Source organism: Neovison vison, chromosome 8 (assembly GCF_020171115.1).
Source record: "Neovison vison isolate M4711 chromosome 8, ASM_NN_V1, whole genome shotgun sequence".
Lineage (NCBI taxonomy): Eukaryota > Metazoa > Chordata > Mammalia > Carnivora > Mustelidae > Neogale > Neogale vison.
In genome coordinates, this window is record NC_058098.1 from 62253944 (window position 1) to 62398122 (window position 144179).

The 144179-nt window shown below is 43.2% G+C and overlaps 1 protein-coding gene and 1 non-coding gene across 2 annotated transcripts; both read left to right on the plus strand.

Annotated features, from left to right (window-relative positions):
* The first annotated feature begins 3926 nt into the window (after nucleotides 1-3926).
* MRPS9 (mitochondrial ribosomal protein S9) lies at nucleotides 3927-71788 on the plus strand. Its single transcript, XM_044263764.1, has 11 exons — nucleotides 3927-4107; nucleotides 15355-15534; nucleotides 35236-35298; nucleotides 35384-35414; nucleotides 52288-52367; nucleotides 60974-61059; nucleotides 62122-62197; nucleotides 64670-64835; nucleotides 65773-65881; nucleotides 69662-69831; nucleotides 71515-71788. Exons 1-11 carry the CDS (start codon nucleotides 3973-3975, stop codon nucleotides 71604-71606), a joined length of 1188 nt encoding a protein of 395 aa, XP_044119699.1. The 5' UTR covers nucleotides 3927-3972; the 3' UTR covers nucleotides 71607-71788.
* Nucleotides 35447-35587, plus strand: LOC122916607. The gene has a single exon (XR_006386238.1). It is a non-coding gene; the product is annotated as a U4 spliceosomal RNA (small nuclear RNA).
* Nucleotides 71789-144179: the final 72391 nt, after the last annotated feature.

A 144179-nucleotide genomic window follows, 5' to 3' on the forward strand; every position in this document is an offset into this window, starting at 1 on the left:
AGGAGGCATACTGGGGCACCTCGGTGGCTCAGTCAGTTAAGCGTCTGCCTTTGGTTTGGGTCATGATCCCGGGGTCCTGGGATTGAGTCCTGCATCAGGCTCCCTGCTCAGTGGGGACTCTGTTTCTCCCTCTGCCCCTCCTCTCACTCATACTCCCTCTTGTGCATGACTTCTCTCTCAAATAAATAAAATCTTCTCTTAAAAAAAAAAAAAAAAAAAAGGAGGAGTACCAAAAGTTGTAGACGTTTTTAAAAAAAAAAACAATACACTGGGTATATTCCTGGGGCTGCTGTAAGAAAGTGCTATAAAATTGGTGCCTTAAGCAACAGAAATTTATTATCTCACAATTCTGGAGGCTGGAAGTCTGAGACTTCCTAAAATATTACCATATTGGATTAAGGCCCACGGCAATGACCTCTTTTTTACCTGGTTACTTCTGGAACAACTCTTATTTCCAAAAAAGTTCATGTTATGAGGTACTGGGTGTTAGGACTTCATCATCTTCTGAATTGGACGCAATTTAACACACAATATAATTAGGAATGCCGAGGTTCCTGCTCTGGGACCATACTTTGAGAACCACTGATCTCATCCACCCCTCGGTTACACTAATGAGGAACGTAGGTTTTCCATAAGCTAAACGAACCACCAAGTGTCAAAGAGTTTGTGGCAGAGTTCAGACAATAACACATATTTCTTGATCCAAATTCAGTGCACTTTCCATGAACCATGGAGTGTTTGTTCATCTTTGACCTGAAGTTCTCTGAAGAGCTCAGTTATCTGTGGACCCATGAAGACCCATTTGTGTTTTTTTTAGGCTAAGTCTTTTCACACTGATTCACAAAACTCTAGCTCCAGGAATCTTTTAAAGGTGTGTGTGTGTGTGTGTGCGCGTGCCTGTGCGTGAGTGTGTGTGTACTATTTTTCTGGAAATGACATCATTCATCATGAAGCAGTCTACACAGGGAGGGGGAAGAAAGAGATGAAGAAGGGATACTGAAGGAGAGAAGAGTAAGGAAATGGGATAGGAGAAACACAGGAAAAAGAAATAACAATTGGTACCAATTTACACTCCCGCCATAGCCTGCCACATCTCCTGGTGTGAGTCACGGCAGGAGGTGAGATGAAATCAGCTCTACCTGTTATGTGTATCTATATTTTTAGAAATTCAAGGATAAAATGAACACCTGTATGTCCACCAGTCATCTAAAGACAAAGAACATTAGCAGGAACACTGACACTTCTGTGTGCCCTGCTCACGGCACCCTCTCCCTCCTTCCTGGGTTATTTACTATTCCCAAGTGGGTGTTGATCATGCTCTTGCTTTTCTTTATGGTTTTACGACAGATAGGGATAGACCCTTAAACAATATCTTGCTTCATTTTACGTGGTTTTGAACTTTATGTAAACGGAATCAGACTAGGTAAGCATATGTGACTTCTTTTTTTTCCCTCTACCTGATGAAACCCATCCGTATTGTGTGGTTGTGGTTCATTCATTGTCATTGACATCCATCCATCCTCTGATCAATAAATGGTTACTTTTGCTGTTACCAAAAAAAAAAAAAAAAAACCACAAAAGAATGTTATGAATATTCTTGTTTATGCACTGATGTGTGTCTGCTCCTTGGTGACTTAGCCACAGAGACTACACCAGATGGAGTTGCCTGAGATCACGTGAATCTTTCCAAAGCTATGTCTCCCAGAGCAGGGATAAGGAAGTTCATTTTATTAGGGTTTGGGATGGATATTTAGAGGGGAAGGTTTCATCATCACATGCAATGATCAGGCATAGAGTTACACATTCCCACTCAGAAAACATGTTGTATGTTATGCTAATAAGGCTATGTTCCTCTCAGGGTGGGGATTTTAACATTATAATGAAACTCAGATACTTCATGATTCATCTGCCCAGGTGTCTGTTCTGGGGGGAGGGTCGTATTCAAAGGGTTTTTTTTGTTTTTTGTTTTTTTTTTTCTTGTTCCAGCCATTTGTTATTTTCTAAAAGATAAAAATTTGCAGTTAATCAGAGCTTCTAGAAGTTTCCTGAGTTCAGTGGTCTCGCTGATGACATAGATACATGTCTTCTGGTATACTGCCCAAGAATTTATGATAATACAGGCTATATACCTAAGACTGTAATTGATGGATTGTAGGGTATACTCCTTTTAACATCATTGATTGATTGGTTGATTTCAGGAGGTCTGTATTCCCACCAGAAGCATCTACAAGTTATTGCTACCTCACATCTCAGCAGCACTTGTTAGTTCATTTTGACTATAAGCTGACTTTAGAACCAAACCCTCACATTAGATGTGATTCCACCATATTGGACCTTGGGGACTTATGAGCCTTGTGCCTAGGATGCCTGATGCCACTGAAATAAGAGGTGTTCAGAAAATGAGAGGAAACTTAAATGAATCTAAGTTTTAGCTGTGTGGTAAAACTACAGTTTTTCTTTTACATATTTTAAAAGTTTACCAGCACATTCCTGATTCCAGTCTTTTCTTCTGACTCCAAATTATGTACCAAATGTCAACCTATAATGGTATATTTGTTTCAAACTCAAAGGCTACAGGGGAAATTTCATGCAGCAGTCCAAGTGTTGCCCCTAGAGGCAGGAAATGTATTACATTCACTTTACTGTAATCTAATGAAATATTGTAACATGGATTTTAGAAGGGAAAAAAAAGAAGAAAAGAAAAAAATCCCTACAATCCCTCACCTTAATTTCTGAACTTACTTAGTTCTTATATGTTCCAGAATGTCATTATTAAAAAGAAATAGTAAAAATTCTGCTTCCACATATTTATTTGTTCTCTATTTAACTAAATACCCACAACTAAGTTAAAAACCTTTTTGTGACAATGTGTGGGAACTGCTGTCTAAAGGCACCTATTTGAATGAGCTATGAAGTTTTGGTTCCCAAATTTGTGAACCTCTGCCAATTTCTGATGAAAGTTTTACTAGTGTAAAAGGTACTAACAGAATAAGACTGAGTTTTCAATACAACAAAATACATTCCATTTAAAAGAACACTTTTTTTTTTCTGGGATTATGTCATTTCTACCTTTTTAATGACTAAGTGTGTTTTAAGAAATGATGGTGTATGTATTTGCTTGACAACTTTGTGTGTTTGTGTTTTAATTTTACTGATCCTTCCATTCTAAATGTTTGGAAATCCTTTCAGAGCGGCTTACTGCATCATTTAAAAATGTATTTTGTAGAAAACACTTTGGGAGTTACTCTCAAGGGCCCACAAGTCTCCGGAAGCAAGTTATACTCATTTTTATTCCATGACGGTGCATTTAATTCTGACTGGGTTTCAAGTGAGGCTTAGCGCTGACACTGTGGGGAGAGGCGCGTAAACATGGCTAAGGCTGTTTCGTCCTCATCTGTGAATGGTTTAGCCTGCGCGTTAAACAGTTCAACAACATACGTGTGAGCGCCATGGAAAGTAGAGTGGTTTGGCAGTTGCTGGAGGCAGGTGGAGACCCTGGACCCAGAAAATGTGGAAAGGTAGAGAGAAGGGGAAACCCATGGTAGAAAGACATATAAAGCAGCCAAGGCTTGGAGTTCATTCTTGCGTGAGCAAGAACAACAGCCTCTGCTTTGGCACGAGTTCTGCCGTTCAAGGAGAGCCGGCTCGAGGTGCAGCCTCAGCCAAGGGAAGGGAGGGCTGGTTGAAGAGCCACGTGAAAGTCGTACCAAGACTCACACCACCAGAGAATTCAGCAGCTGCAGGAGAGGAAAGAGGCCAAGCGCTTCAGTTTAGGACTACGACGAGCAAGGGGGTGGAGTCGGACACGCCCCGAGGGCTCACACACCCAACCAGCGACGAGCCGCTCCGCCCTGCAGAACACGCCCCCTGTTTCTTCCCGACAGCCCCCGGAACCTAGCTCCCACCCGCGCCTGCGCAAGCTTTATCAAGTCCTGCCCCTTTGCCCGGCCGCCGGGCTCTCCGGTAGCCAATATGGCGACTCCCTGTGTGTCCTGCGGCGCAGCAGCTTTCTACCGGCTCTTTCTCGGAGGTAGGGTTAGCCTCACCCGGAGACAAGGCGTTTGGAAAGCCGCGGCTGCTGAATTGCAGACAGGTACTGGATTCCAGGTAAGGGAGAAGCACTGGACCGTGTAGCGCAAAGATGTGGATACGCGGTCGCAACCTTCCCCTGGCGTCTCACGTGCGCTCAGACGGGGACTTAGGGGTCTGGGGTATTTAGTAGAGGTCTGAGGTTGAGAGAGGAGAAATGGGTATTGGTTTGCAGCGGCCAGTCGAGGTTGTTTCTGGTTTTCGTAGGGTGCAGTGAGGAAGTTGTCTGCAGACTGAACTAGAGTCCGTGCCTTAGGTGTGGTGGGTCCGGTCCTTCCGGCTTGCCCGCGGTCCAGTGTGGAAGAGGGCCGCGCCGGGGGAGGTAAATGAGAACTGGACTTCTGCAGTAGGCTGGAAGACTTACTGGAGAAAGTCACAGTGGATAAGATTGACAGTGACTTTAAAAGTGCGTTGCATCTGTGCAGTTTCTGTTTTCTTAATTTTCCCCCAAAATCTTGTCTCTGGAGAGATGGAGACCAGAACTTTCACATTTCCTTTACTCCTGAGAGCAGTGAGAAGCCAAGATTTTAGCTTCACGGAAATCAGTTGGGTGATGGTGCCATTTGCTGACATGGGATCTCAAAAGAAGGGAAAAGTTTTGAGAGGGAAGAAAATGAGTTAAGTTTTGGATGTAATTATGTTTATTATACAGTTTTAATTGGGATGTCCAAGAGGAGATTTCCAGTAGGCCCAAAGATTGACAGGTTTGTAGTTCAAGAAGGGATCTGATTTACAAAGCCTCCGTTAACTTGTAGATAGTAATCAGGGCCTTGGAAATGAATTCAAACACCTAGTGAACGTGTCCTGAATTGTTATAAGTGGAGGGACAGGTCCTGAAGGACAGCAGTCAAGAAAGAAGAACATCCTAAAGATTGAGAATGAACTGCTAAAGAAGTAGGGTGGAGACCAGACAGTGTGGTGTCCTGGAAAACAGGCGAATGTTTTAAGTAGGGAAAGTGATAAACAAGTACCAAATATTGTAAAGAAGTCAAATATTATATAAAAACTATTGAAAAAAGGAATGCTTTTTAAAATTATCTTTCTTTTATATTTTAATCTAAATTTTTTAATCTTTCTTTTATATTTTAATCTAAATCAACCAGTCCATCTACTCATTTATCCATCACTTTTTTAATACTTTTAAAAAAGATTTTATTTATTTGAAAGAGAGAGAGCATGAGCATGGGAAGACACAGAGGTAGAGGGAGAAGCAGAAGCAGACTCCCTGCTCAGCCGTGGAGCCCTACTTGGGTCTCTAGCCCAGGATCTGAGATCATGACCTGGGCCAAAAAAGAGTTGGATGCTTAACCAACTGAGCCCCCCGGGCACCTCTTAATACTTTATTGTTGGAAAATATGTTGAAACTTCCATTTTTTCATGCATCTCTTTTGAATATATTTTCCCTGCATATGCCTAGTTAGCTCTAAAAGGGGCTGTAGCATATAGAATGTTTTCATTGCTGACACTTTATGTTTGTATGTGTGGGGTGGGAGGGGTGCTAACTTTCTTTCCCTCCCTCAGACTCCAGAATCTGTGTATCCTTTGTCTTTCTCTATGATCCTTTTTATCATATACATACATATGTGTCAGTGGTAATGGTTGATGGCCATTTATTTTGTTAACGTTTTCTTACCATTAATATGTTAACATTCTGTAATAATTCTTAAGTACTATTCCTTTTATTTGTGTAGAAGAGCATTCCAGTTGGGAGTTTATTGTTGCAAAGTATGTGTACATCTTACATTTGAATGGATATTTCCACAGCTTTCCAGGAAGGCAGTAGCAATCCACACTCCATCATTGATATATGAGCATGCCCCCTTTTCTACTGGCATTAGCTATTTTTTTCAGTAAGATGGGTGAACAGCGATTTCTCCTTGCTACTTTAATTTTCATCTCCTTGACTGAAATAAAGCTTTTTTCCCCTTCCATATGGTAAATGTTTACTGAGCACTTTACTTGAGCCAGCCACTGTGAAGTAAACAAATCATTATCAAATAATATATTACCGGACAGTATTGACCCTTAGCACTCTCCAGGGATGATCCTGAGACTGCCGAATCCCTAAATTCCTTTGTAGTGTCACAGCTTATATTTTACCACAAGAAGGGCATCTCACGTATAACTAAAGGATTTAACTGACCCCACTCAGACCCTTACTATTACCATATATGTGATTAAAGATATTCATAAAAGTTTTTTGGTTTTTTTTTTTGGGCACAGACTTGTCTATCTTAAATATTAATACTCCTTCATTTCTATATCTAACATTAATAGTTATATTTTTCTTGGGCTACCTGGGTGGCTCTGTCGGTTGGACATCCAACTCGATTTGGGCTTAGGTCAAGATCTCAGGGTCAGGGTCATGGATCAAGCCGGGGGGCGGGGGATAGAGCCTGTTTAGGGTTCTCTCTCCCTCTCTCGCTCTGCCCCCCACACCTGCGCACACACAAACATGCTCTCTTTCTCACTCAGGAAAAGAAAAACATAGTTACATTTTTCTTAGGGGTCATATTTCTAAAAGGATGGAATAATAATAACAAATACATCTCATAGGGTATTTTTGCATTTTTTAATATATAAAAAATATAAAAATTTTTTATATATATTTGCATTTTTTATATATATAAGTGTGTCCTAGGTGGTGATCTAAATAGTAGTTATTACTATGGGTCACAGTCAAAAAAGTGAGAAACACTGATGCCATCTAGAAAAAGAAACAAGTTCTATTAAACTATGACTCCTGTGTGCTTAGTTGGGACCCTAACCAGCAGACTTCCTCTTGTGTACCCATCTTATATACATGCTTTGTATTAATGCCACTACAAATACAAATATTTAAGTGAACCAAATTTGGGATGGAGGAGGGAATCTTATTTGTGAATGGTGAAACTTCAGGTTATAAACCCCTGAATATCGGGGACCTACACCCAGTTTACCATAAAGATTTGCAGAGGTAAGTACAGAAGAGCACAGAAGTGCAGTACCTAGTGCAAATGAGTTGAAATGGGTAGAGTGATGGGCAGCTTCTCAAAGGAGATGATACAGTCTTCAGGAGCAGTTAGGAGTTCCATGAAAAAAGAGGTGTTCTGTTCTATGATGATGTTAATAGGTACGGAAGGGACAGAGACCTACAGAGGTCAGTGGATCTAGCAGCAACAACTAATTGGTTATAGCAGTTATAATTGGTATAGTAATTGGTGCAAGAATGGTGAGAGATAAGAAACTTTGGCGGGCCCAGATTATGATCTGTTTTGCTATACTAAGGTACTTGGGCTTTTTGTTTTGTTTTGTTTTGTTTTTTGTCTTAAACTAGTGAGATCCGCACTGGCATTATAAGCAGTTGACAGCCATGATGTCCTACAAAGGCTACCCATGGATTCCCAAACCCTCTATCAATATAATGTAAAAATGTTAATTTAGCTTTCTTAAATATTTATGACTTTTTAAAAAAGATTTGTTTATTTTACATACAGAGAGAGTGTGTGAGCACAGGGGAGGTAGATCAGAGGAAGAGGAAGAGAGAGAATCCTCAAGTAGATTCCCAGCTTCCCGCTGAGCACAGAGCCCAACTTGGGGCTCCATCTCAGGACCCTGAGTTCATAACCTGAGCGAAACCAAGAGTGGTATGCTTAACTGACCAAGCCACCCAGGTGCCCTTGATTTTTTTTTTTTTTTAAGATTTTATTTTTAAGTAATGTCTGCACCCAGCATGGGACTTGAACTTACATCCCAGAGGTCAAGAGTTGCATGCTGTTGACTGAGCCAGCTAGGCACCCCTTTGACTTTTATAATAAGGAAAACTAGTAGACGAGTTTCCTGTTTTGAAAGCCAGTTATCAATGATACATCCTTTTAATTTTATTTTCTACTAGACACTTAGTGCTTAAACTTTCCGTGTTCACTGGGTCAGTACCCGCCCCCCTTGTTGAATCGGACTGTCTGCCAAGGAATGATCGATAACATTTGGTGTCTTAGCCCTTGTGTATTTTGATTTTATGTAAAAACATTGTTCTTGTCTTAAGTATCTGTTCTTTCCTTCTTTCATCTTATGGGTGCCTAGAGATTATAATGTCCTGTATTTATCATAGCATACAGCTGGTTTATGATAGGGTCTTAATAAAGTTTTCTGATAAATTGCTTAAAAACTCTTTGAAATTAAAAATTGACTTCCATTTGTATCAAATGCTGTCTGCAGCTCGGTAAATTGGTTATGTTTTCCCCTAGGTAACTTTTGAATTTTTTAAAATCTCATTTTATTAGCAATGGAATTTAAAACCCCTTTGATGGGATAAGAGTTTGTTTGTTTGTTTGTTTGTTTTGAGATCTCATCCTGTCCTTTTAAGGATAGAGTTAATGTACTAAATCTACTTGTATTATGCTTCATTGTTGTAAGTAGGGTAATGAATTAGTTACTTATTGCTGCCTATCAAGTTACCCCCAAATTCTGCACCTTATAAACAGCAGACATTTCTTATTTCATGGTTTCTGTGGGTCAGGATTGCAGGCACAGCTTTGCCGGGTCTTCCTTCTGGGTCACCCATAACGTAGCATTCCATGTGTTGGCTGTGGCTCTAATTGTCTCGGGGCTGGAGGGTGGAAATCTGCCTCCCAGTTTGTTCATTGTGGGTGTTAGTGGGATTCATATCCTGCAGGCTGTTGGATGGGCTGTTGGCTAGAGGCCACCCTCAGTTCTTGTCACGTGGGTCTCTGTAGTACAGCATACCACATCTGGCTTCCATCAGGTTGATCAGGACAGGAAAGAAAAAGAGGGAGCGCAGTCTTTATTACATAATCTTAAAGGTGACATTCTGTCACTTTAGTAATATTCTGGTCATTAGAAAGAGGTTACTCAAGCAAGTTACAGAAAACTACGCTCAAGGGGAGGAGATTGAACAACAGGAAGAATACCAATGGTTGGGGGGACACCTGGGTGGGTCAGTGGGTTAAGCCTCTGCCATCGGCTCGGGTCATGGTCTTGGTGGTCCTGGGATGGAGCCCCATGGTGGGCATTCCGCTCGGCAGGGGGCCTGCTTCCCCCTCTTTCTCTTCCTGCCTCTCTGCCTGCTTGTGATCTCTGTCAAATAAAAAAATAAAATCTTTTTTGAAAAAAAAGAATACCAATGGTAGAATTACTGGGAGCCATTGGAAGCTGTCTGCAACTATGAAAGACCCACATTTACTTCTTTTTTATGAACTAAGTGTCTTGTGTATTTAGGTCTTTCCCCTAGCTGTAAACCTCTTGAGATAAATAGCATAACCTTTGTATCCCTATTCTGATGCATAGTACAGTGCCCATAGATACTTCCTAGATGCTCACTCATTTCCTGAATTTGAACTTGTGAAGGGTTCTTACATATAGGGATATGTGCATGTGTACATGTGCATATACACGTGTGTATACATGTGAACACCAGCCACACTTCTTTTTGCCAGGTAGATTGGTAACTTAAGTAAGAAAACTGCAGTTGGACCATACTTTGTATTTCCTTCTCTCGGTATGGCAGTGTTCTCATTTTAACACCAACTCGGTTCTGCTTGACAGTTATTTCTGTTAAGATTCTGTAGATAGCCTGGCCCATTGTAGTTGCCCAAATTTGTCAAATGAACTTGTAAAATAGTTTACTTTTTAGAATTTTATTATGAAAAATAAAGCATGTTCTGTCAGGCATTTATAAAAATAGAATACTATAATGAACCCTGTGTATAAGTCAGCCAGCTTATACAATAATTGTAACTGTTTTCCAATCCTGTTTCATCTGTCTCCCTTTTTTTCCTGTGAGCTCTTATATAAATCTCACAATTCCCCTCCACACACACACACACACACACACACTTGAATGTGCGTCTCTAACAGGCAGTTTTTAAAAGGGGAAAAAAAAACCATCATGGGGGAACCTGGGTGGCTCAGTTGGTTAAGCATCTGCCTTCACTTGGGTCCTGATCTCAGGGTGCTGAAATTGAGTCCCTGCATCCAGCTCCCTGCTCAGTGGGGAGTCTGCTTCTCTTTTTCTGCTCTTACCTTCCACTCATGCTGTCTCTCAAATAAATAAATAAATCTTAAACAACAACAACAACACATAGCTTCCATGCCACTATGCAAATATCTGACAAAATAAACAAAATTTTAATATCATCTATTACCTGTTTCATGTTCAAATTTCTCTGATTGTCCCAGCAATAATTTTTTATAGTTCGCTTGTTTAAAGCACAATTCAAGCAAAGCCCCTATATTTCATTTGATTAGGAAATATGTTAAGGCTCTAAGTTTTATAAGTTTGTGGAAAGAATATAAATGGTGAAATTTTGCTCAAGTAGTGTAGTAGATTTCCTTGTTCGTTTAACCTGGTGTCCATTTCCCTTTCACCAGGCACTCCTGTTTTCTCAGGAGGAATGAGTTCCTCCCCATTAGATACAATGGGGAAGAACTGTAATCTGGGGCAGCTGACCCAAGGTAGCCTCATTAGATAGCCCCTCGGGTGAGATCCTGAGCAAAGAGCTAAGGAAAGTTGCAATAGCATTTTATCTTAATGGCCACAGACTTCTTGAATGTGTTGTGTATCATTAGAGTTCCTGATTTTAGCTGCCTGCTTCAAGTATAGTCCTGGGCGCCTCTTAGTCTTCTAAGAAATGTCTCCTTTCCTTAAGCAAAGTCATTTTCTTTTGCTTGCATCTAGAGAATGCTAGTTGATAAAAATATAAACTCATTCAAAAAGGTTACTATCCTTTCTCTCTTGATGTCCTTATATTGTTTCTATCCATGTTTTCTCTAATCTGACTTTAGTCTTTACTTTTCTTTTTTATTCCTCAAAGTATTTTTTCTTCTGCCATTTCTTTTCAAATTAGCAGCAGTTCTTCTTTGTTCCATTTTTATCCAAGTGAACAAAAAGGAAACTCCTTAATACTCGTAATATCATTAAAGTAGTGTGTGGCACTGGCATTTGGCCAAATTTGGGACATCACTGCTCTGTCAGGATGTGTCTGCTTCTTTGGCAACCTGCTTCATTGAAATTATAGTTGTCTGACCCACTGATTATCTTAAAAAAGAAACAAATCTGTCAAGTTGTATCTATACCAGTCCCTAAAAACAAAGTGTGAGAAAAATTCACTGTTACAGCCTTTCAGTTGGAAGTAGAACCTGTAGAAAATTTTGTTGGGGATTTGTACTCAATCAGCAAAGCATGTTCTCTCCAGGAATTCTGGCTGTTCCTAGCCAAAGACCTAGTTGATTCACATTTAGCCTCATCTTACTTAATGGATTTTACTAATGAATAATGGACTCTTTTGAATGTAAATATTTTTGTGTGAATCATTGCTGGAATAATTTAGAACATTTATAAATCTATTCAGTAATCTGGCATTGATGCTGTGATGGCTTTATAATAAATAGGAATTTCCAGAGTGTCATATTCTCCGGCAGTCAAAGACATTTTCAAATGTCTTTGAAAAGATCCTAAAGATCCTAAAGAGATTTTATGAAAAATAGCAAAGTGGGGGCTTTAAAAAAAAAAAAAAAATCCTCTTTCTGAAGTGAACAACAATAAAAAAAATTTAGTTTTTTAAGCCTCATTTATATTAAAACTAAGAAAACCACCACATGTCACAAAGTCTGAAGAATATAGATACAAGATAATTTTAAATCAAGTGAAGAAATGAATCCTCAAGGCAATAATCAACTCTCTTGCTTGAGGTGATATTAAAGTGTTATTGGAACAAAAGGAAAGGAACAGTGTGGGAAAGAGAGATGAAGAAAACGCAAAAGAAATTTACTCAACAAAATGGAAGAATTATTTTACTATAACTGACTGTCAGGGACATTCTTAAAAGGTTGGGTGAGGGAGAGCCGTATGAAATAGGCTATAAGACAAGATACAATTAAAGAAACGGTTAAGGAAAGATTTTTGGAGATAGACCAGTGACATTCAGAATGACTGCAGAAAACAGAAAACCCAAGGAGTAAAGGTTTAACAATCATACAGGATGCAGAACAAAGGGATAAGAAATAAGACTGAGAGAAGCTGATATGGTTGGAGGACAGAAAAACACAATTTCTATGATCGAAGAAGTAAACAATAAGTGAGAATTCAATGAGTATTACTTTCTGAAGTTGATAGGAGAAATAATTTAAACACTTTATTAGGAGACTTATTGGTGATCATTATTAAAATCAAAGTAGGCTGTTTGGTATTTAAATTGCTGGATCAAAAGACAAATATAAAAAACTATAGACCATCTAGCAAAAGAAAGAAAACAGGAATGAAAACATAAAAACGATAAAGACAAAATAAGATGAAAAAATGAGACAGTATCTCTTAAGTCCATTTAAACAGGATAGTCTCATGTATTAAAAAAGTCAGATTGATTCAAAACCTGAAGTGATTTAAAATTTAAATGAAAAATATGGGCAGTGATATTCCAGGAAAAGGCAAAGAGAAGTTTGAAAGGGTTGCAATATTGTGATTCAGCAATTAAATTCAAGGTAAAAGTATTGCCTGAGAATGGAATACTTTATAATTTGAAGGTACAATTTGCCTTATGATAGAACTCTTCTGAACTAATTAGTACATTGAATGTACCACTGAAACATACAAAGGAAATATATAGGAAACAGGAAGATAATTAATAAAATATTATAGCTATTGTATGAATATAGATTCATAACTGGTTTTTTGGTATTATTCTCCTGGCCCACATCCAGTATAAAGGGGTGCTTAATTTTTTTTTCTTATTTTCTTCCTTTAATTGTTCTGTCTTCTTTACAACCATTGTATCATCGCTCTTTGAATATGAAGTATTCAGTCCATCAAACCTGTCCCCCCACTTAACTCTGCAGACCCATCTCTTGTCCTGTTTCATAAAAATAATGGCCATAATACATAAGTAATCTTATGCTTTCCCTCACAAACTGTGTTGTTTCTTTGCCTAGTAAAATAGATGTTTCTTACTCTTAACGCTAATGCCTGCCATTTCCCCTACTTAGATGGTGTCACATCATGTCCCGTGCTGATTTTTAACAAGATGGCATCTCCCGCTCAAGTCTCTCCTGTGTACACACCCACAGAGCCATCTGCCTTGAGGACACCTATATCTCCTGAGATGCCCATCAAGCATCTCAAACTTTTCATGCCACAAATTGAACTCATCACTTCCCTCCTAATCTTATTCTTCCTTTAGAACTCATTACTTCAGTGAGGGGAAGTCTCCCGTATTCACTGGGAGACTCATTTCTCCTGAGGGCTGTGGTTGGTGATTGGTAAAAAGTGTAGTAGGCTCACCTGTATTATGAATGGATTCTTTTAGTTGTGGACAAAAACATTTTTGTCATATGACTTAACAAAACCAGCCTCGTAATCATCCTTTTGGCAGGGGAACATTGGGGAAAATCACCTCTACCGAGTAACAGCAGCTTTCTCCTCCAAATCCACAGCTTTGCCATGATTCTTGGGGCAGACAGGCATTTTCTCTTCACTTTGAACACAGGTAGCAACATCTTCCCATGTTCAAAGAAAACATGAAATCATTTAAAAAAAAAAAACAAACCAGAAGCAAACCCTGGAAAAAGTAAAAATATAGTAAGATGGCAAAACTCATAATGAGGATTTGGTGCTGTTGGCACTGGCAGTGGGGAAAGATAGCAGGGGTGTACAAAGACGCTGTAATAGGGCAGGCTCACTGTATGTAAGCAAGTTTGGGTCGTGTTTTACTAATTGATAGTGACACTGTATATTTATAAAGCATCTTAAGATTCTCAATTAATGGAATGCCTAGATGGCTCAGTCAGTTATGCATCTGCCTTTAGTTCAGGTTATCATTCCAGGGTCCTGGGATCAAGTCCTACATCAGGCTCCTTACTCGGAGGGGAGCCTGCTTCTCCCTCTGACCCTCCCCCTGCTCGTGCTCCCTCTCTCTCTCTCTCAGATAAATAAATAAAATCTTAAAAAAAGAAGATTCTTGATTAATAATATAAAGAGAGAAAGTTCTTTGTGCTCCCCTGAGGAAAAATAAACTATATGGTTTCATGGAATTTTAAATGGCCCTATCTTATTTAAGAGTAACAAGAAATCATTTTATCACTGTTTTGATTTGTGAGCATTTAAGAACATAATTTTTACTATTAATAGGGTATTATAATATTTGTCCTGAATTTTTTTCTTCTGCTTTCTATTGTTACTGTGGTGACAAATTATTATAGTTACTTTAATCTCTGGTTCTCAAAGGGTCAGGGAATGGATGAGGCAGGGATGGTGTTGGTGATGGTATGTGCCAGAGAAAATTTATGTTAATAAAAAGGAAAGTGAAGGAGTTACTAAGAATTATAGTTCTTAAGGTCAGAATTGCTTAAGAGTGTTTAAAATTGTTGAGGCTGGGATGAAAGTAGAGAACCACAGATTCAGATTTTGAGAAAAACCAGGACCAGAAGTATCTGTTCTAGTTATATCCAGCCACTGAATGTGGCTGAACAGTCATTTGAAAACATTTCTCTGGTTCTTTACCACCCTTTATTTTAGGTGAACTATTAATGCCTTGAGGGGAAATTCCTAGTACTACAGCATAAAAGGATCAACAGCAGCAATTGTGATATCATTACTGATAGTTTAAAAGGATGGGAAAGCCCTTATTTCTGTAAGTTAGTGTATTGAACCAAGTTAATGATAAATCTTGTCAGTGCTTAGTGAAGCAGTTTCTTCGCTGTATCAACTTAAAGGACCACAGAATAGTCTCAAGCTAAGCTAAACTATTATTTTAAGGCCCTGAAAGATGGGCCATGTTTGTACTTTACAACAAGGTGACTACCAGTAGCCAAAGTGTGCTCTCCCCCAGTACATGCTTCTTCCTTCTCTTGTCTTCTGCCTGCTCGGTTCTGTCTGCATGTGCATTTGCCTCTTTTTGAGGGAGTGTCATTTTACTTTTCATTGCCTGTGTGTCAAATATCACAACTAGTTGACATTGGCCAAGTGCTATCAAATGTGGATGTTTGTAGTAGATAAGGAGGTAGCATATCACTTACATATTTGGGCTTTTTGGGGTATTAATGTGTTGAAATGCCAGTAAACTGTAAGCAGAGGCTTTTAAAAGCAAGCTTTTGAGTGGAGTACAATTTCCAATGGCTTTCTTAACAATCCTTTTTACCTGTTTCCAGACTCTTGCCAACTGAGTACTATAATAAAGAGAACTGTTTGAACATCCTGTTTCATTCAGAGGTGGTAGCCTAAAGATAATTCTTTAATTTAAAATCTTTTCTCTTTTTGTTTATGTTTTTTGCTAGATATTAAGGCTAAGGCACACCACAGGTGTAACAACAAAGAAAAATGTTGCAGCCTTAAGACGTGAAACTTACACAGTGGATTTTATTAAAAAGCAAATTGAAGAGTTCAACATAGGAAAGAGACATTTAGCCAACATGATGGGAGAAGATCCAGAAACTTTCACGCAAGAGGACATTGACGTAAGTGCAGTTACTCTGTTGGGAAGGTAATTGCTGTAAAGTTTCTTTATGATTTATTTATTTTAGAGGGAACCAGAGAGCATGCTAGCAGGGAGGGGCAGAGGGTGAGGGAAAGTTTAAGCGGACTCTGTGCTGGGCTGGGAGCCTGAGGCAGGGCTCGATCTCATAACCCTGAGATCACGACCTGAGACAAAACCAAGAGTTTTGTCTTAACCGACTGTGCTACCCCAGGTGCCCCTAGCTCTGTGTTAGTTTTCATCAAACTGTCAGAATAAGGACAACTACCACTATGCATTGCAAGTTCTAACCAAGGTTTCAAAGAAAGATGCTACTTTGTATTTTAAGCATTATGAATAATAGCAAGTTTTAGATTTTAATCAGAAATGGATAATTTTCTTGATTCAAGGTCTTAGGAGCCACTGTGAATGCTCATACACAATTTGGAAACATTTATCCTATTGTGGAGTCTTAAACTCCGCTTTCTTACAAAATGGTAAAACAGATGGTGATGAAAATATAGTGAAGTTTATAGAAATCCCATAAGTAAACCTGAGTTGAGTGTTTTTTATTATCTTAACTATATATTTGAATTTTCAAAGTCAGGGCATGTTCTAAATGATTTGAGAATTAAAGTTAGAACTCTGTTATTATTCCACTCTTGAGTTGGTCTAACCGTGATGAAAGTAGTAATAATAAATAATACTTTTATCTTTAAAAAAAAAAAAAACTTTTTGTCAAACATCCCAACATACCTAGCAAAGATATTCAAAATTTAACCACTTTGAAGTTTGTTGTAACTTTTTACAATTTTATTTTGAATTCCAGTGTAGTTAATGTGCAATGTTGTATTAGTTTCAGGTATACCATATAGTGGTTCCACACTTCCACACATCACCCAGTGCTCATCACAAGTGCCCTCCTTAATCTCCATCACCTAGTTCACCCAGCCCCTTCACCCCGCCTCTGTTAACCATCAGTTTGTTCTGTATAGTTTAGAGTCTACTTCTTGGTTTGTCTCTCTCTCTCTCTCTTTTTTCCTTTGCTCATGTTTTGTGGGATTTTGTTTTGTTTTGTTTTTTGTTTTTTTGTTTTCCTAAATTCCACATGAGTGAAATCAGATCATATTTGTTTTTCTCTGACTTCTTTCACTCAGCATTACACTCTACCTCCAACCATGTCATCGCAAATGGCAAGATTTCATTCTTTTTTATGACTGAATAATATTCCATTGTGGAGAGAGAGAGGGGTGTGTGTGTGCGCGCGTGCACGCACAACATTTGGACTGCTTCTGTGATTTGGCTATTTTAAGTAATACTGTTATAAACATAGGGATGTATGTATCCCTTTGAATTAGTGTTTTTGGTTTTTGATTTTCTGTTTTTTGTTTGGTAAATACTCAGTAGTGTGATTGCTGGATCATGGGGTTGTTCTATTTTTAACTTTTTAAGGGACCTCCATACTGTTTTCACAGTGGCTACCCAGTTTGCATTCCCACCAGCAAGGCACTCGTAACCCAATCTTGTGTTGTTGATTTTAGCCATTCAGACAGGTGTGAGGTGACATCTCATTGTAGTTTTGATTTGCATTTCCCTGATAAGGAGTAATGTTGGAGCATCTCTTCATGTGTCTATTGGCCATCTGGATGTCTTATTTCGAGGAATGTCTGTTCATGTCTTCTGCCTATTGTTAATTGGATTATTTGCTTTTTGGGTGTTGAGTTGTGTATGATCTTTATATGTAATACATATATGAGATATAAAGAACGTACATTTGTGTTTATATATATAACCCCCCCACACACACACACTCTAATCCTTTATCAGATATGTCATTTACAAATATCTTCTCCCATTCTGTAGGTTGCTTTTTGGTTTTGCTGATTGTTTCCTTCTATGTGCTGAAGTTTTTTATTTTGATGTAGAGTCATTAATTTAATTTTGCTTTGTTTCCTTTGCCTCAGGAAACATATCTAGAAAAATGGTGCTGTGGCTGATGTCAGAGAAATTACTGCCTGTGCTCTCCTAGGATTTTTATGGTTTCAGTTCTCACATTTAGGTCTTTAATCCATTTTGAATATATTTTTGTGTATGGTGAAAGAAGGCAATCCAGTTTTATTCTTTTGCATGTGGCTGTCCAGTTTTCCTAACACCATTTGTTTAAGATGCTGTCTTTTTCCCATGGAATACTCTTTCCTGTTTTGTTGAAGGTTAATTGATCATGTAGCCCTGGGTTTATTTCTGGGTTTTCTGTTCTATTCCATTGATTTCTATTCCATTCCATCTATGTGTCTGTTTTTGTACCAGTATCATACTGTTTTGATTACTACAGTTTTGTAATATAATTTGAAGTCTGGACTTGTGATACCCCCAGCTTTGTTTTTCTTTTTCAAAATTTCTTTGGCTATGCAGGGTCTTTTGTGGCTCCATATAAATTTTAGGATTTTTTTGTTCTAGTTCTGTGAAAAATACTCTTGGTACTTTGATAGGGACTGTGTTAAATGCGTAGATTGCTTTGGGTATTATAGACATTTTAGCAGTGTTTGTTATTCTAGTCCATGAGCATGGGGTGTCTTTCCATTTTTTGGTGTCATCTTCAATTTATCAGTGTTCATCAGTGTTTTGTAATTTTCAGGGTATAGGTCTTTCACCTCTTTGGTTAGGTTTATTCCTTGGTATCATATTATTTTTGGTGCAGTTGTACATGGGGTTGTTTCCATAATTTTTCTTTTTCCTGCTTTATTATCAGCATATGGAAACACAACAGATTTCTACACATTAACTTTGTATCCTGTAACTTGACTGAATTCATTTATCAGTCCTTGTAGTTTTTTGGTGGAGTCTTTAGGGTTTTCCATATGTAGTATTATGTCATCTACAAATAGTGAAAGTTTTACTATTTCCTTACAGATGCCTTTTTTCTTTCTGTTGTCTAATTGCTGTAGCTACAACTTCCAGTACGATATTGAATGAAAGTGGTGAGAGTGGACATCCTTGTCTTGCTCCTGACCTTAGGGGAAAAGCTCTCAGTTCTTCCCTGATGAGTATAATGATATCTGTAGGTTTTCATTTTATGGCCTTTATTATGTTGAGGTATATTCTTTCTAAACCTGCCTTATTAAGGACTTTTATTATGACTGGATGTTGTGCTTTGTTACTTTTTCTTCATCTATTGAGATGGTCATATGGCTTTTATCCTTTCTTTTATTGATGTGATGTATCATGTTGTTTGATTGTGAATATTGAACACCCTTGCATCTGGGAATAAATCCATCACTTAATTGTAGTGAATGATTTTTTTTTAATGCATTGTTGGATTTGGTTTGATTGTATTTTTTTTTAAGATTTTATTTATTTATTTGACAGACAGAGATCACAAGTAAGCAGAGAGGCAGGCAGTGAGAGAGGAGGAAGCAGGCTCACCGCTGAGCAGAGAGCCCAATGGGGGACTAGATCCCAGGACCCTGGGATCATGACCTGAGCTGAAGGCAGAGGCTTTAACCCACTGAACCGCCCAGGTGCCCTGGTTTGATAGTATTTGTTGTGATTTTTGCATCTGATCCTGATCTATAGTTTTCTTATATGTGTCTCTGTCTCATTTGATATCCGGGTAATACTTGGCCTCGTTCAATAGAGTTGGTAGGTGTTTTCCTCTATTTTAGAAGAGTTTGTGAAGAGTTGGTATTAATTCTCTAAATGTTTGGTTGAAATCATTTGGCCCTGGGATTTTTTGGGGTAGTTTTTTTTATATTACTGTTTGCATTTAAAACTGGTCCGTTGTCCTCTCCCTGTGACCTGTGTGTCCCTGAGTAACTGTTTTGAGCAAGAGGCTCCTACTACCCAACTGAGTTTACTACATTTTTGGGTGTACATGGAGCATATTTAGCTCACTGAAAGAAATAGAATTGTTCAATGGTTTTGTAATTTTGTCTGAGAAGTAACCATTTTCATAACATTTTAAAAACTATTTGTTTGGTTAGTTCAGTTGTTAGATCTTTAATCAGAATTATTTGTTTGGGCTGTTAAAAATATTTTCAAGATGATTTAACTTCCAGGTAGTCGACATGGCCTATAATTTAATTCATTTACCTGGTTGAAAGCCTAGGCTCACTGTATAATTTTCACATTGGTAATTTAGGTGCCATTGTATTACTATTACCTTTACTATTACTATTACTATTAAATGCTGTAAGTAACATCTACCATAATTTGAATCCTTCACTCCTTCTCTGATTGCCTTCGTCACACAAATCTTCCATCCCACCTAAGACTGTGTGTTGAGAACAATAGGAAGTACTGTTGAACATATTGGTTTATCACAGAGTGATTGACACTGGAAGTGGTGTCATACACACAGGTTGAGATCTTGTCTCACCCAGCCTAAATGCCTACGAGGAAGTGTTAGCCCCTTTCCTTGACACCAGTGACGTAATTCTGCTGTGTTAGTAATTGATCTGCCTCACTTAAGTCTCACATTTTATATCAATGAACTCTTTGGGCATTTTATTAAATTTAGTGGACTCTCTTTGGCGTCTAAGTAGATGTAAAAGCAAAAGAGGACAGTGACAACCAACTGTTACCAAAGTGTTAAAATTACATAGCCATTGTGGTTCCTGGTTTTGTGTCTTTTCAAAACTCTTATCTTTGTTTGAGATTTGGCTGTTTGGATAACCTAAAAAAGAGTATATAGCTAATGAGTCTTAGGTAGTGTTCTCATACTGACAGAATGCTTAGTTATTTCCAAAGACAAAACCAAATAATTTGATATCCAAAACCAGGAAAATATTTTAAGCTTCCAAATAATTTTTGGAAGAACATCATGATTGCTTTTCTATATTTAGAGCTTGTAATTCTTTCTGTAATGTGTTTGGCTTTTAATACAGAATTTAAAACCAGGTACAGCAATTTTTCTCTTACTTTAGGTGTGATCAGAAAATTAGATATTCCACACAAGTGAAGTTTCCAGAAAAGGGAAACCTATTTTTAATTGTTACTTGTAATGAAAAATATCACCACTTATTGAAAACCTCCTATATACATTCAAGATGCTCTCTGGGAACCTGGTTTACATTACCAGATTCAGTCTTTAGAAAAACATGATGGGGTTGGTATTTATTGTTATAAATAGGAATCCAGAGCTATACAAGGTCTTCCTATATGCAAAGTCTGTTTTTCCACACTTTCAAAGATTAATTTTTTGGGGAATGTTTTCTAAAATAGGGTTCTCCCCCAACCTTGTTAGTAGAGTACAGTGAGTATAATTTAACCTTACAGTGCCTCAGGATTTTTCTTTTAGTGTGGTTGTTAAGCTGATACCCTGGCTGGGGCTCGTAGTTTCTGTTTGTCCCTGTACTGACTGATTCCTGACATATCCTTTTCTGTCAGGATGTCTGTGCGTGTGTCTGCCTCTGGCAGCTCTCGCCTTCCAGGCTTCTAGCATAACTAAACTTGTTAGGCCCTGTGAATTAAAATGTAAGAGCCCTTGGACGTGGCGTCAGGACCTGTGTGCCCTTCCTACTAAGTAAAATCATGAATTTAGGTCATCTATTTTAGCTCTTCATGGGCTTTTTTTTTTTTTTTTTTTTTTTTTTTTGGTGGATTTCTAGGTTTAGAACTTTATTCCAGAACGTTGAAATTGGATAGAAATCTGGCCCCTGGCTTTACTGAGTCCAGCATATAGAACATGTGAAAATTACACCGGGCTAATCTTACATGTTAGTGTTCTTTCAGTTACAAAGGCCTTTAAAAAGAGGACAAATGTGAGTTGGTAAAATAGAAAGGATATGACATAAAATTTTGTGAATAAAAATAATTGTCATTTTTAATATTTACTTAAAAGTTAACATTATTTAGAAGTTTATTATTAAAGCTCCAGCATTGTGTATATGCTAGAATTGTTTCTACAAAATTACTTTTTTATATTTAATGCTCAGTCTTGGTATTGCATTTATATGAAAAGTTCTTTTTGGTTTGTGAAACAACGAATTAACTGGAAAGAAATTAGTCATGGGCAAGTACAGATTTTCCCCCTTTCAAGATAGTTTCATCTTTGCCTAATATTTTAAGTTCTTTTGAAAAGAAACCACCTATTGTAATTTCCCACTGAACCACTATGATGCCCCTGACCACCTGTGGGAGATATGGCCGAAGGAAAGCGGGTGCCCCCTTGTTGCCAGTGAGTAGTATATATGGTGACACACATATACAGGTGTCCATGTACATAATATACTTCCATTGCTGCAAGTGCTGACATGCACGCTGTTTTGAAAATGTATCTTAATGCCGTGGTTCTCAACTCCCATTCCTCAGCCTTACAGGTTGCTGCCAAGTGTTGATCAGTGTGTAAAAAATACTTTTGACTCTCACCCGATAGTTACCATGAAGAGAACTGAACCATCAGATTGAACATTGCACTGGAGTGGATTCTGTAACTCACCTCAAAGGGGTTACAGTCTGGCCAAGGGAAGACTCTGCATGTTTGAAGACTGTAAAGAAATCAACCCCAGAGCCTGTAACAGAGGCGGGGCTGCAGCGATTTCCCACAGTGACCCAAAGGGAAAGCCTTGTCCGGTGACCCTGTAACATGTTATTAAGCTGGAGCGGACACTGGGTGACAGCAATTTCGAAATCTGCTGTCAGCATAGAAGAAAGTTGAGAACCACTGCTGTTTGCATTTTCCTTTTTGAATGAAGTGATAGCAGTTACCAATTTTAAGTTGGAAACATCTCACTTGCATTAAGTATTATGGATACAAAATTGCACTTGCATTTACTAATGTCTTTATTTGGGAATTAAAGTTGAGTTCTCCATAACTATAGAATTTCAGGAAAAAAGCCAGCAAATTGATATATAACACTGCTGAAGTCTACCAATTACTTTTTAATTGGTATTATAGACCTCATTCTGAAACCAGAATGTTTTATTCTCCTAAGTGTGAATATGCTGTATGAAGTTTCTCTAATTGATTTGCTGTGCCCATTCCATTTGATGTATCATTTTTCACAATATTTCATAATTTGTGCTCACTTCTAATGAACAGAGTCGTTAGGACAGGCATGTCTAAGTGCAACTGACAGCTAACATTAGGTGCCAGATGCAGTTTATAAAGCTATGTAGAACTGTAGAGAACAGTTTAAATAAATTAGCACCTGTACATTAGTCTCACTTGCTGGTAATTTATAAGCGAATCAGTAGAGATGACATTTAGGTAAGTCATTGATCAAGTTAACAGCTGCAGACCCACTGCCCAGCTGGGATACCTAATTAATAGAGATTGCATTCCTGACCCAGTGCTCCTCCTGGGTTGAGCCTGCAGTCCTTTTATACTTTGATTTAAGCCTAAGAATGTAGTTAAATACTTTGCCTTCATTTTAGGGAACCCATGAATTCCCTGTATTCTAGTTAAAAATCTGAAAATATAAGAATCATATACACAAAGGAGAATTGCCATAGTCCATGGTTTATTTGGATTAATTTTTTAAAAATTTTATATTCTTTATTTTTGTCAGCATTTTTTGTTTGTTTGTTTTAGATCCAGGCAAGCAGTACTATGGTCTAATAAATTTTTTAAGTTTCCTATACTTACCGTTAAATGTATACTCCACTTTTTTATTTCCAAAAGAAGTATGGCTTTTTTTGTTTGTTTGTTATTATGACAACAAATAACAACCGTTGAACCCTACTTCAAATATGAAACAACTTTTTCAAGTGTGACATAAGTTTAAAATACCTAAGAACTTAGCCACGTTGAATTCCATACAAATTTCAGAACTTAATATAGGAAATACTAAGCTAGAACTTATTATAGGAAAATGCTCTTTTTTTTCTCTCTCTCTCTCCCTCTGGCTCAGCCTTTCTTCTGAGTGAACTTCAGACTGAAAGAGTAAGTCATCAACAGCTTCAAAATCAGAGTAAGGCAATGATTTGGTGTTTGCATACCAGTGTTAAACTACAGTCTACATCTGGAATCTGGTTCCTAGACTGAGAAAATGTTCTTTTGAAACACAAATGCTAACCTAAAACAAGTAACAACATTAGGTTAGTAATACTGTTTCCAAGCTTCTTGAGGAGTTGAGTCCCAACTGATAGACAGTTGGCCCTTGAACAGCACAGGGGTTAGGGGTGCTGACCCCCTTTAAAGTGAAAATCCCAACACTTAACTACTTACTACTTACTAAAAGGCTACTGTTACCTGGAAGCCTTACCGATAACATAAGCAGTTGATAATCACGTATTTTGCATGTGAGGTCTATTACATACTGTGTAATCACAATAAAGCAAGCTAGAGAAAAAAATGTTACTAAGAAAATCATAAGGAAAATACATTTACAGTACTGTACTGTTTATAAAAAGAAATCAACACAGAAACATCTATGAATAAATTTGATGTTTAAAATTTCTAAAAAAAAAAAAAAATCAGCACATACATGAACCCTCAGAAATTCAAACTGTTGTTCATGGGTCAAATGCATCGATTTTTGTCTTTTGTCTTTGTGGAAGAACTGGGTGCTTCTCAGTTTACATAACCAGATAATTAGGAAATTTGTTAGTTCTGTTGTTGAAAAACATAGTCTAAGTGGGCAGAACCACAATTCACATGTGAAATGCCCAGTTTCCTCTAATTTTAAGATACTTGAAGACCTAGGCCATGTCCTGCTGGTGCGTCTTTAGCGCCTGCTAAGTGCCCAATGCACCAGGGTATTCGAGAACATTATAGTTGATAGATGGGTTAACATTAGCAGAGAGTCAAGTATTTCTCTCGTCACCTTCCTCCTCTGATTTTCTGGTTGACTTAATTTCACCTTATCAAAATATTTAAATTCTGCACTTTTACCATCTTAATACAGATATTTTTGAATTATATCAGGAAAATTGCTTTAAAATGACAAGTATTTTAACACTTTCTTTGCCTGCCTTTCTTTCTTTCCTTTTTTTTTTTTTTTTTCTGGTACTTCTGAACCTTTCCCAACTAAATTTTTACCTTAATTAAAAATTTTATGGGAAAAGCCCTTATGCTGCTAACCACTTTTGTTACTTACTTTTTATTATAATTCTCTTCTTTGAAATACCATCTACAGCTTTATGTTGAACTGGGAATAGTATTTTCCTGTTGGGTATTTTGGAAAGCCCCAAAGACTCAAGACATCAGCCTTGGAAGACTTTGTCTTTCATGAAATGTTTTTCCAGTTTGGGCCAGAGGCTGTCAGTTGTAAGGAGTGAGGATGTTGTCTACCACCTATAAGGAAAGCTTGAGGAAGTCTCTTGAGCCTGTGGCTTTTAATAGAAAGCAACTGAGGAAGCCAAAGAGGCAAATTTAGTGGGGGTATGGAGGGAGGTGGAGGGTTAAATGCCATATTTGGAAGGGCTTGCACAAATGTCTTTCTACTAAAATAAGGTGTGAAGGCACTAGAGCCTAACAGACTGCTTTATGGGTGTGGGATGTGCCAGCCACTGAGCTAACCTCTCCTCGCCTGACCTTGAATTAAAACCGAGTAATCCTGGTCAGGAAAGGCATAATCTTATCATTGGGGCTCCTAGGGTAAGAAGATGGTATGAAAGGCAGGAAGCAATAAGGCTGTTGTGCTACCTGGTGGGTCTTGCTCCCACTGCAGAGACCAGTGCCCTCATAGCTAATGCAGAGCTTCTAGTAGTTAACAGGAGATGCCGGGGACTTTAGTGAGGCCATGCCGGTGAGGTTGGTTCTGGAATAGCAGACTGTAGCACACATGTTCTCATACTTGGCAAATGTGTAGAATGTCCAGGAGCCGTGTCCCTACTAGCACCAGGCTTTGGAGAGAAAGTTGACACGTACTTTCCTCCCCTCACCATTCCTGCTTCTGACATGGTGGTGGGGACAGTTACTGTGGGGACAGTTACTGAAGGCCCTGCAGAGTCTGGCTGGAGTGTCCCCTGGAGGGCATGTTGCAGACAAGGCTCTGTCCTCATGGGCTCTGGAGGATACCTTGTTCCTTCAGGTAGGCGTTCCGAGGCTTTAAGAAAGAGGTGGATGCTTGTCATTTTTGTTGTTAGTTTGGTTGGTTTTTTTGGTTTGTTTTTTGGCAGTTTTGTTTTGTTTTGTTTTTGCTTTTTCTAGGAGAAAGGAGATGTGCAACAAGCGGGAATTTTCAGTGTTGGTCACAACTGGATATTTATGTCTTTTTCTTTCCCCTAGCAAGTTAAGATTAATATGGAAGGTGGGAGGAGGACAGTGGGAGCTGTCCTGAATCAATAAACATTGCAAGAAGACTCATTGGGTATCTGGAGTCTTTTGTGATGTTACTTTCATTTTACCCCATATGAGTACTTGTATGTATATTATACCTATATTTTCCTGCAACTTCCTATATGTAAATGTTTCTACTTCCTACCCCCAGCTCTGAAATCCAGGCTGAAATGAGGTATAAAATCCAAGTGCTCTTGCCTTAGACACAGGAAGTTTAAGTCATTCTGGCTAGTAGAATAGAGCCTCAGTAGTTCCAAGAGAGAAGTCAGGAAATTCAGCTCTCCACGTGGTTTCCATAATACTGAGTTCTCCATTCAAACCCTCAGGGAATCAAATCACAAATCTGAAGTATTAAAATGCTCTCACTTCATAAAGAGAAAAAGAGGGATGGCTATCATGACCAGATTCATTCTAGAAATCTTCTATTCAAAGACAGTTTGGTTGTTAATATTCTCTGTTATGAATGTGGGTATTTGTTGGGTAGACCAGTAAAATTAAATCACAGATCGTATAACTTTGTACCAATTTAATGGAGTTTGAAAACCTTGCTGAGATACACAGTAGTAACATCAGTGCAAGACTGTCATGCTGCATGAGGGCTTTGGTTAAAATAGTCTAGAGCTGTGTGGTTGCCACTAACTGTGTGGGATTCTTTGAAGTTAGTTAATACTAACTAACATTAACATTTAGTTCCTTAGTCCAATTCCTTAGTTGCACTCGCCATATGTCAAATGCACAGTAACCACATGGGCTACATATCAATCAGCCCACACAGATTATCGGACATTTCTTTTGTTGGAGAAAGTTCTTCTGGACTGTTTAACCAGAGGATTGCTCCGTGATCTCCCCATAAGTAAGAATTTGTATTTTTTTGCCTTGTGTTATTTGAAAGAAAGGAAATACTTTGGAAGTAAAAGTAATATTCTGCAATTTCATTTTTATATTGTTTTTCAATGACATGATTCCAAATACCCGAAGAATTGGTTTTGAAAACAGTTCAAAAATACACTGTAAGAATAAATAGAAATTTAGAAATGTAGGAAATGGTTGCTTTTATCTGACTGAAACAACAGGTTTACTAAAACAATTTCAGTTGTTTGGTTATTCAATTATAAACTAGCAAAAGCTTCATGACTTATATGTGTGTGTATATATGTATATATGTCCATGTATACATACATACGTATATGTATTTATGTATGTATATTACATGGGAGTAGGAACCAAAATTGAAAAACTGAAATAGTCTAAGCCAATAGCGATAACCATAAACACTAATTTGTATGCTTTTTCTTATAAAAATTTCAGTCATACAGAAAAGAAGAAAAAATTGTATAATGCATACCATGTGACCATCACCTAGTTTAAATAACATTTTGCCATATTTGCTCCCCCTGTATATTTTGTGGCTAAACTGGTTTTTTTTTTCCTTCCTTCCTTTCTTCTTCTTCTTCTTTTTTTTTGTTTTGTGTATTAGTTTCTTTTCTTCTTTCCTTCCTTCCTTCCTTCCTTCTTTCTTTCTTTCTTAGAACATGGGGAGGGTATATACGGTGGTGGGACCAGAGGGAGAGGGAGAAGCAGACTCCCCACTGAGCAGGAAGCCTGACCTGGGGCTTGGTACTAGGACCCAGAGATCATGACCTGAGTCTAACCAAATGAGCCTCCCAGGTGCTGCTGAACTATTTTCTTTTAAAGTCAGTTACAAACATTATGATACTTTACCCCTACATACTTGAGTATACATCTCCAGAAAGTTAGGATATTTTCCTATATAATCACAATACCATTATCACATTTAACAAAATTAATTTTAATATAGTCTGAGCATGGGACCCAGTATGGCTGAGTATATGACCGAGTATGGGATCATTTGTATATTAATCTGTATTTAAATTTCCCCAATTGTCTATAAAGTGTTACATAGTCTAGTTGATTCACTCAAGGACTGTGCAGTCAGTTTGCTTCTTTATTTACCCTTTGCGTACTGTTTTCCCCTGCTACCTGTTGTCTTGCTTTCTGTGGTTTCTATTACCCATCCAGAAGCAGATGATCTGCCTTCTGTCATATCAGAAGATCACTAGTAGTCTAACGTTACATCACAGTGCCTCCATCATTCACTTCACATTATCTCATCACATAGGCATTTTAGCATCTCATACTATCACAAGAAGATGTTAGTACAGTACAATAAAGTATTTTGAAAAAGAGACCACATTCACATAACTTTATTACAGTATATTGTTATTTGTTAACCTCTTACTGTATTGAATTTATAAATTAACCTTTATCATAGACATGTATGTATAGGGAAAAGCATAGTATATATAGGGATCAGTACTGTCTGCGGCTTTAGGCAGCTGCTGAGGGTCTTGGAACGTATCATCCGCAAATAAGGGGGACTATCATACCTGCCGATGTTCTCCCTCGGGGGTGGGCAACGGTGACTAAGAAACCAAGGTCCTTTGCCTTCGAGAGCACCTTCTACATATGACCAAGGTAAAATCCAAAGAGCTGGTAACAGGGCCTGGGAGAAAGAACTTTGAGGAGGCAAAAGTAAGTTATTTGAGGAGCAGCTATGAATGTGCTTTTAGGATACTTCAGTGGAGCAATCCTAAAGACAGCTGACAGTTGGGAGTGGTTTGGAAACTAAAGAAATAGATTTAGTCTCTCTGCATGAATTTGCTTGACAGAAGGAGAATCAGAGATGGAGCTCTGAGGGAACTAGCTTTTAAGCGAGGAGCAGAGCTGTGTTTACAAGAGACCATGGAAGAACTTGGAGAGAGGTAGGAGGAGAACATGGCTGTGAGCAGGAAAACAGCAACCTTCTGTGGTAGATACCAGGCTGTAGGTCGTGAGGTTCCAGAGGAAGGCTTGGTGAGCCCAAGCAATCGCAGGATCAGAATTTGGGCTGAAGAGTAAGGTCGTTGAGAAAGTGGTTGTGTGCTTCTAAGGATAGAAATGGGAATTGAGGGGGGTTTATTGGCCTGGGTGACACTGGGAGTCTTGTGTAGGTGGCTCACACCCAGGGCAGGAATTGGTATGTAAAAAAGGGGGGGTGAGCATCAGCCTTTGTGATTGCTGCAAGAAGTGTGGAAGTTCAAGCCAGGAGGAAGGATGAGGAGAAAATAACAGACTGGCCAGTGATCTTCTCAAGTCTTGAGAGTCTTGAGAGCTCTGTCCATTGTGACTGACGTCATAGGGAAGGAGACAAATGTGGAGAGCACTCCCACAGGTATAAACAAAGAAGGGAAATGACAGAGCCCTTGGGGAGTCAGGGGAGGTCGCTCTGGAGGGCTGGCATTTGAGCTAGGTCTCAAAAGAGAAGCAGGAAAATGTTAGAGAGACGGAACAATGGTATTCCAGGCAGAGAAAACAGTATGTAAAAGACCTGACTTGGCAAGGGACAAGTGACTGCTAAGAAGTCAGATGAAAAGTATTGCTGGGAAAAGCTCGTGACCACTTCCCTTGGTTCCATCTGTGTAACCTAGAAATAGTTGCAGCACAGGTCCTGTAAAATATCCTTTTACTAAGCCATGTTATTCCATGTGTACTGTGACAGTGACCCCCGTAATTGAGATTATGTATGCATCTGTCTCTGCTGCTAGAATGTGGTCAGGAACTATACCTTCCTAAACTCACAGAGTCCCTGTAACTTAGGTACAATGAGTATTTGTTGAATAAAATTGGTCGAGGTAAAACTGATTCACAGTAAATGGTCAATTTATTTTCCTTTGAGCACAGTTGGGCTTTTCTCCTAATTTTACCTCTAACTAGGTGAATGTCCTTGATGCCAGTGGAGAAGTAAATCCGTTTTCTGAGAGACCTAGGTTGGCTCCCTGACCTCGGCAGGGAAGAGCACATTCAGATACTAAATTTCAGGAGGTCCAGGTTCTTATCTTTGCCACTTTAAGTCTTAATACAAAATAATGTGGAAAGTGTTTCACATAGAACATTTTCGTATAGCTAACATTTGTCTAGTGCCTGTGGGGTGCTGTGCTTTTGCAAATACCTTATTTCATCGCCACAACAACTAGATAAAGCCAATGTTCTCACAAGTTAAAATCACTGGGAATGGTGTTCCTGGAGAATATTTTTATGGTTATAGGACGTAGTAAGGGTCTTATGTTACTTAGATATTTAGCACTCTCTGTTGTGAATTCTGAAGTGCAGCGAGAGTAAGGGTTTTACTCTGTTACAGCACATGGTGCTCTGCTCCAAACATTGCAGCTTCATGCACACACTCAAAATTCTCTTCTTCCTATAAACTCTTTTTTTTTTAAAACGGTATTCACCTACTTGAGTTTTAACAACTGCAGTTCCAGAAAACCAACAAAATTATTTTTTCATAAAATCCAGGTAGTCCTTTGTTAGCCTCAGAATTTGTAAGAAATCTCTTCAGAGTGCCCGTAGGAGGTAAATGGAAATGGAAACGCTGCCTTAGGTGGTGGTCGCACTGTCCCTTGCATGCTGGACGGATGACGAAATGTACATTCCTACTGTGCCTTTCCTGTTTTGTATCTTCTGTTTGGTTAAAAAGTAACCAGTTTATGACTAATATATCATAACTCCCCTGGAATTAGAAAGCCTATTCCTCATAATTTTGGTGTAAAAGATGTAATATGGATTTGGAGGGATAACTCTTTTATGTTCTGTATCTTCATTCATTCTTTTTTCTGCCATCCTTGGTTTTTTCTTATTTTTACTGAGCCTGTGATTTCGCTGTTTATCTAACATGGTGTCTTACTCTATGGACCTTTTCCACAGTACTTAGTACAAAACCTAATGTAATTTGGTACAAATATAATATAGTTGGTACAGTATAGAAGAGTACCTTGTACATCCCCTGTCAGTAATTAGTAATAGAGTATATAATATAGTATAATATAGTTAATACAATACAGTGTAGTTGGTTGTGTTATTATTATCACCTGCAGTACCTGGATGACTTAGTTGGTTAAGCATCTGACTCTTGGTTTTGGCTCAGGTCATGATCTCAGGGTCATGAGATTGAGCGCTGTGTCATGCTCACGGTCAGCGCCAAGTCTGCTTCCTCTCCCTCTGCTCCTGCCCACCCCCTCTGCATTGCACATTCTTTCTAAAATAAATAAAATCAACATTATCATCTAATATAATGAGGAATTATGAATTAGTAAATACATGTTTTTTCTTAGCTGAGATTTTTGGGTTTTTGTTGTTGTTGTTGTTATTGTTTTTAAGGCAGTGCTACTTTTTCTGATCCTTCTAGGAAATTTCAGAATATTTCTACCAAAATCTTTACTAACTTTTTTTTAAGTCAATACAGAGATTGCCTGTAAGACCTAGACACCCTTTGCAGTCAGTGCCTTATTTTCAAGTTCTCTTGATTAACTTCCTCGTGACTTGTGTATGTCTTAGTTTTCATGAGAAATCTGCTGCGGGTTGAAATTCTTTACATTTTCATTGCTTTCTTGAACTCTTTCATTGTTCACATAGACTACTAGTAAATTTTTATATTTGAAAATGATACCAGTGACAGCTTGAACCTGATTCAAAAGTTGGTTGGACTTTCAGCCATGTAATCCTGGCATGCTTACCCCAGGCTGCAGAGTTGTACATCAGTCTTCCATGCTGTTATTCTCACCCAGGCCTTGAGTCAGTAGCCCCTTGGCTAAGATGTCTGACCAGCCTTGGGAGTGCCATGGCTGATTGTGGGAACCAGGCCTGAAGGCCAGCTGGGCTATTACAGGTGCTGTAGGCTCATGGTGGCCCTGCAGAGACAGGTTAGATTTGGAAAGATCCGATGGACTTACTTTTTAATTTTTAACATTTCTCATCTTTTTATTTTCAAATTTTTCAAATTTCCAGAAAACTTGAATATTCGGTGAATACAAAGACACTTGCACATACATACCTTTCACATAGATTTGACAGTTAACATTTTGCCACATTCCCTTTCTGTATATATAAAACTTATTTGAGTGAGTTACTCACTCAAAAGTATCCGCATTTACTTTAGCCCTACCTACATGCATCCTTCATACCATTTTTCCATGGTAACCACGTTTATATCTAATACAATTAACAATAAATCTGTAACACTCTATAATCTATAGTCTATACTTAAATTTCGTCAGTTTTCCTTAAAATGTCTTTATAGCTAGCTAGTTTTGTAGAATCCAGACCACTTGTCTTACACTGTTGTCTACATTCTGGCTTTCTGCTTGCTCCTGGTGATTAGATTTAGAATGTATAAAGGGGAATACTTGTGTGATATTGTATACTTCTTGTTCCCTCACACCAGGAGGTATATAATGAGCTTGTCCCACTATTGATTGTACATCTGACCCCTTGGTTAATGTGGTGACCACCGACCTCTTTATTGTAAAAGTGATTTTTTTCCCTTCGTAACTAAGTCATCTGTAGGGTGATTATTTGAAGTCCATTTGAATATTCTAGGCCCCAGTAACCTTTCAGCCAATGACTTTTATCATCCACTGGTGATCCTTAGCTGAAATTGAAGATTACTTTGGAGGTTATAAAACGGTGATTTTCTACATCTTTCATTCCTTCTACTTTTATTAACTGGTATTGTTTCATAAAGAGGCCTTCCTTTTCTCCTTGCTTCCTACTTCAGAACCCTGGAGAGAGTGAGAGTGTGTGTGTGTGTGTGTGTGTGTAGAGGCACACTCTAAAACATGTATGTATTGAGTATGTTACCAGGCATTGTCATTGTTCTTTTGATGTTCACATTGTCGCAAGTGTGGTCAGTGGAAGCTTCTTGAAGCTGGTTTCTCTGTCCTTTCGAGCACTTCCTTGTTTTCTGGCACAGGAAGGTGCCTCGGGCTTATTCTCTGCTTTCCCTGCCTGAGGCCTAGGATTAATCCTTTTCCTGAGATGCTCTATTCTTTATACTAGGAAACTGTATTTAGAAACCAAGATTTGGTTGCTAGAGGCCACTCCTTGATTCTAGAGTTTCAATACGTCTGTGCTCTTTGAGGGGACAGAACTAAAAAGTAATCTCTTTTAAATATTATAAGAATAATCCAGGAAATAATATTTTTTAAAGATCCCAAGTATGTTTTGGTTTGTCTAATTCAAACTTAACATTACATTTCTTTTATGTTTGTATCTTCTCTCCTGAGTAACATCTTGGTCACCATAAAATTGATACCTTTATTTACTTTATGTTAGAACAGATACAAAATGTTTCAGAATTTTAATATTAATATTACTAACAATAAGCCTTCTGAGTAAAGTTGAAGCATTCTTCTGCTGTTGTGGTGTTTTGTTGTTGTTGTTTTTGTCATTAGAAATTAGGTTTGTATAGGGCACCTGGGTGGCTCAGTTGTTAAGCCTCTGCCTTCAGCTCAGCTCATGATCCCAGGGTTCTGGGATCCAGCCTCACATCGGGCTCCCTACTCAGTGGGGAGCCTGCTTCTCCCTCTCTCCATCCCCCTGCTTATGTTCCCTCTTTCGCTGTCTCTCTCTTTCTCTCTGTCAAATAAATAAAATCTTTAAAAAAGAAAGAAATGAGGTTTGTTTATTTTGTTTATATTAAGTTTTAGAGTTTCTTTTGAAAATGTTGGTCTTTAATACATAGAGCATATTTGTGCTTCCAAGTTCAGCTGAATAAAGACATCCCCAGGAAAGCCTTACTCATCCCCGTAGCCCTCACCCTACTGCCACCTACTCCTTAATAAATGATCATTTTTATTTGTTTACACTGTACCGTTCCTTGTGGAAAGAAACCTATGTATATTTTCCCCATTCCTATATGTATTTTCTTATTTCTTTTTCTTACACCAAAGGTCACACTCTAAGCACATTTCCCTTGTGTCTTGCTTTTATCAATCCTTTTTTATGGCTAGAGTGCGTGGTGGCATGGACATGCCATCATTTATGCAGCCAACCTTGGGGGTGGGGGTTCTAATATTTTGCGGTTGTAAATCAGCGAATAACCTGTGATGGTGTTGGTTTCGCCTGTGGAGGTGTAGCTTATATAGAGGAATTTGCCATGTTTTCTCCTCATACTTGTTTGATTTTCTGTGTTCAATCGTCTGACCCATCTGCGGCTTATCCTTGTATATGGTGTCGGGTTTGCGTCCACTTTTACCTTTTTCCAAATGGCAATCAGTTGTCTCAACATCACTTATTAAAAAGTCCACCTTTTCTCCCTCAGAGAAGGAAAGGCAGAGTCGTCCCTGGCTTTAAAAAAGAAAAAGAAAAATGTTCACAGAATTAGCACTCTGCTTTGTGATCGAAGGGTTTCTTAAGTGTCCGTTTTATTGCCAGAAGGCCAAATGGGAGAATGAAGCGTGACTCAGAGACACAGAGGGACTCCCTAAGATAACTGAAATGATAAGCCCCAGGTTACAGACCCCTGACTTTCAGGGGTGGAATCCGGTCTTAGCACTTTGACTGCGTGGAAGGGCACAGAGGCCCATCCTGAGAACAGCTTCTCCAACAGAGCAGCGCTGTGCCTACGTGAGCTGCCAGTTCATTTAGAGTTCAGATGCAGTGCTAATAAGATCCAAGGCCACAGACTTCTCATCTGATACCATTCGAGAGAAAGGAAAACGTGTGTGGTTTCCTTTTGATTGTGAGGAGGGGTGTTGGCGAAGACACTGGCATGGCTTACACAGTTGTTCTCAAGTTGGTGGCAGTCCTGGGCGGTGGAGGGCTTTTGGAAATGTGTGCGGGCAGGATTTGTCACAGGTGCTAGGGTTATTACCGGCAGAGATGGTGGAGAAGGGCCAGGGCTGTTAAGTGACCTATAGGACAGGGAAGGGCAAGGCTGCCTACTACGGAGTTGTCACACTCAGAATGCCAATAGTGTCCCCATTGAGAGACAGACCTTTCAGAGAACCCAGTTGGGGAAATGTAGTATAAAAACCTCTCAAAACTTCCTAGGAAGAGTTCAGAGAGCATCCAAAAACACTGGGGCTGTCGCGGTGGGTGAGGCTTGGAGCCTGCTCTTCTCAGTGTTCAGTATCTGATATTCGCGCTGCTAACGGGGAGTCCGAAGTGGGGCTCCTGAGCACATTACCACAGAGGTTGTAGAGGGGCATCTCTCGTTGCTTTTGAAAGAGGGATTTGGGGACGCCTTCGGCTTGGCTCGGGTCCTGGGATTGAGCCCCGCATCGGACTCCTTGCTTGGCGGGGAGCCTGCTTCTCTCTCTGCCTCTGCCTGCTTATGCTTGCTCCCTCGCGCGCTCTCTCTCTCTCTGACAAATAAATAAATAAAAATCTTGAGAAATAATAATAAAAAATAAAAGAGGGATTCGTGGGAGCACATGCATGTTTGAAACTGACACTTGAAAATTGTTAATAACCAGTTTAATAGTGAAAATTATTTTTCTCTGGGGGATGTGTATGTGGTCATTTTTTTCTCCTGTTTAAAAGATTATGAGATCTCTGGCATGTACTAAGCACTCAGAAAGTATTAGTCATAACATTAACTTGTGTTTTTAATAGTTGTTAATTAACCTTTGTGTATATTTTCAGAGAGCTATTGCTTACCTTTTTCCAAGTGGTTTATTTGAGAAGCAAGCCAGGCCAGTAATGAAGGTAATTCTCTTCACTGATATTTTTAAAATTTCACTTAGGTTTGTAATATGTTACAGTAATTAATGCACTGTAATTTATTTTACAGCATCCTGAACAGATTTTTCCAAAACAAAGAGGTAAGTAAGTTTGCTCCTAATGAATAAGCAGTAGCTTTGCACAGTGGCAGTATCGTAGCCAATGAGGTTTATCTGAGGCGCGATTATTGCTGATTATTGCTAATTGAAGAATGAATGAGCAGTGCTTCCTTCCCTGCAATGTCAGGTTACGTATCAGCTGCCACCCACATATGGTGGGGACATGCCCCTGTGTCATGGCAGTTGTGAGGCTGGTCAGCGATATTTTATAACTAATAATAAATGACTAGAATTTACAAATTAATTCTTTTTAATTAAATGATATTACAGTTAGATCAGGTTAGAGTTTATGGCTATACTAGTGTTACACTCATTTATCTGCATTCTAAAATGCCTTTTTGAGGAAGAGTTTGGTATAGATCTGCTGGAGACTACATCACCTTTATTCAAAAATGGAAAATTTTTGTTCATTTTGGAAGCATATTTTCACTGGGTATAGACCCTCCCACCCCCCCATCCCCCCACCCCCACTCTTTCCTTTGTTGATATAATTCCATTGTCTTTTGTCTTTCATTGTTTCTGATAAGCAGTTAGCCATCATCCGGTCTGGACTTCTCTTTTCTCTGATTTCTTCTAAGATTTTCTCTTTATCTCTTAACTGTGTAAAATTAAATTTTGAAGAAAACATACATCAGGCTTTAAGGTTGCCAGGAAATAATAATTACTGTTTTCCAATTTACATTAAAAGAAACCTGTTAGCCAGTGTTGACTGGTGGTAATTATCAGTTAATTTAAAAAGCTAAAGCTAGGCTGGCTCAGTGGGTTAAGCCTTGGACTCTTGATCTTAGCTCAGGTCTTGATCTCAGGGTCATGAGTTCAAGCCCTATACTGGGCTCCATGCTGGGCATTGAGCCTGCTTTAAAAAACAACAACAAAAAATTTTAAGTACTAAAGCTAGAAATTACTTCTTTAAAACGCTCAGTATAAATTTATACTTATTCATCAATCTTTTGCTATAATAACTCTAGATGGTTTTTTTTCTTTCAGTAGGTATCTGTTTCTCCCCATTCCTTTTGCATAACCCTGCTGTCACTGACACATTATCAAAGTTTTTTAGTTTTGGTTTCCTCACAGTGGAACAAAGAACTTAAATTTCTAAGAAATCTAAATGCAGAATATTTCTGTATTTCTACAGATTTTTCCTCTAACCACAATGAAGTGGAACAGACTTTTTTTTTTTTTTTTAGTAGCTTGTCTTTCAGTTTTTCTGAAGCATTCAATTTAGTTTTCACAGCACCAAAAACTGTCTTTTCTATTTCTACTCATACATCATCTGCTTATATAGTACTTAATTCACGTAATTACAGAAATAAATACAATTGTAATAAATAGGTTTGGGAATGGACACAGCTGACTCTTCATAAGCATTTAACTCTGCAGCAAAGATGTGTAGATTTCATAGAGAAGAGCCTAGTAGCCACAGATTCTTATTGTATAGGCTGCATTACTCAGTCTCTTTTAGAGCTGATTCAGTAGAGATTGGTAAGAGAGCAGATATTTCAATAAAAAAATGTATGTGTTTTGCACTGATATATCTGCTAAGTCTTAACCTGTGTTCAGAGCTAGGCACTCTTTTTTTTTTCCCTTAAGATTTTATTTATTTATTTGAGGGAGAGTGAGCAAGAGAGAGAGAGCATGAGCAGGGGCAGAGGGCAAAGCAGACCCCCTGCCAAGAAGGGAGCCCGATGTGGGGCTTGATGCCAGGACCCTGGGACCATGACCCCAGCTGAAGGCAGAAACTTAACTGACTGAAAGCCACCCAGGGACACCCAGAGCTAGGTGTTCTTTCATTCTACTTCTCTACTTCGCTCTTTGAAATGATAACTTTTATTTTGAATCTTGTTAAAAAAATTAGGGGCCCTTTTATAAATGCATTGTCTTTCATATTTCTTCATTTCTCTGACATAGTTGATTATAGACTATAACATTATTTCATTTGAGAGCTCTTGGGGAGATACTAAACGAAGGCTGTGTTACAAGTGCACATCCGTCTTAAAGATGCAGCTCAAGCTTATCGAAGTAGAACTGTATATACAGGACATAGAAACTTAATGGCTTTTTCTGTAAATGTGGTAACCGATTTTTTTTTTTTCCTTATTTTTAGTAGCTTCTCTATATTTCAGCCTCACAGGCTCCTCACTTACATGTCCTGTCTCTTTGTCTCTTTGCATCTCTTGTCTATCTGTGCCTTTAAAACTGTTTCTTTCAAATCATACCAGCTTCTCAGTATTAGAAATTTGTCATTACTATCAGCTAGAATGTAACAACTGAAACTTCCAGACATCCCTGCAAAATGCTTCTGTCATTTTGTCAGTATTGGTGGGGTTTTATTACATATTGCAGTTAACTATATTTAGACAGAATTCCTTTAGAATTAGCAAAATATTTTTTGCCACCTACCTACCAATTTTGCTATACTTTGTAAACATAAGACAGACTAATTTTTATGTTAAAAAATCAGCAAAATTTAGATTTGAATAGATTATGATGCTTGTAAAGTGCCATCACTTCCTTTATTAAAAGATGGAAGCTTCCAGATTGAGTTAACATAAAAATCTTGCTCTACTGTTTAAGGCAAGTGATAAAAATGTCGGAAAAACAAAGATATATGCCAGATTGATGACAGACGCAAGGAATAGCACCTAACACGAAATGAAATGGAATTCAGGGGGGTCGAGGAGTGGTTCGATGAGACAAGAATGTTAATTGATATTGATAGAATCTAATATCCTTTAAGTGGATTTGACGACCATGAACCTTTTTGTACCATGCATTTAGCATTGAAATGTTCATAGCAAAAGCTGTTAAATAAGGCTCTAAAGAATTCGAATAACAGCATGATTTTATAGCTTACACATACAGGTACAAAAATATATTTTTCTGTATAGATGCTAATGGAATATTAATAGAATTATGATGTAAGAGGTCATAGAGAAAATCTAACAAGTTCCAAAAAAGTAGAGATTATATAGGTTAGATCCTCTGACTTCAGATCACTAGAACCATAAAACTGTTGGATTAAAGAGGAAATCAGAATTGGAAATTACAGATTATTTAGAAATGTAGAAAGATGAGAACAGTTCATATCAAACCCTATGGGATATAGGCAGGTATTATGCAGAGGCAAACATAGTTAATAGACATTAACAGAGACTGGAAATAAATGAACTCAGTATTCATTTCAAGAAAGTAGGAAAGGAACGAAATTGATGAATGAAGAAATTTTAAAGATGAGGTAGGATAAATGAAGCCAACTAGTTCTTTGAAAAAGCCAGTGAAATTGATCAGCATCTGGCAAGTCTGGTCAAGGAAAAAAGAAAACATAAATGGACAATATTAATCATTTTCAATAATATTCAGAAGATATTTCATTTATTTATTTTTACTAATTTTTAAAGGTTTTATTTATATATTTGACAGAGAAAGACTCAACGAGAGAGGGAACACAAGCAGGGGAAGTGGGAGAGGGAGAAACGGGCTTCCTGCTGAGCAGGGAGCCTGATGTGGGGCTCAATCCCAGGACCCCGGGATCATGACCTGAGCCGAAGGCAGATGCCCAATGACTGAGCCATCCAGGTATCCCTTCAGAGGATATTTTTGAAGTAAAGATTGCTGTGTGTAGCTTTATTCTAACTAATTTGAAAGATATCCTAATTAATAACTAGTATTTATTGAAACTTCGAGTGGGCCAGGCGCAGTTCTGAGTGCTTTGTATTTGCTCATAATCTTCACGACAGTTTTATTAAGTAGATACTGTTATGTGCCCCATTTTACAGATAAAGGAATTAAAACCTGGAGAGTAATCTACCAAAAACACAGCTGGGAAGTGGCTGAGGCAGAGGGGGTAGAGTTAAGATGGTGAAGGAGTAGTGGGACCCTAAGCTTGCATCGTCCCTCAAACAGCTAGATAAATAGCAGATTGTTGTGAACACCCAAGAAATCAGTCTGAGAGAACAGAACTGCAGGTCTACAAGGAAGTGGCTGAAGCAAGATATAGGTAGGCCCTGACAATCTCAACTGCAAAGCAGTGCCACACTTCCTGATTCTCAAACAGGTAGTAATAATCTTAGGGAGAATACTGGTTAGACTAAAAGCTGGGAAAGTCAGAGGTGATCAGAGATCTAATCAGAGAGGCACCAGGCCCAGAGGTTCTGTAAGTGAGTTCTGTCATACTTGAGAAAGCTTGAACTTTTACGTTATGTGAACTGTTGCAGAGCAGAAAGATAACAAAACCTTCAAGTTCACTTTAAAGGCTCAGACAATTACTAGATCTGGACACGAATTGCATAAAAACTTGTAGTCTGTTCTCACTTAATAAAATGATAGCAAACGAAATAAAGAAATATAAATATATATTATTAATAAATAAATAATATATAATATAAATATATTTAATATAAATATACTTAATATTAATATTTATGTTTACTTATATAATATATAAATAAATACATAATATGTAAATATATAAGTATTATACAAATAAATAATTATATTATTTGTATTTATTTAAATTACATTAATATAATTATAATATAAAATATAATTATTTATAAATAAATAAATATAAATATAAATAAAATATTAAGAGAAAATACCAGAAGACCTTTTTACTCCCAGGACTATAAGGATGGTTTAACATTAGGAATTTATTAATGCGTTGCTTGAGTCAGGGAATATTTTCATAGATGAAGAAAAGGTCATTAAAAAAATTCAGCATTTTTAAATTTTTTTTATTTTTTTATTTTTCAAATTATTATTTATTTATTTATTTTCAGAAAAACAGTATTCATTATTTTTTCACCACACCCAGTGCTCCATGCAAGCCGTGCCCTCTATAATACCCACCACCTGGTACCCCAACCTCCCACCCCCCCACCACTTCAAACCCCTCAGATTGTTTTTCAGAGTCCATAGTCTCTCATGGTTCACCTCCTCTTCCAATTTACCCAAATTCCCTACTCCTCTCTAACACCCCTTGTCCTCCATGCTATTTGTTATGCTTCACAAATAAGTGAAACCATATGATAATTGACTCTCTCTGCTTGACTTATTTCACTCAGCATAATCTCTTCCAGTCCCGTCCATATTGCTACAAAAGTTGGGTATTCATCCTTTGTGATGGAGGCATAATACTCCATAGTGTATATGGACCACATCTTCCTTATCCATTCATCCGTTGAAGGGCATCTTGGTTCTTTCCATAGTTTGGCGACTGTGGCCATTGCTGCTATAAACATTGGGGTACAGATGGCCCTTCTTTTCACGACATCTGTGTCTTTGGGGTAAATACCCAGGAGTGCAATTGCAGGGTCATAGGGAAGCTCTATTTTTAATTTCTTGAGGAATCTCCACACTGTTCTCCAAAGAGGCTGCACCAACTTGCATTCCCACCAATAGTATAAGAGGGTTCCCCTTTCTCCACATCCTCTCCAACACATGTTGTTTCCCGTTTTGTTAATTTTGGCCATTCTAACTGGTGTAAGGTGATATCTCAATGTGGTTTTAATTTGAATCTCCCTGAGGGCTAATGATGATGAGCATTTTTTCATGTGTCTGATAGCCATTTGTATGTCTTGATTGGAGAAGTGTCTGTTCATATCTTCTGCCCATTTTTTGATGTGTTTGTCTGTTTCATGTGGGTTGAGTTTGAGGAGTTCATTATAGATCCTGGATATCAACCTTTTGTCTGTACTGTCATTTGCAAATATCTTCTCCCATTCCGTGGGTTGCCTCTTTGTTTTTTTGACTGTTTCCTTTGCTGTGCAGAAGCTTTTGATTTTGATGAAGTCCCAGAAGTTTATTTTCGCTTTTGTTTCCTTTGCCTTTGGAGACGTATCTTGAAAGAAGTTGCTGTGGCTGATATCAAAGAGATTTCTGCCTATGTTCTCCTCTAAGATTCTGATGGATTCCTGTCACACGTTGAGGTCTTTTATCCATTTTGAGTTGATCTTTGTGTACGGTGTAAGAGAATAGTCGAGTTTCATTCTTCTACATATAGCTGTCCAGTTTTCCCAGCACCATTTATTGAAGAGACTGTCTTTTTTCCACTGTATATTTTTTCCTGTTTTGTCAAAGATTAATTGACCATAGAGTTGAGGGTCCATATCTGGGCTCTCTACTCTGTTCCACTGGTCTATGTGTCTGTTTTTATGCCAGTACCATGCTGTTTTGGTGATCACAGCTTTGTAATAAAGCTTGAAATCAGGTAAGGTGATGCCGCCAGCTTTATTTTTGTTTTTCAATATTTCCTTAGCGATTCGGGGTCTCTTCTGATTCCATACAAATTTTAGGATTATTTGCTCCAGCTCTTTGAAGAATGCCGGTGGAATTTTGATCGGAATGGCATTAAAAGTATAGATTGCTCTAGGCAGTATAGACATTTTAACAATGTTTATTCTTCCGATCCAAGAGCATGGAATGGTCTTCCATCTATTTGTGTCTTCTTCAATTTCTTTCATGAGTGTTCTGTAGTTCCTCAAGTACAGATCCTTTACTTCTTTAGTTAGGTTTATTCCCAGGTATCGTATGGTTCTTGGTGCTATAGTAAATGGAATCGATTCTCTAATTTCCCTTTCTGTATTTTCATTGTTAGTGTATAAGAAAGCCACTGATTTCTGCACATTGACTTTGTATCCTGCCACGTTACTGAATTGCTGTATGAGTTCTAGTAGTTTGGGGGTGGAGTCTTTTGGGTTTTCCATATAAAGAATCATGTCATCTGCTAAGAGAGAGAGTTTGACTTCTTCATTACCAGTTTGGATACCTTTTATTTCTCTCTGTTGTCTGATTGCTGTTGCTAGGACTTCTAATACTATGTTGAACAAGAGTGGTGAAAGTGGCCATCCTTGTCTTGTTCCTGATCTCAATGGGAAGGCTGCAAGCTTTTTCCCATTGAGGATGATATTTGCTGTGGGTCTTTCATAGATAGATTTGATGAGGTTCAGGAATGTTCCCTCTATCCCTATACTTTGAAGCGTTTTAATCAGGAACGGATGCTGGATTTTGTCAAATGCTTTTTCTGCATCAATTGAGAGGACCATGTGGTTCTTCTCTCTTCTCATATTAATTTGTTGTATCACATTGATTGATTTGCGAATGTAGCCCAGGGATGAATCCCACCTGATCATGGTGAATAATCTTTTTAATGTGCTGTTGGATCCTGTTGGCTAGGATCTTGTTGAGAATCTTAGCATCCATATTCATCAGTGATATTGGTCTGAAATTCTCCTTTTTGGTAGGGTCCTTGCCCGGTTTGGGGATCAGGGTAATGCTGGCTTCATAGAAAGAGTCTGGAAGTTTTCCTTCTGCTTCAATTTTTTGAAACCGCTTCAGGAGAATAGGTGTTATTTCTTCTTTGAAGGTTTGGTAGAATTCCCCAGGGAATCCGTCAGGTCCCGGGCTCTTGTTTTTTGGGAGGTTTTTGATCACTGATTCAATCTCGTTATTAGATATCGGTCTATTCAGGTTGTCGATTTCTTCCTGGTTCAATTTTGGTAGTTTATATTTTTCCAGGAATGCATCCATTTCATCTAGGTTGCTAAGCTTATTGGCATATAACTGTTCGTAATAACTTCTTTTTTTTTTTCTTTCTTTCTTTCTTTCTTTCTTTCTTTCTTTCTTTCTTTTTTTTTTTGTAAGCAATGTCTGCTTTTATTTTTTAAGTTTTCATTTAAATTCCAGGATAACATACAGTAATATTAGTTTCAGGTGTCAGTACAGTGATTCAACACTTACAAACATCACCCTGTGCTTATCACCACACACTCACTCCTCATTCCCCATCACCTATTTAACCTATAATTCTACCAACCTCCCTTACGATAACCATCAGTTTGTTCTTTCTAGTTAAGAGTTTCTTAGTTTGCTTCTCTCTCTTTATCCCCCTTTGTTTATTTGTTTTCTTTCTTTTTTTGTTGTTTTTTGTTTTGTTTTTTTTATTTTTTTTATTTTTTTCCAATTTATTTATTTTCAGAAAAACAGTATTCATTATTTTTTCACCACACCCAGTGCTCCATGCAAGCTGTGCCCTCTCTAATACCCACCACCTGGTACCCCAACCTCCCACCCCCCCACCACTTCAAACCCCTCAGATTGTTTTTCAGAGTCCATAGTCTCACATGGTTCATCTCCCCTTCCAATTTACCCAAAAGCACATACCCTCCCCAATGTCCATAACCCTACCCCCCTTCTCCCAACCCCCCTCCCCCCTGTTCGTAATAACTTCTGATGATTGTTTCTACTTCCTTGGTGTTAGTTGTGATCTCTCCCTTGTCACTCATAATTTTATGAATTTGGGCTTTCCCTCTTTTCTTTTGGATTAGTGTAGCCAGTGGCTTATCAATCTTATTGATTCTTTCAAAAAACCAGCTTCTAGTTTCATTGATATGTTCTACTGTATCTCTGGTTTCTCCCTCATTGATCTCAGCTCTAATCTTGATGATTTCCCTTCTTATGTGTGGAGAAAATTCAGCATTTTTTGATGAAACTCTTAAACTAGAACTAAAAAGAAACTTTATTAGTTTGAGAAAAACTATCATGAGAAACAAACACATTAAATTAGAAAGCATGGCACTGGAATTACTTTATCTTAAGTTCAAGAGTAAGATAAGTATGCCTGCACTTGCCTGTGGTATTCGGTATTATTTTAAAAGGCTTAACCAGTGTGATTAAAAAAGGCACAGAGGTTAGGAATAAGTCAGTTATTATTCATAGATGTTAAGATTGCCCACCTAGAATAAACAGACCACAAACTAAAAACCATATTAGAATTACAGTAGAATATCCTTATTTGGATATCTGAATATTGAAAATATTTAAACTATGTGAGTTGTAATTTTTTTTAAGGATACTCTTTTTTTTTTTTAAGATTTTTATTAGATAGGGCACACATGAAAGAGAGCGAGCACTTGCAGGGAGTGGGGGAGAGTAACAAAGGGGATGGGAGAGGGAAGAGGGGGAAGACTCAAGTAGACTCTATGCGAGTCTAACTTGGGGCTCTGTGTCAGAACCCTGAGATCATGACTTGAGCCGAAATCAAGAGTTGGACGCTTAACCTACTGAGCCACCCAGGTGCCCCTTAAGTGGTATTCTTATAAAAACATGCCACAGTATATATAGGTGAAGGGCAAAGTGCTATTTGTAAAGAGATGATATGAGCATCCTGCCAGTTGACAACATGGTGGTCAAACCCACACAAGTCAGCATGGAATGGAGTGTAATGGTGATTTAAGTAACACGATGGTCACATTGGTAACAAATAAATTGTGATTTTTCTCACCTATATTTTGGTGGACAGGAACTGTTTCAGAAACATTGAATTCCAGCTTTACATTACATATCTACATATGCACATAGAAAAATAGGTATCTGGGTATATTCTATTTTTTCAACATTTCTTTGTATACACTTCTTCTTCATCTGTGTTCTAATTTTACATCTATAATTAAATTATTAAACTCCTTCTGTTAAAGTTTCCCTTGTCATCTCTTGGTTGAATGGAGTTCATTTTCTCGTAGATTCTTCAAAGAGAGGTCATAGATTACAAAATTTCTTGAGCATTGACGTGTTTAAAATTATTTTCCTATAGCTTTGATACTTGAAGAACAGTTAGGCTAGAGGGAAAGATCTTTGGTTCACACTTTCTTGAGTTTCTTAGAAGTGCTGCACTATTGTTGTCCTGCTTTGTCTGTTGTTTTTGAGAAGTCTCAGATCAGTCCAGCTATTCTTTCCTTATAAGTCATTTAATCTTTTTTCCTGGTGGTCCTAAGGATTCTTTACCTTTGTTTAGTAGCTTTGTGGAAGTATGGCACTGAGTTGATTATGAAAAGTTAGCTTATTGTGCTGGCAGTGAGCTCTTTCGGTATTGTAGATTCAAGTCCTTTATATCCAGGAAGGTTTTTTTTAATAGTTTTAAATATTAGTTCTGTTTCACTTTGTTTTGCCCCTTGGGACTCCAGTTATGTAAATGTTACTCCTTCTTTGGTTGTTTTCTAGTCTGTCTTTCTGACTCATCTTCATTTTTTCTTTGTCTCATTTTCATTTTCTTGATGGTCTTTGTAGTTTTTCCTCCAGTGTCCTTTATTATGTTTTCAATCTATTTCTTCTTCTAATCTGTTTCTTCTTTTAATCTATTTCTTCTATATAAGTCAGTCTACATTTCTGATGATTTTAGCTTTTTTTCTAATTCTTCTCTGAGTTTAATCAAGTTTCATTACTTTCAGTTTTTTTGTCCATTATGAGCTCATATTTTGAAGATTTGATTCAGAGTATCCTCCAGTAAACCCAAATGCTTGTTTGAAAATATTTAATTCAGTTTGGAGTGTTGCATTTCACTTTCCTTCTGTTTTGTCATTGGTTTTACTAAGGATGATTTTCTTCAGCTGAGCATTTGGATTATTCTCATTTTCTGTTTTATTTTTGTAGCAGTCTTTAAAAAATAAATGGAATGAGGCATCCACATTTCTGTGGACAGAAGTGTCCCCCACTCCTTTTTTTTTTTTTTTTAAAGAAATACCTATTTATTTTAGAGAGAGAATGAGCACAGGTGGGAGGGGTAAGGAGAGAGAGAGAGCATCTCATGCAGACTCTGCACTGAGACTGGAGCCCAACACAGGGCTTAATCCCATGACCCCAAGGCAATGACCTGAGCTGAAACCCAAGAACTAGGCACCCAACCAGCTGTGCCACACAGGTGCCCCAGAAGTGTCCTATTTCTTAATCCACTCAATGGAATGTAAAAAAAAAAAAAAATAGAGTGTATCCAGAACATGACAGAATTGGGTCAAGACTTAAAAGTTCATTATGATTTTGGAATTAAGAAGTTTATACTCTAGAATAGAATTAAAGTGGTTAGTTGAAGGATAAACATACAACTATCAAATAATGGATAATATTATGTCCTTAAGTCACAAAAAAATGAAAAGGACAAAGATCGGTAAATTACCTATTTTAAAATTCAAAACTTCTCTTTGGAAAAAAGGCAGTATTAATTTAAAAAGCAAGCATCAGGGGTACCTGGATGGCTCAGTCAATTAAGCATCCGACAAGGTAAGCAAAGGGGAAAATAGTCAATTCATAAGTGAAAATACAAGTAACCAGTAAAGATAGGAATTATCAGATCAGAAACAGTGTTTTATAAAACAATGACAGATCATTATCACTTACCAGATTAGAAATTGTAAATAGTATGTGTTAGCAAAGAATTAGAAACAGTCTAAATGTTCACTAAATAGGGTAGCTAACTAAATGTCAGAGAATCTGCTGTGGAGTAATGTGCTGATAATCAAGAGAGACCTAGTTCCAGGGGTTTTGAGTGGCTCGGTCTCGGATAAGCAGCCAGCTCTTGATTTTGGCTTGGTCATGATCTCAGGGTTGTGTGGTCGAGCCTTGTGTCAGGCTCCTCACAGACACTGGAGCCTACTTAAAAATTCTCTCTCCCTCTCCCTCTGCCCCTACTCCTCGCTCCTGACTCACGCGTTTCTGCTCGCTCTCTCCCACTCCCTCTCTTTCGCTCCCCAAATTGAAAGAGAAAAAGGCAGCTCCAGTTGCATTAGTACAAATGAAACACACTGTTGGGTGAGAAAAGGAAGTGAAAATGGAGTAGTGTTGTCTTAGTCCATTCAGGTTACTATACACTGGGTGGCTTACAAACCAAAGAAATGTATTTCTCCTAGTTCTGGAGGCTGGAAGCCCAAAATCAAGAAATATATTCACTTCAAGAGCCTGCTTCCTGGTTCATGGACAGCTGTCTTTCCCTGTGTTCTTACATGGCAAAGGGGCCTAGGATCTCTGGGGTTCCTTCTGTGACTACACTCATCCTATTTATGATGGCTTTGCCCGTATGACCTGATTGCCTTCCAGAGGCCCCATACCAAAATACCAGCACATGGAGGTTTAGACTTCAACATGAATTTTGGGGGCAGGGGAAGACAAATAGTCTGTAAGAAATATATAATGTAAATACAGCTTAATAGCATTTGTGTTTTTAAAAAACATGCAGACAGTCCTCTGTATATCAGTAGGTAGGTAGACATAGGTAAATAAACTGAAAGAATCTAGAGCAATCAATTTCAGCCTTGTCTGTGGCAAGGGATATCTGGTATTTAATCTTTATAAAAACAATGGACAAAAGAAGTGTTCAGAGGGAAATTGATAGCATTGTGAAAGTGTATAGTAGAAAAGAAGATCTAAAAATCACTTGTCTAAGCTTCCATCTTAGGAAACTAGACAAAGAAGAGCAAATTAAATCTGAAGTAAGCAGAAGAAAAAATGATAAAAATTATAGCAGAAGTCAGTGAAGTTGAAAACAAGAAATCAGTGAAGAAAATCAACAAAAACCGGTTCTTTGATAATAGATTTTATACGTCAGTTTTATTTTATCAATAAAATCGATGAGCCTCTAGTCAGGCTAGCTGAAAGAAAGGAGCATGGACACAGATGATTAGTACTGGAAATGAAAGAAAGGATACTGCTACAGATCAGGGACATTAAAAAGACAATCAAGGAATACCATGAACAACTCTGTGCCTCCAGATGTGATGACCTACAAGAAATGGACCAATTCCTTGTAGGTTAGATACAATCTGCCAGAACTTACACCAGAAGTAGACAATTTGAATAAGCCTATATCAGTTAAAGAAATTGAATCAGTAATTAATAACCCAGAAGACCTGGGGTTTGGCCATGGCTTTTTATGTACAACACCAAAGGAGAAGCTGGATTTCATTAAAATTCACATTTTCTGCTGTGAGAAAGACACTGTCAAGAGAATGAAAAGACAAGCCACAGATTGTAGAAATATTTGGAAAAGACGTATTTGATAAAGAACTGTTATCCAAAATATACAAGGAATTTAATCTTAAACTCAACAGTAAGAAAACCAATGACCCAATTTAAAAATTGGTCAAAGTTCTTAATAGATAATACAGAAGGTATATACATGGTAAACATGAAAAGATGCTTCACCTCAGGGAAATGCCAATTAAAGCAACAGTGAAATACCACTACACACCTTTTAGAATGGCCAAAATCCAGAACACTGACACCACCAAATTGTGCCAAGGATGATGAGCAGCAGGAGCTCTCATTCATCACTGATGGAGATGCAAAAATGGTACAGCCACTTTGAAAGAAAGTTCGGTGGTTTCTTACAAAACTAAACATACTCTTCCCATACGATCCAGCCTTTGTGTTCCTTGGTGTTTGTCCAAAGCGGTTAAACACTTAGGTCCACACAGAAACCTGTAGACAGGTGTATAGCAGCTTGATTCATAATTGCCAAAACTTGAAAGTAACCAAGATGTCCTTCTGCATTTGAATGGGTAATGAAACTGTGGTACGTAGAGATGATGGGATATTATTCAGCACTAAAAAGAAGGGTGCTGTCAAGCCATGAGACGACATGGAGGAGACTTAAATGCAAATGTCCGAGGGAAAGAAGCCAATCTGAAAAGGCTACCTACTATATTCTACGTATATGACATTCTAGCAAAGGCTAAATTACAGAAACGGTGGAAAGGTCAGTGGTTGCCAGTGGTTAAGGGGAGTAGGTGGAGCACAGAGGATCCTTAGGGCACTGAAACCACTCTGTATGATATTATAGTACTGGATCCAAACTCACCAAGTGTACAGGAGTGGACCCTGTTAACTGTGGACTTAGGGTGATAATAATTCTCCAGAAAGAGTAGGTTCATCACTTGTAACAAAGGTACCACACTGTCAGGGGATGTTTTATGATGGAAGTGGTTATGCATATTTGGGGGCAAAGATGGTATATGGGAAATCTCTACCTTACTCTCAACTTTGCTGTGAACTGCTCTTAAAAAAAAGAAAAAAAGCGTTGAAAAAATAGTGAAAGAAGGGCATATCGCATAAAATTAATTTTATAGAAAACATAGTTAAATGAAGGGACAGTATCAAGAACACTACAAACTAAAATACAGGTAAAACTTAGAAAAATATGCATGAGTTTTTATGTAGAAAATTAGGAAAATCATTATGTAGTAAATATGAAAATTAATAAAATTATAAACCTCATAGGTGAAAGTCTGAATAGCTAGAAAAAAGATTTCATGTTCTGTAAGGAAAGATATTGGAAAGTTACTTCCTTAAAAATTAACAAATGTAGTATAGTTTTGTTTTGTTTTTAAGATTTTATTATTTATTTGATACAGAGAGAGAATCACACAGCCAGAGAAGGAACACAAGCAGGGGGAGTGGGAGAGGGAGAACAGGCTTCCCAGAGCAGGGATCCCGATGTGGAGCTCGATCGCAGGAGCCTGGGATCATGACCTGAACCGAAGGCAAATGAATAACAACTGAGCCACACAGGAGCCCCCGAACGTAATATAATTTTAATCAAAGTCCCAGTAGGACTTTTGGGTGGTATTTATAAGCTTAATTTGAAAGGGTAAATGTGTAAGAAGCAGAGAGAACTTTTTAGAAAGAAGTCAGGGTAATGTAGGAATCTTACCCTATCAGCTATCAAATGCAGCAAAAGCTTATTTTAGTCAAAGGGTGGTGGTGTGGCAGTGTCCTGACAGACCAGTGGACCAGATTATTCGGCATCAGCATGTTCGTTAATGTCATTTTTTGTGAATTCTAAGACAGTTTTTCAGTTTTAACATTTTTGACCACAGGATTAATTTTACAATTAACGTAAACCATGATGTTGAGCATTTTCTCCTTCCTTCTTTATATAAGATACATGATGGGGCATCTTAAAATCTGTGACATCTTGGATTGAATGAAATATTATGAAATCAAGTATATACACACGGACCTGTATATACTCACACACAAAATGAGGCCCACTCAAAAACCCCTCCCAAGTTTTACAGTAGAGTCTTATGTGCAGCGATGATATTTGTCTTTCTTAGGCACTTTCCGACTGCTTTAACACTACATACAATGCAAATGGATTGCATAGTGAAGTTACAACTATTGCAAAATATGCAGGATTTCATGAAGTCTGAGAATGATGTTGGAGAAGTATTTAATTTATCCACTGCCTTTGGCATATAAGAATCTAGTTTTCTTTTTCAAGCTAAAATCCCTGCCAAGACTTTTCTTCAGAATTTATTATGAAATTTTGGTCTTTGTTTTAAATATATTCACTTGAAATGGCCTGTGTGTAATGTCAGTTACCCTCAGAAGTAGAAATATCCTACTTATTGTACAGGTGGTATTTCAACACAAGAGCGTAGTGGGGCATCTGGATGGGAACAGTCAGTTAAGCGTTGGACTCTTGGTCTTGGCTCAGTTCATGATCTCAAGGTCATGAGATCGAGCCCCACTTTGGGCTCCATTCTCGGCATGGAGTGTACTTAAGATTCACTCTCCTCCCTTTGCCTCTCCCCCTGCTCGTGCTTGCTTGAGTGCACTCTCTTTCTCTCTAAAATTAATCTTAAAAACAAAAACAAAAAGAAAAAAAACTTTGACTCAACAGAAGAGTGTAGTATCAAACTGGTGGGACAAAGACTCTCTTTGCTGCACAAGGTAATAACTTGGATTCTGCCTGATGAACATAGATTTCAAATAGCTGAAATTTCTGAGCACGAAAAAAAATTAAAATTCCAGAAGAAAATATAGGAAAATAGTTTTTAGAAATCCCAAAGTCTTAAAGCATGCTCTCTCCATGGAAGTGATATTGTCCCTGAGGGAACATAAATGGATTCATAGGAGGTGAGAAAAGTCTGAACTGCTAGAATGTTTATGACCCTCCAAAGGACCTCTATATACATCAACAGATCTACGGTATATTTGTGATATTGAAGTTATGGGGAAGGAGGCAATTAAAGAAAAAGATGTCTAGCAAGGCTCCTAGTAGGGGTGATAGTGAGAAACAGCCAATAAACCGTGCTATAGAGAAAAGTGACAGATTCTACAGTATGCATATATTTGAAACTTCTTGACTATGAAAGACACTGTAAACCAAAGTAAAAGGTGGGTGACAAAGGATTTCAACACATTAAGGCTGTCTGTGTTTGTCTCACATACCCTCCCCATGGGAAAAAAAAAAAAAGATAAAGGACCTCATTCCTTTTTAAAAAAAAAATGCTTTCTCTAAAAAAAAAAATTTTTTTTTTAAGAAGTGAGTGTTAGATTGGGAGAAAAGAGTTCTCAACTTCTGTAATTGACAGAGGAGTGTACCTTTAACATATTGAAGTTCCCACAAATGGTTAACCAAGAAACAACAGTAGAAATAAGGGCAAAGGATGTGGAGTCAGGTTTGGTTTATTTACTACAGTGAGTCCATTCCTCAGTTTGTTTGGTGTTTATTAGATGTGAATGACCATCTGTATTTCAAAAGGAATTACACATAACACCTTGTGGGGGCCCTTCTGTTTTAGACATTTGAGCTCTAAGAGGTGTGTTACCACAGAGTTGGATCAAATAATGTGACATGGAAAAATCCATTTAGTTTTTTCTTTGTTATTTTATGCCTTTTCCTAAAATTTCCTGAATGTATGACATCATTGACTTTATCAGCGTCCCTTTTTAAGAATATGGGAGTGTGTTGTATTTTTAGCCAAACCTAAATTCTTTGTTCTAACAAGATGAGTTTTTGCTATTTTATGTGTGTTTATTTAAAACAAGTTCTAGAAATTCTCATGATGAACTGCACAGGAATATTTTATCAGATATGAACAGTTTTATGTTAATGAGTGTGCAATATTAAATATCCTAAATAGTTTCCAGCACGTTAAACATGCTGAACCAAATACTAAAATTCCAAATATTAATGCTGTTTTGTCATTAAAAGTTAATCAGAATTGTAGACATGTCTCCTAACTTAAGTTAAATATACCTATAAATTTTTATTTTTGTTTATTTTCATTTCGCTTTTTATTAGCGACCCAGTGGGGAGAAGATGGCCGTCCATTTCATTTTCTCTTTTATACCGGCAAACAGTCGTATTATTCATTAATGCATGTAAGTATATTACATCAATGATTAATAATATGAACTGTAAGCTTAAGTGACTGTAGCAGAGATCTTGCTCGGCTTCAGGATTTACCTAGTATGTTTCAGACTGAGCAAAACTAAGATCTCTAGAGGTAAGGCAGTATGTCGAAAGACTTTATATCTTACTAACTCATTTTTGCTAAAGGTAAATAAACACCATAGAATTTATATCTGAATGTCTGGCCTTAAAATGCTGGTACTTACAAATTGAGATCATTTTTGGAGGTCGGTGCTCCGCTCAGTCATAATGCACGCACGTGCGTGGAGGGTAAGGCTGCTGTCAGGGACTGTAAGGCGTTTGCCATGGGCAAATTGTTGTCTGTACTTTTTGTTTATCCTATACAGTTTTTGCCCTTCAGAGGCGAATGCAGCGTTATGAGTCTAGAATTTGTGCCCTCCAAAGACCTAAGAAATGGTTTTATTACACGTTGACTTGTAACTACGTTTGAGTGTACCGGGAGCAGCTTTTTCTCGTTGTTGTTTCAGTGCTCTAAGTGTCTGATAGCGTGCAAATTTGGGGGTTCCCTAGGGTATTACGAATAAAATGGCTAGCTGCTAATACCCAGTTTTGGACAACAGAACCTATCTTGCTTTAAGAACACGGTGTCAAGCTTTTTTTTCTTCATTATACGGTTTTTAAAAAATTGCAAAAACATGCACCGGGCTTCCCCGGCCTCGGTCAGCTTTCAGGTTGCTTGAATCCCAGGCACACATTCACTCGGCTTTTTTAGAACTCTCTGGTGTTTATTTGTGCTCCACAAACCCAAAGGACAAAATCCCCACTTGTCAGGTACATTTATTTCTTGAGGAAAAAAAAGAAAACCTTCTTTTCGCTTTTTGTTGACCTTGGGCAAATGAGCTTCTTGCCCTGGCAGAAATGAAATGAATGATAAATGTAGAGTGTGTCTTTGCTGACTAATGGAGCTGCGGCTGGCTCTCCGCGGAGCCTCCCCCGCAGCCCGAGGCTGCCCGAGGACCCCTGCTGTTCATTTAAATAGGTATGTCAAATCTGCCTCCAAACGCCGCTGGTTTGATCTGTGGTAATATTTGTGAAGGTTCCATATGGACTTGAGCCCCCTGCAGTGCTAAGAAATAATGTACAACGCTTCATGGTGCAGACGCAAATTTTCTCTGAAAAGGGATGCAATGCTGCGTTTTAGCTGTCGGAGGGGATGATGGAGCTGACGCGCTAGGCCTGTCAACTTGTTACACGGATGGGTTGCACGCAGCGAAGCTGTGGAAAATCTGTGCCTTTTAACTTTTCTACTTAATCACGGTTGTAGCATTGCCTTTAGACTGTATGCTACATTAATTCTCTTCCTGCCTTCTGCCTTTCATCCCGAGTTTCACGGAAAAAAGTAAAGTATGCAGGTCTTGTAGGGGAGCCTTATCAAACAGCTGTCAGCTGACAAGCCATTTGCATTTGTTTGGGCTGAAACTGAGCAACCCAAGGGCAAGATATTTTGTTGCATTCCATCATAATGAAGAAATTACACATTGTAGAAGGGCCCTAACATCGGTTTGGGTTGGTTTCTGTGTTTTAGGAAGGTACTGCTCAAGAAGACGGTCGGTTTCACTACCGTAGTCTGACTGAAGATGTCAAATTACAACTGATTAATAAAGGGTTTTCTTTTGTTGTTGTTGTTTTGTTCTGAGTAATACAGTTTCTGTTACATAGATCTGAGTTCTTCAGGCTTTTCTGTTCTAGTTCAACTCTGTAATTTAGGTCTGTTCATTGTGTCGGGTGTTTTGACTCCCCGGGCAGTGTGGGGCTCAGCATTTGCTGTAGTGCTCATCGGAACAGTTTGCATGTATAGAATGACAGATCGTTTGGTTTGACCTGAGTGTTTTAATTCAAATCATTAATAAAACCTTGTGTTTCTAAACCAACTTTTTATGGAATCTTAAAGTAAATGTATGCGTGGAAAAAAAGGACAAGTGCTTTCCTAAATCTGCGCCCATCAGCTTCCTGTATGGCGGATGCTCTTGACAGCTGTGGTCGTGCCAGCCTCGTTTCCTAGATGGTGCAGGTGATCGCCCTCCTAGAGACCCTCTGCTATTCTGAAGCACTGACTAAATATCCACTGGTCACTTTACAGAAGTGGTTTTGTAGGGAAGTCAGGCATCGGGTATACAGAAAAAAAGGATAAAACTTGAAACTGCTTCATGTGTTTGCTCACTCCTTTGTTCTGCCTCCTCTTGGGGTGGGGAGGGCGGTTCAGATGCCGTTCGATTCTGTGGGAGGGTGATCCCACTGCAACAAGGAGTTGACCCCCAAAGACTGTGGCAGGCCTTAAACACTTGGAAGTGTATCTTTGCTGTTGCCATTTCTTTTGATACAGGTTCTTACCATGTGACACCGTAAAAAGACCCTAAGCCAAACTAGGTTTTCTGGTTAGCTAACTGTAATTTTGTGAGGCATGGCAGTCGTGGCCCAAGCTTTTGGACAAACAAACAAACAAAAAAACCTCACGGGTCTCAAATATACGTGTGCAGTTCTGCCCAGGAGACCTTTCTGACATCAGGTAACCTTTTTGTCTTCTGTAATAATGCCAATTCCTCTTTTTGGTATTTGGTCACTATTGGTATAGTAGGCTTATGTATTACCTCATAGCAACTAACACAAGAGAGTCCCTGTGTGGCTTACAGTTAAGGATAACCTCCAGTGCTTTAGTGAACACTGTTTCCAATTGGCCTGTCATCAGTCCATCCGGTCTTTGTGGAGAAGCAGGGAGGTTTTTGAGGGAAGATGAGGACGAGAAGAAAGAAGCAATTTATTGTTGCTGCCCAGATGTGAAGCGTGATAGGAAAGCGTGAAGTGGAGTGGAGGAAACGTGCTGATCCGTAGCGGCCTCAGCTTTTGTAAATGTGTTACTTTCCAAAGGTTGTTGCCCCCTTCCTTGGGATTGCCTTTCTCCTATGGATATAATATATGTCTTCAGGTTCCTGGGAAAGTCAGTATAAACCCACTTATTTTACACTGTAGTGAATGTGGGATACATATGTAATGTAAAAAGTATAGGACAGAACAAACAAGTAGTGTCTTAAGGAGAAAAAAATAGTTTAAGTAAAAAGAAGTAAGAGACTTAAGGAGTTTCTCAGAAGGTTCTTGAGTACTAAAAAGGGAGCTCCATGCTTGATGGCATTGGCTCATCTGTCTTTTCTCACCCAAAATGGATGGCTTTCCATTTCCTTAATGGCCATGTGACGAGTAGAACTTGTATACTTCTCAGACATGATTTAGAGTTTGAGTTTAGGGTTTCAGGAGCAGAAGGAATGAACAGAGGGAGAAGAAGAGAAGTTTCCTGCAACAACTGAGCTGAAGTGTAAAGGAAAGGGAAGACTTTTTAAAGAGGATAAAGGTATGTGTGCGCTAAAGAAAATGCTATGCCATGGCGCAGCTGAGCTGTGAATAGCCTTGGTGTAGATGAGGGAGAAAGCCATGTGTGCACAGTCAAGGGACAGAGTGGAAGGGTGGTCTGTCTGCCCTTGGGGCCTGCCAGTCTGGTGGGGGCGGGGGGGGTGGCTCCCCTTGCCCACAGGAGCTGGAGCCTTTCCAGGCCAGCCACACTGGTGGTAAAGAAGGTTTTACCCAGGGCGCCTGGGTGGCTCAGTGGGTTAAGCCGCTGCTTTTGGCTCAGGTCATGATCTCAGGGTCCTGGGATCGAGTCCCGCATCGGGCTCTCTGCTCGGCAGGGAGCCTGCTTCCTCCTCTCTCTCTCTGCCTGCCTCTCTGCCTACTTGTGATCTCTCTCTGTCAAATAAATAAATAAAATCTTTTAAAAAAAAAAAGAAGGTTTTACCCATGAGCAAGACATTTACAACCTGGACAGCCATGGTTGAGTTTGGGTAAGGCCTTTACTTGTAGGAAAAATGTTAATTCAGGTTTACTCATTCGTATATACACATTCTTGAAAAATTTAAATTCACTTACTATAAGCAAATTGAAAATTATTTAAAATTCATTACGGGAAGGGATTATTTGACTCTAAAGTGGAAACCTTTTATAAAACATGATTCATTTAGTCTGGGCTTGTCTACTGCAGCCTTTCCCAGAGTTTGCTAAGAAACACAGGTAATAAAATATTATTCATGAAAAAGGTTCTGCCATGAAGTGAGTTTGGCAGTGCTGCCCCTTGAGTCCTGGGAAACTCCACCAGGAGCTTCGGGATAGCATGATAAAGTCTGGCAGTAAAGAAGCCTGTTGCAGTAACCCACTGCTGCTCAAACATTGGGTCACGGAACCTTTGCCGCCCGGAGCCCCTTTTAATGTTCCATGAGACCAGTGCTTGGAAAAGGCTGTACAGACATTGAAGAAATCAGTTATCAAATACCTTGGGCATTTGCTGACATTTCACACAAACTCCCTCACCCCAATTTCTGTGATACAGTTGTGCATCTCTTTTTGATGCAGTTTTTACTGCACCAGGAGTTGAGCTTCTTAAATCTATAAGCCTCATTTATATTTTAGGATTCGCTTTATAGTAAACAATGGAATATTTTCAAAGGATTTCTGTAAACTGAAGGAATTACATGGCCACAGATGAAATCTGTTCCCAAAAAAGTTGGAAGTTAAGCAATAAATAGATCATTATATATTATTTAAACTACTCTGCTGACGTGAAAAGAAAAAGGTTAAAATTTGAAAGGTTAAAACCAAGTAATTCTAATCCTGATAACTTATGCATAAATGGGATTCATTTGCCTTTTGAAAGAAGCCTGGCTTATTTAGAAATTCTCTGGTTTATTTTAAATGACTTAAGTAACCGTCTGTGTTCATAAAGCACGAGAACAGCAGCCCTGGAAGTGACTTCACTATGCGAAGATCCCAGACTTCAAGAAACAAAAGTCCTGGGACTTAGTGCCACGAACTCTTACGTAGTTTGCATCGTCTTTGTAGTGGTGAATATTTAAAACTTCTGATTTCGTGCCCTTATCTTTTAAAAATGGAGTTAAAACAGTGATCCTTCTCTAAATGAGGTATTACGAAATAACTCCTTAAAACTGTGCAGAGTGCTGGTTTTTAAAAAGCTGCAGGGTGGTGCTGACATTTTTCTGCCCGCTCTTTAAGGCGATATCTGCAGTGTATTGTATTCACAAAGTGATAGCAAGGGCGTGTGGTATGTCACTTGAAGCATTAGATAAATAGCAGTAACTGTGATAAATGAATTCCGTATTATGTTTATTTCATTTTATTTCATTTATATGCCAGTAGCCAAAAATTGGGATGATTGCTACTTAGGAAATCTGATTTTCTGTGATTTTTTTTTTTTTTTTAACAAACGCATATTTTAAGTCCATTACTTTCCTCTTATTTATCTAGTATCTAAGAGGATAGTTACTGTCAGTTCACTGTTGTACGTTTTGGGTATCATTTGGGTATCATAGACTTCTATACCACCCCCACAAAAATTTTATTTGTTTACCCTTCCTAAAATTGGAATTTCTACATGATTAACATAGCCAAAACAGATTTGAGAAGGATACTAAAAAATCATATTGCTCATGCTCTTGGAAGGATTTCGTTTAAGCATCCCTTTTCTGCAACCTGAGCATCTGGTATTTTCAAATTAGGCACCTTCTAAATTTGACTCATACATTATGGAAATCTGATGACATGAGGGGTGGATAGGCTTGCTTTGATTTTATGAAATATTAATCATAGCTGTGATTAATGATTCAGCATTTCACATCTGGGTTATTCCTGTCATATTTGAAAATTATACTATTAAATACAGTATATAAACTTAGTATGGGTGGGGTCACGCTAATTCTCTAGTGTCCTTTAAAAATTAAGTGGAAACTTAACAATATACCAGAAGCTACCAGTGATAATCTGTGATGCTGACAGTTCCTGACATATTTTATACCCTCTGGGATTTTTTGATGCAGGTTAGTACACATCTCTTCAGGGAGCGAAGCTATAGACTCTACTTTCCAGAGAGCTGTTGTCTCTAACTAACCAAGATAGAATCTCTAGAGTGGTCTTATTATATAGAAGAGAAAGAATAAATAGAAATGGTCCACCAGTAAAAGTGTTTCCATTGTTAGACTCTTGAATGCCATCCCTCCCCCCTGCTGTCATTTCTTGACCATTACCATGGGTCAGGCACTGCACTAAATATTGATGCATGTTTTCCTATTTAAAGAAATGTATGGGGTGCCTTATTGAGAATTATGTAGTTCGATGGATTACAACCATCAAAGTGTAAGCATCTGCTGTAAATGAATTTACCATGTTTGAAATTTGACATGTACTGGTTTTGGCTGGTTTTCTCATAGTACACATTTTTTCTGATTATCTCACTTGCACTATCTACAAATGATTATGGAGCTAAATATAACCATGGAAGGTAATGGCACAGTGAAAAAAAAAATGTGAAGAAGAGCATGGACTTAAAGTTGGTCCAGAGTCATTGGAAAATGATGATTACTTTAGCAGTCCACAAGTGACTCAAAATTTGATTATGAGGCGTTCCATACTATGGAATGCCGTAGTTATTCCAGAAATTAACAGCCTTACAAACCAGAGAAGGCATCTTATTACTGTTGTTGGTGTTCTCTAGGATTTGGTTTGTTTGTTTGTTTGTTTGTTTGTTTGGCTGGCTGGATTTGAAAGACTACATCTCTGGCTTCCGTAGGTACGTCCAGACTCGGGCGGACCAGAGAGACCTAGTCTGTTCCTTCCCCAGATCCCCAAGGTGTAGCAGTGTGGCTGGGCCCGGCCTGCCAACAGCCTGGGGCCAGGTGTACAGAGAGATGCGGTGTGCGTGGAGTCTGTCTACTTCTTGTGGGTTCTTATTTCTTCCTTTATTTTACCTGGTCAGAGCATTTGAGAATTCCTTTCTAGAAACAGGTGTACAGAAATTTTTCCGATACGATATCCAGTTGGGGTCACAACCCAGTACCTTAGCTTTCTAAAATGAGTTAAAAGTCAAATGAGACTTCCCAATTCTTGGGAGATAAATTACACAACCAGTCAAATGAGGCTTACCAATTCTTTGGAGATAAATTGTAGAGTTTTAAGTTGAGTAGCAGGTATACATATTACATGTGGATGGTTCACATTCACTTTTGCTTTTGGGGGGTAGACTGTTGTAGTTCTGTTGCCACAGGCAATGGATTTGTACTATGGATATAGCTGTAGAGACTGTTAGACTTAATAATGAACAAGAGAATTGAATTAACTGAATTTTTCCCTTTGTTATGTTATGTTGTATTAGGCTCCTGGTACGTCTAGTGTTTAGATCCAAAAGTCAGTGTATGTAACTTGGAGTCATTAAAACAAATCAGTGGGCCCACCCCAGAGGTTCCTCATCTGAAAGTCTGGGTTGGGGCCCGAGAAATTACGGTTCTAACCGGTTCTACTCTTGTGCTGCTGCTGCTTCCCTGGGAACTGACCTTTGCAGTTACCGAACTGGTGATGGTTTCACTTTGTTTGAGATCCCCATGTACGCAGTTAATGTGCACATGCTCGTACAGACAAGAGACCTGTGCAAAGAGACACTTTCCATTTTTTTAGAGCAAACTTCTTGAGCAACCTTGTGAATTTTACGGCAGCTTAATCAGAGCCCACAAGAAGTTGCCCTTCCAAAATCTGCAATTATTAAGACTGGGATATGGATCGACATGTCTACAGTAACATGTTGTATCGTCATTATTGGACAGTAGCTGGTGATACTGGAAGGTGACATATCAGCCAGGGTAAAAATGTCATTTATATCATCTCTGGCTCATCCTTTGAAAACGTTTACTCATTAGGTATCAGTGTCGTAGATTATGTTAAATCGTAAGTGAATACACGCATACTGCATGTGAGTCCTCAGTGAACACTTGTTCAGTCAAAAAACTGGGAGACAACTTGCATGATTCTACTTTTGTAAACTGATTTCCTGGAAAATGTATTTTATTGATACTGTTCATTGCCAGATTATTGCATTTTACAAGTTCTAACAAAATGGCAGTTTTCCCCTGTTTATATTACAATTTAACAAGTGACATACATTTACAGACTTTGTTGGGAAGTAAATTAATGGAAAGAAATCAAATAATAAATATAATAGAAAACTTTTTAAGATATAGACTAACATGAGGACTTAAATATTATATAAATACTGAATATTAGACAAGTAGTTCAGCTGTAAATACCATAACTTTGCTGGTTAATTCCCTGAATTTAAAGTGTATATTGCTATATAAGTTTAACGGGATAATTTTTGGTCCTGTTTGTGGAACTTAAAGAAAAATAGTTTGTAGCTTTCTTTGTGCTTACCAACCTCACTGGAGTTTTTTTTAAATAGAGTTCTTTATAGAGTAAATATCTTACAGAATTATTTAAAAATCAGTTAATATATGCTATTGTGTATTATACTAAATTCTCATTGAAATTACACCACTGTCCTTTAGTTTGAGAAACAGTATAATTAAAAAGTATTTTCAGTATTATTTGCTGTGCAGCCAGATTCTGTGAGGAGGTCCCTTCTGAACTGAGGAATGCTCACAGGGAAAATACGAAGTAGAAGTCATAATGTACCATAGCTCTTATTTTAGCACATGTATTTTATTTGCCACAGGAAGCATATGGAAAGCTACTAGAAGCAGAAAAACGTCAGAATCAGTTGCAAGCCAAAGGTCTATTTTCAGAAAAAACTGAAACCAAGTAAGTTCTTCTCTTGCATTAGAATACATGAAAATTTTGAATGAAAAACATGCCACTTGTCATTGGTGGTATTTAGTATTTAGGCATACTTAAAGCTTACAAGTGTGTTCCCTGTTTCAGCATTAATCATTAAAGTTAGGGGTCAAAATAACAGGTGAGTTTTTTGTGAGTTTTTAGGAGGAAGTAGATGTTATTGCTGTTATTTTTATCTTCATTCCAGATTTATGTATTAAATGGCACTTATATTTGAAGATGAGGTCCTCGGAATTTTTGTTTATATAGCTGTGTATTTACTAAAATGCCAAAAACAAGGCCTATAAATGTTAAGATTTGGACCTCCATTGGACAGACAGGGATAGGATAGATCTGTCAGCCCGGTGATTTTGGGCTGCTGCTTCACTTACTACTTCTTTTTTTTTTTTAGATTTTATTTATTTGGCAGAGAGAGATCACAAGTAGGCAGAGGGGCGAGCAGAGAGAGAGAGGGAGGAGGAAGCAGGCTCCCTGCCTAGCAGAGAGCCTGATGCGGGACTTGGTCCCAGGACCCTGAGATCATGACCTGAGCCGAAGGCAGAGGCTTAACCCACTGAGCCACTCAGGCAGCCCCCACTTACTACTTCTTATGCAGAAGACACAAGTCTTCGAGAATCCCTTCTCAAAATTGTACACACCACCGCTAGCTCTTTACTTGGACTTGATGATTACTTTATTCCACAGGCAGGCCAACTCTGTGTCCATTGCTTCTCCTTTGAGGTAAATAGTGAAAAATAAGTGCAGTGTTAATTTTTAAGAAACCTGGTATCTTGGTGTATCAGATGAGTTCCACAAGAGCATGTTTAAGTCCTCCAGCAAAACATTTGCTAGACTGGGTGTCTTTTTTAAAGTAGAGTGAGGGAATGAAATAACACTTCTCAAAAATAGTTCAATTGGGTGAAATTTTAATGCTCTGGAATACAAAAATTTGTTTCCCAATCAAGAATTGCTACTACATGTGGGATCTTTTGTGATAGAATTCTAATTGCATGGTTAATTTAAAAGAGAATATATGTGATATTTTAACAGAGACCTGATTGGCAGCAGATGGCTGATTAAGGAGGAACTAGAAGAAATGTTAGTGGAAAAACTGTCAGATCAAGATGTGAGTAATTAATCTTTTAAATTTAAGGGGACCCTGTACAGTAAGAATGCAGACAATTGCTGTATTTAGGATCTCACAGCAATGTTTCTCAGGGGCAGGTGTTCGTTAAGACAGTTCCCTTTCTGAAACATATTTATAGTCATTTTCTGCCATGGGGCCTTATTGCGGTCAGGAAGGTGACATGCCTGCTGTCCAGATCCTCCTATCCACAAGTGCCCTTGCAGTCCTCTGCCAGCGGTTCTTGGGAAGCATGGCAGGTGTCATTTTTCATCTCCTTCAGTAAAGCAGAGAGCTAATTTTACAAGCTAATAATGACAAGTGTAAGGAGTTATCACAGGTTAAGTAGAAAAAGAAGGGAGCACATGGTTGCCTTTGTGCAGTTTGCCGCTCCCTGGCCTACTTGTGTGTAGTTTCTAGAAGGGCGGTATTTTTCATCTTGGAATCTGCGAAACCACCTATGTCAAAATCACTTAAATGCAGCCAGAAAACTGATTAGAAAATGCAGTTTCCTAAGATTCAGCCCTCGCTCAGAATTTCCAGGGGTGTCACCCAGGAATTCATATTTTTAACCAGCTCCCCAGGTGAGTCTTCTACCTTATAAAGTTTGGGCTTTAGGTTTTAATTGGAGTGCTCTTTTGCTAAGTGCTCTAATATGTGCCAGTATTATCTGAGGAAATTTGATGGTTTTAAATATGCTGATGTTCTAAATTTAGATTATTTGTAGAATATTTGAGTGTAAGTTTCACAAATTGTTCCAAGAAGGGTTTTTCCTTCCATGGCACTGGCTAACATTGTTAGTACCTTGCCACCCATGTTGATTCTAAGTCGTGTACTTAAATTGCTCTTTTTCTCGTTTAACATATTGGAGAAATTAATGATTTGGAAACGTTGCAATTTGCTTAACAAGGTGTCAGGCATTTGTTGAGTGGTAGATCTGGAGTTAATTTCTAATATCCTAACTGCCAAGTCACTATTGCTGCATTTGGATCTAACTGAAAAATCTCTCTTTGCTTCTTCATTAAGTGTATCATTTCATTGTTTCTTGTGTTTTTTGGTTGCTTTGATTTTTTTTTTTTTTTTTAAATAATGCAAGTTTGGCTTTTGTTTCTTGGTTCTGTTTTTCCATTTTGAAAACATCCCAAGGACTTTTTTCAGAGGTGTGCAACTGGGAAGACAAAACAAATATATGCATTTTCTGTATATACACGTAATGATATGTATATGTCTCTTATGCATAGACAGTAGATGCGTAGATGATAGTCTGCTATACTTTGGGGGTACTGGATAGTAGAAGAAATCCTGAAGCTGCTGGCTGGTATCAAGATGAGGAAGGTAGGGACTTCTTCCCCCAGCGCATCAGAAAGGCCGTGCCAGACTTGTAGCTACCCCTCTGTATGCTCATGGTCAGTGTGCAGTAGAACTGAGAGAACCGCTGAGAGCAGAGGGCACAGGCCTGGAAATGGAGGGAAAGAACAGAGCTGTGTCAGTCCAGGAACCGCAGGTGGCGAAGTCTGTCACCCTTACCTAGAAAATTCCCCTGTTTTTTATTGTGACAGCACAGGAAGCAGTAATTGAAGCAATCTTTTTAAACTTACTGTTGAGATTTCTCCACATTTCAGATTATTAATGGCAGATGTTCATGATAAAGTCAGAGGCGACAGAGGCATATGATTTTTAGGGTTGACAGAAACACAAATAAGGTTATCAAAAATTGGGTCTCACACTCCACATTAACTAAGGATCTCGAGTATTAGTTGTCTCCTTCTGCATAAACACTTTAGAATGATTACTCTGGCGTCTAATTTTAAGGGGTTAATACCAAGTTGTTTACTTTCTAATCACATGTTCGAGAACTATTAAAAAAAACGCACAGAGTAGCAGCGATAATTTATTTCAAGAGGTTGCCCTTTAAGTCAAGTATCTCTTGAATTTTTAAATAGCTTGATTGTTCGGTTTTAAAGGAAATCATAAACATTAAAGTAACACAGCTTGAACAGCTAAAGATATATTTGCCAAATGTATTATGAAATATAATTTAAGAGGTGCATTTTCTCGAAATCAAACTCTCCCCATTTTACTATACATAACTTAACTGGAAATTATTTTTAAACCTCCTCTTGATCCGGCTAATAAAAGAGTAGAAATTACACTTGAAGATCATCTAAATATTTTTTTTAAATGAATTTAAACCTCAATTTCATGTAATTATAATACAGAGAAACTGATTTTTCTTTGCTTGGTAAGTCTCTTTTGTTTCTCAAAAGAAAAGATTGGGCACTGAGGGCTACACAGGGGAGGCACGGCATCTGCATGCTGTGTTTTAAAAGCAGCATGAAGGTGCGGGAGTGTCATCCTGTCAAAATTCATCAGGAAAAGCAACATTGGAAAGATCAGGTATACAAAAATAGAAAAAATTTAGCAAATGCAATTACACTTGCATCTTCTAATGAATTTTGATTTTATTGTCTGCAGTATGCACAGTTCATTCGGCTGCTAGAAAGGTTATTGACACTGCACTGTGGTGCCGAAGAAGAATTTGTACAGAGATTCCGTAGGAGTGTAACTATTCAATCAAAAAAACACCTGATTGAACCTGTGCAGTATGACGAGCAAGGAATGGCCTTCAGCACCAGCGAAGGTAATGACATTCTGTGGGGAGAAAATAAATTTCGTGAAAACTGAGAAACGATAATTATTTTTACTTGCTATCACTCCCTGGTATTCAGTTGATTCATTTGGTTTTTTTGGTTTTTTATTTTTGTTTTTTTGCTACTGCTACATTGGATATTCTAATTCTTAAGACTGTTGAAGTTTCAAAAATCTGAACCTTCTTATGTCCCAAGAAAAAATGTGGATGTGTATCTATCCCCATCATGTTAACACTTTATTTTTACAGATTTATGTGAAATCCTTTTATTTTCACATTTTCAACTACCAGAAACAAAAACTGTTTGTAGTAAAGGGTTCCCCTATAAAAAGCTCAGGGAACCTGCTTATCAGATACCAAAACTATGAGACCTGAAAACTTGAGGCCATCAACCTCGCATGTTCCTTGGAGCCACGCAGACGTTCATTCTGACACAGCTCTTAAGGCCTGACCTAGTAAATAATAAACCTTCAACTCTTCCTTTGGCACTTCAAAGAAATGGGACCTTTCCTGGGGATTCTTTTCATTTCTACCAGTTATATTGTATCATACTACTCATATTTTGTTTAAGTTCTATGATTAGATATATCCTTATTATCAAAGAAGACCACTGTAAATTGGTTGTTTTTCTAAAGTAAGGTTAATCAATATGAATTACTTCATCGCTTGTTGAAACTAATTTTAAATGATTGTGGTGTTCCTAAAATAGAGTTGAGGAACAAAATTACCCCATAGTAAGTTCTGTTACATTGATTATGGTGTAGTTTTCCTGTTTTATTTTTGTTTGACTTGTAATACTCATAGAACTTTCCTACATATGGTGTAATAGTATATTGTCCTTCTGGGGAAGAAAATCTAATGTCGTTTTACCTATCTCAGAACATTCGCCTTGAAGATTTTTACTAATAGAAATTTTATATTTACAAAGGTAAAAGAAAGAGCGCAAAAGCAGAAGCAGTTGTTTATGAGCATGGAAGTGGAAGAATAAAAGTAAATGGAATTGATTACCTGCTTTACTTTCCAGTGACACAAGACAGGTTTGTTTCTCGTTTTGCGTTTGCATTTTGTCTTTATATTTATTAAAAAGGCTTGTGATTTTCTGATTATATATTTCTGAATGATGTAATTAATTTAAATCAAACTAGCTAGAGGGAAGCTGTCACTATCTTTTTTATGCCATTTACCAGATTTTGAAAAGGCCTCTGTAGAATTCCTCATTAATTGAATCTTCCTGTCTCCATCAGATCCTACTGGAAGTTGAGTATTTTAGATGTATCTTTTTGTCTGAAATGCAGACTGAGCCAAAATGAGAGAAGAATCGAGTCCCACCTTCTGTTTCCCTAGCTGGGGGGCATATGTGCACAAAGCAACACAAACCCACCTTGGCCCTTAACAGCATAAATACCAGAAAAAAATCTGCTTTATCACTCTGAATTTTTTTCCTACTCAGAGGAAACTGATTACATATTGAGCAAGCAAAGAAACCTGACGTTGATGTGTTAAAATAAGAGCTCATCAGGCTTTGCTTTAGTTCCCGGTGCCAAATATGGCAGTTTTATTTTTTGAGCTTTGTATCCCGTGGAGAAATAGACATTAATCATAAATAAGTATTACAATTCATGTCCTCTAAATATGCTCATCTTCGATCTCTGTGAATCACTATCTAAAGGCCTCTTTTGGAGGCGGTTATTATTTTTCTAGTAGTTACTGTCATTATCCATAAGTAACACAAGTTCTGCATGATTAGGCCCACCTCCATAATCTTCCTGTTTCCTGAATGTGTAGTGCACTATTTAGGGTGAAAAGGGGCAAAAGCTCTGCTGATCTCAGTGCTTATGTAAGGAAAAGAGGACGCTGTTAATGTCGTGGAAGTTTCTGGACTGAATAATGACTTTGGGAAATGTATGTTATTTCATTGGTATGTGTGTCTGCGTCGAGTAGTAACCCACTCTAACTCCATTCAAATGAAGTAGACTAATTCTTCCATCCTTCTCACAGAGAGAGGGGTAGAGGAAGCTCTTCTTTCCCCTAAAAGCCAGAGAGAGGCCCAGAACATCAGCACAGAAAACTGCTTGGGGAAATGGCATTTGACCAGTTAGTTTGCTTTCAGATATAACTCCTGATGATTTAGCCATAAATCTCAGTTATGGCTTGATCTCATCATTCAGTGGTATCCTTAGAACGTATTTTCCAGTTTGAATTCAGCAGCATTTATTGAGGACTGTTGGTGTATACCATCTTGTGAAGTTGTGAAGACAGAGCTATTTAGGATATGATATCTATCATCAAGAGATTTCCTCTCTGACTGGGAAGCCTAAGTCAAGAGTCTTGGCAGAAATGGGCATCAGGACCGTCTCATCACGTTAAAGTGGTTGTGGGGATTGGGCATGGCCTTCAAGTGATCTCGCTTCTAGTTCTGTCTTCTAGCGTAGGAGAGTTGGACTTGATCTCTCCAGTGCTCACCTGTAAGTCAGCTGGATGACTAGCTAGCTGTCTTTGCAGAGTCCTTTCTTCAGGCTCTTTGCACAAATAGATAATTGGGAATGAACGTTGACTGTGTTGCCTTCCCAGTGTTATCAGAAAATTCTTGTTCATTCATTCCTTCCTTCACTTATACAACAGACATTTATTACTAAGTGCCCAGTACTGTGGAATACAAAGATTAATAACCCTTCTGATTTGGAAAGGCCTTTGCTCTGTCAGCCAACCACTAACGCAACTCTTGATCATCTGTCCCAAAGAAATATGTTCCTCACACAGCACTAGCCATGTAATAAGGGAGATAAGGTTAGCATTCTCAGCAATTGAAGAAAAATCAAAAAGATCATGCATTTGTACATATGCTGAATTATAAGCTTTTGAATTGGTGCCATAAGGAGTTCTGTTCCGAGTGGATAGAAATGAGATTGTTTTATATATTTTTTTCAAAATAACTTTGAGTAGATAATAAAGAGCAAAATAGATCTGATTCTTTAAAGTCAGGATTCCATTGGAGATGCCCGAGAGCAGAGGAAGACTGTTTTTTGCACAGATTTGTTTGCAGTCCAGATTAGTTAATAGCTATATACAATCATCTTCAATTGTTACCCTTTGGATCACACTTACATATAAATTTTCTTCCTCAGTGTGCAACCACTTCCCAACTGTCCAGACCCTTCTGGGTGGTCTGTCTTACCTTGACCCCTGGCTCAGTCACTCTAGTGTATCTGGAGTAGATTAGGCTATTTTTTTAGGCTATTTTTTTTTTTTAAAGATTTTATTTATTTATTTGACAGAGGGAGATCACAAGTAGGCAGAGAGGCAGGCAGAGAGAGAGAGAGAGGAGGAAGCAGGCTCCCTGCTGAGCAGAGAGCCCGATGCGGGACTCGATCCCAGGACCCTGAGATCATGACCTGAGCCGAAGGCAGCGGCTTAACCCACTGAGCCACCCAATTAGAGAATGTGCTTTTTCTGAATTTGTCACTATTTCTTTAGAGAAGCATTTGTTAGGGAATCTTAGAATTTTAGGAATTAACACAGAGATGTGTTTAAGCTCCCAAACAAGTGGGGGACCAGAACTGCCCAGTAATGTCACTTACGTCACTAGCCATTTACTTGTGTCAGGCAGCCCAGAAACCCCCACACACTCGTCCCCATGGCAGTCTCATAGATTCTGTCTTGGCCTGTCTTGCCCTGCTGGAAAAGTAGAATGGTGGAATTACTTTATCAGTCTCTAAATTTTCTTTAGTTATTCTGATTTTATGGCTATTAGAACAGTACTGTTTTTTATAAAATTACTATTTTTTATTTGGTTTGCTTTATTAAAAAAAACAGTGTGGATTTATGTAGTTTCGGGCCTGTGTTTGTTGTCATTTCATCCCTGTTAAAATAGCATCCCTGTTGCAGATTCTCATTAACCATGGAAGGTTCTTGTTCAGAGAGAAGGTTCTGTCCATCTGTAGCTTGAGGAGTAACACTTGAATGTCCTTTCCGTATCTTTCAGCATTACTGTGGTATAATAAGTTTTTTATTCAGGGCCTAGAAAGCTACACTGTCAGAAAAAGCAAGTCCGTGCACAACAAATCGGCTTTTCCTGAATCTTCATTAGAGTTATTAGGGCAAAATAGCAAGATCAACGTTCATGACAGAGACAGTGGTGACTGGACCAGGGACATAAATAGTGTTCAACAGACACTTGCTGGTTGAGCAAGAGAAGGTCTGGGGCCACGTTCTCTCTGAATTCCACTGTCCACTCCTGGGGTGCCTGCAGGGCCCAGCCAGGCATGGACTGCCGAGGGCAGCGGACTGGCTGGCACTGTGTGCTGTGTCGCCTGGCCCTGCCATTCAGGAACCAGTCATAGGAAGAGATGTTTTGGGGGTGGGGAGGGGGAGGAGTTGAATGTGGTTCTAAGAACTACACAAAGCACGTCAGGATGTGTCCTACATCACACAGGTATGTAATGGGACGGTTGGTTTAGTGACTGTAACTGGCATTCAATAACTGATCACCGAATCCAGGGAGATGCCGCTGATTAGTGGAATTTCCCAGCTCTGAGACTTCTTTACAAGGTTATTTTCAAGCTTCGCATGGTTCTCATGAGAGAAGAGGGTTCAGCTGTGAGAGGGTGTGTATTGCTCTATCCAGGAAGACGACGACGACATGTGGCTGTCTGCAGAGCTTTCTCGCCATCAGAAACACCAGGAGGTGTTCCTGTTATGGGTGACTGAAGCAGGCACACCGGTGTGCCCGATGCGCTTTCTGTGAATGTTGACAATGCGAGCAGCGTAGAGCACAACTATCTCCATGGTGAGCTGCCTTTGCTTGCGATGTGTTCCAGAGAACAGTTGATGTTCCCCTTCCACTTCCTCGACCGACTTGGAAAACACGACACGACCTGCACAGTCTCGGGCGGTGGGCGGTCGTCCCAGGCTGGAGCCATACGTCTGGCGGTGGCCAGAGCCTTGTGCAGTTTTGTCACCGAGGAAGAGGTCGAGTGGATGAGACAAGGTAGGAGCTGCAGAGGGGGTGGTTGTCTCCACCCTGTCTGGGAGCGCTCGCTGGTTCCCGCGCCAGTTCCCCGAAATCAGAAAAGATTCCATTAACTACACGGGCCTGCTGTTGGCTGGCTTCCCTTCTCTGTGCTCCAGAACTATACTCGCGCTTTTCCGTGCTGGTTTCTGTGAGTGAATTTGAATTAGGAAAAGAAACCGAGCCCTCCCAACATCAGGGAAGCTTTCCTTTGGCCTCCACGGCCCAGCCACTGAGCCAGGGTCAGAGCGCCGCTCTGTGGTGATGGATAACAGACAGGTCAGTGACTGTTTTTGTTTCATCACAGAACTTGTGTTAGATGTGATGATGAAGCCCATACTGTAGCTTTCCAACATTTTTGGAGATTTCCGTTTTTCCACTGTGATGTGACGGAGTACTGGGTGACTCTGTCACCTCGCCACAAATACAAGCGTCCGCGGCGCGGGAAAGGACAGGCCATCAGTTCGCTCGTTAGGGCGCTGCTTTCAGCACTTCTGATGCAGCCTGTCTTCGGACCATTGGCCAACGGGAGAGAACGCTGGGGGCACTACTAACCAGCTGTGTGGCCCGGGCGAGTCACCGAGCCACTGGGCGCCTCTCTGGGTAAGGAATAAGGCCTGTCTCCTCCCGTGTGAGCCGCCGCACTGCAGAGAGGCGCCACTTCCAGCTTAGGCTGCTTGACTGCTGAAGTGTCTAAAAACCCATTTGCTTTTGAACAATTCGCTGTTTTGTAGGGTTCATGTCTGGTCATTCTAGTAACTTGTAGGACCTTATTTCATAATTCTGCCAGTTTGACCTAGTGGGCATACTGAAAAGTAATAAAGCATTATTACTTACAATTCAAACTGGAATTTAGACAGGTCTTGTCTGCATTTTGTCCAAAATATTTATTCTATGCCCTTTTAAAGACAAGTAAATGCAAAAACTTAGGGGTATATAACAAGTGGTTGAAGTTTGCCTTTGCTTTCCTCCCATTCAGATACTCCTAATAAGATACCCACAGCTTGTCTACAGGGAGAAGAAGTGCTTAGTGTAAAGAGTAAAAAAGACAAGGAAAACTATGGTCTGTTTACATATTTTTCAATGCATCATAAGAGCTTTCTCATCACTGCTATTCTTGAAATCTGTGGTTCTGGCCACCTCAGGGGCACGTTATTCGGGGCGTCTGCTGAGAGAAACTCACCACTTGCCTAGAAGTCATATTCACTCTTTGTGGTTAGGAGAGTGAACGCTTCTAGAAGTTTGTTAAGTCATACTGTATATGTATGTTTGTATATTCATGTTCTTAAGTCTACAGTGTCCATCTACTTCCTCTTACTTTGCTGTATAGTGTCTCTTTCTGCTTCTGGTCTGTGTTAGAACTTTCACATCAGTAATAATAAGCAGGCAGTATCAGTGCAGTCACAGTGAATAGTGACCGTGCACCCAAGAGCAGACTTCTCTTTAGTCGAACGGCTTAAAAAACCTACAAGGAGCCATAGGCCTCCTAGGAGAAGAACAGACTCAAATGATGTAGCTGGTATTGGTCTCCGAAAAGAGGGAGAGCAAACTGCTGTCCTGATGCTTACACCGGGCTGGTAAATTATTACAGGTCGGCTTGCTTTCCTGCTAGGCAGCATGCATTTTCCATGGTTCATAAAGACTTCTCTTTCTCCACCGCAGCTGGACTGCTGACTGCCGATCCACGTGTCCGAGAACGGAAGAAGCCAGGCCAAGAGGGAGCCCGCAGAAAGTTTACCTGGAAGAAGCGCTAAGTGTTCTTTCACGGGCAAGGAGAGGAAACGCCGTGTATATGTGCCTGGCATGCGGCAGACATACAATAAATATTTGCTGGCCGGTATGAGGGCAACACTATCAGGCATTTGAGTTGGGAGAGGATTTATTTTTAAATGCTACTTTGTAAAGGTTACCTTATAAACATAATTTTTAAAAAATACTTAACTTCATTCTGCTGCTTTATTTTTTAAACTTTCTCAGAAGGTAGTTTTAGAAGCATGATTCATAGAATCTTGGCATATTAGATCTGAAAGGAACATTCAACAGCATATAGTCAACTGAGTAACCTCAGTTTGCAGATGAGAAGGCACAGCCTCCATAACGAAGGGACCTGAGAGCTACATTGCTAACTTAATGAGAGAATTCATTTCTCCTGATTCTCTTGTTTTCCCCTACAGTCATTGTTACAACATGAGAGGTGAGAATGCTTGTTGAGAATGAGGTCGGTTGTGGGAGTCTGGCAGGAGCCAGAAAGGGCTGAGCTGCCGAGTGTCCCAAGGAGCAGCCTCAGACAACAGGCCCCGGCAGCCACTACTCTACTGTTTGTAGGAGTTCGGCTCTAAGAGGCTACATAGAAGCAATACCATGTGGTATTGTCTACTGCAGCTTACTTCCCCAAACACAGTGCCCTCCAGGTTGGGTACAGGCTTTCAGCTAGAAGATGACTTAGTTCTGAGGATCTAAGGTGGTGATTATGGTGGATGATTCTATATTCTATAATGGAAATTTGCCTAGTAGATCTGAAGCACTGTCACCAAAAAAAAAAAAAAAAAAAAGTGTTGGGGGGTAACTAGGAGGTGGTGGGTGGGTTAATTAACTGAATGGTAGGAACCTTTCACAACCCATGTATACATACAAGTAGCCCCCCCCCCACCCCATCCACAGGTATACATTCCAAGGCCCCCAGTGGACTCCTGAAACCAGATAGTACTGAACCTGATATAGGACAGGTTTTCTTCTTCTATCCATGAATATCTATGATAAAGTTTAATTTGTATATAAGGCATAGTAAGAAATTAACAACAATAATTAGTAATCAAATAGAACAGTTGTAACAGTATACTGTAATAAAAGTTATGTGAATGTGGTAGCTCTCAGAATGCCCTGTTGTCCTGTACTCACCCTCCTCGTGGTGGTGTGAGATGGTGAACTGCCCACAGGGAGGAGGTGAGGTAAGGGGAAGGACGTGAGCACTGGGGCACAGCGTTAGGCCCCTTCCAACCCTCTGACGATCCGGCAGGAGGAGCAGTATTTGCTTGCAGACTCTGGTTGACCTTGGGTATCTGAAAGCACAGATGGGCCAGGGGGTGAGGGGGGGCAGGTGGGGACTACTGCAGATCAGATCATCACATTGTACATTTTAAATACATTACAACTTTGTTCGTTCTACCTCAGTAAAGCTGGAAAGGTAAGCCAGGTGAAATTAACCGTGAAGTCTGCACCCGCTTCCTGCTGTAGCATAAGCAAGGTGCTGAACCCCGGGGGAGCGCTCCCCCGGCCCACGGAGGGCTCAGCAGAGGTGCTTGTGGAAGGAGATGCGGAGGCTCTGAAGGAAGGTGGGTAGGCCAGGATTTCACAGAGGCGGAACAGCAAGGGGAGGACCCAGGTGCCGAGTCCTGGACTGCAGGTCGCCCAGAGACTGCCACACTCTGGCTGTTTGCAGGGCAGGGGTGGGGAGGACTGTGTTTGCAGGGCAGGGGTGGGCTCTGTGATCGCCTCCATTGGGTCAGAAAGACCATAGACAGGTGTCTGGCCCACAGCTGGACTCCTCGGTCAGAGCTAAGTATTAAATTGAAGAATTTGTTACAGGGTTTCAAAAGTTATTTATTATAAGAAACTTAGATTTTAACTTTATTTTAATTTTGCAGTAGGTTTTTTTGGGGGGAAGGTAATTGGTGACAGGTGCCTTAAATCCATTTTAATACAGTTTTAATAAAAACAATACTTCAAAAATTAGATCCTTGATGTTCAGTTGTCCTTTCTCTAGGGAGTTATCTAGTAGTGATTTCTTAGTAAGTTTGTTTTTTAAAATGCGTACATACACTGGAAATCCTTACACCATACGGTAATCCGAGGAAAACGAGGGCATATGAACCCCTGCATGGTTCATCTCGGATGGCATCGTAGGCAACGTGCTCAGGTTCTCTACAGCATTCTCTTGTGGAGTTGTGGCAGGTTCTGTTCCGCTTCTGTCAGAGCGTGCTTTCTGTCCCCTCGACGAGCAGGAACTGACGAGCAGTCCTGCCGTGTGGTGCGGGTCCGCCGAGGTCTCGTCGAGCACCTGCCGTGCAGGACAGACCCAGTGCACCCGCCGGTGCTTCTCGTGGAGGAGACATCTGGGGGGTGGGGGTGACCAGGGTGCTGGTGCAGGGAAGCCAGTAACAGAGCCACGGGCCAGGGCCCTAGAGGACAGGAGACTTGGCTGAGACAGGAGCAAGGGCAGGTGGCAGCAGTGCAGACCCCGGCAGTAGGAGACAGACAGGCGGAAAGCAAGTCCACGGGTGTTCGGGATGGGGGGGGGTGCACAGCAGGTGGGGGTGCTGCTGCTGGGGAGGGTGCTGTGCCCCTTTGGGGTGGCCTGGGACATCACAGAGCAGTGTCTGCGCTTGCTGCCCACGGGGCATGCCTGAGCCTGGTTTCTCAAGGAAATAGCCATGAAGATTGAGATTAGAACAAGGATTTCAAACTGTAAGCAACATGACTCTGAAATATTTTAGCTGTTAGGTAAGATCATAACAAACAGTACAGTTGACCTTTTTTTTTTTTTTTTTTAAGATTTTATTTATTTGACAGAGATCGCAAGTAGGCAGAGAGGCAGGCAAAGAGAGAAAGAGGAAGCAGGCTTCCTGCTGAGCAGAGAGCCCGATGTGAGGCTCGATCCCAGGACCCTGGGATCATGACCCTAGCTGAAGGCAGAGGCTTTAACCCACTGAGCCACCCAGGTGCCCAACAGTTGACCTTTGAGCTGCATCGGTCTACTTATATCTGGATTTTTTTTCCCCCAGTAAGTACAGTACTGTGTATGTTAGGATTTTCTTAACATTTCTTCTAGCTTTATTATAGAAATATATAATACACAAAATTCATAATAAACTATTTGTTATGGGTAAGTCTTCCCATCAACAGTAAGCTATTAGTAGTTATGTTTGGGAGAGTCAGAAGTCCTATATGGATTTTCTACTGCACAGGTATTGGCCCCCGAACCCGCACAGTATACGAGGGTCAGCCTGTAACAAAAGAGTGTGTTGGGTCCCACCTCCCTGTGAGGCGGCTCTCAGGAACCTCCAAGGGAGAGTTTCTACCTCAGGAAGATCACAGTTATTGCAGGAGCAGGAGGGACTCGGAGTAGGGGACCCATCAGGAGGCCGCTGTGACTGAAGGAAGGGGGACCAGAATGGGGGTGGGTGTGCAGAATGTCTCAGAGCGGGCCAGAGCAGAGCTTGGTGACTGGCTGTAGGAGGCAGGGGCAGATACAAGTAGGAGAGCAAGCAGGTAGTGCAGAGAATGCAACTATAGGAAGGGCAGTTGGCGACAGAGGGGACAGTGACACCAGAGGGGCTGGCATGGAGTTTCAGGTGTTTGGGGATAGTTGGAAATGAGGGGCTGTAACTCAGAAGGGGCATCAGGCCAGTGGCCGGGTTGGGAGTTCAGTACCTGGTGACACATTTGAAACATGGCTGGAACCAGCAAGGAGGGATGTGTGGCAGGAAGAAGGAGAAACAAAAGAGAAGTTTAAAGCCTGAAGGAGGGAGACGAGCCAGAAGCAGCAGCAGTGACAGTGGAGGAAGGAGGAAGTCGGGGGCTGACCAGAGGCCCCTGGAGAAAGAAGCTGCCCGTGCTGGTGGCCAGTTAGGGCTCTGTGTGTGCAGCAGGTCACAGTCTGCCCTGCCAGCTCCACTTGCCCTTTGGTGAGGATCACATAAAACAGAGTGGGACAGCCCTGGCTGTCCACTCGGAAGCTGTGCCCTCAGAGTGCAGGCACCAGGCCACCAAGGAAGATGATTAGAGCTGGTCCAGGCACTGGTTTCTTTGCTCAGCTTGAGGCTAGCTCTTCGGCAAACAAGTGGTTAGGGCAGGAGCTGGGCACTGAGCTTTCCAGGCTCTGATTCTTGACCTCGGCCACCTTGCTCAGAAACTTGATGAGTGTGTTCTGAACACCCACTATGTATGCAGCGTTGAGAAGAACTGATAAGAACTTTTCTTTAAATAGGCATTTGACAAGATGATTGCCTTCAGATAATAGTTTAGTGCTAATGTTTCTGTAGTCCTTACTCAGTGCCAAGTACTGTTCTGAGTACTTTACAAATGAGAACGTGTTGAATCCTCACAGCAACCCTGTTCAGATAGTCGCTGAGAAAAATCGTGCCCAGGGACATTATTACATCACTTCCCCAAAGTTGCACAGCGAGGGAGTGGCCAACCACACTGGACTCTAGAGCCATCATCACATCAGAGAGAGGTGTCACTGCCATGCCATCAAGATGGGATCCCTGGGAGGACAATGAGTGGGCCAGGGGCCTGTAGAAGGTTCCAGGTGAGGTGTGAACAGCAATGTGAGTCCAGGGATAAAGCCTGAGGAAAGTGAGGACTTCCCCAGTTTGCCTACACCTCCCCCAGCCTACACCTCTCAGTATCACTGGGTTATCTCAGTGTAACTCCTAAGTAGTTCTCTCTTTGGCTCCCCATGCCTTGGGGCATGCATGAAACCTCAGAATCCTTCCCGAGGTTTTGATGGGCATTGGTCCATCGCGCTCACAAGATGCCCAGGGGGGCCCATCTCTGTCATGGTAGGAACCAGGGATATAAAAAGGGTTTTGGGTTTTAGTCTCGTTTTTGTCTGTTTTAAGGAAAATAAGCCTGGGCTCTGCTCGAAGCACTGAAAGCGGTGGGTGAGGCCGAGCAGATGCGGTAGATGCTGGTGAGGGGCGCTGTGCCAGGTGGGGCAGAGGGTTGGGGAGACAGGTCCATGGGACTCTACCAATACACCTTCCAAGGGCAGCGTGTAGGGTTTTCATCACAAACTTGCAGGATAAAGTAAGTACAAGGCCAGCCTGAGTGGTGGTATGAGGAAGCTTCAGGACACAGTCCCTGGAGGCCGTGTGTGACCTCGGGCAAGCCGACCTCCTCCCACCTCGACTGCTCATTCATGACGTGGGGAGGACAGCAGCACATCCCCGAGGACCGCCACAGGACGTGCTCTGTAAACGTTGGTTATTCTCATGGAAACAATCCCTCTTTCACCTTCTCCCATGCGGTGAAACAAAAGTTCATGGTGATCCGCGAGCTCGCAAGAGGGCTAGAGGAGAGGCACTGGTATGAGCCAGTGGTCTGCGAAAGGAAGGAGCAGGTCCTTGGGTACGAGTCTCCGCCTTCTGTACACCGACTTCACGGGCCACCCAGAGAAAACTCGAATGCGGTGGCGCAAACGGGGGAGCAATTTGGTGTTGCCGACCGAGTGTCTCCGTGTCGTGTCTGTGAGAGTATCAAGGCCGGACTAGATTCAGGAACCTTCCAGTGTCGGGTGCGTGCAGCCTTGGGAGGGGCTCAGAGCCATAGCGGCTGCCAACCAGCAAGGTAGGACGGGCGTTTCCGAAGAGCAGTCAGTAGGTTGGTTTTACAAATACTGATGCCACGTGCCTTGCATGGGCTGGAACACGGTCCCCAGAATTAACAGGCGAGGAACCAAAAAAGTGGAAGCTGTCATCCCCTTCACAGAAATGACTGCCCCTTCAGTGAACAAACTCATGAAAAAACAACGGAAGTTTCTCTTAGCCTACGTCTGTGGCGGAAACTGCATTATTAAGAAGGACAGTCTCTGAACACTAACCTGTAAAAACGACTGAAGGTCAGTACTGTGTGCAGAGTCTTACCAAAGAATGTTTGCTGCCATTTCACAGAGAAAAGATTGCGAGTTATTGCCGAGGAGCCAAGTGTTGGATAAGATTTTGAAAGAATTCAAGTCCTATCATTGTATTGCTTTCCCTTCCGCCACAGATTATTAGCTTTTTAAACTTAAAATCATCAATAAAATTAGTGATATGTACATTAACAAATGAGTTAATGTAACAGTTGAGTATTTCATTAGGATTAGAAGGCACTTCAAGTCTCACCATGTAAATCACATAAACGATTTATGGAACAGAGACCTGTAGTAAGAGACCCGTGGTAAGTCTTGACATCCTGGGGCCTTGCTGACCAGGGCGGGACCTGCCGCCAGCCCACCTCCTGTATGCAAACCAGCCAGCCCCATGTGCACACCCCCAGCCACCTGCTGTGTCCACGGGCCCTCATCACCTCAAAGCCACACGCCTTACAGCAAGGGACAGCCTCTGTGTCCCAGAGCCCTCCGAAATGAGCCACCCCTAAGCCTGCTTACACCATTTCATGCACTCCATCCCTGAGAAACCACAATAAAAACCAGGTTTTCCCCTCTGCTCTTTCTCCTTCCTAGCCAACTCTGGCTCTTTTCTGCGTGGCCCTGTATGGTGTGGCATGGCCCCCTCCTCCGAACAGTCTGGGGGCAGTCACCTGATCTGATGGCCTCCCAGTACCTGAATCATAATAAAATCTCCACTTCAAACGAGGTCTCAGCCTCAAAAGGTCCCATTACACTCTGACTGTTCTAGGATTGTTATCCCTTTCCTGTGTTACCGCTCAATTTCTATTTGCTGTTTACCTACCGTGGTGATGTCAAGTTCCCTCCAGGGAATGTTTTTAAGAGAATCAAGAGTACCCCTTTATTGCTGGGGCGGGGGGTAAATCCCTATTACTTATCATTAAATCACTGCTGCTTAAGCTTTCTTGAACAAAAACTAGAACCACTTTGGGGCCCTCTATGAAATCTGTTCATGAGAAATCTAGATGGATTCCTTTTACCTTTTCCCACCACCCGGCTGTATTTCTCCCCAAAAGACTGAAACCTCTCCAGGGCAGCCAACCTTACCATGGGAGATCTCTGCCTCCAGGTCAGGCAGAAAAGATACACACCGAGCTCTGCACCACTGTAGGCAACCTTCCGGTAAGTGCTCCCCATCCTGGCTTCTGGAAGCAACACTTCTCTCACGGCGTCCCCTGCTCTTACGTGGAATTTCTCCTTTGCAATTTTAGAGCATCGCTCCTCCGAAGGGAGGGGAGGAAGTGGCTGAGAAAAGGCAGATTTTCCTAGTAGGGTCTAGCGGATGAAGTTAAGGGAGCCGAGGACCATGTCAGTCATATGAGAACTCTCCTGGTCCCAGGCCACAACTGTCCCAAACTTGGACCATCTTTCTTTCACCTGCAAAGGGGGTTTCTCAGAAAGCTCTCAGTGAACCTGGCCCATTTGCATGAAGAGGTGCCCAGCTATCCTGCAGGAAGGGGGAGCAGCCCCTCGGGCCTCCAGGATGCAGGGTTCCCTGAACTCCCATCTGAACTCCCATCTGTGCCCTCTGCCTCCTTCCCTTCTCGCACAACTGCTGCTCCTGCGGGTGAGAAACACTCCCACCAGCCCTCAAGGTGCTTCCCAGCGATGCTGGGAAACCCCACTCAAGCCCACCTCCAGCTGGCTCCAGGGAGCTGGGGTGGTGTAGGAACTCTGGCCTCTCCCACAGCAGCACGCAGATGGAGCAGGAGAAGGGGCAGCTTGGGGGCACCTGGGTGGCTCAACCTTCAAACCTGAAGGCTCAGGACATGATCTCAGGGTCCTGGGATCGAGTCCCACGTCGGGCTCCCTGCTCAGTGGGGAATCTGCTTCTCCCTCTCCCCCCGCTGTTTTCCATGCTTATGTGCTTGCTAATAAATTTTTTTTAAATCTTAAGAGAAAAAGGCGGGGGGGGGGGCAGCTGGAAGCCAGCAGGTCCTATCCCCACCCCACAAGGCAGCAGTCACACACAAAAGGACCGCGCTCGCAGGTGGTGGTCCAGGTTGTCCTAAAATAGAAATCGTCCTTGCAGGTCTGTAGAGACCGTCTACGCGCTCTCCCTACCACCCAGTGGTTAGGGGGCCTCTCCCCACCTTTCTGGGCCTATTTCTTCCTTACAACACCCTCCCACCAGCCATCTGAGGTACCCGGGCCTGGCCCCGCTGCCCCCACGGGCTCCCCTCTGCTCCCACAATACCTGCCCCTTGCGGCAGTCCCAGCACTCAATAGTGAGTTTCTGCTTCTGTGTTTATCTCCCACCAGACAGTGAGATAAAGCTCCACAAAGGCCGGGAGACTGTTCAGCTTATCTTCAGGGCCCCAGGGCCTGGCTCCCAGGATGGGTGGGAATAAACGTTGGCCAGAGTTCAAGGACTTCCTTCCTGATGCCTCATAAAATACAGTCTATCGCAAAGGGAGCAATGTGCCAGCTGGTGCAGCCTGGCCCCTTCTGTCCCTCCAAGCACTCCTTTGGTGCCAGCAATAAGGGTTATAAAAAATAGCCAAGTCAGAGTTCTGCGGCTGTGAGAGGAGTCAGAGCTGAGGACCTGGGCCAGGGCAGAGGCTGGAATGGACAGCTGCAGCCTCCACACACTGAGCCCGGTGGGGCCTGGTGCATAATAGGTGCTCAGGAAACCTGCCTTTACCAAGCCTCAGCTTTCTAGTCTGAAATATGGAGCCGCTGGTTCTGCTTTCCAGGGTCCTATGGACCCCCGGCAAACTTGGGCAAAATCTCAAGTCTCCAGTGTGGACATGTCCTGGGGAACGGTGGCGGGGGGGGGGGGGCGAGCAGAGGTGTGATGGGGTTCAGGGTAGGCTCTCCCCAGATAGGTATTTGATGATTTTGCACGAAAGCAATTGAAGAGGTAGCCAGTGCAAGGACACTCGGGCCCTTCTTGGTCCCCTGAAAGTAGGAAATACCCCCACCCCCCACCATCCCTGCACCTGGAGGGTAGAAGGCATCCTGATTGCCCAAGAAGCACCCTCGGGGCCACCAACCCTGGATGAACAAACCTTGTTGCTTCTTCGCTAATTTGCTACCCCAAGCCCAACCCCCATACCTGTTCTCATAAATAATCATCTGTTTCAAAGGCTTTGGGCACTTTGGGAGTCTCCTATTTCTGTGACCCACCCCCATATGGACAAAATTAAAGTTTTTCTCCTGTTCCTCTGTCTTCCTCTGTCTCATGTCAGTGGAATTATGAGGCCAGCCACAGAACCTGGAAGGGAGGAAACGTTTTTCCTCCCTAGGGGGTTGGCGCCCAGGGTGGGGACCTCGGCTGGCCAGGATGCTGCCCCACCACCACCCGCCACCCTGGGGCTGTCATGGCTGAGCCCTGGGACCCCTGACAAGTGCTGACAGACATGAAATTCCTCGCAGGTCAGCCTGCTCTGCCTGCAGGGTCCCGTAGACGCACAATGGTGAGAGCCCTCTTCCCGGCAGAAAAAAATAACCTGCACGCTTTCGCTCCTTAGGTAAAGGTTGGTTAGGGGTACCTTTGTTCTCTACTGATTTTGTTCCCCTCACAGGCGGTCATGGTTTTCTTTTGGCCATCTCTTATGTCCTTTGTCACAGGGAAGAAACCCATAGGGTGGGACGCAGGCACAGGCCCCATCAGCCCGCTCTATGAGCGGCCTCACACTGAGATCATGCTTCTCGCCAGACTGGCCTCTGCTTAGAACCACTTTGCTGTGGATCCTCTCTCAATGTCCACAACAGCCAAACTCTGGAAAGAACCTAGATGTCCATCAACAGATGAATGGACAAGGAAGTTGTGGTACATATACATAATGGAACATTATGCAGCCATCAAAAAAACCCTGAAATCTTGCCATTTGTAATGATGTGGATGGAACTAGAGGGTATTGTGCTGAGCAAAATAAGTCAATCAGAAAAAGACAATTATCATATGATCTCTCTGATATGAGGAATTTGAGAGGCTGGGCAGGGGTGTCGTGGGGGGAAGGGAGGGAAAAGTGAAACAAGATGGGACCAGGGAGGGAGAGAAACCGTAAGAGACTCAATCTCAGGAAACAAACTGAGGGCTGCAGGGGGGTGAATGGGGGAGGGCTAGAGTGTCTGGGTGATGGACATGGGGGAGGGTATGTGCTATGGTGAGTGCTGTGAATTGTGTAAGACTGATGAATCACAGACCTGTACTCCCGAAGCAAAGAGTACCTTATATGTTAATTAAAAAAAAAAAAAAAACTGCATGAGGTTTTCCAGTTTTGTTCTATGGCCTGAAGGCTTGGCTTTGTGACCAATGAGAGAGTATTCCTCTGGTCTGCCCCATCTGGAAGGGGCAGGTACCAGTGGTGGCCAGTCCAAGAGACTGGGGATCCAAGACACAAGGTCATAGGCAGCAGCACTCTCTCGGTCTTTCCACGCTTGCTCTCAGGGAAGTTGGTTATAAGGGGTCCCAGCCTTAGTTGTCTTGTTAGTGCTAGAAAAGCCTCATAAGCCCCATTCCAGAAACACTCACCTGGTGTCACAGACTTGCAGGTCTACGCATTCCCGTGATGGACCAGAGACACCACGTTCACTACACTGTTCCCCCGTGACTACCAAGGTCTGTGTTTTCACAGAGTAAGTCCAGGACACCTTGGATTATGGGGGTTCCATCTTCTGTGCCCACTTTGGAGACGCCTCTTATACCCACGGTTAAGATTTATTGAATTTTTTCCTAAGCATGGGATGTTATCTCAAGGTCCTTCCACTAAAAAGGCTTATTGGATATTGAGTCATGTTTGGAATAAATATACTAACGGAGACCCCACTCATCCAAGACCAGATGATGGGTCTTTTGAGTTGGAAAAGTATCTCTATTCAAAAACACCAATAATGAGTGCTCCTCCCCCAGAGCTACCTGCTTGGTATCTCTGGGAAGCCTGGCCTGAGAACAGGGCACTGAGGAGTATAATTGCTAACCTTTGGAGCTCCCTCAGTAAGAGGAAGGAACAGAAACTAGACTGGGAACAAAGATTCAGATCCACATCTGCCATAAATTCTCCATCTCCACCTTCTTGTGCACCCCTCTACCCCTAGTTCCCTGTCCCCGTACTTTCCAGAAGATCTTTTGATCTCCAGGCCCTGGGTCAAAATCCCCTTTCTCAGAAGCCAGCTCGCCAAACTCTTACAAGTTCCCCAGAAAAATTCGTTCAGCCCCCAGCTGCCTGTTTTAATTTCCCTTTCCCTATGTGATTTACAGCAGGCATCCTGGCCTGACTTCCCAGCCCAGGGCATCGAGGTTGCCCGTGGAAACGCTAATGGTCAGAAGGTGAGTATAGCCGAATCATGTAGGGCTGGCGGGGAGGCTCGCTTACTGTCCCCTATGGCCCTGCCTACTTTCTAGGGCTCTCTACATGCAGACACAGACCTTGCCTACCCAGGCCTGCCTATCCAGGGTCTTCCTCAGACACATCTTGGATCCCCCGCCAAGAATTCATGTCCTCTGGACAGCAGCAGACCTTTGAAATGATAAAGCCCTTTTACCTCCACTTTCAGAAGATCCTACCAAATTTAGAGCAGAATTAGAAAGATTAGTGGCCATCCACCACCCCACTCCCAAAGACCTGTTCTGGCTGGAAAATGTTCTTCCCTCCCCTGATGATGATGTACCTACAGGCAGGCCAGGCAGCCCCCTGCAAAAACCCCCTTGCAGAGGAAACAGATGGCCAGAAATTCTCCAAGGTCCTTATGCAAATGACCAGGAGATGGCCCAGCAGGAGGTAGATATGCAAGGCTTGATGGTAACCATCTTAGAGGTTTCTCCCTAAACTCGGAGGGAAGGAGAACATCCAAAGGTCTTTGCTGAATGCTTTACACATTCAAACACATGACTGCACTGAGCCCAGAGTTCTGAGCTTAGAAACTCTTTTAATTTCCCCTTCAGTAGGAAACTTTCTCCCTGATATGAAGAGACACCTTCAAAGTAATATAGTTGGGTAGACCAGCCAGCCTAAAAGTGGAATAGCTACTAAATTCTTTGAGCAGGGGGAGAAAACATTAAAACCAACCATTCTTTCTCTGCAACTTGTTCTGAGGCCACTGTGACCTTTCTGATTTGCCTCCAGACATTCGCAGGTATTATACAAAACAATACTGGAAGAATAACGTCCTGCGCTTCAGAGAGAAAGGTCGAAGAAACCATCCCCCGGGGAGCCATGTCCCCGGACGTTCAGTTTGTCTCCTGTGGGACAGGTTTGCATCATTGAATGGGGTCAGTTGATCCTTGCTCACACCCAAGCCCACTGTTCCATTGGAACTAGAGGACCCAGAAATGGATGTTTAAATTGAGTCTGATGGGACTCCGCCATCCTCTCGGAGGATTCCTCTCTGCCTGTCACCTGATTCTATTTGAGCCACTGGAGACTCTGGGCACCTTCTTCCACGGCCCCCTTCTCGAGCCCGCCCAGTATCCTCAGGCCCTCCTGGCACCCCGCACGACTTTCTGGGGTCCAGCTCCTCATCAGCAAACCTTCCTGATACAGAGCTGCTGTATAAGCTTAACGTCACCATAAGACACACCAAGAGAGGCGTTCATCTCCCAGCCCTGCCGCCAAAGCACAGATCTCCCCCCTCCTTACTTGCAACTCATCTTGATTCCGATCCCTCTGAAGAGGACAGGTCTCTAAAGGATGCCCTGTTGCCCTCTTGGCCACACACGAGTGAAGCTGGGTTGTGACGGAGTGCTGAGCGGGGGTGTTTCTTGAAAAGGAACAAGTCCTTCCCTGCAGCAGCCTGGTGCCCCATCCCTGGCCTCGCGAGAGATTGGGTGACAGCAGATCACCCTGGCCTTTAGGGCCTCACCCTGGGATGCTCCAATTTCACCAGTAAAAAAAGAAGGTCAAAAGGAGCCAAATCTGTCCACGTGTGCCAGATCTGAGAGCCATTAACTCCTGCACCCCCTTGTACCCCAGGGCTCTGATCCAGCTAACTGTTCTTACCTCCTCTCCCAGGCAGGCCGTCTGGTTTGCAGTAGCTGACCTCAGCTCGGCTTTCTCTCTAGCCCCACGGCATCCTGACTCCAGACTGCCTTAGGGAGCAGTTAACGGGGACTCGCATACCTCAAAGATACGACTGGTCTCCCTCCCCACTCTCCCAAGTCCTTACAGCCGACTTGGGTTCCATAGGCTGCACACTGGGCTCTGCTTTCATTCAGTAGGATGGGGAGTTTTGTGCTAGAACCACACCAGGACAGTGCTCTCAGAGGCACCTTCTCATTTCCAAAAGGCACCAGCTGAACCAGGCCAGAAGGCCCGCCCATCCAAGTTTCAGTAAGTGCAAACTTGGTATGAGATGTCCTCAGGGTGTTTGAAGGCTCTCCCCAAAATGCCTAGAATCACTTTTGCCCATTCTCCTCCCCAAAACCAAAAGACATTCACATAAATCTTTACAGGCAAGTAGTTATTGCCGCCAATGGATTCCTAATGTTGCCACCCTTGCTAATCCTGTCTGTCCTCCTCCCAGGGGACACCCCAGAGCCCATTTCCTGGCCAGCCTGAAGCCTTAAAATAACCATTGTCCACACCCCCAGCTCTTGGCTTACCTCATGTTGACAAACATTTCTGTCTATAACCCATGAAAACAATGGGGTCCTGGGACAGCCTCTGCCCCTCAGGCTCATCCTGTGGGGTACTGCTCATGGGGGACTCCTGTGGGTCAGGCCCTACGGCACAGGCACGGCCCCCATGTTTATGCATTGTAGCCATGGCCGCCATCTTGATTGATAAAGCCTTGCATTAGGCTTCCCTTTTCACCTATGTTCCCCATGAGGCATCTGCCCTCTGACAAGGTCATAAGACACGGTACCTCTCTACATAGCGACAGACCACCTACAACCTAGCTCTCCTAACCATCCGCCATCTTCCAGCCAGCTATCCTACCAGCCAACCCTCCCACCCCCGCCATAATGGTTGGCTTGCCACTATAGAAATGGGCTCAAAGCCATAGGAGGAGCTCCCAGACACCCCCTCAGACAACCCAGATTCACTGCTAATTTGTAATGACTCCTGTAAATGAAATTTCCAGCAAAATGTAAACTGTAAAAACACTCCTTCCTTGCCCATTCAGCCCAAGAGGCTGAATCTTAGTGCTCACCACAGCTTGTACACTGGGGGAAGGGAAAACTGCCACTTTTTACACTGGCTCCAGAAAGGCATTTGGGGTCTGCCATGCTATTGGCACAACTCGGAAATCATGTGGATTCTTCACCTCTGCAGTACTCCTGTTGCTAATGTGCTTATGGTTCCTGCCCTATTTCAAGCTATTCTCTTCCTCCTAAAATCTCCATTCTTCACTGCTCAACCAACACTAAGGAAACGGATGTTATACCCTTAGGAAGCAATCGGGCCCCCAGAGCTGCTAAGTATGCAGCCCAAAACAGAGCACCCTTCCTTTTTCCACCCAACTTTTAAGCCCACCTTTTATCCTTGACTGGTGTTACTGACTCTCAGGCAAATGCCCCCCCTCCACACCTCCCCGTCCTAATCTGAAAAGACAAATGGATACCAAAATGTGCCAAACAAGTTACCAGATGGATTAAACCTTGGGCCAGACAGACTTCCATAGTCTCTTCCTTTGGACTTGTTGGCTTACACTTCTCTCCCACCCAAATGGGACATATGTGCGGACAGGGGAGATAGGTAAGGAACTAAAAGACAATTGGTCCTGCCCTGGCAACCACAGAATTGCTCACCCGATTATTTCCCAGTGTCCACTTGTCACTGAATTTCTAGAAGAAATCAACATACCCTAGGAGGTCCTCCAAGGCTCCTGTGGTAGCAGTGCGGTGAATGGGTTTTATAAATTTGCCCCCGGGGTTAGGCTCTTCCCACTGTCTTTTGGGTTTTGGGGGGTGGTTAAAATTTTTTTAATTTTTATTTTTTTATTAAAGGTTGTTTTTTTGTTTGTTTGTTTTGGTTTTGGTTTTGGGTTTTTTTGGACAGAGACACACAGAGAGAGAAGGAATACAGCAGGGGGCGTCAGAGAGGGAGAAGCAGGCTTCAGGACCCCAGGACCATAACCTGAGCCAAAGGCAGACACCCAACAACTAAGCCATCCAGCACCTGTTTTTTTGTTTTGACTTGTTTTGTTTTTGTCTGTATCCTTGGTGGATGGACTGATGCTATCTGACCAGATGTACTGATGCCATAATAGTGGTAAAGAAATTAAAAACAGACAATCCCACATTTTGTTACTCTGTTACAGATCAAGTCAGGCTGGGGAGTCCATTTTACAGCAGAGAGAAACCACCTGCTTGAGAGACTGGGGATGGTCATTACTGTTTCAGACTCCATACCATCCTCCATCATCAGGAACGTAAAATTTAGCCCTATGAAGGATTGTAGGAAAGCCTGGTCAATAAACTAGACTTAAATGGCCAGATGCATTACCCCTGCCCCTTATAAAGATCCAGAACACTCCAAGCAGGAGACATAGATTGACCCTTTCTGAAATAGTGTTTGGACACCCAATGCCTCCTGGCATTATAAAGCTCCATGCCTGGGTTAAGTGAACACGTGGCAACTTAAATGCACTATCTGGTGTGAGGACTAGCTATACACAAGAACTAACTGGTATACCTGCAGCGCCTCACCAACAGGTAAAAGGGGCATGGCCTCCACTGATGGCCAAGCCTTGCCATCCAGCTCAACCAGGAGACCAATACACCTCAAGGTCTTTAGAAGAAAACACACATGGTTACCTCGCTGGGAAGAACCTTATGAGGTACTGCTGACCACCGACTCTGCAATGAACATAGAAGAAGAATCCTCCCAGATGAGCTGACAGCCCAGCTCATCACTTCCGAGATAATTAGAAGACAATCCCTGCAGGTGACCTTAGGAAGGCTTTCTAGAGTGAATTCCCAGGCTCTGGAAACAGATGGTGATAGAGGTCGAAGAGGTCAGGAAAGCATCCTGTATATGGGGAAGGCACTTTGAGACCGAAAAATGAAGCAGGTCCCGGGATACTGTCCACAGAGTTTTATTCCAGATAACTGACTGACTTGAAGACAATCCAGGAGGTACGGGGCCATTCTCCACCGTTGTTCCCTGCCCAGTCCGACCTTAATCCCCAGCTTTTATGGAGTGAGGGGCACGGTGGTAATGTCACAGGGCAGTCTTCTAACAGGCGCCTTCTCTGTGCTACAGGATCCTTACTAATCGCCCAAAGCAGGGTCTTTGGCACTGCTCTGCCCTCTGTGCACCACTTTAGGGAAGATCAGAACAAACCTTCCTCACTCTGGTGAGGGCACACATTCCCTCCACCGGCCTCAGAACACATGGCCCTGCGGCAAGTCGCTGGAGCACATGAACAAGATGTAAGGCCAAAGATGGAGTCCATGTTGTCAGCACCCCTCCACTCCACCCCAACATCTTCACAGCCCAAACAATCTCACACCCTTCTTCCACAGTGACCCTAGAGCCACATATCAGGAGGCAACTTGCATCCCTGTGCCACGACAGCAACATTAATATTCCATTAAGCCCAAAGAAAAAACTCAGAACTCTGGTTCCCCCAGCAAACCTGTAAAGAGGTCCTTCCCACAGAGGGACTGAGAACTTCAGTGTACATGGGGGTCCATGACAGAGAGAGGTTTGCTGACCAGATAGGCAGGAAAAGAAGCAATTGAGGGTTGAAGCGATCAGACTAATGCTCTACAGGTCATAGCCATGGACAAGTCTTCATTTTGGAGCAAGGCAGTAGTGGTTCGGTACCCATGCCTCAACACCCTGTTGGCTTAGGTATTTTCTCTGAGGGAGGATGCCATCTATTATGTGCCTCCATATCTGACAGGGTGTGACTCACTTACACACAGTCATCTCCGTCAGTACCCATACTAACCTTTCTATCTCGGCACCAAGTGTCAGAGGTCCAGAAGTCAGAAGAACGTGTTGGGCCCTGACCAATGTCAAGGGGTTGGGTGGAGGGGCACCTGGGTGGCTCAGCTGGTTAAGTGTCCACTCTTGGCTTCAACTCAGGTCATGATCTCAGGGTTGTGAGATCAAGCCCCATGTCCGGCTCCATGCTGAGAAGGGAGTCTGCTTGAGATCTAGCTCTTCTTCTCCCTCTCCCCTTGCCCCTCCCCCCACACCTGTTCTTTTTCAGGCAAAGGTTTGTACAAGCCCTGTGGAGGTGTCCACACAGGTTAGTGCCAATTTGTGTCCTTCCAGCACTGACAGAGGGCCGATGCCATCCACTGACCAGCGAGAAAGGATGGTGTGTGGTATAACCGATATGCTCTGGCTGTCACCTGAGGAGCCATCAGGGGCAATCCTTGTCAGCAGCCTGTGGTTCTGCCTCATGACTGTCTGGCGGTGTTGGTATGCAACTGCCTGGTGGTGTTGGTATGCATGGGCACTGAGCGGACACACGCCGTACTTGGATAACTACATTGGGTTTAGTGCCTACTTCCCAAATAGCTTTTTCTGAACCAAAGTCCACCAGAATCCAGCAGGATAGCCAGGAATGCCAAAGAGGTGGGCTTCCCGGACAACGGATGTCAGTATACTGGTGTCTGCTGGGAGCCGGTCTAACCCTTCCTTTACTTGCCGGAGGGGAGCCATCATGTACTATAGGTAAGAGGGCCATTCCTGTAAGGTGCTTTCCTGGGCACAGGCACACTTAGGTTTGCTGAACGTGTCCTAAATTCATTCTCCGACCTGCAGAGATGTTACTACCATCACAGGCAAGTCAGCCATCAGTCTTGCTGTCTTTTGCAGTAAGAGATAAACAGCTCAGTTGTTTCTCGATGGGACTATACCCAGCTTCTATTCCCTTCCATAATCGAGACCAGAATCCTTACAGGATTTGTTTTGTATTTTGCCATTGCCATGAGCCCCAGCCAAGCCCTTCTGGAAATGAACTCACATCTCACTCATCAGACATTGATATCCGCCACCATTTACCCCCTCCAATATTCCTACCATTTTTGCCTTTAAGAAAGCCTCTTGTTGGCGAGCACTTCAATCCCATAGGCTTCCCTTCCTAACCAAGGCATATAAAGGTCTTAATATCTGCTCTAGATGGAAAATAGAAAAGGTCTCCGTAACCTAACAAACCAACAAAAGCTTGTAATTCCTTTACTACGTTAGGGATGGGGAAGGCTCAGATCTTATGGATGACCACCTCCAGCATTACCTGGGTCTTCCCAAGCCTGATGGTACCCATTTGACTAGGCTGTTGGATCTTTTTATGTCCCATCCTTGGGACTTCAAGTACACCTGGAAAGACGCAACTGCTTGAGACAGGGAGGCTAAGTCACCACAAGTTAATAGGATATCATCTGTATCATGAGAAAGCACAATCTTCTCTGGCAAATCCAGTCTTCCAAAAATCTGCCTACTATCCTGGGACAAATCGTGAGACTATGGAGATATGCTTGAGGCAATCCCTGGAAGGTCTGCGGTCTCTTGTTCCAGCAAATTGGTCTTGGGATTCAAGTCCTAACAGAATGCTGAAAAAAGGCTTTAGATAGGCCCAGTACAAAATGGTAGGTCTTGGGAGGCCTGGATGGCTCAGTGGGTTAAAGCCTCTACCTTCAGCTCAGGTCATGATCCCTGGGTCTCCATCAGGCTTTTTGTTCAGCAGGGAGCCTGCTTCCCCCCACCCCCATCTGCCTCTCTGCCTACTTGTGAACTCTGTCAAATAAATAAATAAAATCTTAAAAAAAAAAAAAAAGGTAGGTCTTAACAGATGCCATGACTTTCTCTGAATATAAGAAAGACTATATTGGCACCCCAGCATGGATGGGCAGAACAACTTCATTGAGTTCCCTATAATCTACTGCCATTTGCCAGGTCCCCTTTGATTTCTTTACAGGTCCAACCAGACTACTGAATGGGCTTTGAGCGGGCCTGGGGACCCCTGCCTACTCTAATTTGGTCACAGTGGCAGTAATCTCATCATGCGTTCTGGGTAGGTTATGGTGTCTTATATTTGTCCCTGAGAACCAGCAGCTAAAGAGGTTACCATTCTGCACGACTCACCACTATGGGTTTTCTACTCAGATACACAACCCAAATTCACCTGTTAGTGAGTTGGATCTAGAACCTGTAAAACGCCTACAACCCAAATACATTCATGAATGGGGGAGATACGCACTAGAAAACAGTGGGGAGGAAGCCTGCTTGTCTGTAGGTAGAGACTAGTTTGTCTGACCTCGACAATTTTGAGACCCGATAGGGCCTGGACTCCAGTCCCCTCAACCCTGACCACAAAATCCAGTATTCCTTGCTAGATAGCCCTCTATGCCTCCTGAGTAGCAGGTCTTGCAGGAAGGTGGAAGCAGGATGCTTCCCGAAGGAGGTACTCAACTACAGAGACCAGAAGACCCAACCAAATCAGTCTGCACCAAGGTGGACCCCAGCATTAACCTGCCATTGACTTTTGCCCTCATTATGATACTAAAAATCACCTTCAGGAGTGGAGATTTAACATGCTAATGAGCTAATCAATGCATGATGACCATGTTCTGTGCCCACGTGCGCCCAATTTCCTGTATCTCTCCCCACTCCTCCATACCTAGACATTACTCCTTGCCCGCCTCCTTAGTCTTTTCACAGACTTTCCCTGGCCTTCGTGTAGAACACCAGCATGAAGGATCCTTTCCCTTATTCCATCTCCCCCATGCTTAAGCATAAGCCCCAGTGAAAGCCTTGCCTGGAAATTCCTGTTGGCTCCAGTCAGTGTCTACTGCTTGGAGAGTTCAAGGACTTGAGTCATTAATAATTGGTCGCCCATAACCATTAATAGCCTTTATTTCTCCCTGAAATGTTGAGGGGTTTCCATAGGTAAGTATGCATTCAGGCAGTGAATATTAGAGCTTGCCCAGTGTGTTTTTAAGTGCAAAACCACCAAATGGTTAATTCAGCATGGGGCTTCTGGTCGCCCCCTAGCACATGCACTAGAGGGCAATGCTGACCTAACCCATAGTACGTGTGGGTAGAGGGGTTGGGGGGAGTGGAGGCTGTGGGGATCCACCCCTGAAATTCTTCTGTTAGTGGAAGGGCCCTCAGGGAGGCACTTGGCTTTCCTGAGGCTTTTTCAAGGGAGTAAACTGCTTTCCCCTAGACAACACCTTCCATAGGCTTGGGAAGGCCAGATTGGATTGTTTGTCCTTATTTTCCCCCAGGGTCCCAGATGATATTAGATCTTGCCACTGAAAAGGGTTTTCTCCCTCCCTTTCCCCCTCCTTCCCCCTTCTCTTTGCTTAGCCAACACCCCCTTCTCCCACTCCCTTAAACATTCCTCCCATGTTGTAAAAAGTGATAAGATACTACAAGGAATGTTGAAAGGTCAGTCTACATGCTAATAAGGGATTGTAGTCTGGCCAATGCCGATGGTCAGTCTACATGCTAATGAAGGATTGAAATCTAGCCAATACTGTCTGTTTCCCTTTTGTTAACGACCAATGAAAGTAACTTCCCACTATGTAAATGAAGGATGCTGAGCGAACCAATCAGGGGTATTCCCGCGTGCCAAGTATGCCTTTACATTCAAACCAGCCAATGAAAACTTTGTAACCATGCTTCCGCTTCTGTACGTATGCTTTCGCTTCCCCAAACCCCATAAAAAGGCCCTGAACTAAGGGCTGGCGCGAGTCCTCCTAAGACTTGACCGCCCGCAGGTACCTGTGTCTACTCAATAAACCTCGTGCTGTTTGCATCTGACCAGTGGACTCGGCTCGGTTTTTGGGTCCGGGGGTCTCCTCCTGAGAAGGGGTCCATTCCGGGGTGCTTGGAGCCCCGGAGGGATCTTTCACCACAGCTATTTAGGAGAGAATTTGATGGGCCCTCTGTCCGCCATTTTGTCCTTGGCAGTGCCCTTTGTTTTTCCACTTTTCAACCTATCTCTTTCCCTTGTGACAGAATCTTTTGGTTTCACTTAAAACTGCCACCAGAGTGGCTACCATGGCCATGAGCCAATGAACCACAGGGGAAAGGGCAGATCCATAAGCCCTGCGCCACAGCCCCCTGGGGCCTGATATAGCCTTTCACACCACAGTAAAACCATTGTCTGTCTGGGCCTCTAGAACGCTGGGTATAAATGGCATGCCTCATTCCCAGTTCACGTATCATACTTGTAGTTGTTCTAGAGAGAGCCAGTGAGAGGGAGGGGATGAACAGACAGCTCTTCAGGTCAGGTTACCTCAATCTCAGCCAGGCTGATCTCATCCTTGAAGTTAGTGCTGGCGCTCAAGCCCGAGGCACACAACCTTCCTCCCAAGGCAGGTAGAGCAGCACCTGAGGCCATTTCCAGCATCTCAAACCCACTTAATACAATACCATCTCCCCCTCCTGACCCACAGACAGCCACCCCTTCTTGGCCCTTTGGCTTAAAGGGGCTCATTAACTCCACGAATTCAATGGCAGAATGTTCCCTCATAGCAGTCTTCTGACTGGTGGGCGTTCTTCTCAGTCATGCCCAGGCTCACGACTGGCCTGGCTCTCCACCTGAATCAAGGGCCTCCTCCTCTTCCTTCAAGACTGAGCTCTCCTAATCAGGGCAGTCTCCATCCCAGGGCCCCCAGGTCTCCTGAGACACACCTTGTCTCCCTTCAGTAGGTCCCTGTGCCCACTCCTGCCAGGATTCCGAGGCCTTCTCTTGCACATAATACCCCCATTACAAGAGCCTGGGGCTCATATGGGCTTTTCTAAAGCCAAAGCTTCCCTGGTCCGTTCTGATTCTCTCCTTACTCGAAATTCCCTTTTCCTGACATCTTGTAACCCTCAGGTCAATAAACAAGCCATTGCTGGAACAGCTTGATTACTCTCCCCTCTGCTGCTTTTCCCCCACGGTTTCTGATGGGATCTTGAACATTCCTTGAGGTGTTTGCCGGGTGTTCCCATCCTCATACCAGCCCAGTCTCCCCACAGGCAGGGTCCGGCCCGCTGGGGATTTCCTGCGCAGACCCCTGGCTGCCCCCTGACCCATGTGGGCCCCGGGCTGCCCCCAGCACCCCCCTTTTACCCGAGCTTGTTTTTTTTCACTCTGTGCCTGGCTCACCAATTCTCAGAGGGTGGAGGAGGGTCAGGAAGCTATCCTCCACCCTGAGAAGGGACCCTGAGACAGAAAAATGAAGCAAGCCACTCCTTACGGCTTACAATTGCATTCGGGGTAATTTACGGAAAGGGGATGAACCAGGACCTTTCTCAGCTATTCGCCCTCCAGTCCTGGCCTTAATCTCCAGCTTTTATAGCATGAGGAACATGGTGGTGGGGTCACAAGGTCATGTAAAGTGGGGCCATCTGTGCGCCAGAGGAGCTTTACTAGTTACCTAAAGTGGAGCCTTCTGGGTGCTCCCGGAAGCTCAGCGCAGACTTTCCTGCACCTGGGGCAGGGCATCCATGAACCTCCACATCGAAGGAGGCAAAGTCATTGCAGGAAAGTCATTGCAGGTTGTGAGAATGTGGAGCCCAAAGATGGACTCGCTGTTGTCAGCCCTCCACAGGGCTTACAATTGTGTTCGGGGTCACTTACGGAAATTACCTTGGGGAAACCTGTAGAGAAGCTCAAGGACAGTTCCTTGGCCAAAAAAAGACAAAAGGTGAAAATGTTTCCCTTTTTATTGAAAACACATGCCAGCGGGCCCTTTCCTGGGGGACCATAGCGACAGGACGATATTGCGGACACACCCTGGGGGCTGAGTCTGTAGATGGCATCCACGAACATGTCAAGGCCATCAAAATTGACTCTAGCACCATGTCCCCTGGCACAGGTGTTTGCCAAATCACTCCATGTTTTAGATGTTTCACAGGCCACCCTTGTAGGACTTGGGGTATCCCAGCTGCTCCCCAATTAGATTCCCCAACACCCCAAACTATATATGAGTGAATTAAGAAAATGTGGACTAACTTGGCCAAGGGACAAAACTGAGACTTCAAGCTGCCAAAGCTGGCATGCAGGCTTCTTGTGGCCGATGTTTTGCAACCTGTTTTCCTCCTACAGAGAAAGTGCCAACGTGTGGTTGCTAACATTACTAGTAGCAGAGGTGATGGAAAGCCCCAGATCTCAGATATTACAGATTCTGCTCTGATCTTGTCTTTGAATCACTCGGGTCTTTTGGTCTTATGTGGCGACAAGGTCTATAAAGTGTTCCCACCCAAATGGTCAGGGCAATGTGGACCCAGACCCCTGACTCTTTCCGTCACTAGACGCTCTGCCTTAAACGCCAGCCAGATTGCAGAGTTGGGCCCCTTTGTTCATGAAGTCGTGCCACACTAGACTAGAACATGGGCTTGGGTATCCCCGCGGCAGGCTCTTTTCAGCACAGAGGACCTTAGTCCCAGGCTGTGGGAGTGATGCATTGCGAAAGGTGAACTTACCTATTTCCATGGTGAGAGAGCCCAAGTTCCATACGAGACTGGGCACTTGGGAGCTCCGAGTCAGAAGTTAACAGCTTCGCTTCCGCTGTCCTCCAAATTCATCCAGTTCTCACTGCCCGGTGATCAGAAGGGTATGTAATCATCGGTGAAAAATGCTCTTTTTATGTAAATCAGATGGGTCAAGTAGAGTCTAATTTACCTAATGTTAGGGTCCGTGATCAAAGGAACGAGACTGATACAAAGCGAAAGTCAAGCAAAACTTTATTTCGCGCCAAGCATCAGGAATCAAACAACAGGTCAGAGCTACCTCTTACGAAAAGGCGGTGACGATGAACCCAACAAGGTCACTTCCAAGAAGGCCACTCTGGACGAGGCTGCTCTAGATGACGTTGCTGCTCCACAGATGAGGCCGCTCCATGATTGGAGCCGTTCCCAAGAAGAGGCCACTCCCAAGACAAGGCCACTGCTCAATGAAGTTTCTCCCCGGACAAGGCCGCTCCCAAGAAGAGGCTGTTCTGGACAAGACCATTTCCTGGATGAGGCCACTCCCAATGACGAAGAAGCAACAATGACAAGGAGGACAACCCAGATGACACAGACTCTGCTCCCCACGATGCTACTCTGACCAGGCTTCCACCCAGAGGAAGCCACTACTGCGGACAAGGCCACTTGTGGTTCGGGGTGGCGAGGCATTTTGCAGGGAGGCTGCTGGTGTCTAGGGGCCGTTGGCATCTCAGGGCTGCTTATGCCTCCAGACTGCTGGCATCTAGGGGCTGCAGGTGTCAGGACCGACTGCTGGCCTCTAGGGTCTGTAGGCATCAGGACCGCAGGCGTCGAGGGACCGCAGGCGTCGAGGGACCGCTGACAACTGGACCGCAGATGTCTCAGGACCGCAGGCGTCGAGGGACCGCTGACAACTGGACCGCAGATGTCTCAGGACCGCAGGCGTCGAGGGACCGCTGACAACTGGACCGCAGATGTCTCAGGACCGCAGGCGTCGAGGGACCGCTGACAACTGGACCGCAGATGTCTCAGGACCGCAGGCGTCGAGGGACCGCTGACAACTGGACCGCAGATGTCTCAGGACCGCAGATGTCTCAGGACCGCAGGCGTCGAGGGACCGCTGACAACTGGACCGCAGATGTCTCAGGACCGCAGGCGTCGAGGGACCGCTGACAACTGGACCGCAGATGTCTCAGGACCGCAGGCGTCGAGGGACCGCTGACAACTGGACCGCAGATGTCTCAGGACCGCAGGCGTCGAGGGACCGCTGACAACTGGACCGCAGATGTCTCAGGACCGCAGATGTCTCAGGACCGCAGGCGTCGAGGGACCGCTGACAACTGGACCGCAGATGTCTCAGGACCGCAGGCGTCGAGGGACCGCTGACAACTGGACCGCAGATGTCTCAGGACCGCAGGCGTCGAGGGACCGCTGACAACTGGACCGCAGATGTCTCAGGACCGCAGGCGTCGAGGGACCGCTGACAACTGGACCACAGACGACTGGACTGCTGGGCCGCCGGAGGCTGCAGGCTGCAGGCGATGGCTCGGGGCCGCCGCCGGAGGCTAGAAGCTGCAGGCGACGGTGCTCGGGGCCGCCGCCGGAGGCTGGAAGCTGCAGGCGGCGGCGCTCGAGGCCGGAGGCTGGAAGCTGCAGGCGGCGGCGCTCGAGGCCGGAGGCTGGAAGCTGCAGGCGGCGGCGCTCGAGGCCGGAGGCTGGAAGCTGCAGGCGGCGGCGCTCGAGGCCGGAGGCTGGAAGCTGCAGGCGGCGGCGCTCGAGGCCGGAGGCTGGAAGCTGCAGGCGGCGGCGCTCGAGGCCGGAGGCTGGAAGCTGCAGGCGGCGGCGCTCGAGGCCGGAGGCTGGAAGCTGCAGGCGGCGGCGCTCGAGGCCGGAGGCTGGAAGCTGCAGGTGGCGGCGCTCGAGGCCGCCGCCGGAGGCTGCAGGCGGCGGCGCTCGGGGCCGCCGCCGGAGGGTGCAGGCGGCGGCGCTCGGGGCCGCCGCGGGAGGCTGCAGGCGGCGGCACTCGGGGCCGCCGCCGGAGGCTGCAGGCGGCGGCGCTCGGGGCCGCCGGCTGGAAGCTACAGGCGATGGCTCGGGGGCCGCCGCCGGAGGCTGCAGGCGGCGGCGCTCGGGGCCGCCGCCGGAGGCTGCAGGCGGCGGCGCTCGGGGCCGCCGCCGGAGGGTGCAGGCGGCGGCGCTCGGGGCCGCCGCCGGAGGGTGCAGGCGGCGGCGCTCGGGGCCGCCGCCGGAGGCTGCAGGCGGCGGCGCTCGGGGCCGCCGCCGGAGGCTGCAGGCGGCGGCGCTCGGGGCCGCCGCCGGAGGCTGCAGGCGGCGGCGCTCGGGGCCGCCGCCGGAGGCTGGAGGCTGGACCGCCAAACGCGGTTATAGCTCTTACAAGAGCTGTTACAGCTCTTCTATACACCGTTGACTCCCCTGCTCTTCTGCGACTTCCACCGCTCTCCGCTCCACTTCACCGCTCTCCGCCGACTTCACCGCTCTCCGCCGACTTCACCGCTCTCCGCCGACTTCACCGCTCTCCGCCGACTTCACCGCTCTCCGCGGACTTCACCGCTCTCCGCCGACTTCACCGCTCTCCGCCGACTTCACCGCTCTCCGCCGACTTCACCGCTCTCCGCCGACTTCACCGCTCTCCGCGGACTTCATCCCTCCTGTAGCAGCCGCTGCTCTCCTGCAGCAGCCCCCCGGCCCTCCTGCAGGAGCCCCGGCTCTCCTGCAGGAGCCCCGGCTCTCCTGCAGGAGCCCGCGGCTCTCCTGCAGGAGCCCCCCTTGGCAGCCTGGCAGAGCAACCTTTATGGGGGTGGTTGAGCCCCGCCCCTACACAGGTGGCCAATTGAATTTCAACCTTCCCAGCGGATATACATACGGCCTACTGATTGGATGACTCCACTCAGTCTGCCCCACCCTTACACCTTACTGTAAGGAAAGATGAGCTCTGCCCATAGCTCTGCCCATCCAATAAATGAAGCAGGAGCCTCGTCCATTGGACTGATGGAGTCCCAAAACTGGGAGGCGGTTTAATGGACTGTGGGACACGTTCCTCCCTCTGTTCATCTCTGTCCATCCTGCTTCTAGTCTATGTTCTTTTCTCCCTTCACAGGCCTCTTCCCACTCGCCGACGAGCCCGACTCTGCTCTCCCCAGGCCACCAGCTCACCTTTAAAGGGTGCACTTTCCAGGGAAGTTTCAGAGGAAGAAACTGATGGGGCCCAGGGAAGCCTACCCCCAAATATGTCACTTTGGTATGTCGATGATGTTTGCATGAAAGCCATTTAAGAAACAGCCAGTGCAAGTAGGACCCTCGTACCCTTGTTTGTCCCCTGAAAGCAGGAAATACCCCCCCCACTGTCCCTGCACCTAGAAGGTAGAAGACATCCTGATTGCCCAACGAGCGCCCTTGGGGCCACCATTGCTGGATGAACAAACCTTGTTGCTTCTTCCTTTATTTGCTACCTCAAGCCCAACCCCCTCTGTCAATTCTTCACAAATAATTGTTTCTCTGTTTCAAAGCTACGGAAGCTGCCTGCCTTGCTCACTTCTTTGAATCTCCTATCTCTGTGATCTGCCATAGGTACAAACTTTTTAAAACTCGTTTTTCTCCTGTTCATCTGTTTTGTGTCCCTGTAATGATTTAGGCCAAGCAACAGAGACTAAAAAAGAAGAAAGTTCAGTGTTGATCCCAAAAGTCAAAACTGCTTCGAGGAGAAAGTGAGTGCTGACCCACAGGTGGGGTTTACAGAGGCATGTGACACTGGCTCACCCCTCATGCTCATTTATGCTGTCTCTCAAATAAATAAATAAATAAAATCTTTAATAAAGGAAAAAAAGAAGCATTTACTAACTGTTGCAGACCAAATGCTTCCCCAGGGAGGCAACATAAATGTGCGGAATGGTGTGAGACCACATGCACCAGAAGGACTGGGGGCTGGAATCAGGATTCCCTGGTGGAAACTCTGACTCCGCCTCGCAACACCCCCCGCCACCCCCACCCCCGCAAAACAGATGAGGAAGGCAAGGCTCACCGGAAGTTGTCGTTACCCTGTTAGGAAAATATTCCGTTTTTACTCCAACCTGCTAAGCAAACACTGATCAGCTCTCCTGAATCGTGTTGAGATAGGGTGATTTATTTTAAATGAAAGCAGGCAAATGGTAACTACTATTTCTTACATATAAGAATGCGCAATTAGTAGGTACCTATATGTGACTTATAAAATATGTGTGTCTAGATCTCTCTAGACAAGGAACTGATCGGTACATTCTACTTTTTCCCTTTAGGGGTGGTTTAGATCTTGTACAGCTCATTGATAACTTCCCTGCACAGATTTTCACGGTGCCAAGTGTCCCGAGTTCTAGCTACGAGTACCGTTGTTCAACCACAAGATGGAGTAGTTTACAATCGAATAAGCAGCTAAACGCAGCGGTCGAGGAGAGGAATGGGATTCCTGCTCCCCGGTCCCCCTTTTAATCTGGGTGATTCAAGGGCATCGTAACCCCTCTTGAAAACATCAGGCTTATTCACTGTATTTTAAAATCCACTGATTGCAGATGAATTTCTAAATTTTGATTGTGCTGATGCTTACATTTTTGAACTTATAACGATCTCTTATTCAATTGATTTCTTTTAACAAAAGGGAAACTTAGAGAAGATTAGAAGCCAAAATAGTACTTAGCAGCAGCTTCTTCTGATAAAGGAAAATTCTTCTTTCTTTCTTTTTTTTTTTTTTTTAAGATTTTATTTATTTGACAGATCACAAGCTGGCAGAGAGGCAGGGGGGTGGGGTGGGGGGCGGGAAGCAAGCTCCCCTCTGAGCAGAGAGCCCAATGCGGGACTCAGTCCCAGGGCCCTGGGATCAGGACCTGAGCTGTAGGCAGAGGCTTAACCCACTGAGCCACCCAGGCGCTTCTGAAGGAAAATTCTTGCACACAGAGGTCGGGGACCCATTCCCTCCTCCTCAGGCTGCCCTGCCCCCCACACAGAACGGGGACCATTCCACTACGAGTGCCATTTCAAAAAACATATATTTACAGTGACATTTTGAACCATTAACAAATTCTCTAAGTATTAGTGCACCAAAAAACAAAAAAAAAGAAAAGAAAAAAAAAGAGAGAGAGAGAGAAAGAGAGGACTTCATTCAAAATAGAGGAAGACCAATAAAAAGACACTGAGACTCAAAAGCAAGGCATTAGGACCGCATTCCACAGCGGGGTTTGGGGGAGAGGCGTGGGAAACAAATGAGCATGCTGCTGGCCCCCAAGGACTCACCCCGCAGAATGAAAACCTCGGGGGCTGTGGATCTGGGATTGGCAAGGACAGTCCTCTCTTCCCTTCCCTGCCTCCGACCCACAACCCATCCTGGCGTGACGCGAGGGCTGAGACTGTCATCCAGAGTTTGGTTGGCGTGTTTTCCAGCCAAATCACCCCAAAATACTGGGTGCTGTTGATAACCCAGTCTCCCTTAGCAGGGAGGAGGAACCCCGTTAGTTATTACTCACACTCAGTCTTTTTTTTTTTTTTAAGATTTTATTTATTTATTTGACACACACAAAGAGAAATCACAAGTGGGCAGAGAGAGGGGCGGGCAAGCAGGCTCCCCACTGAGCAGAGAGCCCGACGCAGGGCTCGATCCCAGGACCCTGAGATCACGACCCGAGCTGAAGGCAGAGGCTTTAACCCACTGAGCCACCCAGGTGCCTCCTCACACTCAGTCTTGACATCGAATGGGAGGGAGGCCCTGACAGAATGACTACACCATGTAAAATCCATCTTAGTGGACCTCAGGAGCATCAGAGTAGGAAGGAGGAAAAAATCAGCTATGTTCTCCTTTGAACAGAGTAATAGCTCGCAAGATACAAGGCTACTATTTATCTCCCACCCAGCACTGTAACATCAGGATTCAGAAGGAGCCTACCACATGGAGGAAGAAAACAAATCATCTTACCGTTATCCGCAGCCAACAGCTAGTATCACTTTTAGGAATTCTATTGTAGTATGTTTTCACGTGAAGGCATATTTCACGCAGTTGCAATTAGAGTACGCATACAATTTTCAAACTGGGTTTCCATTTACCGTCATAATCACTTTTCTATGCAGCTATAAGTGTCATAATTATGATTTTAATGACCTCATAATATCCCATCCATTGAGCATATGTTCCATAATTAACTGGTTTCCATACCGTGAGCCACATGCGCTCTTAAAAAATAATATTGTAAATAATATGCCACAAGCACATTTGGATGCATGATTTTATTTTCATTTATCCCGAGGGTAAATTCTCCAGACTAACTATCGAGTCAATGGACACCAACTATGACTTTATACCTGGTGCCAAATGATTTCCCGAAAGGAACTTGCCGTTCCTGTGTACGAGTGTGTTAGCATCACTGCATCCATATCAGCGGTGAGCATTTTCATTTTTGGAAGCTTCCAACTTGCCCAGAGTCTGCCCCATGGACTTGCCATTCTTTACTGCCCCTCTGATCTGGGATGCCCTTCCTACTGACGGTGGTTGCTCGTGTGTATGCCTTATCACAGCCCTTGGCCCTTGACCCCCAGTCCTGGTTCTGTTGTTATCCTATGGTCACCCTCAGCAGAATCCCCTCTCATTCTGTGAATGTGCCCACAGTTCCCCAGGGACCCTCTAGAGGCCCAGGGCCAATTTTTCCATCAATGCTCCAACCTCCCCTTTGCAACTCACTCCAGCAATCTGGCTCCCATTTCCACCTCTTCAGTGAAATGGCTCTTTCCAAGGCCACCAGGGATGTGAACTGCAAAAGTAAGACTATGTCTCAGAGGCACTTTGCATTTGCTCTCTGTGAAGCATCGACACCACTCTTCTGGAAACTTCCTGCTGCCTTGACTTCCACGTCCTCCTACCCTTCTGAAGCTTCTCTGCAAATGTCAGCTGTCTTCTTTTTGCAAACCCAGCCCTTAACCATTGGTGTTTCCCCAAATGGGATAAATGGCACCTAGGACAATGCTATGGGCCTCCCGTCCTGTATCTATGCTGTCATGTTCATTCTGAAATTTACAAATCCTAGTGTGTCCTATATTCTGGCTTTGTGACTCCCAATCCTGGATTCAGTCTCCACCTCCTTTTCATTCTATCTCCTTTTATTCTATCCGTGAATAAGCTCATCTGCTTCCAAGATCATAATCTTCCCTGATGTTAATGCCTTCCCCATCTTTGCCTCCAACAAGGTTTTTCTATTGGGTTTGACTCTTATCTAAGAGATGCCCAGTGGACACCTCTGTATGAAGGTCCTGTAGGCATCTCAGATTCAACAGGTACCAAACAGAATCATCATTCCTCTCCCCCCATCACCTCACCTGCCAGGTTACTCACATTCCATTAGTGAATAACACCACTCTCCACCTACATGACCAAGTTCAAAAGCTGTCATTTCAGACTCCTTCCCCCTCCTCCCATCCAGGGCCACTTACTCACTAGGAGTTTGACCACCCCTCCTCTTAAAGCTCTCCAATGTCTCCCCTCATGTCCATTCCTTTTTTTTTTTTTTAAAGATTTTATTTATTTATTTGTCAGAGACAGAGGGAGAGAAAGCGAGCGAGCGAGCACAGGCAGATAAAGAGGCAGGCAGAGGCAGAGGGAGAAGCAGGCCCCCTGCCGAGCAAGGAGCCCGATGTGGGACTCAATCCCAGGACCCTGGGATCATGACCTGAGCCGAAGACAGCTGCTTAACCAACTGAGCCACCCAGGATGTCCATTCTTCACCGCTTCCTGAGTTCACCTCACAACTCTTGTCAGCTCCTGTCTGAATTACTCCAACAGCCCCACAGAAGGCCTCCATTTTGTAGCCCATTTTCCCAGTCCATCATGAGAGCAGGTAGGTTCTACAGGCAGACTTGCAGGATAAAACTCTGTCTTCTGTGGCTTTGGGCAGGTTCTTTAACTTCTCTCCATTTGCTCATGTATAAGGGGGAACAATAATAGCACCTACCTCAAGGGAGTAGGTGTGACATAGGACGGGGATTATGTGAGTCCACACGTGTGCAGCACCTGAGACAGCACCTGGCCCATGGCAGATACTCGCTAAATGCTCACTGCTGTTATCACCTTCTTCTTCTGCACTACCACATAGAACTTTCTAAAGGAAAAATCAGGTCCGGCCAGTATGCTACTCAAAATCCTTCAGTTCAGACATATTTGCAATAGCCAGAGGGTGGAAATAATCAAGCATCCATGGATGGAAGAATGGATAAACGAAATATGGTGTGTACATGCGAGAGAATATTACTAAGCTTTCGAAAGGAAGGAAATTCTGATGTGAGGTATAGCATGGATAATTCCTGAGGACATAATATAAGTGAAATAAGCAGTCACAAAAGGCCAAATACTGTGTGATTCCACTATGAGGTACCCAGAATAGTCAAATTCATAGAGACAGAAGTCATATGGTGCCTGCCAGGCAGGGGTTCAGGGGGGAGGGACAAATGGAGAATTCATGTTTCCTGGGCTAGAGTTTTAGTTGGAAAATGGAAAAGTTCTGGAGATGGATGGGGGTAATGATTGCACAATAATATGAATGTACTTACTGCCACTGAGCTGTTCACCTAAAAGTGGTTAAGAAGGAGTATTTTATGCATTTTGCCACAATTAAAAAAACTTTTGAGTGTTGCAACACCACAGCATTTGCTCCAAGTCCTTGAGAATCTGTCTCAGCACCCCTTTTCTGGCCTCATCTGCTACCCATCACTGAAATGTAGCCACACAATATTACTGTGGTCTCTCTGACCATGAACTTGAACAACACTCAGTGGCTGCAGAGTTTTTCAGCGCTTCACCCTCCATGTCTATGAGGCTTGATTCATGCCCACCTCCTATATTTCTGGTCTTGCTGATGGAATTTTCCTTGGAATTGTGAAATATTAGGGATTATTCTAGTCGAACACTCTCATTTGCAGATGGGAAAAATAGGTCATCAATTTAAGTGAAAACACATAACAGGTGGGTGGTACAGCCAAAATAAGAACCCACGAGTCCTGCCTCCCAACCCTGCACTCATGATATTATACTTTGTCAGCCATGACATTCATGAGAAACAAGTCTTGGGTCAGAAACAAGACTAAATGCTGACATGTGGAAACCACAGATAGGCCCTGAGAACCACAGGGCTCTCAGACTAATGGAGATTCTATTTGTTGGGACAAACTTGTCTATTTGTTCATTAAATAATTTGTACATCCATCTATCTATCCACCCATCCATCCATCTGTCCATCCATCCATCTGTCCACCCACCTATCCATCCATCCATCCATCCATCCATCCATCCATCCAATCATCTAGTCTTTCATTCTTCTGAGAGGCAGCATAGCTAAGAGCCCACATATGAGTTGCTTAGTCTGAAACCTACCTCTGCCACCTGTTTGTGTGATCTTGAGCAGTTTATTTGCCTTCCTGTGTCTCACTTTCCTTATCTGTAAAACGGGGGAAATTGCTAGTTACTTCATAGAAGATATATATATGGAATAAATATAAGGAATGTAGGGAACAAATTAACATATGTAACATGCTTAGAACAGTGCCTGGCACATGGTAAGCTGTGTGAGTCCTTGACTCAGCACTAAACTAAGGGAGAGGTATCTCCAGTTCTGGAAGCTGTAATGCATGGGATGGTCTGTTGGAGACCCTTCTCCCACCATTGCAGTCATTGTGAGCATGATGATGATGAAAGTGTCTGGCAGAGGGGCCTGAATTTCACAGAGTAGAGGAGATGGAGTCATAGGAGGCTTTAACCCCTCACAGTGCTCTTGTGTCTCTGACCTTGACGTTAATGAAGATAAATGTAAGATTTCAAGCAGTATTCTGATATTAATCAAATAAGATAGTGAGACTTGTTTTAAAACATTAGCATAAGTAAAGTTTAAAGTTTATGGGGTTTTCTAATGAGAAAGGCAAGAAATAATGCCTACTGGGAATTTTTGACGATTCATCTAAATGACAAGAGGAATTAGAATGCTGTCAGGCAGAAGACATGCTGCTCTTGGCTGAGGTCTGGCAGGAGCTTTGCATTTAAACCAAAGGGCTTTCTCTCTACTTCTTTCTCTCAAAAGCCATTTCAGGTGTTAGAAGCTCATCTTGGAATGTGAATAAATTAAACAAAAAAACTTCCCTTCTTTTCATATAAGCACGTTTCCTGATTATCCACTGATGTGCATCATCTACAAAGCGGAAAAGAATTTCATAAAAAGCATTTTGTAGCTACTAACTGTATCGTATTAAGGGGGGAGGGAGTTATTTTTGCAAGCACAGAAGAATATGGCTGATTTTACATTTTTTCTCCAACTTAAAATATCTTTTACTGCGATCTGAGGTTGCATTAAAATGCTATGAGCATCTGTGCACGTGCTTTATGTGCACCTAAGTCTTCATTTTCCTGGGGCAGAGACTTAGGAGCACAATTGCTGTGTCAGCTTCATGTTTGTTTTTATAAGAATCTACCAACCCGGTTGCCATAGTGGCTGCACATTGTGCATTCCCTCCAGCAATGCGCGAGGGATCCCTTTTCTCCACATCCTTGCTGGCGTTTGGTGTTGTCACTATTTTAAATTTTAGCCATTCTGGTAGGTACATACTGATGTCTTTTTTTTTTTTTTCCCCATATTGATGTCTTACTGGGGCTTTTTAACTTGCGTCTCCCGAAAGGCAGATGACTCCTTCTTGTGTGTTTATTTGCCCATCTGTGTACCCTCCTCTGTGAAGGCATGTCATGTTTCCATTCTGTCTTGCGCATTTGTTAGCTGGATTGCTTGCTTTTCACTGTTGACTATTGAGACTTCTTTATATACTGCAGTTACAAGACCTTGGTCAGATATGTGATTGCTGATACTTTCTGTCTCTCTGTAACTTGTCTTCTTATCCCGTAATATAAAATATTGTATACATATAGTGAGATCTCTTAAGGAGCAAAGTAGATGGCCACATGCATGTCAATGAGGTCAAGTTTATCTTTTATGGATCCTTTTTTTTTTTTTTTTTTTGATGTCAAGTCTAAGAATGTTTCTCTGAGCCCAGGTCCCAAAGATAGTCTCTTTTTTTCCCCCTAAGAACTTTAGAGCTTTAAATTCCTAACATTTACATTTGTAAAAATCTGTGACCCATTTTGAATAAGGTTTCATCATATCAGGTGTGATGTGACATCAGGGCTCACCGTGTTTTCCTTATGGGTGTCCCCTTGCCCAGCTCCCTTTGTTGAGAAGTCCATCTTCCTTCATTGACCCGCTTCTGTACTTTTGTCAACAATAGTTACATCTTTTGATCACAGATGTGCGTAGCCATGTTTGTTTCTGAAGAGAAATGCAAAACTAGTGGAATTGAATCCTGCGTGTCATGTTTTCCTTCTGTGTTCTCTTCTTTATGTTGCAGGGGAAGGGCTGTGTAGGAAAGGCACTAGGACACATCTGTATGTGTGACCTTCATAATTTAACAAGCCTGAGGCTCACATTTCCTAACCTATGCAGAGTGCCTCCAGGACAGTTTCCTTGGGACCATTTTCTCAAACCCCGAATTTTTCCTGTGGACTTCATTTCAAAGCCAGGACCACTGAAGAAAATCAGTAGAAATAGTATTGTCTTGCTTTTATTTTTAATCACAGATGGTATTTCCTGTCCAGATTAACCCACCCTTCCCTTATTCACAAGCTGGCTTTGGCATGGTCATGTAGTGGTGAGTAGAATGAGGTCTCCCAGTGTTGGACCTACCCAGCTTTGCTACTTACTAACCAGGTGATTTGGGAGGAGCTATTCTTCTCGCTAAGTCTCCATTGCATCGCTGTAAAATAGACTTGGGGACATAGTGGGGACCAAAGAAGAGTGCCTGACACATTATAAATATTGACTAAATAACAGGAAGTATCATTAGTGCTTTAGTGTTAGTGTTTTGAAAAATTAAATCCCGGTAAGCAAGGATGTTCAGAGTATATGGCTATGGCTCCGAAGGTAATTCCAGGAGGGACAACCAAAAATATTCTGAGCAGAGTGAGCTGACTACTTTGAAGGGGGTAACTCTCACAGGTTAGGCAACGTTTGGCACAATTGTCGAGAAATTACTTCAGTGATAAACACAAAACTCAAGATAGTGATCACTTCTGGGGAAGGCAGGAGGATGGGAGAGGCCAGGGGCAGACAAGAAGTTTGCAGTACTGGCTGAGGCTGGGTGGTGAGGTGACAGATGTTTGTTTTATTAATACGTAGGACACATATTCCTTTTTTAAAATTTAATTAAATTAATTTATTTATTTTAGAGAAAGCTGGAGAGAGAGAGCATGCACAAGCAGCAGGAGGAGGAGAGGTAGAGGAACAAACAGACCCAGGGCTGAGCATGGAGCCCGATGCGGGGTTCCATCCCAGAACTCTGAGATCGTAACCCAAGCTGAAATCAAGAGTCAGATGCTCAACGGATCGAACCACCCCAGCACCCAAGTTCTTTTGAATAAATCCAATGTTACACAGTAAATTTGCTTAAAAATTAGTCTCAGAGTCATAGTCATACCTGACGCATTTATATGTAATATTCACATAGATGTGCAAAATACGAAAGTCAGTTTAGTTCTATCCCTTTCTATTAAATTCCTGCTGCAGCATAAGAAAAAAATAAATATATAATCTGCATTAATGGATGCTGGAAGACCAGGTAAGTTTCAAATGAGGTTAATATTCACCAAAGAAGGTGTGTTGCAAGAGGCGAATCTTTGAGTTACAGAAAATTTAAATTAATGATGGAATGATGTCGCTCTCGACCCGCAAGAACGACACGTAGCCTGGTCTCTTGTTAATGTTTTTTATTCTCATACCACACTTGCTTATATGCAGTAGGGCACCCTATCAGAAGACAGATATTCTCAGGACATCCAATCACAGACCTGCTGCTAGGCTTCCCCTAGTTAGTCTATCCAGGGTCTGCTTTTCCTCCCCCACATGGGCTGCCGCTGATATTGACTTGTTTACGTGGAGGTCTGTTTTGGCACCTGGCCAGGCACCATCTTGCAATGGTGGGAACTTCCCTGGCCACAGGCAGTCCCCAACATCTCCCCCTTTTTTGTTTTATGGCAGGGATCGTGCCTGTCTTAGGTTGTCAGTAGCAGAAAACATCCTTACCCGTCATCAGACACAAGATATCGATGATCTCTGTCCAGTCTTAGGTTGGTATGTTTCTCTACTGATCTTACCCGTCTTTGACTACCGATCCAGCATGCTTAACTATATTTGGGGGGATGTTCCAGCTTCGATCGCCAGCAGAGCTTGTACTAGGGCTTGCTTTTGATCCTGATGTTGTCATCTCCATTGCTATATTTTCTTAGTGAGAAGTAGCATGCCAATGAGGAGAAGGACAAGCAGACCAATCGTTTCAGCCCATTGTTTAGTAAAGTTAGAAACATTGCCGAGTGCATTTAGTATGTCTGGAAATGATGCGGGCCTTACACAAGTACTATTAACCTTAGTGATCTCAGCAAGAAGGCTCTGTGTAAAATTTTGAAAGTCTTCAGACCAGGTGCCTTGTAAATATCGGGAGAGCAGTCAGGAGGAATTGCTAATCTGACTAAGGCTAGAGAATTTTACAGGGGTAACACAGAGTGCAGAAAAAGGAACAATACAACCAACACTCAGTATTTCAGCTAAGCCTAGGGTTTGATTGGTGGTAAAGAATGGGGGGAAAATAAAGGAAGAATTAGTTAAGGGTAAAGGATAAGGCCAAGCTTTCAGAATAGCCCATAATTCACGTGTCGCTGTCACGGGAATTAGGAATATCAGAGTCCTCCACGACAGTAGGAGGATTACGGTTTCCTCTGTCCTCATCTTCGTTCTCAGGGGCTTTCCGGACCAATCTCTCTGGAATCCAAATCGGCACATTTTGTCCTGTGGGAAAACAAAAACGGAGCCTCTGCTCCAGATTAATACAGGATCCGGGCCTTGAGTAATGGCTGAAGCAAGTACTTGTCCTTGAATAACGCTGTCATTAATATCCCTGCATACCTTGATGTATGTGCTTAAATCTTTAGCTTTCCATGGCCTAATGGCCTCTTTACACCATTGGCTTGCTCATAGGCCAGTTGCTTAATTAAAGGCATGGCTGTGTCAACATCCCCAAATATTCTCCCAGCTGTTTGCATCAATCTTGCAACAAAATCAGCATATGCTTCATTTGGTCCTTGTATCACCTTAGATAGTTGACCCTGCAAGTCCCCACTGCCCTGGAGGGTCTTCCATGCTTTAGTAGTGGCAGCTGCAATCTGCATGTATACGGCAGGGTTGTACTGCAGGTGGTTATGTTTACCAGCGTATGGCCCCATGCCCATAAGCATATCCAGATTCCATTGTGGATTGCCTGCTGCGGCATTATGCCGTGCAACATCCTGGGAATACTCTTGCCATGCTGTCTTCCAGACCAAATATTGCCCTCCAGAGAGGGCTGCCCTTGCAAAATTCCCCCAATCTTCGGGGATTAAATTCATGCCTGCTATGGACTCCACTAGAGAAATAGTAAATGCTGTCTGAGGGCCATACTGCATGACCGCTTCCTTTAATTGTTTAACTAATTTAAAGTCCAAGGGCTGGTGATATCGTTGATGATTTTGGTCCTCTAGAACTGGCAACATTGAGCTGCTATTGGCCCCCCTCCATGCGGTCTTCCAATCCTCATTGGCAGAGGGATGACATTTACATGTCATCTCCTCCGCCAGGGGATTGTAGGGAGGCGGAGCATTAGGGGTCACTGCTGAACAGGGAGGGCCTAGTTTTAATTTGAACTTCCGCTCTAGCTCCTCCCCCGACATTTCTTCTTTCCCTTCCCTAGAACTGCTCCTTTCCAAGCACGAAATGAGCGTTCTTCTTTCACTTCCTCGAGTGCCTCAGCGCCCTCCTGAATAGTTGAGTCACATCTTGGCTTACGTCCTCCCAGGCACCCTCTGACTAGAGTCCATATAACTAACGTTCCCGGCGGCAGTGGTTTGTTCTTATCCCTCTTCTTAAAATCCTCGCCTAAATGGTCCCATTCGGGAATATTTAGCAAACCCTCGTCCAGAAACCAAGGCGCCATGGCCTCAACTGTATTCAAGAATATCCTAGCAGTTCTCATTTTTAACGGCGTGCCATTGGCCTTTAGAAGGTCCTTTAGGGCACCCTCCAACCTCGACTTTGACAGTTCAGATCCCATAATTAGAATCCCAACCTAATGGTTGTTCAGCGTATACTCGCTCCTAAATCCCAGCTCTAAGGCCGCCCCGCTTTTTATTGCAGACTTGTGAAATCCCGGCGCTAAGGCCGCCCTGCTTCTTATTGCGGACTTGTGAAATCCCGGCTCTTTGGCCACCCCGCTTCTTATTGCGGACTTGTGAAATCCCGGCTCTTTGGCCACCCCGCTTCTTATTGCGGACTTGTACAAGTTTCCCACCACCTTTGTCGTGGTTTTACCCCACTTACCTGCGGACTTCTCCCTTGCAAGGTTTTTCTATTTTTCTTAATATCTCCCGGGTTTCGGCACCATTTGTCGCTCTTGACCCGCAAGAACGACACGTAGCCTGGTCTCTTGTTAATGTTGCTCTTTTTATTCTCATACCACACTTGCTTATATGCAGTAGGGCACCCTATCAGAAGACAGATATTCTCAAGACTTCCAATCACAGACCTGCTGCTAGGCTTCCCCTAGTTAGTCTATCCAGGGTCTGCTTTTCCTCCCCCACATGGGCTGCCGCTGATATTGACTTGTTTACGTGGAGGTCTGTTTTTGGCACCTGGCCAGGCACCATCTTGCAATGGTGGGAACTTCCTTGGCCACAGGCAGTCCCCAAAAGAATGAGCCAACAGAAAAGTTGAAGTTTCCAGGGGAAACTCAAAAATCCCCAGAATACACTAAGGACATACTCTATGTCAAAACCGTGCTGGATACCTTCATCCTCTTCCTCACTGGGGATGGGGAAATGGAAGCTCCAAGTCACGCCATATGTGCATGCAAGGGTGGAATCTCAACCTCAAATCCATCCCAGTTGACCAGGGCCATTGATAAGGAAAACATCCAACTGATTGATGCATTGAAACTCTACAGTTCTAAGTGTGATTATTGTTCTAACCATTGCCTAAAGGCAAAATGCTTTGAGGCAGGAGACAAAAATACTTGACAAAATTTATTTGTGCAGGCTGTCAATAAGATGAGTTGTAGAGGGGTTATCAGTGAACTCACACTAAATCATGCTGCAAGCATAATTAACAGGCATAAATTTTGGTGGTTTATAGCAACTCACTCACATCAAAGGGGTCAGTCAAGGCTCTGCTCCAAGACATCTTAACTGCCGACCCTAGCTGACAGAGCTGTTCCTATCTGGGATACAGCTGGCCTTGGGGCAGAGGGAAGAGAAAAGATGGCAGAACCGTGTGGCAACTCTGTGCTTCTGCTCAAGAGTGCAAAGCATGATGCAAATTTTATGCATCAAGGCCCCATGGGAAGGGGCGGTGAATATTCTGATATATAGTACAATCTAACATAAATGCTAAAGCAACAAAGCCAGAAACAACTTTGGTTTTGCTTTGATATCTTGCATCTTAAACCAAAGTATCAAAAACATCAAAAGGAGTGAGATAATTTGAAATAATGCAAATTATGTTTTTACATGATTTCTCTGATGCTGTTCATTCATCACAGAGGGCTAGAAATAGGTTGTAGCAATAAGTCCACTGGAGACAGGGCTGGTGAAAATGTAGTGAATTGGTATTTCAAATGTAGTGCAGAGAGCATCAACCATTTAGAGAGGAAAGCGCACAGATTTTTAGACAAAAGTTCAAATATGTATAGGCATTTTGATTCTAATAAGTACTTTAACCTCTGACCATCAGCTTCCACATGTGTAAAAGCTTTTAATTTAATTATTCATTTTTTAAAAACATTTTATTTATTTATTTGACAGAGAGAGATCACAAGTAGGCAGAGAGGCAGGCAGAGAGAGAGGGGGAGAAGCAGGCTCCCTGCCGCACAGAGAGCCTGATGTGGGACTCGATCCCAGGACCCTGAGATCATGACCTGAGCTGAAGGCAGAGGCTTAACCCACTGAGCCACCAGGCACCGCTATTTATTCATTTTTTTAAAAAAAGATTTTATTTATTTATGAGAGAGAGAGCATGAAAGGGGGGTCGGATCAGAGGGAGAAGTAGACTCCCGGCTGTAGAGAGCCCCATGTGGGACTCAATCCTGGAACCCCAGGATCATGACCTGCGCTGAAGGCAGGCACTTAACCAACTGAACCACCCAGTCACTCCTTATTTATTCATCTTAACTTAGCATCGAATCTGGGCCAAGCACAGGAATAGCGGGGAGGTTTTGCAGGGAACAAGGGAGATGGTCTCTGTCCTCAGGGAGTGTATGAGCTGGGCAGGTGCAGACAATTATGGCGAGAGTGATGTGCCCTGTAACACATAACACCAGGAAGAAATGGCTGAGTAGGTATTGGCCTTGGTGTGGTTTATGGAGGTGGGGGTACAGGGGAGTGTCCTTAACCCATAGAGGGCACATATATAACCTGGTGAAGTTCCCTGCTCTGTCCCTCAGAGATCTGGGTGTAGCTTAAACCTGAGGTCCAGGGCCTGGCAGCTCAAATCCCATCACACAGTTTCCACACTCAACTTCCTCATACTCTTCTAGGTTCCTCTGTGTCATATCTGGAGGAAGTATTCAGCCTTTCCTTTTTTCCCTAAGAAACTCAGTTAGACATCATTCTGTATTTCCTTGTCCCTCTCTCTTTTCTTCCATGTGGGGCAGTGTTCTTGGCACTGAGACTCAATCAGTAAGCCAGGCAAGATCCCTCTCCCACCAAACCTATATTTTAGTAGTGGAAACAGATCATCAACACTTTTTAAAATAGCTCATAAATAAGTCTGGTGATGCAAATAGTATTAAGTACTATGATTAGTCACTTTTCTGAGGATTTGGTGTACTCTGGTGTGTTTTGTAATACCACCCAAGCATGTCCCCAATTTCCAGTGGACACTGAGTGGGTTTCTGACACAGTTAACTCAATTCTGACACCAGCTACCCAAAGATACATCAGATCCCACAAGGAAAGAGCTCCCCCCCACAAGACTGCCCCCAGTTCAAACAACCATCTCAAGACCAGTTTGCCATGTGTACTTCTAAACAACTGGTTGAAATCAGGGTTTTTGCAACCCCCATTTTGGGTCTGAGAATTTTTTAGAATGGCTCATAGAGTTCAGAATAATACTTATATTTCTCAGGGCTTCTCTGTCACCTCATTAGCATAAACTCAGGTATGCTCGAAAGGGGGCTCCTTATGGATATCAAAAGAGACCCCTTTATCACTCTGATAACTTAGGAAATCCCGTGGGTTTGGGGAGCTCTGTGCCAGATACAGGGAGAAGAACAAATATATATTTATTATAAGTCCCAGTATCAACATGTGTCCTAGAGGAAGGAGCACAGACTGGAGTAGTTGTCATAGAATGAAGTGGACAGACTAGAGAGATGATTTCAAAGGTCGAATCTGCTAATCCTGGCAATCTGATTAGAGGTTAGAGTTCGAGAAAGAGAAGAGTCAGGGATGGAGGCCACTTGCTGAACCATTCACATCCAAGTGTCTGATGGGCAAAGAGGAAAGGGTCTGGAGCCCAGGAGAAGGGATAGAGCTGGACACCTGGATTGGGTGGGGGGATATGAGTGGTGTCTGAAGCCGGGAGAGTGAATGATAGCTTCCAGAAGGGTGGGTTATGTTGAATGAGAAAGGAAAGACATAAGAGGTCCAGTGACATTTAAGTGACAAGGAAAGAGAGAAAAGAAGACAAAAGTTTCCAAGGACCAGCCAGAGTGACAGAAAGAATGAAGTGGGGAGTCTCAGAGATCAAGGAAATGCAGTCCTCCATGGAAGGGGCGAGGGGCTCAGAAGGGTCCATTCAGTGCTGACAGATGTCACGTGAAGACTGAAGAGTGTCCGCTGGATTTGGCACAAGTGAGGTCATCGTTGACCTTGGCAAGAACAGGTGTGATGGCTGTTGGGCAGAAGCCACCCTGCAGCAAGAGGGAAGGGTGTGGCCAAAGAGAACGTGGGACCTCTGGAAGGTTCAGTTTTGTGTTGAGAGGGGGAGGTTTGGGCGTGTTTAAATTCTGATGGAATGGGCGAGGGGGTGAATATTGGGGAGAAAGTGTAGACGTTGGGGAAGAATGTGAAGATGCTGGAAAGAAGCCCTGGGGATGCAAGAGACGAGAGGACAGGGAGTGGAAGCAACTCCATTCTTCTATTGTAACACAAGGGACCAAAGAACACACCGGTGTCCACGCAGATCGATACCTCCATTTGATGGTAGAAAGCTGTGCAGAATGGGGGCTCTGAACAGTAATGGGAGCATCTCAACAGCACATTCTTGTGGAAATCACGCAGGGGCTTTCTCGATGTGTGTGTGTGTGTGTGTGTGTGTGTGTGTTCTCAGTGCATGAGGGGTGATACTGGCATTTACTGCATGGAACCTGGGGTGCAGGGTGAACCGCCATGGTTGAGACAGTCAATCAGTATTTCAGGGAACTACCCCACCAGAGGGGGCGCACTGCAGGGAGCAGTCAGCATGCCCAGCTCCCCATCCTGATTTCCAAATACCGCTCTTTACAGAAAAGAAATCAGGGCTCTTTGGAGAAACAGCTGCTTTGTCTGGAGCAGGGTATGTCTGGACCAAGGTGAACCTGGGTCATCTCGTGCCAGTGTCTTATTAACCAAATTCACAAACCAGCAATCCCATGCCTGGATTCTGACCCAAGATAAATGAAAATTATGCCCAAAGAAAGACTTGTTTGTATGCAAATTTCACAGAGCTGTATTCTCATGAACCCCAAATTGGAAATGACCCGAATGTCCAGCCACAGCTGAAGAGATAAATAGAGTGTGTGTCCTATAGGGAAGAGCCACTCAGAAATAATAAGGGGTCCACCACGGCTGTGCTCAGCAGCAGAATTAAATTCCCAAAACACTATGCTAAGGGAAAAAAGTAACCAGACGCCAAAGAACTCCTACTGTATTCTTCCACTTAACATGAAATTCGAGAAAGACAAATACTGGCCAATGGCGATGAAAGCAGATAATGTTGAGTGAATGTGGACAGAAGAGAAGTATGTGGTGCTGGAAATTCTACATGCGATGGTGGCAGGGGGGACACGGGTGTCCACCTTAGTCAAAGCCACCGGCCTCCATGGTGACAACGCAGGCAGTCCATTTTTCATAAATAATATTACAGATAGGCTGATTTTTTTTTAAGACAGAGATCACAAGTGAGGTGGGGGGGGTGGGGGTGGGGGAAGCAGGCTCCCTGATGAGCAGAGAGCCCGATGTGGGGCTCAATGTGGGGCTCGATCCCAGGACCCTGGGATCATGACCTGAGCTAAAGGCAGAGACTTTAACCCACTGAGCCACCCAGGCGCCCCAAGAGGCTGATTTTTTAAAGACCAAACAGTGAAGTCAAAAGGACAGAGGAGCCACCTTGCTGGGCTTTCTCTGGTCAAATGGGGGACAATGTGAACATCAAAAGGAACAGTTATTGCCCAAAAAAAAAAAAAAAAAAAAAAGGAATAAATAAAAATCTAGAGGGTCATAGCGTGTGTGTGTGTGTGTGTGTGTGTGTGCGCGCATGCACATGTGTATATGCACCTGTTAGAGAGACAGAGACAGAGAGAAGCTTGTCTTTACCTGGGGATCCCTTTGGAGAGATAAACTTACAAAGTCAAGTCAGGAAGTGCCTGTCGATAAAGTCAGTGGTTGTGGGTGAAGGATCCCAGGGTGGGCTTATGGGGGTACAGATAATCTCCTTTTTTTTTTTTATAATATCCATTTCTTGACGCAAGTAGTGATTATGTCTGGTGTTCACTTTAGAACTATAGTAAAATGGCACACGTCTGTATGGAAGTTCTATTTTACAACAGAAAGTGCGTCTTCTGTGTTCGGAGAAGCAGCGAAAACCCAAGCCGCCTTCTAAAAATACCGCTTCAACCCATGGATTCCATTTCTGTCATCAAAGTACCTGTTAAATTTCACTACAGGGAGACCTGTGCATGATTAAAAATAGAACCAAGTCTTATGTAAACGTTCTCAAGAAAGCCATTTTTAAAAACCAAGATGGAGCTTCTTGGAGACTCCAAGACAAGAAACAACAGGTTGCCAGAAGACAGATCGCTCGATCATAAATGACCTCTCCTCCTTCGAGAAGGTTCCAAAATGCCTCCAGCTGTAACGTGCCTACTCTTTTCTAAGAACAGAAAGAAGAAACAGTGCGGAATGAACATCTCCCTAATTGAGGGGCTTCTCTGGGTTGCTTTCCCAAACTCCCTCGGAACATACTAATTAAGTTATCAAAAGAAAGTTGGTTTTCATAAAAACTGGATTTGATTAGGATCTCAGGGAGAACTGATTAGAGCCAAATGCTTCCAGAGGTGGGTGTCAGGGGCTGCAGCCGCCTGTGCTTGGGGCTAAGTGATGAAGGCCAAGGTCCCTCACTGCGGCTCCCCATCTTCCCCCTCGCCCCCCTCAGTGAAGTGCTTGTGCTCCCCTATCATTACCTTGAAAATAAAAGCCTGGGTGATCAAAATTGAAAATAACAGGCAGATTCTATCTCTCCTAGCTCAATCTCGGGTGAAAACCTTTTCATCTTCAGGGTGTTTTCCCACCCCCCCTTCATTTTAATACATTTATTCTGCTTTGCCCAGAAAATTATTGTGGTCTCAGACAACTCTTCTGTATTCATTCTCGTGGATGAAAGCAGAAGTCTGGGTAATGTGAAATGATACAAATCCAGAAACCTTTTATATCTGACTTTCAAATGTGGGCTTGTACTTACATTTGATTAGGCGCGTGTTTAATATTCTGGGGATCCAATTCAGACAAAATAAATGAGTCGCAGGATAAGCATCTAACTGGAAAAAGTGGGAGCTGTTCCTCTGGGTTCCGAGCCCCATTCCTTAGCCAAAATCTAGCTCCAGGAGATCGGTAGTGTGACCCCTCCACAGATGACAGGTGGAGACCCAATGAAAGGTACAGACCTTCTAGCCTGAAGCCGGATTCAGGAAGCGCTGGCTTCCCTGGACTCGGGGGTGCATCCCATGCTGCCCATTGTCTCAGACCACATATAATATGCGCTGCTAATATCTAGAAAGGAGGCTTCGCCATCAAAAAATTGTTTTCCACTGGTGCAAAGAATTGCTTTGCTAATCTTGCCTTCCCAGCCAACCTTGACTTTCAGTTCTTGGCACAGGTCCCTCCGCCAACTCAAGGAAGGCAAATTATATACCATGAGGCAAGAATCATGTGGGGGCCACCCTAGAGTCTGACCACCACAATGTTTATGTTTATAACCGATCTGTCCACCGTGATGGGCAAATTACTACCAAATGGGGAAAACACTCAGGGAGGCAAACACTCTGTTGAAAGCAGCCTACTGCCGAGTGGCATCTCTGGGTCTTGGAGACTAACCCCCTGTGCGCCCTCATCCTGGCCTTTGATCTGACTGGGAAATTAGGGTCTCTGTGAAGACACTCACCATGGTGCCTCCCAGCTTCCTTCCCCTCTACGCACCTCCCCTTACAGAAGCCCCAGAGCCTATTGTCACTTTCTTTGTGTCCAAGGTTTGTGTTGGGGTTTTCCCACTGGGGAAAAACTGGGGACACTAGCAGGAAAGTGACATGATCAGAAGGGCTTCAGAGAAAGAGAGAGACAGGAAGAGAGAGAGATGGGAAGAAAGAAAGAGAAAGAGGAAAGGAGGGTAGAGGGAGGGGGAGAGAGGAAGAATGGAAAGAGGGAGGAAGGACGTTTTCTGTAACTGACCTCCCGTGGTCTCCTCTCTTCCAACTGGTAGAGAGCATGGGGAGACGAGGAGGAAGATTAGGCCTATCCAAGTCGACAGTGCCCTTTTAGCAGTTTCTCTCCTTTTAGTGCATCTCCCTCATCTCCCTTCAGGAGAAGGAGGGAGCAGTTGGGCTGAGAGGAGAAGCGTGGGGTCCACGCACTTCCATGTAAAGCCTGGCCAATGGCTCCACCTCGGTGTGGCCCAGGCTGCTGGCCACTAAGGCAGGCCTCCGGGGTCTATACTCTGGGTATCCGGCCAGCTGCCGCTGCCCAAAACCACAGCCTGGTTCAGCTTCTTCTCTGAAACCCTGGCATGGGGAGGCTTTCTCCCCTCAGCCCAGGTCCTCACTTCCCTCAGGCCTCTCCTACCTGCCTCCTCCCCAAAACTATAAGTGGGAGCCAAGGGCCCGCCCTTGCCAAGACTGCTGCCTTCTGTCCTGTGCTTTCCTCCAGAGCTGTCTAGAAATCTCGGGTGTGGGTGAATTAACTCCAGTTTTAACCAGAATCCCTACCTCTGAACCCATGCCCTGCCACGTCTCCTACAGCTCCCCTCCCAGTTCCCAAAGGGCTCCCCTAGACCCCCGCCCCCAGTGGGAAATGTCCCAGACTGGCCCTCTTTTGGGTTCCCAGCAAACTCCACTCACAACTCTCAATTGGCCCTTGATTTGCAAGGGAATATAATTTTGAAACCTATAAGGAAATAAAAAACAAGCAACATTTTCTCTCTCACTTCAACACCTTCTTGCCACAGAGTTAAAATATCTCATTTGTCAGGGGGACCTGAGCACCAACCCCCATTTTAGGGACTTTGCAGCCTCCCTCTCAAGCTCTGAATGCCACCGAGTCAATGGAAGGGAAGCTTACGTCACCTACGAGAAAGGAAAAAAAGTATCTGTTTAATATCACACAGACATTATGCCTGCAGAATTCTTCGGGAAGATCTCTGCAGTGCAAGAAATGAATTAAACATGGACAAGACAGGAGGCAGGCTGTTTAGGATGCTGTTGCAAACACCCGGGCAAAGGATGACAATGGATTTAACCAAGGTAGCGGCCATGAAATGGAAGAGACAACAATCAAGAGGCTTTAAGATATTCATATTATTATCAACATAGTAAGGCTTCACCTACAGTTCCACGAGGAGGTGGCTTTCACATGGAATGAGGGAAGGGGCATAAGCCCGAGCAAGGTTGGTACACTGTAAGGGTAGTAGACCAAATGGAAGGAATCTGAGATTCCATCAAGTTAAGTCTATGAACATCGGAAATTAGGACTTGATATGTCGGTTCAGTGTCCCAGGCTGAATTTTCCAGAAGCAGATGCTGAGACAGGGCTTGGGGTGCAAGACATTCAATAGAGACTTTTATTGGCTGAATTGTGTCCCCACCTCCCCAATTCCTATGTTGAAGCTTTCATTCTCAGTATCACAGAATTCAAATGTATTTGGAGATAGGGTATGGAAAGAAGTGATTAGGTTAAAAGAGATTATTAGTGTGGGACCTAATCCCATATGACAGGTGTCCCTGTAAGACAAGAAGACTAGGACACAGACACACACAGGGGGAAGATGATAGGAAGACACAGGAAGAAGAAGAAGACCATCTCCAGCCACGGAGAGAGGCCTCCTGAGAAACCAACCCCACCAACACTTTGATCTTGGGCTTCCACCCTCAAGGATTGTGAGAAATTTCTTTCTGTTGTTTAAGCCATTCAGTCTGTGGTACTTTGTTAGGAAAACCTGAGCTGACTAAGAAGGAGGCCAAGCCCTGTGAGGGAAAAGTACCCAGTGGAGGAGAATCTCAACTGCCATGTGAGCCCCCCACACCCCACCCAAAGCCTTAGCTATGTTGGCAGGGAGCCCTGGGGCAAGAACCATTCACTAGAATCACAGAATGGCCATGCCTTCACTCTGCCTCACTTAGTCACCACATGAGCGCTGCCCTTGTATGGCGGTGACCTCAGGCTGGGTGGCCCTCCGCAGCTGAGGCAGACCATCAAGGAGCTGAGGAGTAGAGGCTGTCTGCTTCCTGTGCCACTCACACTGGGCACAGATGACATCATGAAGGAAGTGGCATTCTCCATGTCTATCACCACCCATGCCTTGCCCCACTCAGGTACACGCTATGCTCTCCACATATAGTCAAGGTTCTACTGGGCCTCTGTCTCCAAGAAGCAGTGTGGAAGAGGGGAGCAGGAGGAAAACTACACAGCTCTGTTTGATCTCAGAGCCATGCTGATACCTCCCACCATCCTCTCTCTCCTCCACGGACTCAGTAATGCTTGCAGTTAGTGAGGGCAACATCTCAGAATGCGCCACATAGCCCATAGAGGAAGATGTTCGTAGCTTTGGAGAAGTGGGTAAATTTGAATGGATGGATTATGGGCAACCTGCACATCCTTCTTTTCCACACACTCCCTAGAAGGGTCTAAGGGACACCCTCCTCACCACAGCATGAGTAAATGGGCCACCAGCACCACGAAAGGACTGTGTGATTGTATCCTCTGTAGGCTAAAGGTCAGGGTAGGAGATATGACAAGGGAATGGGTTTCCTGATTTTCACGGGAATAATGGACCTGAACAGCTAGACGCAGATGACGCTAGAGTCGCACTAAGAGATGGTCCTAAAATTCACTGGTGATGGGGACCCGCCCTGCCCCCTCAATGGGCAACACTCCAGTCTGTCCATCTGTGTTGAAGAAGGGATCTGGATCTATACTGACTCGTGAGCTGTGACTCACAGGTTGTCGGTGAAGGAATTGGAAAGAGCAAAATTGGAAAACTGGTAGAAGGAGCTCTTAGAGAGAAGAATGGAATGTCCACAGAATGTGAAGCAATTTAAATTCCATGCAGATCCTCATGAGAGACATGCCCCCAGAACAAAACTCTCCAGCATCAAGTGTAGAGGATGACATGTTCTGTAGCAGTCAGTCAGTGCTTTTCCCATCATGCCATAAAATGACCATGTGGCTGGGGGTGGGGCAGGAATGGGGCTTATGCAGCAAGAGGGCCTTCTCCTCACCAACAAGGATCTGGCTACTTCCAACAGCAGAGGTCAACATGGAGGCCCTGATTTGGCACCATTTTCTGGGGCGTGGGGAGTTACCTTTTTTTTTGGGGGGGGGGGAGTTACCTTTTAAGAGATTCATGACACTGGGCTTCTGTCATGATGTAACAGGCAGCAATCCATCTTCGGAATGAGAAACTATAATCTGGGTATAGATTCACCCTTTCTGTCCTTAGCGCTCTGTCAGTTCTCCCGATGTGGGCTGGAAGAATTCCTCATTTGTAGCCAAAACATCCCTTACAACTTTCTCTCCACCCAGCACACATTTTCCCATGATGGAAGGTCATGAAATAGGCTAGTCTTACTCCATGGCCCACCACCACCCAGAAGCAGCATAAATAGAAGGGTAGAATGGCCTGTTGAAGTTATGGTAGCAGAAGGGAGGAACACCCTGAGAATTGTTGGAATCTGTCCTATAGAATGTAACATGTGCTTCCAAGCAATGGAATTCTCCATTGTCCCAGTAGCCTGATCCATGGGTCTAAGAATCAAAGGATCAAGTTGGTGGTGTATCTGAGTCTCTTATACCTAATCCCTCCCCACAAAAAACAATTGAGGAACTTTTTCCTTCTCATCCTGTGATCTTGGAACGGGTAAATTTGGAAGTCCCAGAGCCTGACAGAGGACCATGTCACCAGGGAACCTAAACATAGCGCTGTTAAACTAGAAATTGAGACTGCTTTCTGGCCATCTGGGTCTCCTCATGCTGTTGAGGCAACAGCCAAGAAAGGGTCACTAGTCTGAGCAGGGCCACAGATCTTAATTACCAGGGAAAACTGGATCATGGCTACACAGTGGGTCAGGGAGGATTAGGGGTTGGCCCAAGGGATTCCTGGGGATATTGCCTCTTGGTACTTCTCTCCAACTGTTACCATCCTTGGAAAACTGCAGTCAAATCAAGGATTCCATTCATTCAGGAATGAAGGTCTGGGTCACTATCACACATCAGAGAAGCTCATCACCCAGCTGAGATGCTGGCAGATAGGAAGAGGGACTTAGTGGGGAAGGAGGGAGAAGCCGGGTAATAATGCCAGTTAAGCCTCATCACCAGCTACAGAAGAGTACACAGCGGATCTCTTTCAGTACCAGAAGAGCGCTGTTAGGGCTAAAAGGTTAAGTTTCCCGTGGGCATATGGCTGAATCGACCTCACCCATGGTGTTATCACATCTGATGAAATTTGGCATGTCCTCTCTGCAGAGGCCGTGACTACTTTTACACCAACAAAAGACAAGAGGGGATAGACTGTCCAGGATATTTTCCTTTGGCCTCTAGACCCACCTTCCAAACTTGTCCACCCTGCCCCTTGGATGGGAGGCATTAACCAGGCCCTTGTGCTCTGGCTTCTGGGATCAGCCAATGGACTGCAGGAGCAGGACACTAGAAGGTGGGCTGCTCATTCCCCCTCTGTCCCCCACTGGGAGGTCCCTCCCCTGACAGCTGCTGTCTGGTATTCCTCTCCACTGAGCTACCCCTCCCTGGCTGGGGAATGCCCTTCCCCTTTGCCTCTTCCAGCTTCCCTCCATTGCTGGTCTCAGGCCACTCAGCTGGCCTTTGTTTCTTTCCTAACCTTGGTCACCATTTGGTAAATATCTGCTCCTTTATACTCTCTTCAATAACCCTGTGGGAGGATCTCATCTATTTCCTGCTGGATCCTAGATTTTTCCAAGTAAAAAAGCCACTGAAATGATGTTTACATTATGAACTATAACTTCCATGAGAAAAAGTATACATAGCATTAATCTGACATTGAACATGTAGTTATAAACTGAACACCATTTGTCTGGGTTACCCCCACCCGAGTCAAGAACCAGAAGGAGGCCAGCCCTCCAGAAGCCCGCATAATCTTGTACATTTCTTCCCCATGACAATCCCCTTCCTCCCTTTACAGATGAGTTTTTGCTGTAACAAGTTACCACCATTTCAGTGGCTTCAAACAACATAAATAAATTACCTCATAGATCTGACCTTTGAAAGTCTAAAAAGTGCTTATCATAGGTGAAAACCAAGGCATGGGCAGGGCTGCATTCCTTCTGGGGGCTCTAGGAGACCATCAGTTCCTTGCCTTCCCAGTTCCTAGAGGCTTGAAGCCTCTCCCAGAGGCAACAATTGGCCCCTGACTCTACATCACCCCAACCCCTACTTCTGTCCTCACATCCCCTTCTCTGACTCTGAGCCCCCCAATCCCCTTTTATAAGGACCCTTGTGATGACACGAGGCCTACCCCAATAACCCACGGTGACCATATTATCCCAAGACCCTTAACTTAACCTTATCTTCCAAGTCCCTCTTGCTGGAAATAGAACAAATTCACAAGTCCCAGGGATTAGGGCATGGATATCTTTGGGGGCTGCTATTCTGCCCACCACACCCACTCTCTGGGCTTCTTATGTAATCATTTCTTTGAACAAAGCTGTTTTTAAAATACATTGATTGAGGCTGTTCATTGCTTGCCACTGAGGTTTTAGTTAGGCCACAGCAGGGTCACTGGCCAGCCTGTAGTGCGTGGCCTTGGATATGACCGTCATTCCTTGGACCTTTCAGTTTTGGTCAGGAAGGCGGAAAGCCATGGTATAAGAAAAGCATCACTCACATGAACAAGGAATGGCTTTGACCACTTGTATTGCATGGACTTTTCTCATGACCCTAAGAGATGTATTATTAGTCCATTTATTATTCCCATTGTACAGATGAAGGAACTGAGGCTCAAAGATCTAAAGCAGCCCGCTTCCAGTTGCTCAGTGAATGAGTGTCAGAGCTGGAGTCCACGCCCTAGTCTGTGTAACGCCAAGCCCCACCTTCTTTCTACTCTATCACAGGCTCTCCATGAAGAGAAGGCAATTCCTTTTATCTGAAGATAAAAGGAAACTGAGGTGGGACACCCCTGTGCAAATACGATCCCATTTTGTTGCTAGAGCAGCCCCAAGAGTGGAGAAACATGTTTTGGACTCTAAGCCAACTGTAGCTAGCCCCATGCAGCATCTGCAGCTTGAATGTACTTTTCCGTGAAATCTCCATTTGCTCATTTTATTGTCTATCATTAGGTTCTGCAGAAGGAAAAACAAAAGAAAGATGGGTGAAAAAAAAAAAAAAAACAAACCACCACAATGATCTACCAGGACACCTTAGCAGAAGCATGGTTTGTTTCATGTAGCAGAACGGTGTGGTGTGTTAATGACTCCAGTAACAAACCCCATGCCAGGGTCATTATTTCTAATGGGCAGTGACAAAAAGCAATAACAAAGCTGGTGTGTGGCAACAGGCAGTGTAAAATTTTAATTGCAAGGCATTTTCTGGAATCTGGCTTGAAATGTCCTGTGGTTATAAAACAAGAAGAGCTTTCAAAAAGGATAGGCATGTGACCTGGATGTGGTTTTAGAACTGCGTGCATGTTTCCTTGGAACATCTAAGAAAGGCATGCTAGCCCAGTCTCTTCTCCCTGACACTTACATTGCATTGTCATCAAATTAGAAATCATCTGAGAACCCACTAAGTGCTTAGCACTCATAAAACCTGAGCGGAAAAATAGCATTAGTATCCCTGTTCTAAGGTCGATTCAAAAATCCTTGTCTGAGGGGGGCCTGGGTGGCTCAGTTGGTTTAGCATCTGCCTTTAGCTCAGGTCATGATCCCAGGGTCCTGGGATGGAGCCCCACATCGGGCTCCCTGCTCACTGGGGAGTCTGCTTCGTCCTCTCCTCTGCCCCTCCTGCTGCTTGTGATCTCTCTCTCCCTCTCTCTCCAAATAAATAAAATCTTTTTAAAAAATCATGGAGCCTATTCATCAAATCCATTACAGAAATCTACTCTTCTTGAAAAAGAAACCACTTGATCACCTGACCAGGCACAGGGACACTTTCTCTGCTTCGGGTCACAGAGTAAATATGTCCTGCTACATGATGACCTTAACAGTGGCTGGCATTTCTGGGCCATTCACCATGTTCTAAATGCTTCATGTGTGTTCACTCTTTACAACATCCTTATTTGACAGGTGGGGAACACTGGGCACAGAGATGGTCACTTGCCCGTGTAGCTGGGAAGGGCAGAGGACAGCCTGGAATTCAGTGAGATCCCAGCCTTCTTGCTCAGCTTCTATCCCGCTGATCTCTGTGAAGACTATAAGACTTTTGAAGGCAAAATCTGTCCTACCACATCTGGCATATTTTTGTTTATTTACTATTACTGTTATCTATTGCTACATGACAAATACCTAAACCTAGTGGCATTAAACAACCATTTTTCTTTATGGTAACAGATTCTTTGGGCATGAACATGGATGGGGCACAGAGGGGATGACCAGTCTCTTCTCCATGATGTCTGAGGTCTAGAAAGACAAACAGCTGGAGGTGACTTGAAGGCTGGATGCTGGAATCATCTGGAAGCTCTGAGTAGGCATATCCCAAGAGGGGACACTGGAGGGCAAACTTTGCCACCAAGCCAGATGGAAGCTGTGTGCCTTTTATGAAGTGAAATTCATAAACATGGACTCTTCCACCTTCCTCTATGGGTGGAAGACGAAGCAGAAGCAAACCCATCCAGACTCGGTGGGAGGGACATAGCCCAGCCTGTGTGATGTTCTCAATTTTCTTAGTTTCCAACTCATGTGTGAAAGCTTTCTTGTCGGGACAGGTGGACTTCCTTTGATGTGGGGGAGCGAGGGGCTCAAATTTCCTTGTGAAGCACAGGGCACTTTGTAGTTACTAATCTGCTGTTCATTATAATGATCTGTAGTCTCTATCATAACAAATGGGTTGTAACCGCAGATGCATTTACTGCCTTCATTTAGCTGCTAGCATTAGGCTTATTTTGAAGTATTTTTCTCTCCATTTTATCTTAGCTTATCTTCACTGTCAATAAGTTCAGCCTTCATCAACAGCTGGAAGCCCTGATATTAGACATCTCCCCTGCTATTAATCTTCTGTAAGTTCATCTTTATAGTCGTGAATCCATTCATCACCCCAAGCCGTCCTTCACATTTGTATGGCGTTCCATTTAGCTACACCAAACTCTATTTCTTTATCAGAACTATAGTTCTTTGTCATTTTAATAGTTTAGAAAGCTTTCTCTTAGAGCTGGCAGAGAGCGTCAGATTATCCACAAATAACAAATGGAGGCTAACAATATTCTTTGTTGGGTCTCATCTTAATCCTGAGGTTAAGGTTGAGGTCGCCTTGGTCAATTTATGCCCAAGAAGACCTATAAGGTCAGAGTATCCCTAAAAGATTCTACATCCTGTAAGAGGACCTACAGTTCGGCCGTTCTCCCCCAAGCACAGCTAGACACTATGTTTCTTCTGTCCATCTCGTTCTACAAAAGCTTTAGTTGATTCTACTCACCTACCTCCTCCCTGATTGATGGTGGCCAAGGATGGCTTGAAAAATCAATACGATCCATATTATGAGATAGGAAAGGAGGAGATACATAAGTGAGGGAAGGGAAGGGGGAGAGAGGAGAGAGAGAAAGGGGAAGGTACAGAGAGAAGAGAAAGGCCAGTTCTCTGTAAAAATCCAGACCCGCACCTGGGGAGGTGGTCCCCTTGCCAGCTCGGGGATGAGATTACGGAGCAATTGGGAGATGAAGATTCAGAAACAGAGTGTCACAATCAGGGTGAATGGGAAGCCCTAGCCCCGAGGCCTATCCCTTCCTCCTCAGGCCCAGCCTTACCCTGGGGAAGGGCAGGCAGGTAAGCAGGATCAAGAGATGTGCTAGTTTTGGGGCTCCCCTCAGGACATGGAAATCCTGGCCCAGGTTGAACCCTCTTGGGAGAATAATAATCTAATTACATTACAAGAAGCACTCTTTGGGGATGCCTGGGTGACTAGTTAGTTTAGCCACTGCCTTGGGCTCAGGTCATGATCCCAGGGTCCTGGGATCACATCCCGTATCCGGCTCCTTGCTCGGCAGGGAGCCTGCTTCTCTCTCCATCTCTGCCTGCCTCTCTGCCTGTTTGTGTGCCCTTGCTCTCTCTCTCTCTCTGATAAATAAATAAATAAAATCCCTTAAGAAGAAAAGAAGACCTGCTCTTTGCATGGATGTTGGGTTGGGCAATCAACAGGTTGCTACGGGCGGTGCTGAGACAGCTGTTGACAATCTCTCCTCTCAATACATTTCCACCCTAGACGGGCACATGTGACACACACAGAAACCGACAGGACAGATCACTAACGCAGGGCGGGCCCAGGAACTCCGACTGGGGAGATTTCCCTCTGCCTGAAATTATCAGGGCAAAGTCACAGGGGAGGGAGGGAAGGCTTGGGAAGGTAGGAGAGGGAACGTCAAGTTCCACCGACAGAGACCGGTCCGGTTGGGGTGGGTGGATAGAGAATGAGCTCATCCCTTGAGCATCTCAGAGACCATTTCCTGAGCCACGTCAGTCAGGAAACCCACAGTAGTTAGGAATTCCACCGAGGCCCAGCAGTGGGCACCTGCACTGCCTCCCCAGGCAGGGGGCGAAGAGCCGCTTTGTCACAGGTACGCCCTGCTTCTATTGCTGCAGAAAGCAGGCACGGGCCCTTCTGTTTTCTTCCACCGATGCTGGGAATTGTTTGGAGCAGCTGAGGTCCTCCTAGGTTTCAACCACTGGTCCTCCCACTTTGCGGGCACAACCGGTGTGAATGCTCTGAGCACCTTCTCAACCTTTAGGAACCAGACACTGACTGTGCCTAAAGGCCCCCTGGCAGCCCGGCGAGGCTGGTTTGAATGGCAACCCTATTTTGCCCCTGGTGAGAAAAGAGGCACGGAGATGTCAAGTAACTTGCCCAAGATCACAAGGCTAGCAAGAGTTTCTGGATTCATACCACACTGGCATAGGACTTAACACAGAGCTTCCTCCCAGGGGAGGAAGGCCCCATACCCTAGCGTTCCCCTTCTGTCCCTGGGTCCCAGAGCTCTCAGCAAACAAGAGGGGAACCCAGCTGAAGACTCAGGATCCCATCTCAGGGTCTCCAAGGGACTGCAAAGGACATATCAGACCACTTCTGTCGTTTGTAACCTGCAGTTAGATTCAGGCAGCCTGTGAGAAGTGAACTGTGTCCCCTATTTTTATTTATTTGTTTGTTTTATGTTTTTTTTTTTTTTTTTTAGAAAGGCAGACTGCCATGTGCAGCGCCTCATTTGGATGTGTCTGAAGTCTCGAAAACTTGACTACCCTCTGTTCTCCTACAAATGGACCCTGAGAGCTTGTTCGGAGGTTCCAGCAGGGGAGGGCAGCTACTCCTATACCCTGGATCGAAAAACGGTCCTCTCCTCTATTAGGGAAGGTAGTCCTCTTCGACAGAGCACGGTTTCAGGAGGGACGCACCTGGAGTGGTGAGAGAGGAAGGGGACACCTACGTAGCCAGCCAGATCAGCCGAATCAATCCTGGTGCTCAATGGGGTGACAGATGTTGCATCAAGATCTCCCTCACATCCAAGTCCCCTGACTTTATTTTTTTTTTAAGATTTTATTTATTTATTTGACAGAGAGAGAGATCACAAGTAGGCAGAGAGGCAGACAGAGAGAGAAGGAAGCAGATTCCCCATGGAGCAGAGAGCCCAATGCCGGGCTCGATCCCAGGACCCTGGGATCATGACCTGAGCTGAAGGCAGAGGCTTTAACCCACTGAGCCACCCAGGTGCCCCCGAGTCCCCTGACTTTAAATCAGAATTTTGTGTGTGCCTTTTTCTGGAAGGATGGCCTGCAATCAATATTTTCCAGGGCCTGGGACTCAGTAAGAAGCACCCACACTTGCTAGGTCAGAGCTATGGAACTCCTGCTCCATCAGTCACCAGAGGCCAGAAACAATGTAGACAACCCTTGTCTATCACCGGCTCTGGAGACCCTAGGGCCCACACAGAAGCTGAGCCAGCATCAGTAGAGTCGCTGAACACAAGCTTGGTAATAAGTTCTCAACAAATAATCATCAGCTGTTAACAAATCACAGTCAGCTGGTATCAAGGAATTATTCTTAATTTGGTAAGTTGGGGTAATGAAATTGTGACTGTGTTCTTTTAAAGTCCTTAGCCCCGGGGATGGAGAAGAGTGGGGAATAAATGGAAGAATAGCAAGGATTACACCCTTTGAAGCTGGAGCTACGCACTCAGGGCTTCCTTATACTAGTCTACTTTTGATTTTTTTTTTCTTAATTCCATAGTGAAAAGTTTTAAAAATAAAAACAAATCAAAGCCACTATTCATAACAAGATGTAAATGACTGAGCCAAGGGAAAGTGGTACTTCTCCCGGAAAGGGAAGCCGCCCCATTCCCCGCAGGTGCATGAGGGGGTCGCCTTCCCTGGTGCCCACCTTCCAACCTGCCGGGTCCTGCTGGGGGCCAGCGACTGGAGCTAAGCAAGCGGCGGGGGCGGGGCAGGGGGAGCGGGGAGGTGGAAAACAGGTGAGATGTGGGTCCCACCCGGAAAGAGTTCACGGTCCTGGCATTCTCCTCCCACCTTGCGTCCTTGGGCACTTCACCATCCAGGTCTCAGTTTTGCTCTTCATGAAATGGTTGGACATCAGGAGGAGAGGTGAGTGGACGGCAAGGAGGTCGGTGGGAGCATCTCTAGGGTTGTAAGGTGCGGCAGAGGCTGGCATTTTCCTGAGATGGCTCGGGGCTGCGGGGGTGGATGGAGAGGATCATGACTGGGAGGAGGGAAAACACACACACACACACACACACACACACACAAACAGGCGCGCGCGCGCGCGCGCGCGCGTCTCCCTTCCTCTTCCTCCCACCCCGCCCCCTTGAGGGGCGGTACCCCGGTCCCCTGGGGGAGGTTTTCGGGACCGAGGACTGGGGGAGGACGGCGGCCCGGAGGGCGGCGGGCCGGGGGGAGCAGGAGCGGGGTCTGGGCCCCTCCCCGCCGTCCCCTCCCTTCTGTCCCCTCCCCCTCGCCTCCTCCGGGTCCCCGGCGGCGGCGGCCGGAGGAGCAGCCGGCGGCGCAGCGGCCGCGCAGCCTTTGTCTCGGGGCCGCGGGGCGGCGGGGCCCAGCGCTGGCGTAAGTGACCGCGGCCGGGGCCGCGGGGTCTCGGCGGGGAGCTGGCCGGGGGGCGCGGGGTCAGCCGGGCGGGCCGGGCGCGCGGGCGGGGAGCCGGGCGGGTGCGCGCCCTGCGAGTTGCTGCGGCCGCGGGGGGCGCGGCGGGGTGCCGGGGTGCCGGGGTGCCGGACGCCGCAGCCTTGCGCCGGAGGACGTGCGGCTTGGGTGCAAATCCTGGCGGCTGTGTTTCTCCGGGCAGAGGCCACGCGGGGACGGAGGAGGCAGAGAGGACAGGCAGTGATGGAGAAACTGGAGAGGAGCCGGCGAGCGTCACCATCATTACCATCATCATCACCGCCACCATCGCCTCCACCGTCACCATCACCACCATCACCATCACCATCTCTGCCCGTCGCCCATCCCAGCGGCCCCCGACCTCCCCTCCCCTCTCATTTCCCCGGGTAACGTCAACTTTATCGGATTATTTCCTTTTCCTGGGTGATACTTTGAAACCGCGACAGAGTGCTCCAAATTAGGAATAAGTACCCCTGCCTGCCCCCGGGACATTGGGTCCCCTTTCCTTTGCCAGTTAGCTACCTCGGCTTTCCCACGATGGTGCGCCCTTCCTCACAGTCAGACTGGGATGACTGGCAAGCTTTCAGTTTTTCAACTCTGGTGTTGGAAAGGGTTTTGTATATTAAAATTGTTTCCCCTCTCACTTGGGAATAATGAGGATCGTGATGCTAAAGTCATATCTTCACTAAATTAAATAATCAGGAGTTTTAAATCCTTCTCTCCTTTAAATTTTGAATGTAAGCATACCATTAGAAAAGAGAGGCATAAGGAAAATGAAACTTTGACTAAAATAATACCAAGAACAGAAGCAAACATGTCCGTTTGTAGAAAAATCACCCTAAAGGGCTGAAGGCAATGACTTTTGCCTAAAGTGTAGAAAGTGCCCTTTTAATGGTTAGTGGCTGTAGATGTCATTATTTTTGGATGCATCGTGCTTCCCCTGGGTGCTTTTCACCCTACCTGAAGAATGCTTTAATTGCTGTGTTTCAAAACTGGCATTTACCTGGTCCAAAAGACTGCTGAGCAGTCTGGACAAACAACAGAGTCAGAGGAGCTGTTAGGAAGCACGGCATGACAAAGCACAGAGATCTTGTGAAAAGTAAATTGCAGAACACAAGGTCCTAAACGCTCTGCATTTTGCCTATTAGCTAGAAAATGAATCTCGAACTCTTCCATGTTTCCTGTTAGACTATGGTCTCTCTAATTTGTGAAATGGGCTTTTAAAAAAATTTTTTTTTTTTTAATTTATTTGAGAGAGAGAGCGAGCGAGGTGGGAAGGGCAGAGGGAGAGAGAGAGTCCTAAGCAGACTCTGTGCTGAGCACAGAGCCCAATCCAGGGCTTGATGTGGGGCTTGATATGGGGCTCAATCTCATGACCCTTAGATCATGACGCTGAGCACGACCTGAGTGGAAACCAAGATCTGCGTGCTCAACCGACTACACCACCCAGGTGCACCTGTGAATTGGTATTTTTTTTAAAGGGTATCTGTGATTCTGGGGAGAATGACTTTGAAATCATCTCTTTCCCTAAAAAAATTTCAGGCCTCCAAATTTAAGTAAGGTGTAGCTAATCTAAAGCAATTACATTTTTAGAACCGACTTAAGGAAGGGGTGCCTCGGTGGCTCAGTGGGTTAAGCGACCAGGTCTTGATTTCAGCCCAGGTCATGATATGGGGCTATTAGGACAAAGCCCCCTTAGGGCTCTGCACTGGGCTTGGAGCTTGCTTGGGATTCTCTTTCTCCCTTTCCCCCTCCATTCTCTCCTCTTCTTGAAAAAAACCCCCAAACAAACAAAAAACCCCTCACCATGTTTTTGTTCTGGATCTTTGGGAAATAATTAGCATCTTTCAGTACTTCTGTGCCTTGGGTTGTAACTGAATTCCAGGGTCACATCCCACATGAATTGTTTTAACCTATATGAATTTTTATATCTCCATATGAGTTATACCACAATTTAAAAATAATTCACTTCTTTTATTGAAGTAAAATGTAAAATGCATCACTCTTCAGTGTATAGCTTGCATTTTTATGTATGTATACCCTCATATTACCTCCACCCAGAACAAAGTACAAAATATTCCCATCATCCTCGAGTGTTTCCCCGTGCCCGTTCCAGACATACTGCTTCTCTGATGGCTCTCAGCATAGAAAAATAATTTCTTTTATGTCTCCCCCTATTAAATCTGGTTGGCCCATTTCTTCAGCAAATACGATCAGGTCCAGGCCCTGGACCCAGCACGACACAGACATGAGCCTTCCCCCCGGAGAGCAAACAAGGCCAGTAGCTAAACAAGCAGGGGTAGTGCAGTCTCTGTAGGTAGAGAGGTCATAGGAACTCAAGGCAAGCCATATTCCAATTTGGGGATTTTGTTCTGTTTTTATGAGAGAGGAAGGGAAGGCTTTTTGGAGGATCCGAATGTTTGCAGTGGGAACTAAAAAATGAGTAGAAGGACATGGGGGGGAAGAAAAGGAAAGGGTATTCTAGGTGGAAGGAAGCTCACGAGCCACGGCTCAGAAATGAGAGCACATGGAGTGTTTGAGGAACAAAAACACATCCGGGAGGACAGGGCTGGCTTTCGTCATGGAGCACGGAATGAGATCCCATCTCTCCGTCGACTGCCTGGTGCAGAAATCAGAGGAGGGACTGGGTGCGAGGCTGGGTGGCTTTGATGAGGCAGTGGCAATGGGAATGGGGTGGAGGGAATGGAACGACCCGAAAGAGATTTAGAAGTGAAGTCAGCACAACTTGGCGTTTGACGTGCAAGACTTCGAGGATGACCCATCGATTTCTTCGATCATACAGAATGGGTAGATGGTGGTATGACTGGAAATACGGGGAAGGAATCTAGTATACCTTCTTTGATGTATTTCTTTCTGAGTATATTTAATGTCAGTTGCAGGCTAGCCGGTGGGACATTCAGGTGGAAATATCTACGAGGAAGTTGTAATAGCTGTTTATGGGGCACAGTCTATATTCCAGGCATGTTCTGGACACCGAACAAGACAATATGCTGTGCCCGAGGGGAGCTCGCATGATATCAGGATGGAGCAGCAGCCTGGAGGCCGCCAGATGCCCGTGGTTAACGAAAGGGTTCAGAGTGAACAAGGTTGCTCAGGAAGATTTCAGTGAAAGGACAGAGAAGCCTAACATAGCATCCTGAGGAACTCTAGGTTTCTAAGATGAAGAAGAGGCAAGATGGCTGGGAAAGCTACAGAAATGTGGCATTCACTGGGGAGTGGTCCCCAGGGTCACACCCTGCTGAAAAGATGAGAACTAGAGATGGTCCGTTTTGCTTCTCAAAGTGGGGTCCCCAGACCAACCATAGCAGCAGCATAAGCCGGGAATTTAGAAAGGCACATTCTTGAGTTCTGCCCCAGACCTACTGAATCTGAAACTCAGAGTGGGTCCCAGCCAGCTGTGTTTTAACCAGCCTTCCAGGTGATTCTGATGTACACTGAGGTTTGAGAACCATTGCCCTACTTCATTCATTGATAAGGAAGTCATCAGTGACGGGAAAGCGTGATGAAAACAAGTGGGTTGAAGTTACAGCTATTTGGGATAAATTCAAAAAATTCTTACAGGAGTGTTCAAGTTTTGTTTTATTTTTTCTTTGGAAATCTCCCCTGTTTTCTTTCCTTCTTTTGCATGTTTGAATTTTTTCTTTCTTTTATATACCGGTTGATAATAGATTCCTGTTTTGTCTCAGTCTGTTCTACATGATTTTTGGAGTTCTATTTTTATCTGCTTTGAGACACATCCCTTTACGGGCTCTCAATATGTTAGGCCACCTGCATCATTGATCATTGGTTTTCTGTCCTCAGCTCTTGAAGTGAAGGAATTAAAATTCCAAAACAGAGGGCAGCCATGAAGATAAGTGGGTCTTGACTCTGGAAAACACCTAGCTGCTTCAGTTTGTTCTTCCAGAAAGTTCCAAGACACTATCAGGGATATATTCTAATTATTTGGACTTCATACTCGTGTGAAGTAATTGGAAGTGTGCCCTTTTCATCTAAAGTGATCCAACGATGTAACCATAAGTATTGTATTTCCAATGTACTTATGGAAGAGAGGACTTTTACTAACCAGATCTTTTCCTGCTTCTTTTGTTGTCCCACTCTCAAGTATTTTCTTTCATTTGACAGGAAGAAGTACAGCGTATTACTATGTTTTGCTATGATCAGGGAAAATCTGCAGTAGAATTTCAAATCACAAGAAATTGAGGTGGATATTACTCTTATTGCCATCCCAGTTCACCATGAAAATTCTTCATTTTATAAGGATAAAAACTGGCAGGTAGTTCCAGTGCTCTGTATAGTGAGTGACAAGCTCAGAGAAGGTCCCCCAAAACTGGGTGGATGGATGAGTGGATGGATGGATGGGGAGGTGGGTAGGTTGGTAGCTGGCTGGCTGGATAAATGGGAAGATGGATAGACAGATAAATGTGCAGGTAGAAGTGCAGATGGATTAAAAAAAAAAAAACAAAAAACTGGCAGGGAGAGTTGTCCTGCCTTAAGAGGACAAAGTAGTCCTAGCGAAAATACTGTTCCCCCTGAGGAGGGTGCAGTGAAATGTGCTGAAGACAGAGGCATTACTGGTGCTGTTCCTTATTTCTAACATGATCTCATACAAACCCTCTAACACCCCTGAGTCCCTTGTGTGAAAGGATGGTATCAGCCACCCCCACCTGCTGCCATATTTGGGGTCAGGACCCATGTAAAATGATCATGAATGTGTTGTTAAAACTGTAAAGTGTGATAGGAACATAAATCATCCTTATTGTATATGGACAGATAATGAATTAGAGTTCAAAGTTGCTTTTCAGTGTGTTAGGACTGCTTTTTTGCTCAGCTTAGGGAACATCCAAGTCATTCCTTGTGCCAACTTATATGAGGTTTCGGCCGGCTCCCTTTCTTCCCGTCTTGGGTTGAGTAGTGGAATGATCTTTTCTAACTACAGTGTCTCCCCATATATGGAATGCAGCACAGAAGTATGTGTTACCAGCACGTCAAACCTGTGGTTTATTGATGAAAATGTACAGCAAGAAAGTTAACTTCAATTTGATGTGAAAAGAAATAGTAGGTAAATTATAACAGGCAAGATTCGGCTATCTATGGCAACACAGGTGTGAAGGTGACAGGCACAAAAATGAGGAACTTTGGGGCAACTCCAGCTTAATATATCCGAGATTGGGGTGCATAAGAGCATCTGAAGTTACTAGCTGCTGAGGACAGAGCATATATTTTTCTTTCCAAGCCATGGGCCATCCAGTTGCACCCAATGACCTTTCTTCTGCCCCTGTGTTGATGGTAATGGTCTTTGGAGGTGGGCCAGCTGAACTCTTCATTGTTTACAAAGTGCTCTCACAAACTTCTGTGCACCTGGGTTCCATTTAGTGGGATCCCCATTGCCACTTTTAGAGTTAAGGAGGGAGGAGAAACATTCCCTGTTGAGACCACAGAGCCAAGACTCTGATTCAGATGTTCCAACGAGAGCAATTCTTTCCACTTGAGAACTTCTCAGTAATGGAGCTCCTGGCAAAGCATGTGCCATGTCACAGAGCGGCCAGCCTGTTGATCTTGTTAGTATGTTGATTCTTTTGAAGAATCCTTGGTGGGTGGAAATGGGATCAGAGCTGGCCAGTCCCCAGCCAATGGCACCGAGTGGCTATAACACCAAAGGAAGGTGTGTTCCCTGCCCAAGCTGTGGGTTCTGGAGGGAGCATGGGTGCCTTCTACTCAAGCTCAGGTTGGATGCTTACAAAGCAAGTGAGAGCACCTGACCGCTTTAATACACACCTGAGTCTCTGGCCACATTCGTGGGGGGACATCCTTGCATCAGAGGCATCTAAAATACAGACTTCGAGCTTTTTGGCAAAGCATTACTGGACACTTGTGACTTCTCAGGGAGGTAGTTTTTAGCTGCTCTGTAAAACTGGCTCTTTGAGCCAATTCACAAGAACAAAATAGATTCATTCTTTCATCATCAATTTATTCATACATTGTACATTTGTGAAATACCTATAGCATGCGAGAAGCTGTAGCTAGAAGAAAGGGTTTTACCCCAGTTTTTGCTAAATTTACTTGACATTTTATAAAAAGAAACTGAGTTAGGAATTATGTAATAGTGACAGAGAATTTTTGAGATCATAGAAATGCTGTTGAGAACAGTCTTTGGACACTCATGGGAATTATTGGCCTCAGACACCCTACTCTACTTCAGAAGTGCTTAGCCTCCTTGGGGACTCTGGGGAGGGCTTCTTTGTTGATGTCATCAAAGTCTTCATGGAACATGATGCTTGGATGTCTGTGTGCACAATGACAAATCGTTATGTATTTTCTGAGGTAGAAGGCTTTGTGTTTGCTTGTCAAACCAAGTCTCAACACTTTCTGTGTTGGCCTCAAATTGGGACGAACAGGTCTGTGAAAGGGCCCAGAACTTGCCAACAGGCAACACGAGCTCCGGAAGTCATTGTGTTCTTGACTGGAAAGCTTTTGGTGTCACACAGATCTGCCTCTGAGGCCTCACTAGGCCACTTACCATGCTGGTTAATTGAGTGAGTCATTTTCCTGACCGTGCCTCAGTCTCCTGATTTGTAAGGTGGAGGTTATAACAGATACTAGTAAGGATGTTACAGGGACCCCTAACCCTTAACTCAAAGACTTCCTGTGCATCAGGCACCATGCTAAACATTTCTGCAAAGTCATTTCATTTAGTCCTTATGATACCATTTGAGGGAGGTGCCATTCTTCAACCCATTTTGCAGACAAGAAAACCAATTAGGTAAGGTACCATCAAGTGTCTGGAAGAGAGCAGACTTCAGAAATTTAGCACACAATCTAGAATTTTCTATGAGCTGACTCACTGTGTGCTAGCCTCCCTGGGCTTCAGTTTCCTCACAAGTGAGTGAAGACAATTGCAGCTGCCTACCACTGGGCAGTTGACAGAACTTTGACTGACAAAACATTTTGTGTGGGGAAGGGACTGTGGAAATGCATATGGCCATAGTATGTCATCTGGGTGAACCTGCCTCCCATACTGGGCCATGTGCTGGTGGCACCATCTGAAGGCCCTAAGGAGAAGGCAGAACTGCCCACAAAGAGGGGGTCTTCCTATGTTTACATCCTTGATCTCAACAGCCATCTTGACATCTTCCTAATCTCACCTTGACATCTGAATGACTCTATTCATCAAGACCTATGAGCCCCAGTTCCATTTCAGTATTCAGAGAGAGTTGGAGTTGGAGCAAGAAAGAGCATAGAGAACATTATCTTGGATGAGAAATTTGCTTCTTAGTGGCTTCTGTGTCTGTGGATGCAGCAGCATGAATCTTACTTCTGTAAGGGCATGAGCTTCTACTTCTGTAGAGAAGGTCTCCCAACTGCATTGCTGCTTCCTGCTGAGCAACCACCAGTGACTGGCTCTGCTCTTTTTGGGGTGGCACATATTCTCATCATAGGCAGAGTAGAAGCTCCCATGTCCACCTCGTTCAGGTTGGGCTTAGCCATGGCAGGGCCCATGTGTTGCTAGGTGGGAACTGGACAGGGTAGGAAGGAGGAAGTCCCTTCCCCCAGACCCTAGGTGCTGCTTTTCAGGGGCTGAGTAGCAAATGACAGTCAGTGACGATTTGAGGCAGGGATGAGTTCATGCCCTTCCCTCTGGCTACATCCATCTCTTCATTTCTACAGGAAGGAGGAGAAGAGGAGAGAGATGGGCATGTGGGGGATTTGGCTATGATTATGTTTCTGTTCAACACATCAGGGGGGAAAATGGCACATGTTTGTGTCATTCTGGACCCGTTACACATCTGCAGGCTGGAGTCCATTTCCTTTTTGTTCCAAGAGGACCCTTAGCTGTTTTTTGGGGAAATCCCCCCAAAAAATTACAAAAAGCATTGACATTTCCTGAATTTCTTACATGTGGCGCAGGACTGAGAAATGTAAACATTTTTATAAGAAATTCGACAATTTATCTGATGTTCCCAATGTAATAACAGAAATAAAATCTAACTGAAAATAAACAATTAGCCTCATCAAGAGCAAGTTAAACAAAATCTTAATTTGTGCACTTGCTAATTTTTCCTCTCTGCTACATCAAAGGAACAAAATGGAGAAAACAAACAAACAAAAAAAGTTTTCAAACGTTCAGGGCTAGTTGCTGTTGACATTCGGTGGCCATGACTTTTCAGAGTCCGCAGACAATGAAAGGACAGAAGTCACAGAAGTGTTGTCCTCTACCTCAGCAGGTGTTGGGGGCAAAGTCTACTTGCCCCGCGGAAAGCTCTCTAGAATATTCTGCCTTGTGTGCTTTCCCAGAGACAACATGTGGTTTGAAACAAATATTGAACAAGAGAGAGGAAACTGGGTTTTCGTTCTAACTCCACCTCTGCCTAAATGCCTCACATTTGCAGTCTCTGAGTCTCTTGTTTCTTCTTTTGTGAGCGGGGGTATAAGGTACACAATTGCCAGGATGCCTCCTAGCTCCACAGTGCTACGGTTCTCTGGTTCTCTCCCTTGTGTGTGTGTGTTTTTCCCCAAATCTTTTTTCTCACATTCTGAACTCAACATCCACTAACTGTGTGCTGTTACCATAATTACCCAATCACTGAACACCACATGATGGAGAATAAAGTCACTACTATTTATTTTAAACTGTTTCATTATTTTGGAGGGAGGGCGGGAGAGAGTTCTATGCATGAAGCTCTAATTACAGTAATACAGTGCATTAGATTATAGCTCTCTTCTGCCCTATTTTATTGATGATCATAGCCCAGGAAATAGAAGCCAAGATTTTTATCTCCATGCCACATTGCTTACATTCCACACATCCAACAAGGGGCCAGCTCTCCCAGATGAGGAAAGGGGGATTGAGGTTGTGAATCTCAGTTTAGGGAGGGTCAGTCAAGGAGGGTATAGGGGCTGCGTCAGTCCCACAGAGAACTCATCAGTGAGGAATACTTTGTGGTGTTGGTATGGGCTTCAGTGTTCTGTGTCAGCCTGCTGGGAATGTTCACCTTGACTTTTAGGAGTGTGTCACTGAGAGGTTCCGCCCTGCACCAGTGCTCTAGCATAGAATTATCTTTCTTTCTAGAATCTACATTTCTCTTAAATATTTTTATAGGAGAAATAGCCAGATATTAAAACAAACTCAGCAAACAAACTCTATGAATGGAGGGGAGTGCAAAACCTGCAGAAATATTTATTTATGCCCAAAAGAAATTTCAAACAAGTAGAGGCTACTTTGGGGGTATGGTCCCAGGTCTCACGAATATTCTACTCTTCAAGATACTTGGGTGGAAAATATTGAAAATGGTCATCGCTAACATTTTGGAGTGCTAAATACAATACTAAGCATTTTTATGTGATTCTCTGTAGGTTCTATAATTATCCCCATTTTGCAGATGAAGAATGTGAGGTACAAAGCTAAATAATACATCCAGAATTTACATGGCCTGTAAGGGGCAGAGCTAAGACTTAAGCAGTTTCTACTTTCCCTTGCTCCCTTTGCTGCCACCACCCCCTGTACAGAGAAAGCACCAGCACCCCAAAGGATGAACTGTTCAGATTATAGACGTGATAGGTAGACTTAAGGAAGGGCAGAGGAGCTTTGTTCTAGAATGTCTCCAAAACTGATTTCATGAAAAGCATGGCTGACATATCTCTAAAGTTTCCTTCTCTGGACCTATTCTGGTCCAGAAACCCAGGATAGAACGCAGGAGAAACCCAGGATAGAACAAAATCTCCTGAAATCAGCACATTTTCCCAGAACTAAGCACATGTTTCACTGACATACCTCCTGCTTCCTGATGAAGGCAGCTCCAGTCTTGACCTCCACTGATGGGCTTGCTCTCCTTCCTTGACCACTAAGCCAAGAAGACCTGGTTTTGTACCAAAGGAGAGACCCTGCATAAACCATAAATTCTTTCTTGTAGCTATGAGATGGATTGAAAATGTGTTTTGCTTTGTTTTTGTTTGGGTTCTGTTTTGTTTTGTTTTTGAGAAAGAGAGAGAGAAGGCAGGGGGAAAGAGAGAGAGAGACTTAAGTAGGCTCCATGACCAATGTGGACCCTGATGTGGGGCTCAATCTTATGACCCTTAGATCAGGACCTGAGCCAAAACCAAGAGTTGAATGCTTAACCAACCAAGCCACCCAGACACCCTGGATTGAAAATATGTTTAAAGAGAGCTGTGAGCAAAAGTCCATAGCCATTGATGGAATGAGGTATTGGTTCTGATTGGGTGATCAGGAAAGGTTTCCTTGAGGCAGTGCGATCTGACCCGAGTGGGTAGGTTGGGGGATTCCAAGCAGGGGGAATATATGATTGAAGGCCCAATGTCAAACTGCACAACGTGTGCCTGGGATCTGAAAGTGATGTCCTTGTGTTGCAGCATGAGACTGTGTGCGAGAGCAGAGGAGGATAAGGCTATAAACAGAAAGAGGAGCCATAACATAGATGGCTTTGAACCTCAAGCTAAGGATTGAGTGTTCCTGAATAGCCACTGATGAGCTGTCTAAGGTCACGGAGGAAGAGAAAGAAAGCACAGTGATTTATGCCTAAGGAAATAAACCTAGCCACAATCTAGAGAATAGTAGAGACTGGAAGAAAGGGAGAGACTCTCAGTTTAGAGACCAATTAGGAAGTCATTTAAATTATTCAAGCAAGAGATAGTGAACAGTTTCTGAACAGGACAAAGGCACAGAATGTGGAAAGGACGATACTTTTAACTCACAGAGTAATGAGGGGTGGAACCAATGTTCCAGTATCAGAAATAGAGGGAAATGAAGGAGCCAGATATGACTCCTAAAATGAGGAGAAAGATGGCTTAGTTAAAAGAAATATGGGTTTCTTCTTCTAGAAAGATAGAGAATAAGTAACTGTCCTTTCCTGCTAAATAGAGCTAAAATTCGCCAGACGTTACATACAAAATGAAGACAAGAAGACTGAAAAATGGAGAGAAAGAGGTAGATCCACTAGGGATCTCAGAACTTTAAGAATGGCATGGTGCTGAGTTCCCTGAATTTCTTTCTCAGAGTCTCATGACGTCAGGCACAAAATGTCTAAGCTTCAATCAAAAAATCACTCATAATACAAAGAATAATTAAAAAAAGAAATCTCGACTTGAGTGAAGGAAATCAAACAAAAGATGTCTACATTAAGAGGAGATGTATCTTAGAATTACCTGACAAGGATTTTAAACCAGTCATCATAAAAATGGATGATCCATTCTGAACACATTTGATATGAATGAAAAAGAAGAAAATCCCAATGAAGAAATAGAAGATATAAAAAATGAAATGGAAATTTTAGAACCTAAAAGCACTAGAAATAAAAGACAGATCTCAGTGGATGCATTTAACATCAAAATGGAGGAAAGAGAGGAGAAAATCAGTGAACTTGAAAATAAGGAAACGGATATTCCCCAATCCGAATAATGGAGAAAATAAAAGAAAGAAAGAATGAAAGAAAGGCTAAGAGGCAATGTCTTCCAGAAAATAGATGAGAAGGAAACACTTCCCAGTTCTTTTTTATGAATTAATTATTACCCTGATATCAAAACCAGAAAACTATAGTACAAAAAAGGAAACCCAAACACTATGAATACAGGTTCAGAATTCCGTTATAAAGTATTAGCAAATAGAATTCAACTATATATAAAAAGAATTATATATCATGACTAAGTGGGATCTATTGCAGATATGCAAAGCTAGTTAAACATATGAAAACCAATCAATGTAATCTGTAATATTAATAGGCTAAAGAAGCAAAATCACATAATGGCATCAATTAATGCAGAAAAGATGTCTGACAAAGTCTAATACCCATTCACAATGAAAATTCCAAGAAAACAAGCCTTAGAAGGGAACTTCCTCAACCTGACAAGACATCTACCAAACCTCTGTAGCTAACATCACACTTAATGATGAAAGACTGAGTGCCTTTGCCATAAGATTGGGAGCAAGGATGTCTACTTTTACCACCCCTATTCAACAAAGTAGTGAGAGTTCTAGCCTATATAATAAGAAAGGGAAATATAAAGCATACAGATCATAAAAGAAGAAATGCAATTGCCCTTATTTTTGGGGGGGGGGGAAGTTTCTTTATTTCTATTTATTCATTTATGCAAAAACAGTTTCAACAATAGGTAATAGGAACATACTTATAAGTTTAAAATTAATTTTCCATTTTGAAAGGTTCAGGACTTTTTGTCTCTTATTTCTACCTTACTCTTTTAAATACTTCAGTCCAACAAAAAAAGCAGAAAAATAAAGTTTATTCTCTTACTTTTCTTAAGGTCACATTGGGATAATTAGAATTGGCTCTTTCAAATTTAGGACAGAAGCATACAGACTGTGGTATCTTGTCTATTTAACCCAGAGAACAGACTGAGAAACTCTCTTGTTACTCAGGACGACTACCTGGAGTGCAATTGCCCTTATTTACAGATGACATCATTTGCTATATATGTATGTGTATGTATGTATATACACACACGGAGATACATACATATATATATGTATATAGAATATAGGGGGATATATCCCCCAAATTCTCCAAAACCATTTCTGGAACTAATAAGTGACATCACAGGATATAAAATAAACAACCCAAAAGTCGTTTATATTTCTATGAAGTAGTGAAGAACTTGTTCCAAGAACACTTGGAAATTAAAATAAAAAATACAAGATTATTTATAGTCACTCAAAAAAATAAAATACTTAGGCATCAATCTTAAAAATATATATATATATATACCAGCCTTATATGTTGAAAACTGCAAAGCCCATGAAAGAAATGAAAGAAAATCTAAATAAATAGACACGTTGTGTTCATGGATTAGAAGATTCAACTTAGTAACAATGACTATTTTTTCCAAATCAATATGCATGTTTAATACTTCTGTCAAAATCCCAGGAAGATTTTCTGTGGGTATAGACAGAGTTATTCTAAAATTTATACAGAAAGGCAAAGGAACTACAATAACTAAAACAATTTTGGAGAAAAAAAAAACACAGTAAAATGAGCAAAATTAGTTTACCCAATTTGAAGACTAGTACGTAGGTGTGACTATTTATTTAAGCCTGTGTGGTATTCACAGAAGGATGGACACATAGATCAGTGGTGTAGAGTAGAAGGCCTGAAAAGAGACCTACACCAGTACAGCACTGATTTTTTTTTTTTAAGATTTATTTATTTATTTGTTTGTTTTAGAGAGAGAGAGAGTGCGCGCACATGGCAGGTAGGGACAGAGGAAGAAGGAGAGAGAAAGTCTCAAGCAGACACTGCACTGAGTATGGAGTCCAACATGGGGCTCAATCTCACAACCCCAAGATCATGACCTGAGCCAAAATCGAGCATCAGACCTTAACCAACTGAGCCACTTAGGCATACCATATAGCACTAATTTCTGACAAAGATTTAAAAGTAGTGCAATGAAGGATAGTCTTTTCAACAAATGGTCTTAGGGCAACTGAATATTTTTTAAAAAGAATCTTGGCTTAACACTCACACATTGCACAAAATTTATCTCAATATGGGTCATAGATTTCAATGTAAAACATCAAATTATATAAAACTTTTAGAGGAAAATGTAGAAGAGCTCAGTGAAGCGTTCCTAGACACAACACCAAAAGTGCAATTCATAAAAGACAAAAATCTATAAATTGGACTATGTCAAAATTTGAAATGTTTGCTTTGCAAAGGACCTTGTTGAAAAATCGAAAAAGAATATTTGCAACCACATGTTTGACAAAGGACTCTTATCCAGCATGTACAAAAATCTCTCAGAAGTCAACAGTATAAAACAGTCTTGCTAGAAAACAAGTACATGAAGAGACATTTCACTGAAGAGGTTATATTTATGATAGATATGCACTGAAAAATATTCAGCATCACAAACCATCAGGGAAATGCAAATGAAGACTCTGATGAGATATTGCCACACACTTATCAAAACAGATACATAAAAGATACTAAGAGTATCAAATTGGGGCGCCTGGGTGGCTCAGTGGGTTAAGCCTCTGCCTTCTGCTCAGGTCATGATCCCAGGGTCCTGGGATCAGCCCTGCATCAGGCTCTCTGCTCAGCGGGGAGCCTGCTTCCCTTCCTCTCTCTCTGCCTGCCTCTCTGCCTACTTGTAATCTCTCTCTGTCAAATAAATAAATAAAATCTTTTTTAAAAAAAGTATCAAATTATGGCAAGAGATAAAGAACATGCTGCTGATGGGAATGTGAAATGTCACAGCTATTCTGGAAAAGAGTTTTGTAGTCTCTTCAACAATTTAAGTGAAATAAGCCAGACAAAGAAAGACAAAAATACTGTTTGATACTCTATGATCTAACCTATATATAACATATATATGGTTTTTAATGTGTTTTTAAT

Excerpts from the sequence above, each read along its gene's own strand:
- MRPS9 (XM_044263764.1), top strand. The coding sequence starts at position 3,973 with ATGGCGACTCCCTGTGTGTCCTGCGGCGCAGCAGCTTTCTACCGGCTC. Across the intron at positions 4,108-15,354 it reads AGACAGGTACTGGATTCCAG|ATATTAAGGCTAAGGCACAC; the intron begins GTAAGGGAGAAG and ends GTTTTTTGCTAG. Across the intron at positions 52,368-60,973 it reads CGTATTATTCATTAATGCAT|GAAGCATATGGAAAGCTACT; the intron begins GTAAGTATATTA and ends TATTTGCCACAG.